Source organism: Haliotis rubra, unplaced genomic scaffold (genome assembly GCF_003918875.1).
Source record: "Haliotis rubra isolate DU_JTF1 unplaced genomic scaffold, ASM391887v1 Scf31, whole genome shotgun sequence".
Taxonomy (NCBI): domain Eukaryota; kingdom Metazoa; phylum Mollusca; class Gastropoda; order Lepetellida; family Haliotidae; genus Haliotis; species Haliotis rubra.
This window is the reverse complement of record NW_025766980.1, coordinates 3,298,292-3,403,762: the sequence shown is the minus strand read 5'-3', so window position 1 is coordinate 3,403,762 and position 105,471 is coordinate 3,298,292. Positions and strand designations below refer to the sequence as shown.

The window sequence follows — 105,471 nt, the reverse complement described above, 5'->3', positions numbered from 1 at the left end:
GTACCATCGATAATACATACCTTTTAGGCTTGCCATGATATTTTCTCTCGAATTTTGAACAAACTGATCTTTAAAGATTCGTTCAACATTTGGTACTAACCATGGAGTGGAATACCCAAGTGGATTGTTTAGAACATGACTTAGTCCAAGATTATTTACGATACGCCTGATGGAATTGAGCCAGGGATAATCGTTACAATTGATTTGAGTGTCCAATGTGATAAAATTATAAATTACTTGGGATAGTTTTATTACATCATTTGGAAGAATCAACTTATGCCAGAAAGCTATCATACGTTTGTATATCTTAATATATAACAGTATGCAGGTCATTCTACCTCTTACGGAACATCTCGAAAATCCGGCGCTACCTTGATGAGAGGACAACCTTTTCATTGATCCATGCGTATATTTCATATCGGATGGACTACTGCAACTGTCTACTCTATGGCCTGCCTCAATCCTAAATAAGAAAGCTCCAACGCGTACAGAATTTTGCTGCTAGACTTGTCTCCAGATCACAGAAATACTCTGACATAACCCCTGTTCTGCAGAGATTACACTGGCTTCCCACAAACTCAATCTTTTTGTTTTCAAGTGTCTCAGTAACCTAGCTCCAAAGTATCTATCTGACCTGATCATCAATCGATCTGAAAATCTTGGTCTTCTTGTTGTCCCACACTTTAGGTCCAGTACCAGGTTTGTGGATCGATCATTTCAGGTGGCAGGACCCACTCTCTGGAATTAACTTCCGCTAGGGTTAGGGACAATTAACAACCTGAAGATTTTCAAATCTAAAATGAAGACATTCCTTTTTAAGAAAACATACAGTGTCTAAATTTTCATTCTTGAGTTGTTCGGAGTTCGCTACTGAGCATTACTTTGGAACTGGAATTGTCACCCTTGCCTGTACGGGTTTGTGAATGAATTGCTTGAATGATAATGCATTGATCAGACAAATGAACAAATATTGGAAATTAAAACTGGTGCACTATTTTGCGTGAAGCACAGTTACTTTTTTCCGTTAGTATATAACATGAAACAATTTCATGCCACTGTCATACTGATATGCCATACGTGGTTAAAAGAGGACATCCTTAACACGACCATGCGATATGTCGTGATGTTTTGATGTGTACTTTTATTCATTACCCTTCGAGCTTCAGAAACAAAGAAACAATTACTTATGTAATCCAAGAATCCGAAATCCTTGTTGCCAATTACGGCTCTTGTGTGTAGAGATCTATACGAGATAATTACAAGCTTAATATGTATCCCTTTACAAACAGCATCAGTGATGTGCGCTTTGTCAGCGTCACGGAGGTTCCTGTTAATAGATGGTATATGAGGAAAATAAACATGACACTGCAAATGATTAAGTTGATAGTGTGCAGGCAGGATTGTATGGACCATTTTTTCTTCATTTCTTCATCCTTGGAAGTGTGTGCAAAACTGATTACGATGTTTTGAAATGGTTTTGATAAATATAACATCGTCATTACGTTGACTATATCCCCACTGCTCCAGCCAGATACAGCCATATCTTCTACCCCAGCCACCACGTTGACAGTATCTGGTGTCACTGCTCTTTCTACTGCGGTCCACTATCACAATAAATTCTACAGCAGATTTCTACCGTCACGGCCACTTCAGTCCAAGTCCGACTACCCTTTACATCCACTCCTACAGCGTCCGTCGTCTACTGTCACAACCCGGCCTCCGACGCTACCTTCGCAACCACTTCTGTTTCTGTTGTTACAACCACATGAACGGCTTCCGACTTGTTCAGGTAAATCTGATTCTTTGAGTACTGTTGTTGTGCTTTCTAAGATGCTTCGGTGAAAGATCAAAGGCGCCGACAGTACTTTATCAGACGATAATGTGCACTTTTGGCGGTTAGGTCCCATACTACCTACAGTTCCAAACTACCTACCTCCCAAACTGCCAACAAAAACATTGCAGGCAGCGTGGGAAATGATTTTTTGCCCTGTAGAATAATGGAACAGTCCGAGTATCAATGAAGAAGGGGTGCTTCGTTTTGAGAAAGGGATAATTAGGGGGATTATATTAGTATATATCTGTGAATCTACTTCTGTGTATAGTATGTTTTGAGTCTTCTCATCCAATAAAGACTACACGACAAGTACAACGATATTGTTTTATTTTGTTTTGGGAAGCAGTTAACATGCTTATATTGTAACCTCCAAAGCAGAATTAACTTAACCCTATTTGATCAAGTTGGGTAGGCTTGTTTTAACTAGGTTGTTACAGGCTTTGTCTGTCTTTGTCAGATTATGTCGAAAAACATGGTAAGGACTAAATTGTTGAGAAGATCTCATCTTCTCAGTTAATTAAACTCCTAATAAATTAGAAGGGGAACCAACTGTATCCATCACACAATGGCAAATCTTCAACGCGTTCAATTCATCACTTCTCAAGCAGGAGGACAGCAAGTTTTCTTTGCTGGTACCGATATCGCCTCAACGTCAGACGACAGACCACAGCACATTGGAAGTGTGTACATTCTGAATGCAAAGGCCGCTGTTCTACAACTGGAGACTTCATGAAATCAACAACACCGCACAACCATGTCCCAGTTGAATCTGAAGATGAGATTCGACTCCTTAGCAGACTGCGTCAGCGTGTACAGGAGGACGTCACATCCATTCGGCAGCTGTACGATGAAGAGTTGTCCAAGGTTGCTGACCCAGCGTCTGTACGATCGTTCTCGAGTGTAAAGTCCTCCCTCTACCGGCACAGAAGCAAAGTTCTACCAAACCTTCCCAAGTCTCTAGCTGATGTTCAACTCGAAGGACCATGGACTCGGACAAAAGATGGACAGCAATTCTTGTGCAATTGATGATCGTGACGACGACAAGATACTGGCTTTTTGCTTCAGAGGACATGCTAAACATGCTCCACAGTGCCGACAAGTGGTATATGGATGGAACTTTCTATGTTGCACCAGCCCTATGGGACCAGCTGTATGTCATTCACTGAATGGTGAATTGGGATATGTATCCATGTGTGCATGCGCTGTTGCCAAATCGTACGAGGGCTACCTATGTCAGACTATTCACGTTGTTGAATGATGTTAGGGACAAAGTAGGGGGTGAACTTGCGCCTAGTGAAATCCAGATAGACTGTAGCCATCAGGGCAGTGGAGGAAATCTATGAGGATTGTGAAGTGCGTGGATGCTTCTTCCACTTCACTCAGGCTGTGTGGCGAAATGTGGCTGAGCAAGGACTGACAAACGACTACAAGGACATCCCACAAGTGCAGGCCTGGTCAGGAGAGCAGCTGCCCTTCCACTACTTCCACGGGAAATGGTGCAGGACACTTGGATCGCTGCCATGGACGAAGGCCCGGAGACAGAGCACCTCCAGAGCGGCAGCAAAACGCCTCTTCAGTACCTTGATGCTGTTGGACATCTCAAGTTTGCAAAGTGATTGTCAGTTGTGTGTGAAAAGACTGTAAAACCACTGTTTTTCATGATAAATCCATGTCTCCATGTTAAGTCTGAGAATTCTCAGAATGAATAAAGATGTCCTACCAACCAACACTTGTCATTTTTTTAACTTCTGTAGGCACAGTGGGAAGACACCATAGAATTTATCAGCTAACTAAAGTTAATTTTAGCATGGGTAGAACAGGTCAGATCGGTGTATTCACTTCCTGATCACTGGACCGTATCATGTTGTTTTAACCTGTAGGCAGTTTGGAACAGTAGGCAGTATCTGAATACACCCTTTTTGCATTACGTCACAATGTATTGGCGTCACTGCGCCATTCTAGTCTGCCCCTTCGTAATCGAACCATTTTGTATTACGTCGCAATGTAAGCGACGTCACGATGTATGTCAGTTGTCATCGCCTCGTACGGCCTCCTACAGTAAACTACTCCGTTGCATCCTGTTTCTTGGTTTGCAGCTGCTTCACGCAGCTACCAACACTGGTGGAAACATTACGTTTATGTTTTCCGACGGTTAAAATGTCTCAATTCGACTCACAAGTTTTCAGCGACACGGTAACGTTCGCAATGTTTACATTCCCACAATGCAATCGTGGAATGTCGTTTGACTACTCAGCTTCATCTGGATGTACTGATCCAAACTTACGTTGTTAGTAGAAATGCGATGTTCATATTGCCCCATATGGTTTACTTTAATCACAGATGTAATTAAAATAATTTAGAGACGATATTTAATCCAAACGTAAACCGTCATCAAACTGTTTATCATTTGTTTTTTCTGGTAACGTTCGTCTTAACGTAGGGGGGCAGACACATCAATAGAACAGCGCGCCAGTTAGCCCTGTGCGAGGATTCTTAATTTAGGTCCCCGACACCGCCGTTTGTTTTCTGCCTTAAATAAATCGTAACTATCTTTAGAAAGTATTAAATTTGGCAACTTAGAAAAGAAATACAGTTCGCTCTACCACCATGTATAGTGTAATAAAGCACACTTTCGCCCTGAACTGTTATAGTTAAATAACGAGGACTCATGGTGGTAGAGCGAACTGTATTTCTTAAATGACATGTTTGTTACAGCCATCGTGGTTGGGTCCGTTTAACTGCGTAAGTAATAATGAACATCGAGTCAATTGTTGTTCAATTAGTACATCATTTGTGTTCTTTAGTCGCTATATCGAAGTACCAGTATGTCTTTATTATAAATTTTATGTTATGTCAGTTTTTGTCCTTTGCAGAAAAGATGTGATGTTTTGAACATCGGATGTGTCGGGGTTACTCGGTCCTTTAGGATGTTTCAAGATAAGTCAACAGAGTGCATCTATAGCAAGATAAAGTAAAACCAACAATCGTCTTTACAAGACGACCAATACATCCGAAGTCACCGATTCTTCACGATGTCCAGTGACACAGACCAATGAGCTCTTGTAACAGAACTTTGATATCTAATTGATATTGTGACGGCAATACTCTCGCGTACTTTCGTCAAGAGGGCGAGGATTGGGAGCAGGGTTACCTTGAGACAATGTTTTTACCATCAAACTAAGGTGGGTATATTCATTCAAACATATTATTAAAAATGAACAACACAGTTCATTGTGAGATACCCGGCCGAATAGAAGGAGTGTGGCTCATACTTATCACGGTCTTTGGAAGTGTCGTAGTCACAGTCAGCGCCATCGGCAACATGGTCGTCATAACAGCCTTCATCAACACAAAGACGCTCCATAAACCCTGCAACGTCATGCTGACAAACATCGCGGTGTGTGACATTATGCTGTGCGTCGTAGGTTTCACACTCTTCATCACCCCAGAATATTTCAGACGAATCTATTGTCATGGCAGCTTCACACAAGCCCGATTTGGAATTCTGTATTTTGTTATGAATCTCTCCAAGACCAGTGTCGTGATGACATCACTTGAAAGATTTATAGGAATACAGTGGCCATTCCGTTACCATTCTTCTATGACATGCAAAAGGTCGCGTCAGCTAAGTATCATCGCTTCAGCAGCGGTTTCAGAATGTTTTGTCAGCACTCAGAGCAGTGCTGAAAATAGCGTTTTTGTCAATATTCAAGGATGTCTTCGAAAATATAAGTTCCTGTTCAGCCATAAGCATATAAGTCAACTCTGCGCGGATCATGGAAGTCATTGTAACTATGTTGGAGATATGCTGACGCGACCTTGACTATTGTTTCAGTGAACAATAATAGTTTACTTAGACTGTAGTCGTGTCTTCGTTGTCAGCAGGTGGCATCTGAATCAAGACAGACTGTACGGTATTCAGACACAGAACAGTAAGTCACAAGCCGTGGTGAGGATATCGCTTGTGTACTTGATGTCGTGGTCTTTGCCCTTAGTTTTGTGGATGGTGGACCTCATCACCGGCAACTTGAAACACTGGAGGCAGGTAGCTATCCTCCCTCCTCTGTGTGGTACATTGGCTAATGTATACATCTATTCATTCAGGATGAAGGATTACAGGGAAGCTATCGCACGGTTACTGGCTAAGACGTGTTGCAGATCGCCCTGAACAAACACTCCGCTTTGGGCTGTACAGCATACAACGGAAAGGTTGGACATGTAGTTTGGTTTGGGTTTTTAAAAGGAAAACAAATACCAGCTTTGGGATCGTGTAGGTGACCAGGGTAGGTTTTAGTGAACTCCATTGATGAAAGTCTTTTTCATGCTGACATGCATCTCGTGATGTTGATATGATATTCAAAATTGTAAGTGAACAGTTAATTCATATCCTGTGTACTTTTATAACAAACTAAATGACAAAAATAAATGCAAAGTCTTTAGATATTTTGTGTTCAATTGACAAATTTATGAATCATTATCATGATTATCAGTTTTAATATGCTTTCATTTCCCAGACTAAAGTTCATATAAAATGGCACAACCTAAATTCTACAAATGAAAAGAACCGTAAAAGTATTTAATTGGAAATATCTTAAGGTGTGAATTTCTCATGTCTGCATGTATCGAGAGTGATTTGTGCTCCAAAAAACCCAGATCAGGAAGACGTCGTGGCGAATGTTATGCTCGATACTGCATACAGAAAAATATAATGGCCACCATCTTTCATACCAGTAGAACAAACCTGGTACACGTCCAGGACAATTTAATGGCACAACGTTACACAAATGAAATTCTTCGGCCACACGTCTTCTTCACATTATGCAACAGGCAAACGTCATTTTTCAACACTACAATACCCTTACGCGGGTGACAACTGACAACGGACTTTTTAAAGAACCACAACGCCCAAGTACTGTCATTGCCCTCAAGATCTAAACAACATCGAACATATATGTGATGCACATGATCAACGTCTGCGATCATGTCAGCAACAGACACAGAACCTCCAAATGTTTGTGTATGCAGCGCAGTAAGTGGTGGTGAATATTACCCGAGCTACAATTCGTAATCTGATTGGTTCCATGGTGTAACGATACCAGACAGTTCTGAACAATCATGGGGGCCATACAAGATATTGAAAACAGATGACCTTCACCTTGATATTGTTTCATGATGTGCCAAGATGAACTTCGGTCAGTGAGGTGAGTTGAAATTGGGTTTTACGTCGTGCTTGAGAATATTTCGCTCATATGACGACGTGCATGCGTGTGTATGTGTATGTGCGGCTGCTTGTACTAGCCCAGACTTAAGCTGGTTTTATAGTGATGGCCCACTGAGATACCATGCCGCAGTGAAGCATGAATACCCCACTCAGACACATTATACTGACTCCGAGCCGACCAGTCCTTGTTGTAACCATTAATGCCGAGCGCCAGGCAGGGACCAACAAGTACCATATTTTAACGTCTTTTGGAATGACGCGGTCGGGGATCGAACCCGCGACCTTCCGCTCTCCGGGCGGACGCTCTAACCACTACACCACGGAGGCGGTCACTTCGGTCAGTGACAAATACTTGCCAAATTTAAACAATCTATTATCTGTTTAATACATGAGAATCTATACAATACATAAAGTATATATCTGAAACCGTTTTTGCGTTTATACTTTTGCAGACTATATTATTTTGCAGTCTAGCTGAGTTGAAGTAACTGAATTTTACAGAATACTATGTTAAGTGAGTCGAAAGTAATGTCACATAAATCTTCCTGTTTACAGCAACTCGGTATTTAAACACGTCAGCGAGGCAGTAATTGCTTCCCATGTATGTGAAATGAATACTTCTTATGAAGGACCATGAAGAACAACCCTGTACAATGGCTTCCTGCGCTTTAAAAGGCTGGGTGACTTTTGTGAAGCAGCGGATGAATTTGGGATATCCTGATCATGCTGTTTGGTGATCAATTACAACCAGTCGTCATGTATAACAAAAGACCTTTCTCACAAAATGACAACTTCGACACTATGGATTAGAGCATTAATCTAGGGTCACTTATTTGTACCAGGAATCATACTGTGTGCACATTCCTTGGTTGCTATTAGAGAGCTTGTCACCTGTTGGACCATTCCTATGACATTAGGATATCCTCGTAAGCGAACGGAAAGTGTCATAAGGCCGCTGTTTATTTGCAACCGTGTTACTGAAAACTCCATGATATTTATGGACATGGGACTTACCGACATCATAATACAAATTGCATGCATTCTTGCTTTTCTATATTCTACACATTTCTGATATATCCAGTTGTTTAAGTGTAGTATGTTTAAATTACCTAAAATGCATGGCATATATCACAGAGTTAACTGCAACCATGACATTGAGGCAGCTCCCTGACACGATTTTATCATTACAACTGAGTAATAGGCCTAGACGACCTCGAAAATGTCAGCATTGTCACAAACCAGAATGAGTGTGAGTTTAGTTTTACGCCACACTCAGCAATATTCCAACTATATGGCTGTGGTCTGTCAGTAATCGAGTCTGGACCAGACAATCCAGAGATCAACAGCATGAACATCGATCTACACAATTGGGATACGATGACTTTTGTCAACCCAGTCAGCGAGCCTGACCACCCGATCCCGTTAGTCGCCTCTTACGACAAGCATGGGTTACTGAAGATCCCGGATCTTCACGGGTTGACATAAAAAAACAGAAGTCATGAGGCCGCTTTGACTGTAGCCGTGCAGGGCAATGGAATAGAAAGTGCTGTAGTTTGTTGAACAATTGTCTATAATTACATGGGCATGTGTTGTGCTGTTTTCGCGATTCTGATTGGCTGATTAAACCACATTTCACCTCACCTCATCCAAAGCTTCATGGGATATAAGGAATTGTACCACAAGGGGAAAGTGAGTGAGGTTAGTTGTAAGCCGCACTCAGCAATATTTCAGCTATATGGCAGCGGTCTGTAAATAATCGAGTCTGGACCAGACAATCCTGTGATCAACAGCATGAACATCGGTCTACGTAACTGAAATACGATGGCCACAAGAGGAAAACATTATTCTACTGAATCACTTTAATGCTGCAACCCCGACATCCTCATACAAATGCACATATGTTTTCATGCCAAAGAAACCCATCTCCGATAATGTTTAATACATGTGTAAGTCCATCAGCAAACACGTTTTCGGTTTTCATGAAGCAGCTGTCTCAAAAGTCCGGGTGTAGTATTTCCTATGCACCGTGAAGGCAACATCCATGCAAACGCTAAGCAATGTACGTTTTCAGCCTCGCCACATCGTTTGCATGACATAGAATATAGGCTGCTCTCAGGAATAACATCACATATTGCTCCTTAAACTGTATACACTACATAAGCGACATGCTTGGTGCACAAAACACATACACCATCGGTACACCTCCAGCCTTCGTAGGAGCACTTGCTATTGTCAGATTGCTAGTTCTTTCCTGGTTCCTCGTAATAACATCCACATTCCTGAATGAAATATTACTCAAAGCACTTCCCCCATTGCTAACTTCCTGAACTGTCAGTTTTCTGTCAACATCGCCAGCGATTAAACTTTGTGGACGCACTAGCCAGACGATGTTGAAGACGATATCAAGTCAATAGTGATGCAAATTGACACCATTGGATATTCTATGTAGAAGAATAGGCATTATCTGTGGATTCAGATGAAATTTGTACCCGAGTGTATGCGTCATTCACTTTTACCCAATCCATGTAAAGGAAGCCATAACGTCGTTGCTCCAATTGGTATTGACATCTAATCAAGTAAAGTACTGTCGGAAATAGAGCAAAAATGTTTTAGTCTGTTACTCTGTATCCCTAAAATTTACACAATTGCAATAGCACAAGTCGAAATAACCCACATTGGCCTAACGTTCAGTGGGCTTGGGCGTTCAGTGGGATACGTAATAGGATATCCAGAAAAGAAGGTTTACTCGTATAATCGGGCAAAACTTAGAGAAAATACGAATAGCTGCTGTAAACAATAGATCAGACTACAGATGGCAATTAGGTCGCCCAGCTAGGTATGACGAGGACCGTCGACTCACCTGACATGAAATGCACGTGCTGCCTACAAGCACGAGGGGTCATCTCAAAGATATTTTAATGGGTTTTTTTCATGTGTGATCATTATGTTTCATCTATTGATTAACATCTTACGTGTCTTTCTTTCATAAAGTTTATGTTGAGATATGTAAGAGAGTACGATACCCATAGAAAAGCTTAAATCCGCCATCGTATTAAATGTTTCAAAATGTATAGGTGGCATGAAAGGACTGGATACTATTTGTTAATTGTTATGGCATGCCGTTTGCTTCACCAGTTTACATTCCCCTAAAGGATTATCTGATCTCAGCTGATATATCTATCCCCCAGCCCGACCCCAACCACCGTCTTGGTTTTGCTTTTGAGACGACCCCTCCTACCTGTTTCTTGTAAAGTTATTATTTCAGGTCAGCTGTTGTTGATAATGAAGCTAAGTTTAATTTATAAATTGGCATTTAAAAACAGTCCTTTGTAACACAATATCATCGCATTCTAATTTGCATGAAGCCGTGGTCTGTTCCAAATAGGTCTCTTTGGACTTAAGTAAAGTCCTTTCTGTACGTTTCCTATCCCCCTACCACTGAGACTGTAGTAATGCCGAACTTAATTTAACAGATATTTCACACTTTCACATATTAGCTACATAAATTGTAGATCTAAATGTGAAAAAAAAACGGTTTTATTTCCGACAGTACTTAAGTATTCTATTCGAATGCAACTAACCACAATATGAAAACGAAAGAGTTTATTTTGCTTTAGCTTCAAAGTACCAAACAACCCTGGGAAAGAGGAATCCTGCATCTATGCTGCATCCTTCTCACATATGTAGTGGAAGGGATAAAGCGGTGACGTGTCCTCCCACTTGTATGCTGACTGGAACGTTGTAATGGATGCTTTACATTTCATAACATGCATACAGTTAGGCTCAAAGTCCGAACTCCAGTCAGTGAAGCCCACCTCAGTACCGTCAGCCCACATGTATTTTCCGTCTTCGTACAACATTCCCACCCAGAAATGTGCGGCGCGCTTCTCGTCAGGCGGGTAGTCTGAAATTACACATCACAGTCGTCAGTACAGGCATGCTTTTGTTAAACTCTCTCACCTTGGGTTAAAAACACTAAACTTGGCACACGTATACATCGACCCAAGTGGAACATTTCTGGACAGTCTGACTGGGAATTGCATTAGTAGTTGAACGTCAGATGATTTTCTGAGATAATTGGCCAAAGCGCATTACTGACCACCACGTCATTTTTCAAGAAAGGTAAAACTTATTAATATCTCGTGAATTCGCCTCTATTCTCGAGGCAGTCCCGGATTTGACGAGGAATACTTCTAAACGTCAATTCAATGTCAGCTTCATTCATTCCATCTCATTCTTCCCACAGGGTAGCGACAAGGTTGTTGAGCGTTTTCTGTGGCTGTTGATGGTGTACTGAGTCTTCTCTGAGTTCTGGTCATGCTGAGGTGTTTAAGTTCAATTGTTGGAGGTACTCATTTACGATACGAGCGCCGTGTGCACTTGCGTTGCCATCCTGAAACACAAACAGACATGTGGGCGAGCAAATGACACCACGTGTGCCTCCAGGACAGTGACACGTTCCTGAATGTAAAGGTGTCCTGCCACTCACAGCGATTCCACCCTACACCATTGATGAGCCTCCCCTTTACGGTCGTTCTTTCTAACGTTAACGACACAAGGTCAAACTGCTGTACCTGTTAAAGTAGCCAAAGCAAACCTTGATTCATTAGAAAACATAACGCTGGTGACACCAAAACCTTGTTTTAATGTGTAGGGACGGCAATCCTGTGGTAAGACGTGGACGTCGGACATGCAGGTCCTATCTGTGTAGAACATTATGAGTCATCTGTCCACTCACTCTAACACCTGAAGCTCTGTGAAGTTCATCTGTTTGTGCGAAATTCATAACTCATTGTAAATGGAATAATCATTTTTCGCAGTCATATACAAGCAAATAAATTGGTTCATGGGTCCAAAGAAGACGATGGACAGCTACAATCTGTCCTGCTCTCATGAGTTGTACGCACCTTCTTCTATCACACCATCTACACTTTTAGTATATGGAAACAGAACCAGTGAAAGAAAGCCCTTTGACTTTTAAAAGCTCATTCGACCCTAGTCCCACTGCTTCTCCCTCGTTCTTGAACTAGAACTGTTTTGCCTGATTCGAATTCGAAAAGCAGTATGTGTGTGTGTGTGTGTGTGTGTGTGTGTGTGTGTGTGTGTGTGTGTGTGTGTGTGTGTGTGTGTGTGCGTGCGTGTGTGTGTGTGTGTGTGTGTGTGTGTGTTTATGTAAGCTTCATTGTCATCATCAGGTATAAAACTGCAGTTACAACGTGAAACTTAGCTCTGTCCATCGTGACTACTCTATGTAGTTGTGATGTAAATGTCTGGACTTACTAGCTTGGGTCCAAATGTCACTTTGATTGCAACATATTTTTGACTGATGGACCTATCAAATGACAGGAAGTAGTAATTTAGTTACGCTAGATGATAGTAAGTATCCAGCTTATTATAGGGGGCAAAACCGGTATGATTGGTGCCCAAGTAATGCCGATATGACACGGTATTGTAATTGTTCGAAATGGAATGACAGACACGCTGTTCCTCTGCTACCTTTTAAATGTACAGAGGTTCACCGGTTGATATGTAAAATAAACAAACAGAAAACGCATGCTATACAAAGAACTAAAATGAAACTGTGCTGACAATCATTCCATCGATGTCAGTTAGATTTAAACAGATTAGTCGTTATCACTAACACTATCATTGTTTTTAAATGTGCTATACTGATAACTGTATGACAAATGCCATATTCAGGAAAAGCAATATGTATGTATGTATGTATGTATGTATGTATGTATGTATGTATGTATGTATGTATGTATGTATGTATGTATGTATGTATGTATGTGTATGTATGTATGTATGTATGTATGTATGTATGTATGTATGTATGTATGTATGTATGTATCAATGCCATGGATTTTCATGTCAGATCATTTCAACTGTGCATGTGTGGTTTTCAGATCCGATCACGTTTCCTTTACCCCTCGAATTTTGTGTCAGGAAGTTTGTTCCGGTGGATTTGTAGCTCATGAAACAAAATGACAATTAATTCCCTGCCATGACACCAGATCAGTCTCCTGAACTAGTCAATGCTATGTTGAAAGGAGATGGATTCCAGTTTGAATATACGTATATCATTCCTCCCCGATTATACTCTTTTCATTACAAGAATACTTACAACATGTCTTGTGATATTTTGGTTGATCTCATATAACAGACCTGTGTACTTGCAAAGCATTACCGAATAGATGTTACCTGAAACTCTGCATTTTTATAATCCTTATATTATGAGCCATAATCCTCATAGACCATACAAAAGAGTCAAATGTATGGGCCAACAACTAATAATTTATCTGATTTTGGACCAACCCAAGTGTGCCAAGTTCGGGATGTGTTTCACCTAGTGTGCACATTTTCCGCCTTAACCGTCTAACAAAAGCCGATCTCAATTTTTATATGTTCACATTTCTTTTATCAAGTTTCAAGTTTAACAGTAGTTCACATGGGACTGCCTTAAAGTTCCATAATTTTAAATTCTGGAATTTGGGTATCAGTGATAAGTGAGTAACGTTTAATTCAACATCAGTAAGTTCCATCAATCACTGACGATTCTTAGCCAGCGGTTTTGTACTAACCCATAATAAGTAAAGATCACAATCGGAATTGGGAGATTGGAATCCTGTATTAACAGGTCCTGACACCACAACAGACGGGTTTCACCTGACAGAAGGTGGACACCTTTTGACAAATGGACCAAATGTGAATCTCCTAAGTACCAAAATATGGAGTATGTCTGTTTAATCGAAAGCATAACTAAAGGTTTCGAACCTAGGTATTGAATGTTCTCCTCTTTCTCAAAATACACCAAAGGGAGGGTAGCGGTGTGTTGTAGTTGGCTGTGGCCGAGGAACAAAAACAAGATCATACTGTTCAAATTCGTAAGAACACATGATAACACAACAACCACTTCTACATCGAATATGACGTCTGTACTTACATTCCTTTATTTTCTCCATCAGAAAGTAATTCTCAGCTTCCGTATTGATAGAGACGAGGTCGGCACCTAGAATACGACATCTGTTTCTTGCAGGAATCCATTTGACGTCATCCAGCTCCAGTATGTAACAGTGGTCTTCAAATTTCACAAAGCCAGCAGCACACGAATCTACAAAATGACAACGTGAATGGAGAGGTTTGAAGACTCATTTTCCTTCACATTCACATCAGAACTGATTAACACAGCAGCAGACAATAGATAGAGAAGCTACAGTACCATATCAAAAGTTAATGACTGGAATATATGTATACACAGACATGTCCATGGTGAAATTAAATCACACAATGAACATAACTGATCATGCGCAGAGCTACACTTAAATTTCTTCAGACCATTGGCAGTCGCAATGGTGCATTTCAATTAAAAGTTGAAGTCATTAAAAATATACTAATACAGAACAAAACAGACTGTGCTATTCTTATACTATATATTAGGGAGATATCCAATTTACAATGTGTGTGTGCACAAAAGTCCTTTCGGCGAACCAACCATCTTATGAGCATTTCGGTTGAATATTGAACAAACAATGTATTCTTTACTTGGTTCTGCTGTAGTTGTCCTCACCGTCGTAGCAGTCATTGTCGTAGAAGTGGTTGTGTTTGGGACTGTGATGGGGATTGTGTTTGAAAGTGTGATGGGAGCGCATTGTGAGAGAACAGCCTCGAGTCTCTGAACTCTCTCATAAGACATAGCCACTTTCTCCTCTATCACCCGCTGACGTGCCCTCTCCACAGCAATCTCCTTCTTCAGAAGCTCCTGTTCCTTGAACTGATTCTTAAATTCCTCTTTTATTCCCTCCGTCAACTCTTTTATCACTTCCGACCGAACGCGTTTTGCTTCTCTTTTAACTTCAGAATACACGTATCTGTGTCGTTATGCTCTAGGGCATAAAGCTTCACTGTCATCATCACGTATAAAACAGCAGCTACAGCGTGAAGCTTAGCTCTCTCCATCGTGACTACTCTATGTAGTTGTGATGTTAATATCTGGACTTGAGTGACATCTCAAATGACAGGAAGTATTAAATTAGTTAAACTGAATAATAGCAGGTATCAAGCTTATTATCGCGTAAAATACAGGGTTTGATTGATGCTGGCTTAAAGCTGGTATGACTTCATATTGTGACTGTTTGAAATGGAATGACAGAAACATTGTTCCTCTGCTACCTTTTGAATGTATAGAGGTATACGTGTTGATATGGAAAATAACAAACAGAAATGCTTGATGTGCACAGAAGTACAATGACACTGTCCAGACGGTCGCTATTCAGACAGATTTGTAATTACTATCACTTTCGCTATTTTTAAGGTGCAATACTGATAAATGTTAGTCACGTTACAGTGCGAACACACAAGTTTCATAGTTTATTTTTATTTATTTTTTATTTGTTGGTGCATCGCGCGTGCGTGTGTGTGTGTGTGTATGTGTGTGTGTGTGTGTGTGTGTGTGTGTTATTAGTACTTCATAGAGGCTAGGATATTCATAGAGGCTAGGGAATTTGGCATGTCACTTACACTGACCAAAGCTCATTATGTCACACATGGAACAATCGAAGGTTCTGTAGCTGTTGCAGACGGGATCACAGTGCACTGTGTATGTGATCGATGGGGTTTAAATTTGAAGACCTTGAAGGCAATGGCAGTATTTGGATGTTGTGGTTCTTGAATAGGCTTTTGTCAGTCTTGCCGTGAGAGTTCGGGCGTTGTCATGTTGAAAATGACTTCGCGCTTATTACTAACTCAGTAATGTACGTTAAATTTCATGTATACTAAGCAGCAAAAGAAACGTCAGTTTGGAATTATCCTTCACAGAAACGGATAACTGTAAATTCATTTAATGTTTTGATTGTATATTTTTGACAACATCTCAAACTTTACCTTAGCAAAGACATTCCTTCCCAAACTCATAATGGAACCCAGGAAATGGTCTCAAAAACGCAACCTGATCTCGGAGATGGTACGGTGTTCTCCATGTTTTTCATGCAACTCATGCTGCACGTGCTGTTCACAAGGACCAGCCCTATAAAATGCACCTCCAAACCTGGTTGAAACATTCACATTACTACGTCAGCAGGATGCCGCGACTCACGACAGCCCACAGGAACCAGGCGCTAGGAAGACTTGAAGCTGGCCACACTGCACAAGTCAGGTCAAAGTTCGCACCATCCACAGGCTGCAGCAACGTTTCCGGGCCACCAACACCACAAATGATCGCCCTCATACTGGCAGACCAGGGGTGACGGCAACACGACAAGACCGCCATGTTGTGCGACAGTATGTACAGAATCCCTTCATGCAAGCATCCGAAACAGCACGCCAGACAGTGGGAACACACGGAAGACAAATCAGTACTGATACAGTACGCCAACGTCTTAACAGCGGGAACCTCCATTGCCGTAGACCTTACCGTGGACCTATCTTCACCCCTCGTCATTGGGGTGAACGTCTACAGTTTGCCCTACAACACCAAAACTGGCGATACAGGCAATGGAGAACTGTTCTGGTCACAGATGAGAGTCGGTACTGCGTATCAACTGCAAATGGCAGAACAAGAATATGGCGTCGACGTGGCCAGCGTTACTCAGACCAGTGTATCATGGAAAGAGACTCATTCATGGGGAGGTGCAAGCATCATGGTATGGGGTGGAATAGGCCTGAACCAGAGAGTGGTTCCTGTGGTGTTCCAGAACCTTGGTCCAGGGAGAGAAGGCGGCATCACAGCAGTGCGCTACATTGACCGAGCTCTCAGAACCCACGTCATACCACATTTCGCACGTCACCGGAACAACATTTTCCAGCATGACAACGCCCGAGCCCATACTGCCAGAGCTACACGGGACTTCCTACAGCAGAACGGTGTCAACATTATGCAGTGATTTAAACCCAATTGAACATCTTTGGGATGAAATTCAGACGAGACTGAATAATGTCATAGCAAGGCCGAACACAGCCGATTTATTGCGCCAGGCCTTTCTCAGAGTGTGGTTCCAGGTGCCAGTGGCCTTCATCAATCGACTGGTGCACTCCATGCATAGTCGCTGTGCTGCACTTGTTGTCGCTTGTGGTGGTCACACTAGATACTGAAGTCAAGAGTCTGAATGGACTGCAAACGTTCACGTAATGTCTTGGTATTGTGCTGAGTTATTTATTGATGTGTCAGGATATTGTACACAAAAAATGTTTTTGATCCGCTTATTATGTCCATTTCTGTAATGATTTGATTACAGTGCCTATCTAATTTTGAATTCGTACTGACGTTTGGGATACTTCAGTTTTGAAAAATTGTGTTGATTATCTTTCACATAACCACTTCTGAAAATGTTGTCTCTAAACATTTAAGTTCAATGAACCTCGCACAAATCAAATGATATGGTTTGAAATTACACGGATATAGTTTTGACGGAAATGATATGTTACCTTGAGGATCTCAGCTGGCACTCTGCTTTAATAATCATGGGCGGTGGGGTAGCCTAGTGGTTAAAGCGTTCGCTCGTCACGCCGAAGACCCAGATTCCCAACATGGGTAAAACGTGTGAAGCCCATTTCAGGTGTCACCCACCATGATATTGCTGGAATATTGCCAAAGGCGGTGTAAAACTAAACTCACTCACTCACTGTAATATTCATGACTGTCGTTACGTTTTTTGTCACCAGAATTGTTTCCACCCCTGTCAGAAAGCGGAAATTATAATCTTTAATACGTCTCTTTAATAGTAAGCACCCTATTGAAGTATCGCAATCACCGTAATGTACATTACTTAGCTACATTCCCGGAATTCGAAGCATTACTTTGAGTTGCAAAACAGTGGGTTATAAACGAAGATTACTTGACAACTCTTGTTGTATTCTATGTACCTAATACTTAACTCGGCATAGCTGTTTCACAACTCTAGGCAGTGAGTTCTCAAAACGTTGTGACCTCCCCTCGTATGTACCTAATACTCATCTCTGAAATAATGTTTTAGTTAATGAATGTATGTTAACTTTGTTTTTACAGCTTTTGCTATCGTCAAATGCGACCTTTTAGAATTGAGAATGAGTGTACTGTCAAATAGACTCCCAAGTTTAGTCCATGCATATTGGAGTGTGAGTGAGTGAGTGAGTTTTGTTTTACGCCGCTTTTAGCAATATTCCAGCAATATCACGGCGGGGGACACCAGAAATGAGCTTCACACATTGTACCCATGTGGGGATTCGAACCCGGGTCTTCGGCGTGACGAGCGAACGCTTTAACCACTAGGCTACCCCACCGCCCCCCATGCATATTGGAACAATTAAAGCAGTTGAATCAGTAGAACCTTCAACTTAACGCCATTATGCAAATGTTGTAAGACTCCGTTTAGATATGATTTTGTTCATTTCACTATTGGATGTGTTCTTGGAACTTTAAACGATTTCAAAGCGCTGTGAGTGAGTGAGTTTAGTTTTACGCCGCACTCAGCAATATTCCAGCAATATGGCAGCGATCTGTAAATAATCGAGTCTGGACCAGACAATCCAGGGATCAACAGTATGAACATCGGTCTACGCAAATTGGATAAGGTGACATGTGTCAGCGAGTCTGACCACCCGATCCCGTTAGTCGCCTCTTACAACAAGCATGGGTTGCTGCTGATCAATTCTAACCCGGACCTTCACGGGTATTCAAAGCGCTGTGTGAACCTCCGACCTTGTTGAACAAAATGACGGTATCCAGTCAAGAGTGATTCAAATTAACACCGTTGATTACTTGCATGTGAGTGAGTTAAAATATATCGTCACATCGGCAATATTTCAGACATATCGTGACGATAACAAATTTGATATTTATAAAGAATATGCATGTATATTATATCATCCTGTCGGCAAAGGAGAGTATCACAACTAAAATATCACAGTTAGAATTTAAACTAGCATGTAACATTGAAATATTAACACTATTTAAACAATACACAATATAAAAACAGGCTATAGATTGCCAGCCACTGAAGGTAGATCACCATACGAGTGTCTATGAAGGCTTACAGTACTTTTACTACCTGCATGGATCACAGCTGAATGTACAAAAGCTTGGTAAACATAAATTGACTTAGAATGTTTTGGGACTTACGTACCCTCTCAGCAGGACAATAATCTTACAATACTGGATATTCTATGTAGACGAATAAGCATTATCTATGGATTCAGATGAAAGTTGTACGCGAGTGTGTGGGTCATTCACCTTTTACCCAATCCATGCAAAGGAAGCCATAACGTCGTTGCTACAATTGGTATCGACATCCAATAAAGTAGAAAGATCTTTCTACCCAAATGCAACTGGGGGCGGTGGGGTAGCCTAGTGGTTAAGGCGATCGCTCGTCAAGCCGAAAACCCGGGTTCGATTCCCCACATGGGCACAATGTGTTAAGTCCATTTCTGGTATCCCCCGCCGTGATATTGCTGGAATATTGCTAAAAGCGGCGTAAAACTAAACTCACTCACTCACCAAATGCAACTAACCACAATATGAAAAACGAAAGATGTTATTTGGCTTTGGCTTCAAAGTACCAAACAACCCTGGGAAAGAGGAATCCTGCATCTATGCTGCATCTTTCTCACATATGTAGTGGAAGCGATAAAGCAGTGACGCGTCCTCCCACTTGTATGCTGACTGGAACGTTGTAATGAATGCTTTACATTTCAAAGAATGCATACAGTTAGGCTCAAAGTCCGAACTCCAGTCAGTGAAGCCCACCTCGGTACCATCAGCCCACATGTATCTTCCGTCTTCATACAGCATCCCCGTTCAGAAATGTGCGGCGCTCTCCTCGTCAGGCGGGTAGTCTGAAATTACACATCATAGTCGTCAGTAAAGGCATGCTTTTGTTAAACTCTCTCACCTTGGGTCAAAAATACTAAACTTGGCACACGTATACATCGAACCAAGTCGAACATTTCTTGATATGATCCAGCTCACGAGCGACAGATGACCGCCAACTCAGCCAAGATCTCTTGTGATGTTAATATATACTTAATATATCATGCTATCTGGTCAAATTAAGGAATGCATTCAGGAGTAATCGCAACAGTAATCTATAATTCTAATCTAGTATATAACACCCTTTGGTGGAGACGGAAAGTCTAAGACGGCCGCCCAAAGTACATTTTTGCAGATATTTTCGGTTCTTTGTTCATGATATGGCTATTTGTTCCATTTATTTCCGCTCTGGATTAAAACAATAACAAGCATTATTTATTGAATGTTGGTACTAACATTATTAGCATTTTGAATAAGATTATTACTGTTTGTTATTTATAAAGTAATTAAACATCAGGAAAAGTAATTATGCTTGACAATGTTGACCGCTACGATGTTTTCTAATATATTTCAAAACCTATTTCTAATATATATATACATATGTGCTTGCGTGTTCAACAAAGGGGCATGCTCAAAGCGCGCACAAATGTTTAAAAACAAACACATCGAAAGTCACATGAATCAGTATTGTAGAAAATTGTCGTAAATATGAGCTTGGAGAGAGTTACTGTTTGTACCGACTGAAAAGGTGTGTTTTGATGTTACGCTTGAACACTTGAAGGGATGGAGCTGTACGTAGTTTATGTGGAAGTGAGTTCCATTGTGCGGTTGCAACTGAAGCAAAGGAGTGGGCACCAAATATCTTGAGGTTGAATGATGGAGGATCCAGCAGGTGTTGGTTACTGGATCTGAGGGCACGAGCAGGAGTGTATGGTGTGAGAAGATCACACAGGTATGAGGAAGCCGTGGAGTTAACACACTGGTAAGCGAGAGTGAGTACCTTGAAATCAATTCTTTCATGGATCCGTAACTAGTGAAAGGAATCCTGAATGAACTGTACGTCACAGGACGGCTTAGAACGGGTAACGCGACGGGCAGCTTTATTTTGGAGAGATTGTAGGCCCTTTACCTGAGTTTTAGAGGCACGTGTAAGCAGACTATGTGCTTGCGTGTTCGACCGTGTTACAGAGATGCTGTATGAAGACAGTTAGTGTGCAACTATTATTGGAACTAACTCCCATAAACAACCTGAGACAGCTGCTTGTAGTCGACAACACCGTTTGGACAGCATTAGTGGTAATTATAAATGAACGGTAAGTTAGGCTATAACAATCAACGAAAGTGTGTCACGCCTGTTGATATGTCCTACATTTAGTGCTATAAATAGTCAAACTGCATAGCGAGGGAATCTGCCTGAGATTTGCATTGTACGTTGAACGTCAGATGATTTTCTGAGCTGATTGGTCATTTCTCAAGTACAGTCAAACTTATTAAAATCTGCCATGACACAGGTCAGTCTCCTGAACTAGTCAATGCTGCGTTAAAAATAGATAGATTCCAGCTTTAATGTATGTATCATTCCTCCCTGATTATAGGCATTTTCTCACAAGCTTACTTACAACTTCTCTTGTGATATTTTGGTTGATCTGGTATAACAGACCTGCTTAATTGAAAATCATTACTGAAAAGATGTTCGCCTGAAACCCTGCATTTTTAAAATCCTTACATTATGACCCTTAATTTTTATAGACCATGCACAAGAGTGCACAAAATTATATATTTATACACTGTCAAGTATAATTGCCAACATGCAATAATTGATGTGATTTGGGACCAACCTACGTGTGTCATGTTTTTGTCATGTTCACATGGGACTGCCTTAAAGTTTCACAATTGTAACCTCTGGAATTTGAGTATCAATGATATGTGAGTAACGTTTCATTCAACAGCAACAGGTTCCATGAATCACTGACGATTCGTAGCCAGTGGTTTTGTACTAACCCATAACTAACGATAACAATCGGTATTGGGAGATTCGAACCCTGTACTGGATTAACAGATCCTGGAACCACAACACACAGATTTCATCTCACCGAACTCTGAGACCTGTTGACAAATGGACCTAATGTGCATCTTCTAAGTATCAGTCTGTTTAATCGAAAGGAACCTTACTTATTGATTGCTCTCCTCTTTGTCAAAATACAACAAAGGGTGGGGGTGGGGGTGGGGGGTTTATGGGGTCTGTTGTAGTTGTATGTGACCGAGAAACAAAATGAAGAACATGCTCTTGATATCTGTAATAACAGATGATAACACAACAACCACATCGAATATGACGACTGTACTTACATTCCTTTTTTTCCTCCATCAGAAAGCTATTCTCAGCTCCCGTATTGATAGAAACGAGGTCGGCACCAAGAATACGACATCTAGTTCTTGCAGAATCCCATTTGACTCCACCCAGCTTCAGTATGTAACAGTGGTCTTCAAATTTCACAAAGCCAGCAGCACACGAATCTACAAAATGACAACGTGAATGGAGAGGTTCGAAAACTCTTTTTCCTTCACATTCACATCAGAAGAGATTAACACAGCTGCAGACAATAGATAGTGAACCTACAGGGTCATTACAAAAGTTAATGACTGAAATGTATACACAGACATGTTCACTGAATTTGTAATAAAATCACACAATGAACCTGCATAAATGAGAGCTACACTTTCATTTCACCAGGCCATTGGCAGTCGCAGTGGTGCATTTCAATTAAAAGTTGAAGTCATTAAAAATGTACTGATACAAAACAAAACAGACTGTGAAATTCTTATCCTATATAAAAGAGAGATTTACAATGTGTGTGTGCACAAAATTCCTTTCGGCGTATGTTGACTATTTATACTACTTATACACAACCATGTTTTGAGCATTTCGGTTGAATATTGAATAACAATGTATACTTTACTTGGTTCTGCTGTAGTCGTTGTTGTCGTCCCCGTAGAAGTGGAAGTGGTTGTGTTTGGGACTGTGATGGGGGTTGTGTTTGGAACTGTGATGGGGGCGCATTGTGAGTGAGCAGCCTCGAGTCTCTGAACTCTCTCATAAGACACATCCACCTTCTCATCTATAACCCGCTGACGTGCCCTCTCCACAGCAATCTCCTTCTTCAGAAGCTCATGTTCCTTGAACTGATTCTTAAATTCCTATTTTATTCCCTCCGTCAACTCTTTTATCACTTCCGACCGAACGTGTTTTGCGTTCTCTTTTAACTTCAGAATACAGGTATCTGTGTCATTTTCTTTATCCTCTATGGCATGAAGTTTCACTGTCATCATCAGGTATAAAACTGCAGCTACAACGTGAAGCTTAGCTCTCTCCATCATGACTACTCTATGTAGTTGTGATGTAAATGTCTGCACTTACTAGCTTCGGTATAGATGCCACTTTGATTGTAACCGATTTTGAGCGAGTGACACATCAAATGACAGGAAGTTTTAAATTAGTTAAACTAGATGATAGCAGATGTCAAGCTTATTATCACTTACAATATAGGGCTTGACTGGTGCCTTTTTACGGCTGGTATGACTTCATAGTGTGATTATTTGAAATGGAATGACAGAAACATTGTTCCTCTGCTACCTTTTGAATGTGTAGAGGTTCACGCGTTCATGTGGAAAATAACAAACGCTTGATGTACAGGGAACTAAAATGAAAGTGTCCAGAAAATCGCTATTTAGACAGATTTGTTATCACTATCCCTATCACTACTTTTAAAGGTACTATACTGATGTCACCTTGAGGATCGCGAATGGCGCTCTTCTTTAACATTCATGACTGTCATTAGGTTTTCTGTCACCAGATTAGTCTCCACCAAGGTCAGGAAGCAGTAAATAGATATATTATTATAATAGATATAATGGTAGTATTTGGATGTTGTTGTTCTTGAAAGGCTATTGTCAGTCTTGCCGTGTGAGTTCGGGTGTTGTCATGTTCAAAAATGACTTCGGGCTTATTAGTAACTCAGTACTTTATTTATGTTCATTCTAAAAAGATGAACACATTGGGAAAGATTGGGTTGATTATCTTCCACGGATTACACGGATATAGTTTTGGTCGAAATGATATGTCATACATACATTACTAGTCTCTGAAATAATATTTTAGTTAATGAATTGATGGTAACTTTGTTTTTCGGCTTTTGCTATTGTCAAATGCAACCTTTTAGAATTGAGTGAGTGAGTGAGTGAGCTTAGTTTTACGCCGCACTCAGCAATATTCCAGCTATATGGTGACGGTCTGTAGATAATCGAGTCTGGACCAGACAATCCAGTGATCAACTGCATGAGCATCGATCTGCGCAATTGGGAACCGATGACATGTGTCAACCAAGTCAGCGAGCCTGACCACCCGATCCCGTTAGTCGCCACTTTCGACAAGCATAGTCGCCTTTGTGGCAACCATGGGTTGCTGAAGACCTATTCTACCCCGGATCTTCACGGGTTTCAGAACTGAGAAAGAGTGTACTGGCAAATAGACTCCCAAGTTAAATCCCTGCATATTGGAACATTTAAAGCTGTTGAATCTGTAGAACTTTAACTAAAAGCTTTTATGCAAATCTTGTCCCTGTTTAGTTTTTTTCTTCACTGAACTATTGGGTGTGTTCATGGAAGTGTAAATGATCTCAAAGCGCTAGTAAAACTGTGTGAAATTTCGATTTTGTTAAACAATACGACGATATCAAGTCAATAGTGATGTAAATTGACACCGTTGGTTACCCGACTCAGATATATATTTTATTTGAGTGAGTAAGTGAGCTAAAATTTATCGTCACATCGACAATATTTCAGACATATCGTGATGATAACCAATTTGATATTTATAAATAATACACATGTATATTATAAAAACCTGTCGGCAAAGGACAGTAAAAAACTAGAATATCACAGTTCGAATTTAAATCTAGCATGTTAAATTGAGATGATGGCACTATTTGGGCAATACACAACATAAAAGCAGGCTATAGATTGCCAGCAAGTGAAGGAAAATCACCATACGAGGGGCCATGGTGACTTACAGTCGTTTTGCTACCTGCATGGATCACAGCTGAATTTACAAAAGCTTGGTAGATAAAAATTGACTTAGAAACTTTTGGGTCTGATGTACCCTCTCAGGAGGACAATAATTTTACAATACTGGATATTCTATGTAGAAGAATAGGCATCATCTGTGCGCGAGTATGTGGTCATTCATTGTTTACCAAATCCATTGAAAGGAAAACTTGGTATTGACATCAAATTAGGTAGTAAGATCTTTCTGTTCTATTCAAATGCAACTAACCACAATATGACAAACGAAAGATGTTATTTTGCTTTAGCCTCTAAGTACCAAACAACCCTTAGAAAGAGGAATCCAGCATCTATGCTGCATCTTTCTCACATATGTAGTGGAAGTCATAAGCCAAACTCGCGTCCTCCCACTTGTAAGCTGACCACAACGTTGAAATAAATGCTTTACATTTCAAAGAATGCATACAGTTAGGCTCAAAGGTCGAACGCCAGTCAGTAAAGCCCACCTCGGTACCGTCAGCCCACATGTATTTTCCGTCTTCGTACAACATTCCCATCCAGAAATGTGCGGCGCTCTCCTCGTCAGGCGGGTAGTCTGAAATTACACATCACAGTCGCCAGTAAAGGCATGCTTTTGTTAAACTCGCTCACCTTGGGTTTAAAGCACTAAACCTGGCACACGTATACTTCGAACCAAGTCGAACATTTCTGGATATGATCCAGCTCAGCAGCGACAGATGACCGCCAACTCAGCCAAGATCTATTGTGATGTTAATCTATGCTTAATATATCATGCTATCTGGTCAAATTAAGGAATGTATTCAGGAGTAATCGCAACAGTACTGTATATATCGCGCCCTTTGGTGGTGACAGAAAATCCAAGACGGCCGCCCAAAGTACATTTTTGCAGATATTTTCGGTTCTTTGTTCATGATATGGCTATTTGTTCCGTTTATTATCTGGATTAAAACAATAACAAGCATTATTTACTGAATGTTGGTACTAAAATTATTAGCATTTTAAATAAGATTATTACTTTTTGTTATTTATAAAATAAACATCAGGAAATTAAGGTAATTAATGCTTGACAATGTTTACAGCGGTTCCGATGTGGCTATTTTTCTAAATATATTTCATTAACCTATTTCTATTTATAAAATAAACATCAGGAAATGTAATTATGCTTGAATATGTATACATATGATAATAATAAAGGTACTTATATTGCGCAATACTCCATACAACAAAGGGGCATGCTCAAAGCGCGCACAAATGTTTAAAACAAACACATCGAAAGTAACAAGTTTAAAAACAAACACCACATGAATCAGTATTGTAGAAGATTGTCGTAAATATGAGCTTGGAGAGAGTTACTGTTTGTACCGACTGAAAAGGTGTGTTTTGATGTTACGCTTGAACACTTGAAGGGATGGAGCTGTACGTAGTTTATGTGGAAGTGAGTTCCATTGTGCGGTTGCAACTGAAGCAAAGGAGTGGGCACCAAATATCTTGAGGTTGAATGATGGAGGATCCAGCAGGTGTTGGTTACTGGATCTGAGGGCACGAGCAGGAGTGTATGGTGTGAGAAGATCACACAGGTATGAGGAAGTCGTGGAGTTAACACACTGGTAAGCGAGAGTGAGTTCCTTGAAATCAATTCTTTCATGGATCCGTAACTAGTGAAAGGAATCCAGAATGAACTGTACGTCACAGGACGGCTTAGAACGGGTAACGCGACGGGCAGCTTTATTTTGGAGAGATTGTAGGCGCTTTACCTGAGATTTGGAGGCACGTGTAAGCAGACTATGTGCTTGCGTGTTCGACCGTGTTACAGAAATGCTGTATGAAGACAGTAAGTGTGCAACTATCATTGGAACTAACTCCCATAAACAACCTGAGACAGCTGCTTGTAGTCGACAACACCGTTTGGGCAGCATTAGTGGTAAATATAAATGAACGGTAAGTTAGGCTATAATAATCAACAAAAGTGTGTCACACCTGTTGATATTCCCTACATTTAGTGCAAATAATAGTCAAACTGCATAGCGAGGGAATCTGCCTGAGATTTGCATTAGTTTCGTTGAACGTCAGATGATTTTCTGAGCTGATTGGCCATTTCTCAAGTACAGTCAAACTTATTAAAATCTGGTGTATCCGCCTCTATCCTCGAGACAATCCCCCATTTGACGAGGAATACTCCTAATAAAATGTCAATTCAGTGTCAGCTTGATTCATTCCATCTCATGGCAGTGCCAACTTTGTTGAGAGTTTCGGTAGGGCGTTATTGTTCTCCTGTTGGAGGTACTCATTAACAATAGTAGCTCCGTGTATATTTGGGTTGCCATCCTGAAACACAAATAAACGTCCATCTTGGCGAACAAACCCTTTGACTTTCTAAAGCTCACTCAACACTAGCCTCACAGCTTGTCGACCCAAGTTCCACTGCTTCTCTTCTTTTCTTGAACTAGAACTGTTGTGACTACTGTGTGCAATACGAAATGCAGTACCACTATTTATATCAATGCCATGGATTTTCATGTCAGATCATGTCAACTATGCAACTGTCGCTTTCGGATCCGATCACCCTTCCTTATCAGGGGAATTTTGTATAATTAAGTTTGTTCCGGTGGATTTGCAGCATATGAAACAAAACGACAATTCTCTGCCATGACACAGATCAGTCTCCTGAACTAGTCAATGCTATGTTAAACAAATGATGGATTCCAGCTTTAATGTATGTATCATTCCTCCCTGATTATAGGCTTTTCGTCACAAGCTTACTTACAACTTCTCTTGTGATATTTTGGTTGATCTGGTATAACAGACCTGCTTAATTGAAAATCATTACTGAAAAGATGTTCCCTGAAACCCTTTTTTAAAATCCTTACATTATGATCCTTAATTCTTATAGACCATGCACAAGAGTGCACAAAATTATATATTTATACACTGTCAAGTATAATTGCCAACATGCAATAATTTATGCGATTTGGGACCAACCTACGTGTGTCATGTTTCTTTCATGTTCACATGGGACTGCCTTAAAGTTTCACAATTGTAACCTCTGGAATTTGAGTATCAATGATATGTGAGTAACGTTTCATTCAACAGCAACAGGTTCCATGAATCACTGACGATTCGTAGCCAGTGGTTGTCTTGTACTAACCCATAATAACTAACGATTACAATCGGTATTGGGAGATTCGAACCCTGTACTGGATTAACAGATCCTGGAACCACAACAGACAGATTTCATCTCACCGAACTCTGAGACCTGTTGACAAATGGACCTAATGTGCATCTTCTAAGTATCAGTCTGTTTAATCGAAAGGAACCTTACTTATTGATTGTTTTCCACTTTGTCAAAATACCACAAAGGGTGGGGTGGTGGGTCGGTGGTGGTGGGGGTTATGGGGTCAGTTGTAGTTGTATGTGACCGAGAAACAAAATGAAGAACATGCTCTTGATATCTGTAATAAAAGATGATAACACAACAACCACATCGAATATGACGTCTGTACTTACATTCCGTTACTTTCTCCATCAGAAAGCTATTCTCAGCTTCCGTATTGATAGAAACGAGGTCAGCACCAAGAATACGACATCTAGTTCTTGCAGAATCCCATTTGACTTCACCCAGCTCCAGTATGTAACAGTGGTCTTCAAATTTCACAAAGCCAGCAGCACACGAATCTACAAAATGACAACGTGAATGGAGAGGTTCGAAAACTCATTTTCCTTCACATTCAACAGAAGAGATTAAACAGCTGCAGACAATAGATAGTGAACCTACAGGGTCATTACAAAAGTAAATGACTGAAATGTATACACAGACATGTTCACTGAATTTGTAATAAAAATCACACAATGAACCTGCATAAATGAGAGCTACACTTTCATTTCACCAGGCCATTGGCAGTCGCAGTGGTGCATTTCGGTTGAATATTGAATAACAATGTATACTTTACTTGGTTCTGCTGTAGTCGTTGTTGTCGTCGTCGTAGAAGTGGAAGTGGTTGTGTTTGGGACTGTGATGGGGGTTGTGTTTGGAACTGTGATGGGGGCGCATTGTGAGAGAGCAGCCTCGAGTCTCTGGACTCTCTCATAAGACACATCCACCTTCTCTTCTATCACCCGCTGACGTGCCCTCGCCACAGCAATCTCCTTCTTCAGAAGCTCATGTTCCTTGAACTGATTCTTAAATTCATCTTTTATTCCCTCCGTCAACTCTTTTATCACTTCCGACCGAACGCGCTTTGCGTTCTCCTTTATCTTCAGAATACAGGTATTTGTGTCGTTTTCTTTATCCTCTATGGCATGAAGCTTCACTATCATCATCAGGTATAACATTGCAGCTATAGCGTGAAGCTTAACTCTCTCCATCGTGACTACTCTATGTAGTTGTGATGTAAATGTCTGGACTTACTAGCTTCGGTATAGATGCCACTTTGATTGTAACCGATTTTGACAGGAAGTTCTAAATTAGTTAAACTAGATGATAGCAGATGTCAAGCTTATTATCATTTACAATATAGGGCTTGACTGGTGCCTCCTTAAAGCTGGTATGACTTCATATTGTGATTATTTGAAATGGAATGAAAGAAACATTGTTCCTCTGCTACCTTTTGAATGTATAGAGGTTCACGGGTTCATGTGGAAAATAACAAGCGCTTGATGTACAGGGAACTGAAATGAAAGTGTCCAGAAAATCGCTATTTAGACAGATTTGTTATCACTATCCCTATCACTATTTTTAAAGGTACTATACTGATGTCACCTTGAGGATCGCGAATGGCACTCTTCTTTAACATTCATGACTGTCATTAGGTTTTCTGTCACCAGATTAGTCTCCACCAAGGTCAGGAAGCAGAAAATAGATATATTATTATAAGAGATATAATGGCAGTATTTGGATGTTGTTGTTCTTGAAAAGGCTATTGCCAGTCTTGCCGTGTGAGTTTGGGTGTTGTCATGTTGAAAAATGACTTTGGGCTTATTAGTAACTCAGTACTGTATTTATGTTCATTCTAAAAAGATGAACACATTGGGAAAGATTGGGTTGATTATCTTCCACGGATTACACGGTCAGTGAGAGGAAGATATAATCTTTAATATGTCTCTAATAAGCACCCTAATAGAGTATCGCATTCACCGTAACGTACTTTACTTCGCTACATTTCCGGATTCGAAGCATTACTTTGAGTTGCAAAACAGTGGGTTTTATACAAAGATTACTTGACAACTCTTGTTGTATTTTAAGTACCTAATACCCAACTCAGAAATAATCTTTTAGTTATTCAATTTATGTTAACTTTGGGTTTTTTGGCCTTTGCCATCGTCAAATACGACTTTTTTTTTTTATTGCGAATGAGTTAACAGTGGAATATACACCCGTGTTCCAATCAAAGCATTGACACTTTTAAAGTAGTTGACCCTAGAAGCTTCAACTAAATGCGTTTATGCAAATGTTGTAACACCCCGTTTAGATTTGACTTTTGTATTTGAACGTCTGTTTGAATGTGTCACATGGAAGTGTAAACGGTTTCAAAGCGCTTGTAAAACTGTGTGAACCTCCGACCGTGTTGAACAAGGTGACGATATCAAATCATTAGTGATGCAAACTGACGCCCTAAGTCCTGAACCTATATGTAGAGGAAAGGGCCTTATATGTGGATTCAGATGTAATTTGTACACGAGTGTGTGGGACATTCAGTGTTTACCCAATCCATGTAAAGGAAACTATCACGTGGTTCCTAAAATTGGTATTGACATCCAATCAAGTAGGAGGATCTATTCACATTTCATGCAAATACAAATAACCACAATACGAAATACAAAAGAGGTTTTTTTCCTTTAGCTTCAAAGTACAAAACGCAACCAGGAAAGAAGGTTTGGTTTGGCTGTTGTTTAACACCGCACTCAGCATTGTGCCAGCTTTATGATGACGGTCTGTAAATAATCAAGCCTAGACCAAACAATCCAGTGATTAACATCATGAACATCGATCTACGCAATTTTGGTACTATGACATGTGTCAACAAAGTCAGCGACCGTGGCCACCCGATCCCGTTAGTCGTCTCTTGCGACGAGCATGGGTTGCTAAAGAGCAACTCTAACCCAGATTTTCACGTGTCCTTGGAAAGAGGAATCCTGTATCTATATTGCATCCTTCTCACATATGTAGTGGAAATCATAAGACCAGACCGCGTCCTCCCACTTGTACGCTGCCTCGAACGTCGAAATGAGTGCTGAACATACGTCTTGCATACAGTTAGGTTCATTGGTCGAACGCCAGTCAGTGAAGCCCACCTTAGTGCCGTCAGACCACTTGTATTTTCCGTCTTCATACAGCATCCCTATCCAGAAATGTCCGATCTTCTCCGTCTCTTCAGGCGGGTAGTCTGAAATTACACATTAAAGAATGATTTTGTTACAATTGATTACTTTGGGTTGAAACTTGGCACAGATACATCGGACCAATCCGAACAATTCTGGACATGATCCAAATTAGCGGCGCCACCTTGTAGTACAGAAAATCCAAGATTTTCCTTAATCTTTTGAGACGATAATATATGTGCATATATCATGCTATCTGCTCGAATTAAGGAATGTTTTCAGGAATAATCGCAACAGTAATCTATAATTCAAATCTAGTATATAGCACCCTTTGGTGGAGACAGAAAGTCCAAGACGGCCGCCCAAAGTACATTTTTGCAGATATTTTCGGTTGTTTGTGCACGACGTCGCTATTTGTTCCATTTAATTCAGTTTTCGGTTAAAACAACAAGGATTTCATACTGAATGTTGGTACTAAAATTATAAACATTTTAATTTAGATTATTACGTTTTGTTATTTATAAAATAATCAAACATCAGGAATACATTGATGTAATACATATGAAATTATGCTGGACAATTTATATTGTTTTACAGCTACGAAGTTTTCAAAATATTTTCTAATATTAAAAAAAATATATCTATATGTGTTTGCCTGTTCGACCGTCTTGCAGAAATGCTGTATGAAGCCAGTTGCAACTAGTTTGCAACTATACTGAACCACAAAAGAAACGTCGCTTTTCAAAACCAAATGCAAAATTTTGTTCTTGCAAGGTGGTGTTTTCATTATGATTGTACCGTTTTCGTAACATGTTTTTCAATCCAAATTGGCAGTTATTACCAACATCAGTGTGCTTTCTGATGAAAAAGCATAGCGACCAAACGCACCGAAAAAGGCAGACATGGTAAAAGGTTCCGTATGACATTCGTGAAAATGAAAATGCACGTGCATGTCGTGACAACCCTACCAATGAAAGCGAGTCCCAAACTCACCTGAAATCATTTTTGTTTTGACACAACCACCATGCCACGTCTTACGAGAAATCAAAGGAACCAAGTCGTTGGACGGTTGCAGGCTGTCCAGGCGGCACAGAGGGTAGCCAATCATTTCAATGTTCATGTTAGGACAACAGGAGTGGTATCATGTCACTAAGAGCATTCAAGACCGTCCACGCGGTGGGCGACCTTCAGTAACACCACATCGTCAAGAATGGCAGGCTGTGCGAACCATCTGCAGGAACGCTTCCCCAAAGCGACGAAAACAGCACGGCAGACCATTTGGACTCACAGCAGACCCGTCAGTGCCGATACAGTGCGTGGACGTTTGCGCGGAAGAAACCTCTACTGTCACAGATCATCACCGCCCAAACCGACTGCAATGGGCAACTCAGCATCGCCATTGGCGTTATCGACAATGGAGAACTGTGCTGTTATCTCATGAAAGCCGATATTGTGCTTCGAAAGTCGATGGCAGAGTGAGAGTATGGCGAGGGCGTGGTGAAATGTTTTCCAATGAGTGTATTGTTGAAAGAGGCTCGTGGGGTGGTCCAAGCATCATAGTGTGGGGTGCAATCGGTCTGAACCAGATAGTTAATACCGTGGTGTTCCAGAATCTTGGTCCAGGGTGAGGAAATGACATGACAGCTGCTCGTTATATTTATTACGTCATAAGACCCCACGACATTTTCGACGTTACAGAAATCACATCTTCCAGCAAGACAACGGTCGTGCCCACACTGTCAGAGCAACATTGGACTTCCTAAGATAGCATGGCATCCTAACCCTACAAAACTCTTGCACTCAGTATCAATTTAAGTCTAGTAGAACATCTTTGGGACGAGATTCAAAGAAGACTGAATGGCCTCCAACCAAGGCCGACAACTACGGTTAGACTCGATCAGGCATTTCGCAGAGTATGGACCCAAGTGCGTGTGATCTTCATCGAACGGCTAAAAGTCACATCGGCAATATCTCAGCCATATCGTGACTAAAACTAGTTCTAAATCCAAAATACATACATATATTATATAAAACCCTGTCAACGAAGGACAGTAAAATAACTAGATTATCACAAAATGAATTAAAACTAGCTAGCTTATATCTTTAAAAGTAGAAAACTATTTTTGGACAATACAATGTAAAAATGGGCTAGTAATCGCCAACAACTGAAGGTAGATCACCATACTAGGGACCATGGGGACTTACAGTGCCTTTGCTACCTGCATGGACCCTAGCTGGATTTACACCATCCCTTCAGCCATTGGCGTTTATGCTGAGATTTAGCCATACATTAAAATGACAAAAATACTACGATTAAAAACCTGGTAGACTTAAATTTACTTGAAATGTTTTGGGACTTACGTACCCTCTCAGGAGGACAATATTTTTACGCTACGTCAACCCCCTTCGAAGGTACAGCCACTCACAAATTCAGTTTCTCATTTAAATCACCAATACTAAAATGCATTAATGTACAAAACATATGAATCAAAATTCATCTATCAGTTCTATTTCTTTTAAAAATTTGATAATAAAATGATAATTGACATTATTAAAAAGATCCTTAACAGTTTTTACTTTGAAATATTTATCCCTTATGATGGAAAAACTGACAACCCAAGTAGGTGTAACCAATATAGGGTTTTATTTCATGTAATATGTAATACCTACTTGGGTGTCCCACTTCTTCTGCATCGGATCACGGATGTAGGTTCTAATGCTAGCTTTGTAATCAGAGTATGGAATAAGAAGTGCTGTCACAGATTTGTAAACATGTCCAGTGTTTCCCTTGTGAAGACAATTTCTTTATCAGATTTGATTGATTGCATACTGAATTATACTATTATTATTCAAAATGAAAGAAGGAATTATTCAACAAATGTGTTACACAACTGTTGATATTTCATGCATTTAGTACAATAAATAGTCTCTATTCCCAAGACAAGACCCGGGTTCAACGAGACATTATTCTAATCAAATGTCAATCCAACGTCAGCTTGATTCAGTTTATCTCACTCTTCATGCAGGGCAGAGCCAAGTTTGATGAGTGTGGTCGGTGGCTGTTGAGTGTGGTCGTCACAGGATATCCGATATATATATATACCGTGTGCTCTTGTATTGTCATCCTGAAACACAAATAGACGTCCATCGTGGCAAGCAAATGACACCACAGTGATGTGTCCCTGAATGTAAAGGTGTCCTGCCACTCACAGCAATTCCACCCTACACCATTGTTGAAATAACCCCTTTACTATCGTTCTGTGTAACGTTAACAACACACGGCCACACTGCTGTGCCTGTCAAGGCAGTCCAAAGTTAAATTTGATTCATCCGAGAGCATAACGCTCTTGAACCAAAGTCTTGCAGTAATACGACGGGACGACAATCAATGGTAACACGTAGACGTCGGGAATGCAAGCCCCTTATGTACACAGCGTTATGAATGATCTGTCCACTCACATTAACACCTGCAGCTCTGTGAAGGTCATCTATTTGTGCGAAATTAAGAACACGTTGTAAATGGAATAAATAGTTTCTGAAGCTATATATACTGAGTCAAAATAAAGTCACAATTCATATTTGTAAATGATTATATGAATTGTTTAGTAGACAGTTTTCGGGAATCATAATATTAACCCCCAAATATCGACTCAAGAAAACTCATCACAGCACATTTAAGTCAATGCAAACATCGTGCACCCCACAATAGTGCTAAAACTTGTTTTTCACGTGTGGCGTCACGGGCGGAGGACCGTCAAACTGTGTTACCTCAACTCTGTAACCGTTTTGTTGACGGCGACTGGAACCAGAAAATGAGCTGTTTTGAGGTCGATTGTCGGCACAAACCACCCGAAACCGGCTTCGATCTGCTCACCTTCGTGTTCGACGACCATATCGAGGAACCATTTTGACGCCAGTACATCGACGTCAGCGTTTGTTGTGTGCCCGACGACACCTTCGATTGACTCAAAGAGACTGGAATAGAGTTGTCTTCAGTGATAAATGAAGGTTTTGCTGATGGTAGGATGAAAATGTGGGAGCGACGCCGTGAACGTTATGCTCAGTGTTATGTACAGAAAGTTGACAGATTTGGGGACGGAAGTGTCATGGACTGGGGTGATTTCTGTGGGACTTCTGGTTATCCGTAGGAACCTTAATGCTGCAGGTTACCGCGATCGGGTGCTAGCCCCCGAACTTATTCCCTTCATGGCAGCTTATGGTCCAGGCCTGCACTTTTAACATGACAATGCCAGACCCCATACATCCATTTTAACCAGGAATTACAAGGTCTGCAGAACGCATGAATCAACGTTCTTGACTGGCCCTCAAGGTCACCTGATCTCAATAAAATCGAGCACATGTGGGATGCTCTTGGTAGACGTCTGTGCAGTCTCAGGGACCAACCCCAGAATTTGCTGGATTCTGGTGCTGCTTTGCAGGAACAATGGCACCGACTCCCCAATAATGTGTTTATAGGCAGTCAGTCAGTCCACTGGAAGGCGTTGCTTGGCAGTTGTGAACGCACAGGTGGCTCACGCATCAGATTTAATTTCTTGACACTTTGTTTACGCCTTTTATTGAGAAATTCTGTAACCACATGGGACCGATTCTTGGCATTGTGATTGTTCTCAGTTCATCCTATCAACCTCAACAAATAAATGATAACCTCTATATCACGTTCTTGTGTCCTATCTTTAAGATATTATTTAAAGGGGGAAGTGTACACGAATAAATCACATTTATTCTTATGTGAATCAAAGTGAACTGTTTTAATTAGTTAATACCAATGTTTGAAAATATACACTCATTTTTCTTACAATGTAAGTATAACCTTCAAAATAAGTGCTGATATGTTACGCCAATGTGAGGCCTTTGTTTGCAGAGCTAAAACAGGCCAGAGTTACCGCCCTTTGATTATGACGTAATTGGTGCCACTTGATTTTAAACTGGTCTCCTGTCTAGTCCCAAATCAAAAGATAAATTATACTGAAATTAATCACGTGACAAAAGTTTGTGAAAATTCGAAAGAAGCATAACAACAGAAAATATAAGCAGCAGGACAGATTGATCGTGTGTATTTTCATTCATAACCTCACCTCAGTGAAAATAACAAATGTGTATAACAATGTTGACGTCCGTATGACATCACTATCGGGAAGCGACTTTTTCAAAATGGCGTGTTCACTGACACGAGTACGCCGGAGATTTCGAAGACATTTCCGTTGTTTCAAGCAACGTATATGCATAAATGTGACATGTAAGTAGTCCGAAAATTATGTCAGTCTGCTGGTTGTTATTTTCTTTTTGTTTTCATTGTGACCAAGGGAAACAGACAGAAATTAAGAGAAGTACCGTCATCGTTGTGCGTGAGTTTGTGTCAGTCATGGCGTCACGCTTTCAGAAACTGTAATATGTTGTGATGAATCTAGAAAATCACAAGAATACACCTATCTTATTTAACTATCGCTTGTTACGATACCTTTCCCATACATGTTCTAAAACTAATAAGCAGGCCCGCGTTTCACAAAAGCCTCCTAAATTTAGGAGGTCGTACCAGTAAGAGGGCTTTGTGAAACGGGCCCCTGGTCTATGCAACAAGTAGGCGTACGGATACACAGTGTAAAATCTTATTGGCTTTGTTTACATTTCAAACATGTGGTCCTTTCCCAGCGCTGTATCAGATATATTTCGTTCGATTTCAATGAAACACTTCGAACTGGTGACAAAGTCCACTTGCCAGTTTATTTTGAACTATATGAGGAATTCAGGGATTCGTGTCAGGAAGATGGTGTTGAACTATACAATTTTATTGATTTTATGGGCGAAACATAACCAACATACATGTGACGTGATTTTATAAACACTCTGTAATATGGCTTTGGTTTTTGCGTATTTTCCAAAACATTCTCAGCGATTCTCGGTTCATCGACAATGTTTCAGAACGAGCATTGGTGATTTGATCATACAACAAAACTACCGCTGATCACAATGATACGTCTTTTTCTTTTAAATTCAATTCTCCCAGTAAAATTTGACATTTGAATTAAGACATACAATAAATTACGCAAAACGCAGTTAATGGTGATTTAGTAATGTGTCAAAACTGGCGAGATTTACGATGCATGTAATTTTCAGTATATTTGATCTACAATGAGCGGATGATAGATCTATCATAGAAAAACGAATTTCAAACAGAGTTCAAAACTGCAAATTGCATTTATCTTCGTGATGTATTTGGATATGGTATCGATATCAAAGTGAAGGTGGAAGAGGAGGGACATATTGTACGATTAAGTAGGAATTTTAGTAACAAACGTTGAATGCCGGCACATTCACAGATGGCAAGCTAGATGTAGTGCACGTTTTAATGTTTGTGAAAAATGATACTGTTGAAAAGGCGACCGACTCAGGTTGAATGTTATACAATTTGGTTACGTGGTAACACATTAAGTACAATGTATACGTTTTCAGAACAGCAACGTCATTACAGTGTACAACTGACCACATAGCCAGCTGACGGCTAGGCAACAGGTGGATTAAAACAGTAGCCTGCGCATCGAGACACAAGAACCACGTCTATACCTGCACCACGTGAAATGGGTCTAATAAGGTCTAACGACGTCTTTTGTTTATCGTTCGGGCACCAATGACGTCATTTCCAAGGGACATAAGCCATGGTGTGTTTATTGTGGACATAGAACTCTCAGTAAATGTTGAAAATATGAATTGATATAACGCAAAAAATAAATTAGTTACTTCTGAAATATGTACAGGTTTGGATATAAAACTACTTGATAAACACTTTTTTATAAGGAAAAAGTGCAAGACAAAAAGGTTAGTTTTCGTGTACACTTGCCCTTTAACATATGACTGTGGGGTTTCTAGTTTGACTCAAACAAATGGGATCCCGGCTCGAAAGAAGTGGATGGACAGCTGCAATCTGTGCTGCTCTTATAAGTAGTACACTCCGTGGTGTAATCGCATCATCTACACTGTTCCTTCGACAAGACCAGCTTTGTGCTCAGTATTAGGAAATAGAAACAAATGAAAGAAAACCCTTTGAGTTTCAATAGGTCATTCAACACTAGCCTCGCAGCTTGTTCCACTGCTTCTCTCCTCTTCATGAACTAGAACTGCTGTGCCTGATGTGTGCAATTCGAAATGCAGTATCACTTGTTGTATCAATGCCGTGGATTTTCATGTCAGATCATGTCCACTATGCAACTAAGGATTTCGAATCCGATCACGCTTCCTTATCACCCGATTTTGTATCAGGAATTTTGTTCCGGTGGATTTGTAGCATATGAAACAAAACGACAATTCTCTGCGATGGCACCAGATCAGTCTCCTGAGCTAGTCAATGTTATGTTAAAATAGATAGATCCAGCTTTAATATATGTATTATACATCCCTTATTATAGACAGCTTACTTACAACTTCTCTTGTGATATTTTGGTAGATCTGATATAACAGAATTGTTTACTTGCAAATCATTACCGAAAATATGTTCTCTGAAACCCTGCATTATTAAATCCTTACATTATGCGCCATAGATAATAGACCATACACAAGAGTTCACAGATATATATAATAGATTTATCAAATGTCAAATACAGTCAAATGTACATGCCATCATGTAATAAATTATGTGATTCTGGACCATCCCTTCACACGTTAACCATTATAACTAAAGATCACAATCGGTATTGGGAGATTCGAACCTCTATTGGGAGATTCGAACCCTGTATTGGGAGATTCGAACCCTGTATTGGGAGATTCGAACCCTGTATTGGGAGATTCGAACCCTGTATTAACAGATCCTGGCACCACACCAGACAGGTTTCATCTCAAATGTGCACCTTTAAGTATCACAATATGGAGTGTGTCTGTTTAATCGAAAGGATAACTAAAGTTTCGAACTTAGGTATTGATTGTTCTCTTTGTCAAAGGGTCTGTTGTAGTTGTCTGTGACAGAGAAACAAAGAGAAGAACATGCTCTTGAAATCTGTAGGAACACATGATAAAACAACAGCATTGGATATGACGTCTGTACTTACATTCCTTTATTTTCTTCATCAGAAAGTCGTTCTCAGCTTCCGTATTAATAGAGACGAGGTCGGCACCAAGAATACGACATCTAGTTCTTGCAGAATCCCATTTGACTTTATCCAGCTCCAGTATGTAACAGTGGTCTTCAAATTTCACAAAGCCAGCAGCACACGAATCTACAAAATGACAACGTGAATGGAAGGTTTGAAAACTCATTTTCATTCAGAAGAGATTAACACAGCTGCAGACAATAGATAGAGAGGCTACAGGGTCATTACAAAGTTAATGACTGAAATGTATACACAGACATGTTCACTGAATTTGTAATAAAACAATGAACAATAAATGACCATACACAGAGCTACACTTTCATTTCATCAGACCATTGGCAGTCGCAGTGGTGCATTTCAATTAAAAGTTGAAGTCATTCAAAATGTACTGATACAAAACAAAACAGACTGTGCTATTCTTATCCTATATAATAGAGAGATATCCAATTTACAATGTGTGTGTGCACAAAAGTCCTTTCGGCGAATGTTGACTACTACTTATACACAACCATGTTTTGAGCATTTCGGTTGAATATTGAAAAACAATGTATACTTTACTTGGTTCTGCTGTAGTCGTTGTTGTCGTCGAAGTGGAAGTGGTTGTGTTTGGGACTGTGATGGGGGTTGTGTTTGGAACTGTGATGGGGCGCATTGTGAGAGAGCAGCCTCGAGTCTCTGAACTCTCTCATAAGACACATCCACCTTCTCCTCTATCACCCGCTGACGTGCCCTCTCCACAGCAATCTCCTTCTTCAGAAGCTCATGTTCCTTGAACTGATTCTTAAATTCCTCTTTTATCTCTTCCTTCAACTCATTTATCACTTCCGACCGAATGCGTTTTGCGTTCTCTTTTAACTTCAGGATACACGTATCTGTGCCGTTTTCTTTATGCTCTACGGCATGAAGCTTCGCTGTCATCATCAGGTATAAAACTGCAGCTACAGCTTGAAGCTTAGCTCTGTCCATCGTGACTACTCTATGTAGTTGTGATTTTAATATCTGACTCAGGATTTCGGGTCCAAATGTCATTTTGATTGTGAGTTGTTATGGGGAGTAGGGGAGGGGGAGAGAGAGCATGTCTAATGACAGGAATTAGTAAATTATGTTGACTAATTTAACGTCGCCTTATTATCCAGGGCAATATACAGTGTTTGATTAATAACGATTTAGTGCTGATATGAATTATCGTGGTTGTTTGAAATGTAATGCCACAGGCAATCGTCCTCTGCTACCTTTTGAATGTACAGAGATACACCCGTTGATGTGTAAAATAGACAAACAGCGACGCTTACAAAGAGCGCACATGGAACTGTGCTGACAATGATTCCAGCAACGTTTTTCGGATTTTCAATGGTGCTTTTCTAATAACTGTTAGTCACTACTTGAGCAATGTATGCTAGCTTGAAACGAAATACATATTCCTAAGGCAAATATTAAACTCGCTATATATCCAAAAGTGTATATATGTATATAACTACTTTTACACTACATCAGCTGACAAAACTGATCGGAAGATAAGAAACGGGTCTGAATACCTATCATGGCCAATCACCTATGTTATGTTGTTTCTGTTAGTCCTTCTCTAAAGTAAATAAATGTGTATATTGCTTTATGGCTGCGCCCTTGCCAGGACAGAAACGTCTCTTCATAAAGACGTTTGCATCGCAAAATACCACGAGTTTACTGTTTCCCACGATCCACTTATAATGAAAGAGTTGAAATATTCGTTGATCATACATTTTGCAAAATTAAAAGGTATATATACTTCGTACGCAGTTCTTAATGATTGGGTTATCAAGAGTCTCAAGAAAAATTAGCTTCATACATTGTAGCAATATAGAGACTCGCTTCTTGCCCTTCCCTCGGTAAATTGAATAAGTCATGGTCAATACAGAATCGTTCTGTACTCCACATACTATTCATTGGAAGTATAATAACCAAGAATGGTTTTAGCAAACTGCAAATATAAAACATTCCGGTCGGTATAATATACAACTCTTTATCACTTCCGACCGAACGCGTTTTGCGTTCTCTTTTAACTTCAGAATACACGTATCTGTGTCGTTTTCTTTATCCTCTATGGCATGAAGCTTCACTATCATCATCAGGTATAACATTGCAGCTATAGCGTGAAGCTTAGCTCTGTCCATCGTGACTACTCTATGTAGTTGTGATGTAAATATCTGGACTTACTAAAAGCTTCGCTATAGATGCCACTTTGATTGTAACCGATTTTTGAGTGAGTGACACATCAAATGACAGGAAGTTCTAAATTAGTTAAACTAGATGATAGCAGATGTCAAGCTTCTTATCACTTACAATATGGGGCTTGACTGGTGCCTCCTTAAAGCTGGTATGACTTCATAGTGTGATTGTTTGAAATGGAATGACAGAAACATTGTTCCTCTGCTACCTTTTGAATGTATAGAGGTTCACGCGTTCATGTGGAAAAATAACAAACGCTTGATGTACAGGGAACTAAACTGAAAGTGTCCGGGCAATCGCTATTTAGACAGATTTGTTATCACTATCCCTATCACTATTTTTAAAGGTGCTATACTGATGTCACCTTGAGTATGTCGACTGGCACTCTTCTTTAACATTCATGACTGTCATTAGGTTTTTGTCACCAGATTAGTCTCTACCAAGGTCAGGAAGCAGAAAATAGATATATTATTATAATAGATATAATGGTAGTATCTGTATGTTGTTGTTCTTGAAAAGGCTATTGTCAGTCTTGCCGTGTGAGTTCGGGTGTTGTCATGTTGAAAAATGACTTCGGGCTTATTAGTAACTCAGTACTGTATTTATGTTCATTCTAAAAAAGATGAACACATTGGGAAAGATTGGGTTGATTATCTTCCACGGATTACAAGGGATATAGTTTTGGTCGAAATGATATGTCATCTTTGTGGATTTCGGCTGGCACTCTTCTTTAACACTCAGGACTGTCATTAGGTTTTCAATCACCAGAATGGTTTCCACCGCGGTCAGGGAGCGGAAGATATAATCATTTAACATGTCTCTTTAATAATAAGCACCCTAATGGAGTATCGCATTCACCGTACCGTACATTACTAGGCTCTAAAATAATATTTTAGTTAATGAATTTATGGTAACTTTGTTTTCGGCTTTTGCTATTGTCAAATGCGACCTTTAGAATTGAGTGAGTGAGTGAGTGAGTTTAGTTTTACGCCGCACTCAGCAATATTCCAGCTATATGGTGACGGTCTGTAGATAATCGAGTCTGGACCAGACAATCCAGTGATCAACTGCATGAGCATCGATCTGCGCAATTGGGAACCGATGACATGTGTCAACCAAGTCAGCGAGCCTGACCACCCGATCCCGTCAGTCGCCACTTACGACAAGCATAGTCGCCTTTGTGGCAACCATGGGTTGCTGAAGACCTATTCTACCCCGGATCTTCACGGGTTTCAGAACTGAGAAAGAGTGTACTGGCAAATAGACTCCCAAGTTAAATCCATGCATATTGGAACATTTAAAGCTGTTGAATCTGTAGAAAACTAAACGCTTTTATGCAAATGTTGTCCCTGTTTAGCTTTTTTCTTCACTGAACTATTGGGTGTGTTCATGGAAGTGTAAATGATCTCAAAGCGCTAGTAAAACTGTGTGAAATTTCGATTTTGTTAAACAAGACGACGATATCAAGTCAATAGTGATGTAAATTGACACCGTTGGTTACCCGACTCAGATATATATTTTATTTGAGTGAGTAAGTGAGCTAATATTTATCGTCACATCTGCAATATTTCAGTCATACCGTGATGATAACAAATTTGATATTTATAAATAATATACATGTATATTATAAAACCTGTCGGCAAAGGACAGTAAAAAAACTAGAATATCACAGTTCGAATTTAAAACTAGCATGTTAAATTGAGATGATGGCACTATTTTGGCAATACACAACATAAAAGCAGGCTATAGATTGCCAGCAAGTGAAGGAAAATCACCATACGAGGGGCCATGGTGACTTACAGTTGTTTTGCTACCTGCATGGATCACAGCTGAATTTTTACAAAAGCTTGGTAGATATAAATTGACTTAGAAACTTTGGTCTGACGTACCCTCTCAGGAGGACAATAATTTTACAATACTGGATATTCTATGTAGAAGAATAGGCATCATCTGTACGCGAGTATGTGGTCATTCAGTGTTTACCAAATCCATTGAAAGGAAACAAATTGGTATTGACATCAAATTAGGTAGTAAGATCTTTCTGTTTCTATTCAAATGCAACTAACCACAATATGACAAACGAAAGAATTTATTTTGCTTTAGCCTCTAAGTACCAAACAACCCTTAGAAAGAGGAATCCAGCATCTATGCTGCATCTTTCTCACATATGTAGTGGAAGTCATAAGTCGATGTCGCGTCCTCCCACTTGTAAGCTGACTCGAACGTTGAAATGAATGCTTTACATTTCAAAGAATGCATACAGTTAGGCTCAAAGGGCCAAACGCCAGTCAGTAAATCCCACCTCGGTACCGTCAGCCCACATGTATTTTCCGTCTTCGTACAACATTCCCATCCAGAAATGTGCGGCGCTCTTCTCGTCAGGCGGGTAGTCTGAAATTACACATCACAGTCGTCAGTAAAGGCATGCTTTTGTTAAACTCTCTCACCTTGGGTTAAAAGCACTAAACCTGGCACAGGTATACTTCGAACCAAGTCGAACATTTCTGGATATGATCCAGCTCAGCAGCGACAGATGACCGCCAACTCAGCCAAGATCTATTGTGATGTTAATCTATGCTTAATATATCATGCTGACTGGTCAAATTAAGGAATGTATTCAGAATTAATCGCAACAGTACTGTATATAATTAATATCGGATATATCGCGCCCTTTGGTGGTGACAGAAAATCCAAGACGGCCGCCCAAAGTACATTTTTGCAGATATTTTCGGTTCTTTGTTCATGATATGGCTATTTGTTCCGTTTATTATCTGGATTAAAACAATAACAAGCATTATTTACTGAATGTTGGTACTAAAATTATTAGCATTTTAAATAAGATTATTACTTTTTGTTATTTATAAAATAAACATCAGGAAAAGTAATTATGCTTGACAATGTTTACAGCTCCGATTTTTTCTAAATATATTTCATTAACCTATTTCTAATATGTATACATATGATAATAATAAAGGTACTTATATTGCGCAATACTCCATACAACAAAGGGGCATGCTCAAAGCGCGCACAAATGTTTAAAAACAAACACATCGAAAGTCACATGAATCAGTATTGTAGAAGATTGTCGTAAATATGAGCTTGGAGAGAGTTACTGTTTGTACCGACTGAAAAGGTGTGTTTTGATGTTACGCTTGAACACTTGAAGGGATGGAGCTGTACGTAGTTTATGTGGAAGTGAGTTCCATTGTGCGGTTGCAACTGAAGCAAAGGAGTGGGCACCAAATATCTTGAGGTTGAATGATGGAGGATCCAGCAGGTGTTGGTTACTGGATCTGAGGGCACGAGCAGGAGTGTATGGTGTGAGAAGATCACACAGGTATGAGGAAGTCGTGAAGTTAACACACTGGTAAGCGAGAGTGAGTACCTTGAAATCAATTCTTTCATGGATCCGTAACTAGTGAAAGGAATCCAGAATGAACTGTACGTCACAGGACGGCTTAGAACGGGTAAAGCGATGGGCAGCTTTATTTTGGAGAGATTGTAGGTGCTTTACCTGAGTTTTGGAGGCACGTGTAAGCAGACTATGTGCTTGCGTGTTCGACCGTGTTACAGAAATGCTGTATGAAGACAGTTAGTTTGCAACTATCATTGGAACTAAGTCCCATAAACAACCTGAGACAGCTGCTTGTAGTCGACAACACCGTTTGGGCAGCATTAGTGGTAAATATAAATGAACGGTAAGTTAGGCTATATTAATCAACAAAAGTGTGTCACACCTGTTGATATTTCCTACATTTAGTGCTAATAATAGTCAAACTGCATAGCGAGGGAATCTGCCTGAGATTTGCATTAGTCGTTGAACGTCTGATGATTTTCTGAGATGATTGGCCATTTCTCAAGTACAGTCAAACTTATTAAAATCTCGTGTATCCACCTCTATTCTCGAGACAATCCCCATTTGATCCGCTTTCGGATCCGATCACCCTTCCTTATCAGGGGAATTTTGTATAATTAAGTTTGTTCCGGTGGATTTGTAGCATATGAAACAAAACGACAATTCTCTGCCATGACACAGATCAGTCTCCTGAACTAGTCAATGCTATGTTAAAAAAATGATGGATTCCAGCTTTAATGTATGTATCATTCCTCCCTGATTATAGGCTTTTCGTCACAAGCTTACTTACAACTTCTCTTGTGATATTTTGGTTGATCTGGTATAACAGACCTGCTTAATTGAAAATCATTACTGGAAAGATGTTCCCTGAAACCCTTTTTAAAATCCTTACATTATGATCCATAATTCTTATAGACCATGAACAAGAGTGCACGAAATTATATATTTATACACAGTCAAGTATAATTGCCAACGTGCAATAATTTATGCGATTTGGGACCAACCTACGTGTGTCATGTTTCTTTCATGTTCACATGGGACTGCCTTAAAGTTTCACAATTGTAACCTCTGGAATTTGGGTATCAATGATATGTGAGTAACGTTTTATTCAACAGCAACAGGTTCCATCAATCACTGACGATTCATAGCCAGTGGTTGTCTTGTACTAACCCATAATAACTAACGATAACAATCGGTATTGGGAGATTCGAACCCTGTACTGGATTAACAGATCTTGGCACCACAACAGACAGATTTCATCTCACCGAACTCTGACACCTGTTGACAAATGAACCTAATGTGCATTTCCTATAAGTATCAGTCTGTTTAATCGAAAGGAACCTTACTTATTGATTGTTTTCCTCTTTGTCAAAATACCACCACAAAGGTGAGGTGGGGGTCGGTGGGTGGGGGTTATGGGGTCTGTTGAAGTTGTATGTGACCGAGAAACAAAATGAAGAACATGCTCTTGATATCTGTAATAACAGATGATAACACAACAACCACATCGAATATGACGTCTGTACTTACATTCCTTTATTTTTCTCCATCAGAAAGCTATTCTCAGCTTCCGTATTGATAGAAACGAGGTCGGCACCAAGAATACGACATCTAGTTCTTGCAGAATCCCATTTGACTTCACCCAGCTCAGTATGTAACAGTGGTCTTCAAATTTCACAAAGCCAGCAGCACACGAATCTACAAAATGACAGCGTGAATGGAGGGTTCGAAAACTCATTTTCCTTCACATTCACATCAGAAGAGATTAAACAGCTGCAGACAATAGATAGTGAACCTACAGGGTCATTACAAAAGTAAATGACTGAAATGTATACACAGACATGTTCACTGAATTTGTAATAAAAATCACACAATGAACCTGCATAAATGAGAGCTACACTTTCATTTCACCAGGCCATTGGCAGTCGCAGTGGTGCATTTCGGTTGAATATTGAAGTCATTAAAATGTACTGATACAAAACAAAACAGACTGTGGTATTCTTATCCTATATAATAGAGAGATTTACAATGTGTGTGTGCACAAAGTCCTTTCGGCGTATGTTGACTATTTATACTTCTTATACACAACCATGTTTTGAGCATTTCCATTGAATATTGAATAACAATGTATACTTTACTTGGTTCTGCTGTAGTCGTTGTTGTCGTCGTCGTAGAAGTGGAAGTGGTTGTGTTTGGGACTGTGATGGGGGTTGTGTTTGGAACTGTGATGGGGGCGCATTGTGAGAGAGCAGCCTCGAGTCTCTGAACTCTCTCATAAGACACATCCACCTTCTCCTCTATCACCCGCTGACGTGCCCTCTCCACAGCAATCTCCTTCTTCAGAAGCTCATGTTCCTTGAACTGATTCTTAAATTCCTCTTTTATTCCCTCCGTCAACTCTTTTATCACTTCCGACCGAACGCGTTTTGCGTTCTCCTTTAACTTCAGAATACAGGTATTTGTGTCGTTTTCTTTATCCTCTATGGCATGAAGCTTCACTATCATCATCAGGTATAACACTGCAGCTATAGCGTGAAGCTTAGCTCTGTCCATCGTGACTACTCTATGTAGTTGTGATGTAAATGTCTGGACTTACTAGCTTCGGTATAGATGCCACTTTGATTGTAACCGATTTTTGAGTGAGTGACACATCAAATGACAGGAAGTTATAAATTAGTTAAACTAGATGATAGCAGATGTCAAGCTTATTATCACTTACAATATAGGGCTTGACTGGTGCCTCCTTAAAGCTGGTATGACTTCATATTGTGATTGTTTGAAATGGAATGACAGAAACATTGTTCCTCTGCTACCTTTTGAATGTATAGAGGTTCACGCGTTCATGTGGAAAATAACAAACAGAAACGCTTGATGTACAGGGAACTAAAATGAAAGTGTCCAGACAATTGCTATTTAGACAGATTTGTTATCACTATCCCTATCACTATTTTTTAAAGGTGCTATACTGATGTCACCTTGAGGATCTCGAATGGCACTCTTCTTTAACATTCATGACTGTCATTAGGTTTTCTGTCACCAGATTACTCTCCACCAAGGTCAGGAAGCGGAAAAATAGATATATTATTATAATAGATATAATGGTAGTATTTGGATGTTCTTGTTCTTGAAAAGGCTATTGTCAGTCTTGCCGTGTGAGTTCGGGTGTTGTCATGTTGAAAAATGACTTCCGGGCTTATTAGTAACTCAGTACTTTATTTATGTTCATTCTAAAAGATGAACACATTGGGAAAAGATTGGGTTGATTATCTTCCACGGATTACACGGATATAGTTTTGGTCGAAATGATATGTCATACATACATTACTAGTCTCTAAAATAATATTTTAGTTAATGAATTTATGGTAACTTTGTTTTCGGCTTTTGCTATTGTCAAATGCAACCTTTTAGAATTGAGTGGGTGAGTGAGTGAGTTTAGTTTTACGCCGCACTCAGCAATATTCCAACTATATGGTAGCGGTCTGTAAATAATCGAGTCTGGACCAGACAATCCAGTGATCAACTGCCTAAGAATCGATCTGCGCAATTGGGAACCGATGACATGTGTCAACCAAGTCAGCGAGCCTGACCACCCGATCCGTTAGTCGCCACTTACGACAAGCATAGTCGCCTTTGTGGCAAGCATGGGTTGCTGAAGACCTATTCTACCCCGGATCTTCACGGGTTTCAGAACTGAGAAAGAGTGTACTGGCAAATAGACTCCCAAGTTAAATCCATGCATATTGGAACATTTAAAGCTGTTGAATCTGTAGAACTTTAACTAAACGCTTTTATGCAAATGTTCTCCCTGTTTGGATTTTTTCTTCACTGAACTATTGGGTGTGTTCATGGAAGTGTAAATGATCTCAAAGCGCTAGGAAAACTGTGTGAAATTTCGATTTTTGTTAAACAAGACGACGATATCAAGTCAATAGTGATGTAAATTGACACCGTTGGTTACCCGACTCAGATATATATTTTATTTGAGTGAGTAAGTGAGCTAATATTTATCGTCACATCGACAATATTTTCAGTCATATCGTGATGATAACAAATTTGATATTTATAAATAATACACATGTATATTATAAAAACCTGTCGGCAAAGGACAGTAAAAACTAGAATATCACAGTTCGAATTTAAAACTAGCATGTTAAATTGGAGATGATAGCACTATTTGGGCAATACACAACATAAAGCGGGCTATAGATTGCCAGCAAGTGAAGGAAAATCACCATATGAGGGGCCATGGTGACTTACAGTCGTTTTGCTACCTGCATTGATCACAGCTGAATTTACAAAAGCTTGGTAGATATAAAATTGACTTAGAAACTTTTGGGTCTGATGTACCCTCTCAGGAGGACAATAATTTTACAATACTGGATATTCTATGTAGAAGAATAGGCATCATCTGTGCGCGAGTATGTGGTCGTTCAGTTTTACCAAATCCATTGAAAGGAAAAAATTGGTATTGACATCAAATTAGGTAGTAAGATCTTTCTGTTCTATTCAAATGCAACTAACCACAATATGACAAACGAAAGAATTTATTTTGCTTTAGCCTCTAAGTACCAAACAACCCTTAGAAGAGGAATCCAGCATCTATGCTGCATCTTTCTCACATAGACCCGTGAAGATCCGGGGTAGAATAGGTCTTCAGCAACCCATGTGCTTGCCATAAAAGGCGACTATCTTGTCGTAAGAGGCGACTAACGGGATCGAGGTGGTCAGTTTCGCTGACTTGGTTGACACATGTCATCGGTTCCCAATTGCGCAGATCGATGCTCATGCTGTTCATCACTGGATTGTCTGGTCAGACTCGATTATTTACAGACCGCCGCCATATAGCTGGAATATTGCTGAGTGCGGCGTAAACTAAACTCACTCACTCACTCTTTCTCACATATGTAGTGGAAGTCATAAGCCAAACTCGCGTCCTCCCACTTGTAAGCTGACCACAACGTTGAAATGATGCTTTACATTTCAAGAATGCATACAGTTAGGCTCAAAGGCCGAACGCCAGTCAGTAAATCCACCTCGGTACCGTCAGCCCACATGTATTTTCCGTCTTCGTACAACATTCCCATCCAGAAATGTGCGGCGCTCTCCTCGTCAGGCGGGTAGTCTGAAATTACACATCACAGTCGTCAGTAAAGGCATACTTTTGTTAAACTCGCTCACCTTGGGTTAAAAGCACTAAACCTGGCACACGAATACTTCCGAACCAAGTCGAACATTTCTGGATATGATCCAGCTCAGCAGCGACAGATGACCGCCAACTCAGCCAAGATCTATTGTGATGTTAATCTATGCTTAATATATCATGCTATCTGGTCAAATTAAGGAATGTATTCAGGAAGTAATCCGCAACAGTACTGTATATAATTAATATCGGATATATCGCTCCTTTGGTGGTGACAGAGAAAATCCAAGACGGCCGCCCAAAGTACATTGTTGCAGATATTTTCGGTTCTTTGTTCATGATATGGCTATTTGTTCGATTTATTTCCGCTCTGGATTAAAAAACAATAACAAATATTATTTACTGAATGTTGGTACTAACATTATTAGCATTTTAAATAAGATTATTACTTTTGTTATTTATAAAATAAACATCAGGAAATGTAATTATGCTCGACAATGTTTACAGCTATGATTTTTTTCTAAATATATTTCATTAACCTATTTCTAATATGTATACATATGATAATAATAAAGGTACTTATATTGCGCAATACTCCATACAACAAAGGGGCATGCTCAAAGCGTGCACAAATGTTTAAAAACAAACACATCAAAAAGTCCATGAATCAGTATTGTAGAAGATTGTCGTAAATATGAGGCTTTGGGAGAGTTACTGTTTGTACCGACTGAACAGGTGTGCCTTTGGTGTTACGCTTGAACACTTGAAGGGATGGAGCTGTACGTAGTTTATGTGGAAGTGAGTTCCATTGTGCGGTTTGCAACTGAAGCAAAGGAGTGGGCACCAAATATCTTAAGGTTGGATGATGGAGGATCTAGCAGGTGTTGGTTACTGGATCTGAGGGGGCACGAGCATGAGTGTATGGTGTGAGAAGATCACACAGGTATGATAATGAAGCCGTGGAGTTAACACACTGGTAAGCGAGAGTGAGTACCTTGAAATCAATTCTTTCATGGATCCGTAACTGAGTGAAAGGAATCCAGAATGAACTGTACGTCACAGGACGGCTTAGAACGGGTAACGCGACGGGCAGCTTTATTTTGGAGATTGTAGGCGCTTTACCTGAGTTTTGGAGGCACGTGTAAAGCAGACTATGTGCTTGCGTGTTCGACCGTGTTACAGAAATGCTGTATGAAGACAGTTAGTTTGCAACTATCATTGGAACTAACTCCCATAAACAACCTGAGACAGCTGCTTGTAGTCGACAACACCGTTTGGGCAGCATTAGTGGTAAATATAAATGAACGGTAAGTTAGGCTATATTAATCAACAAAAGTGTGTCACACCTGTTGATATTTCCTACATTTAGTGCTAATAATAGTCAAACTGCATAGCGAGGGAATCTGCCTGAGATTTGCATTAGTCGTTCAACGTCTGATGATTTTCTGAGATGATTGGCCATTTCTCAAGTACAGTCAAACTTATTAAAATCTCGTGTATCCGCCTCTATTCTCAAGACAATCCCCCATTTGACGAGGAATACTTCTAATAAAATGTCAATTCAGTGTCAGCTTGATTCATTCCATCTCATGCAGTGCCAACTTTGTCGAGAGTTTCGGGTGGCTGTTGATTGAGCACTGAGTTCTGGTGATGGTAGGGCGTTATTGTTCTCCTGTTGGAGGTACTCATTAACAATAGTTAGATGTCAGATCATGTCAACTATGCAATTGTCGCTTTCGGATCCGATCACCCTTCCTTATCACGGGAATTTTGTATAATTAAGTTTGTTCCGGTGGATTTGTAGCATATGAAACAAAACGACATTTCTCTGCCATGACACAGATCAGTCTCCTGAACTAGTCAATGCTATGTTAAAAATGATGGCTTCCAGCTTTAATGTATGTATCATTCCTCCCTGATTATAGGCTGTTGACAAATGGACCTAATGTGCATCTTCTAAGTATCAGTCTGTTTAATCGAAAGGAACCTTACTTATTGATTGTTTTTCTCTTTGTCAAAATACCACAAAGGGTGAGGTGGGGGTCGGTGGGTGGGGGTTATGGGGTCTGTTGAAGTTGTATGTGACCGAGAAACAAAATGAAGAACATGCTCTTGATATCTGTAATAACAGATGATAACACAACAACCACATCGAATATGACGTCTGTACTTACATTCCTTTACTTTTTCCATCAAGCTATTCTCAGCTTCCGTATTGATAGAAACGAGGTCGGCACCAAGAATACGACATCTAGTTCTTGCAGAATCCCATTTGACTTCACCCAGCTCCAGTATGTAACAGTGGTCTTCAAATTTCACAAAGCCAGCAGCACACGAATCTACAAAATGACAACGTGAATGGAGAGGTTCGAAAACTCATTTTCCTTCACATTCACATCAGAAGAGATTAACACAGCTACAGACAATAGATAGTGAAGCTACAGGGTCATTACTAGACTAACAACTAGTCTCTCTGAAATGAACATATTTTACTGAAAAAGTTCATAGTAAAAAAAAACAAATTTAATGAAAAGGAGTCCTGAGACTTTCTTCATTTTCAGAGACTAAACAAATCTGCAGAGGGATAATTTCTTGGAATTTCACAACACATGCAAAGATTCTTATCACCCATTACTCCTTTAATTGTGTGTGACAGGAATATTTACTGCCCCCTCTGCCTCCTGGTCCTACTGCCAGTGGTGTGGGCCGATTTGGGGTAATGAGTATCAAGTGTCGCCAAATCTATTTTGAGAGCAAGCAGTGGTACCAGCTAAGGGTAGCATCTCTTGATATTCCTATGGCTGGACAACTGGATCTCACACAAACAATTCAAAAGTTATTTATATTCTCCAAAATCCAAAGGTTGTGTCTGCACTATATTTGGAAGTTTAATTGATGTCGCATATATATAATGTAACAAGCAGAAAAAGTCATCAATATCCCCCGCAATGGCAAAATACTCTTCATGTATATGTCAGTAAGTTATGACTGTGTCAAATGTTATTGGTGTGTATATAGCAGTGAGTGAGTGAGTGAGTTTAGTTTTATGCCACACTCTGCAATATTCAAGCTGTCTGTAAATAATATACTACCCATCAAAGTTTAGAGTCACTGAAAGCACTCACTATATGTTATGTATATGTATGTGGTTACATCGAAGATGAATTTCTCCACCAACTTGGGAACCAACTGAAAACCTTATGCAGATGAACTGCACAAGGATGATGCTTCAAATTGCGAAAGGCATGAGCAAATGTCGTGCATGTGAACAGATGCGTTTTGGTGTAAAGTTTTGTTAAGAATTCGCCAATTTTCACAGATTTTAATCATTTACTGAACTCATGACAATAATCTTTTCAATGTTACGAATATGTTTTACAATACACCAGTTCATAACTAAACAGTACCTTTAAACAGTATGGAATATTTTGCAAAAAGCTAGTTTAGAACAGTGGACAAGTAAGTGGCTACATTTACACTAGTGAGTCTAAACTTTTGATGGGTAGTATAGAATCTGGACCAGATAATCCAGTGATCAACAGCATGAGCATCAATCTACACAAATGGGATGCAATGATATGTGTCAACCAAGTCTGTGACTATATTACAAAGTGGAAGGAGAGTATTGAAAGGTTTTAAGTTCTGCTCGGAAAAGAGCACTACCACCAATTTCAGTCAGTCAAAGTCAAACTTGTTGCCAAGGAAACACAAGATATGTTTTATTCAGAAATCTAAAACTACCGAAAGGCACCAGTATATCACCAGACCTATCTATGTGCCAAATTTGGTGAAAAAATATTCAACGGTTTTAAAGTTCTGTTCTGGACAAGATGACATCCTCATAGCAACAGCCTCCATGGAAAGTTACGTTTCCACGGAAACCGGAAAAATATAATTCATATCTGGGTCTAACCATCACGTGGCACATTTATGGATCCTGCTTAATATGTGTACCAAGTTTGATGAAGCTAGCATGTATAATTTAGGAGATTTGCTTTGGACAAGATGACATTCTCATAGTCACAGCCTAAGTCATGTTTCCATGGAAACAACAAAAAATAACATTCATATCTGGGTCTAACCCCCAAAAGGCACATCTAGTGATCATGCTTGACATGTGTACCAAGTTTGGTTAAGCTATCACAAATAGTTTAGGTGATATGCTTCGGACAAAGCATGACGGACGGACGGACGGACGGACGGACGGACGGACGGAAATCGTTTCTATATTCCCCGCAACTTCGTTGCTGCGGGGGATAACAATATGCCATCAGATCCCCATGACAATGTCCTTTCAAAGTTTATGGATAAAGTCACAAATGCCTACATCGTTGAGGTACACTGCTTTGAGCTTAATGATTTATATTTCTCTGTTTGTCTCTTCATCATGCAAATGAAGGATGACACAACAATAACAGTAGCATGGCTTGTATTTTCTACTGACTTGTCTGAATAGGGAGAATTTCGAATGTCAGTGATTTTCCACTCCTGGATCGAGGACAAAACAACACATCTTCACCACTTAAGTACTTTTCAATCATTGTATTCTGATTTGGACGAATGCTATGTATATTTGCTTTCATCCTCATCAAGGTTCCAATTCATTTTACCCCGAGATGGAAAACTTTTCGAAATGATCCCCTCTCTACGCCAGTGTAAAATGAAACAGTTAAAGAAAATACTCAGATTGTATAAGTCATTAGGTCTTTAGTGTAATCACACATGTTGTTTGTCTGGAGTGAGAGGACAGGCAGAAGCAGGAGGCCTTGGCTCAGCGTGGGGTCTTGGGGAGTGGTGAGGGAGGCTCCCCATGAGTTAATATTAAACACTAGTGACAGCTAGAGATCAACTGATAATTACAAGCCATATTCTGGCTTGTGAATTCAGCAGATTGGTACAGACCCTGAAGCTGAGGAAATCTAGACTTGCCACATTTTCTAGACTTGTGTGGGCTTTCTTGGATATATTTGCTTCAGGGTCTGTACGAGAGACTAGGTCATTACAAAAGTTAATGACTGATATGTATACACAGACATGTTCACTGAATTTATAATAAAAATCACACAATGAACATGCATAAATGAGAGCTACACTTTCATTTCACCAGGCCATTGGCAGTCGCAGAGGTGCATTTCAATTAAAAGTTGAAGTCATTAAAATGTACTGATACAAAACAAAACAGACTGTGGTATTCTTATCCTATATAATAGAGAGATTTACAATGTGTGTGTGCACAAAAGTCCTTTCGGCGTATGTTGACTATTTATACTACTTATACACAACCATGTTTTGAGCATTTCGGTTGAATATTGAATAACAATGTATACTTTACTTGGTTCTGCTGTAGTTGTTGTCGTCGTCGTAGAAGTGGGAAGTGGCTGTGTTTGGGACTGTGATGGGGGTTGTGTTTGGAACTGTGATGGGGGCGCATTGTGAGAGAGCAGCCTCGAGTCTCTGAACTCTCTCATAAAACACATCCACCTTCACCTCTATCACCCGCTGACGAGCCCTCTCCACAGCAATCTCCTTCTTCAGAAGCTCATGTTCCTTGAACTGATTCTTAAATTCCTCTTTTATTCCCTCCGTCAACTCTTTTATCACTTCCGACCGAACGCGTTTTGCGTTCTCTTTAACTTCAGAATACAGGTATTTGTGTCGTTTTCTTTATCCTCTATGGCATGAAGCTTCACTATCTTCATCAGGTATAAAACTGCAGCTATAGCGTGAAGCTTAGCTCTGTCCATCGTGGCTACTCTATGTAGTTGTGATGTAAATGTCGTGACTAACTAGCTTCGGTATAGATGCCACTTTGATTGTAACCGATTTTGAGTGAGTGACACATCAAATGACAGGAAGTTTTAAATTAGTTAAATTAGATGATAGCAGATGTCAAGCTTATTATCGCTTACAATGTGGCGTTTGATTGGTGCCTCCTTAAAGCTGGTATGACTTCATATTGTGATTGTTTGAAATGGAATGACAGAAACATTGTTCCTCTGCTACCTTTTGAATGTATAGAGGTTCACGCGTTCATGTGGAAAATAACAAACGCTTGATGTACAGGGAACTGAAATGAAAGTGTCCAGACAATCGCTATTTAGACAGATTTGTTATCACTATCCCTATCACTATTTTTAAAGGTGCTATACTGATGTCACCTTGAGGATCTCGACTGGCACTCTTCTTTAACATTCATGACTGTCATTAGGTTTTCTGTCACCAGATTAGTCTCCACCAAGGTCAGGAAGCAGAAAATAAATATATTATTATAATAGATATAATGGTAGTATCTGGATGTTGTTGTTCTTGAAAAGGCTATTGTCAGTCTTGCCGTGTGAGTTCGGGTGTTGTCATGTTGAAAAATGACTTCGGGCTTATTAGTAACTCAGTACTGTATTTATGTTCATACTAAAAAGATGAACACATTGGGAAAGATTGGGTTGATTATCTTCCACGGATTACACGGTCAGTGAGAGGAAGATATAATCTTTAATATGTCTCTTTAATAATAAGCACCCTAATAGAGTATTGCATTCACCGTAACGTAGTTTACTTCGCTACATTTCGGATTCGAAGCATTACTTTCAGTTGCAAAACAGTGGGTTTTATACAAAGATTACTTGACAACTCTTGTTGTATTTTAAGTACCTAATACCCAACTCGGAAATAATCTTTTAGTTATTCAATTTATGTTAACTTTGGTTTTGTTGGCCTTTGCTATCGTCAAATACGACGTTATAATTCCAATCAAAAGCATTGAAACATTTAAAGTAGTTGATCCTAAAAGCTTCACCTAAACGCGTTTATGCAAATGTTGTAAGACCCCGTTTAGATTTGACTTTTGTATTTGAACATCTGTTTGAATGTGTTACATGGAAGTGTAAACGGTTTCAAAGCGCTTGTAAAACTGTGTGAACCTCCGACCGTGTTGAACAAGGTGACGATATCAAATCATTAGTGATGCGAACTGACGCCCTTAGAATATCCAAGCCCTGAACCTATATGTAGAGGAAAGGGCCTTGTATGTGGATTCAGATGTAATTTGTACACGAGTGTGTGGGACATTCAGTTTTACCCAATCCATGTAATGGGAACTATCACGTGGTTCCTAAAATTGGTATTGACATCCAATCAAGTAGGAGGATCTATTCACATTTCATGCAAATACAAAATAACCACAATACGAAAACACAAAGAGTTTATTTTCCTTTAGCTTTTAAAGTGCAAAACACAACCAGGAAAGAAGGTTTGGTTTGGCTGTTGTTGTTTAACACCGCACTCAGCAATATTCCAGCTATATGATGGCGGTCTGTAAATAATCAAGCCTAGACCAAACAATCCAGTGATTCACATCATGAACATCGATCTACGCAATTTGGGTATTATGACATGTGTCAACAAAGTCAGCGACCGTGGCCACCCGATCCCGTTGGTCGTCTCTTGCGACAAGCATGGGTTGCTAAAGAGCAATTCTAACCCAGATTTTCACGTGTCCTTGGAAAGAGGAATCCTGTATCTATATTGCATCCTTCTCACATATATAGTGGAATTCATAAGACCAGACCGCGTCCTCCCACTTGTACGCTGCCTCGAACGTCGAAATGAGTGCTGAACATACGTCTTGCATACAGTTAGGTTCATTGGTCGAACGCCAGTCAGTGAAGCCTACCTTAGTGCCGTCAGACCACTTGTATTTTCCGTCTTCATACAGCATCCCTATCCAGAAATGTCCGATCTTCTTCGTCTCCTCAGGCGGGTAGTCTGACATTACACATTAAAGAATGATTTTGTTACAATTGATTACTTTGGGTTGAAACTTGGCACATATACATAGAACCAATCCGAACATTTCTGGACATGATCCAAATTAGCGGCGCCACCTTGTAGTACAGAAAATCCAAGATTTTCTTTTTAATCTTTGGGACGATAATATATGTGCATATATCATGCCATCTGCTCGAATTAAGGAATGTTTTCAGGAGTAATCGCAACAGTAATCTATAATTCTAATCTGGTATATAGCACCCTTTGGTGGAGACAGATAGACCGAGACGGCCGCCCAAAGTACATTTTGCAGATATTTTCGGTTCTCTGTGCACGACGTCGCTATTTGTTCCATTTAATTCAGTTTTCGGTTAAAACAACAACAAGGATTTCATACCGAATGTTGGTACTTAAACTATAAACATTTCAATTTAGATTATTACGTTTTGTTATTTATAAAATAATCAAACATCAGGAATACATTGATGTAATACATATGTAATTATGCTGGACAAGTTATATTGTTTTACAGCTACGAAGTTTTCAAAGTATATTTGTAATATAATTTTTTTTTATATCTATATGTGTTTGCCTGTTCGACCGTCTTGCAGAAATGCTGTATTGAAGCCAGTTGCAACTAGTTTGCAACTATACTGAACCACCAAAAAGAAACGTCGCTTTTCAAAACCAAATGCAAAATTTTTTTCTTGCAAGGTGGTGTTTTCATTATGATTGTACCGTTTTCAGAACATGTTTTTCAATCCAAAATGGCAGTTATTACCAACATCAGTGTGTTTTCTGATGAAAAGCATATCGACCAAACGCACCGAAAAAGGCAGACATGGTAAAAGGTTCCGTATGACATTCGTGAAAATGAAAATGCACGTGCATGTCGTGACAACCCTACCAATGAAAGCGAGTCCCAAACTCACCTGAAATCATTTTTGTTTTGACACAACCACCATGCCACGTCTTACGAGAAATCAGAGGAACCAAGTCGTGGGACGGTTGTAGCTTGTCCAGGCGGCACAGAGGGTAGCCAATCATTTCAATGTTCATGTTAGGACAGCAGGAGTGGTATCAGGTCACTAAGAGCATTCAAGACCGTCCACGCGGTGGGCGACCTTCAGTAACATCACATCGTCAAGAATGGCAGGCTGTGCACGACCATCTGCAGGATCGCTTCCCAAAAGCGACGGAAACAGCACGGCAGACCATTTGGACTCACAACAGACCCGTCAGTGCCGATACAGTGCGTGGACGTTTGCGCGGAAGAAACCTCTACTGTCACAGATCATCACCGCCAAAACCGACTGCAATGGGCAACTCAGCATCGACATTGGCGTTATCGACAATGGAGAACTGTGCTATTATCTCATGAAAGCCGATATTGTGTTTCGACAGTCGATGGCAGAGTGAGAGTATGGCGAGGGCGTGGTGAAATGTTTTCCAATGAGTGTATTGTTGAAAGAGACTCGTGGGGTGGTCCAAGCATCATAGTGTGGGGTGCAATCGGTCTGAACCAGATAGTTAATACCGTGGTGTTCCAGAATCTTGGTCCAGGGTGAGGAAATGACATGACAGCTGCTCGTTATATTTATTACGTCATAAGACCCCACGACATTTTCGACGTTACAGAAATCACATCTTCCAGCAAGACAACGGTCGTGCCCACACTGTCAGAGCAACATTGGACTTCCTAAGATAGCATGGCATCCTAACCCTACAAAACTCTTGCACTCAGTATCAATTTAAGTCTAGTAGAACATCTTTGGGACGAGATTCAAAGAAGACTGAATGGCCTCCAACCAAGGCCGACAACTACGGTTAGACTCGATCAGGCATTTCGCAGAGTATGGACCCAAGTGCGTGTGATCTTCATCGAACGGCTAATTCATTCCATGTACAGACGATGCAACCATTTCATCGATGCCAATAGAGGTCACACACGATACTGACTTTGGGGTATCTTAATGGTAGCATTTTTGATGAGTTTGTTTGTGTGAACTTTAAATGTGTTTCCCGAAAATGTGTTAACCATAATTGTCAAGTTTGAACTCAGTTTTGATTGTTAATTAGAGTGAATTAAAGTGTGTGCTTTAAGAAACCCCTATCAGTGCGACATTTCTTTTGTGGTTCAGTATAGTATTGGAATTAACTCCCATAAACAATCCGAGACAGCTGCTTGTAGCAGGCAACACAGTTTGGAGAGCATTAGTGGTAGATATACCTGGACGGTAAGTTAGGCTATACTATACTAATGTATTGCGTTTTACGATGGCAGATGACTATGTGCCTCTTTCACTCAAGATGTTCACATTGCTTGATCATGAGTATGTGAGGCTGTAATTTGTTAATACCTACTTGGGTGTCCCACGTCTTCTGCATCAGATCACGGATGTAGGTTCTAACGCTTTAATTACTAGGCTACCCCACTGCCCTTACTGGAAAAGTAAGAGGCGGGCAATGATGTTTACTCTCACGCGAAACATTTAGTACTGCCTATCTAGTATGAGTACACTCCGCTGCAATGATGTAACGTTAAACGAGTGTAATTAGTGAAACATGTCCAGTGTTTCCCATGTGAAGACAATTTCTTTATCAGATTTGATTGATTGCATACTGAATTATACTATTACGGCACACGGCCACACTGCTGTGCCTGTCAAGGCAGTCCAAAGTTACATTTGATTCATCCGAAAACATAACGCTCTTGAAACCAAAGTCTTGCAGTAATAAGACGGGACGACAATCAATGGTAACACGTAGACGTCGGGAATGCAAGCCCCTTATGTACACAGCGTTATGAATGATCTGTCCACTCACATTAACACCTGCAGCTCTGTGAAGGTCATCTATTTGTGCGAAATTAAGAACACGTTGTAAATGGAATAAATAGTTTCTGAAGCTATATATACTGAGTCAAAATAAAGTCACAATTCATATTTGTAAATGATTATATGAATTGTTTAGTAGACAGTTTTCGGGAATCATAATATTAACCCCCAAATATCGACTCAAGAAAAAACTCATCACAGCACATTTAAGTCAATGCAAACATCGTGCACCCCACAATAGTGCTAAAACTTGTTTTTCACGTGTGGCGTCACGGGCGGAGGACCGTCAAACTGTGTTACCTCAACTCTGTAACCGTTTTGTTGACGGCGACTGGAACCAGAAAATGAGCTGTTTTGAGGTCGATTGTCGGCACAAACCACCCGAAACCGGCTTCGATCTGCTCACCTTCGTGTTCGACGACCATATCGAGGAACCATTTTGACGCCAGTACATCGACGTCAGCGTTTGTTGTGTGCCCGACGACACCTTCGATTGACTCAAAGAGACTGGAATAGAGTTGTCTTCAGTGATAAATGAAGGTTTTGCTGATGGTAGGATGAAAATGTGGGAGCGACGCCGTGAACGTTATGCTCAGTGTTATGTACAGAAAGTTGACAGATTTGGGGACGGAAGTGTCATGGATTGGGGTGATTTCTGTGGGACTTCTGGTTATCCATAGGAACCTTAATGCTGCAGGTTACCGCGATCAGTGTAGCCCCCGAACTTATTCCCTTCATGGCAGCTCATGGTCCAGGCCTGCACTTTTAACATGACAATGCCAGACCCCATACATCCATCTTAACCAGGAATTACTAGGTCTGCAGAACGCATGAATCAACGTTCTTGACTAACCCTCAAGGTCACCTGATCTCAATAAAATCGAGCACATGTGGGATGCTCTTGGTAGACGTCTGTGCAATCTCAGGGACCAGCCCCAGAATTTGCTGGATTCTGGTGCTGCTTTGCAGGAACAATGACACAGACTCCCCAATAATGTGTTTATAGGCAGTCAGTCAGTCCACTGGAAGGCGTTGCTTGGCAGTTGTGAATGCACAGGCGGCTCACGCATCAGATTTATTTTCGTGTGACTTGACACTTTGTTTACGCCTTTTATTGAGAAATTCTGTAACCACATGGGACCGATTCTTGGCATTGTGATTGTTCTCAGTTCATCCTATCAACCTCAACAAATAAAAGATAACCTCTATATCATGTTCTTGTGTCCTATCTTTTAGATATTATTTAACATATGACTGTGGGGTTTCTAGTTTGACTCAGTATACAATCAAACAAATGGGATCCCGGCTCGAAAGAAGTGGATGGACATCTGCAATCTGTGCTGCTCTTATAAGTGGTACACTCCGTGGTGTAATCGCATCATCTACACTGTTCCTTCGACAAGACCAGCTTTGTGCTCAGTATTAGGAAATAGAAACAAATGAAAGAAAACCCTTTGAGTTTCAATAGGTCATTCAACACTAGCCTCGCAGCTTGTTCCACTGCTTCTCTCCTCTTCATGAACTAGAACTGCTGTGCCTGATGTGTGCAATTCGAAATGCAGTATCACTTGTTGTATCAATGCCGTGGATTTTCATGTCAGATCATGTCCACTATGCAACTAAGGATTTCGAATCCGATCACGCTTCCTTATCACCCGATTTTGTATCAGGAATTTTGTTCCGGTGGATTTGTAGCATATGAAACAAAACGACAATTCTCTGCGATGGCACCAGATCAGTCTCCTGAGCTAGTCAATGTTATGTTAAAAATAGATAGATCCAGCTTTAATATATGTATTATACATCCCTTATTATAGACAGCTTACTTACAACTTCTCTTGTGATATTTTGGTAGATCTGATATAACGGAATTGTTTACTTGCAAATCATTACCGAAACTATGTTCTCTGAAACCCTGCATTATTAAATCCTTACATTATGCGCCATAGATAATAGACCATACATAACAGTTCACAGATTTATATAATAGATTTATCAAATGTCAAATACAGCCAAATGTACATGCCATCATGTAATAAATTATGGGCACCCATGAAGGGCCACATCCTCGTGGTGGGTGCTGGGTAACGCTAAGCGCCCTTCAACCCCCCGTTGTGGACCCGGGGGGATATTTGGTCCACCAACCCGTTTGCCGTGGGTTGCGCCCCTGTGTCGGTGGAGGACGGGAGTCTGGTGGTTGAGGGCAGTAGGAGCCTGGAACCGTGTTCCTATTGCCCAACACACCACAATCGGCTGGTCACGCCATGCCCTGTGCGTAGAAAGTATTTTTGCACTTTTGAATAATTGGGTATTGGTCATTTTGACGTCTAGTGTACAAAATTATTGATATATTTACTTGCCTAGAGTCCTATGCCAGAAGGCGGTGGATCATGGGCCAATCTGGCGATGTTGACCGCTGAATAATGTATGTCTCTAAGTTATTGTTATGGGCAGAACCACCCTAACAATTAACTTAGTAGACAAATATAGCTATTCAAGTCATATTTGCTTGAGTATAACATCCCTGTATCCCTGGTGTTTGCATGCTGGAGACCCGATGCAGTTAGACACCGTCCTCGTTGACACTCCATGGTGGGTGGGGACCAGGGCTGTCGAATCAATTTTATATCACCATGGCTCACAATCATTCTGGTTCTAGTCGCAGTGAAAAGAAGAGACGTTTGGAAGCTGAGATATTGTCCTCTGATGATGATATTTCTCTTCCTCAAAATTCAAATTCCTGGGCACGATTTATTGTCGTTGACTCAAAAGATGGACTCCCTTTGAAAATCAACCCTTTTGCTATTAGCCAAGCAATTGAAGGCATTTGTGGCGAAGTAACAAATGTTTCACGGCTCCGAGGCGGCTCTCTTTTGGTAGAATGTGCCCGACGACCACAGGCTGTTAATCTTTTGAAATGTACCACTTTTGTCAATACTGTAGTCACTGTCTCAGTACACCGAACTCTAAATTCCAGTCGAGGGATCATCCGCGACAGAGCCCGTTGTCTCGCGGAAATGACTGAGGAAGAAATACTGAAAGAACTTTCTGGGCAACATGTGACCTCAGTGAAACGTTTCATGAGAAAAGATGGAGATGTAATTATCCCAACAAATACTTATTTGTTCACTTTTTCGCTGACTGCTATCCCCAAATCCATTAAGGCAGGCTATTTTAACATCGGAGTGGAGGTGTATGTCCCCAATCCACTCCGGTGTTACAATTGTCAGAAATTTGGACATGGTTCCAAATTCTGCAATCGTCCATCTCTATGCCATCGTTGTGGAGGGAACCATGAAAGCTCTGGTTGCAAAGCAGAACTGAACTGTGTTAATTGCAAGGGTCAACACGACGCATCTTCCAAATCTTGTCCTTCCTGGATATATGAAAAGGATGTTTTGACTGTAAAATGTCAAAACAATATTTCTTTTCAAGATGCTAAAAAGGTTGTCGCTAGCCGGCTACCACCCTCAACACAAACCTATGCTGCTGCTGTTTCCCGCACTTCCTCTACTAGATCAATTGAATGTCAAACTGACTTGACATGGGCGAAAACGGAACACCCTGAGCCTATTACCAAAGCCTCTAACAGTCAGACGAATCGTTCAGACAGTCAACAATGTGCCACTTCTCCAACGTCTCAGTCTACACCAGCTACTGCAACAACTTCTCCAATACAAGTACCCAGCGAAGTGTCAAAACATCAAAAGAAAAAACAAAAAAAGAAAATTAAAACTAAGATTGCCACTCCTCCTGAAACGTCAGTGGATCTACACAACTTTTTTGACCCTCTCGAGATGGATTTTACTCCATCTTCAGAACGTATGAGTAGTAATAACTACTCTTCACGTTCACGTGAGCGATCACCTATAGACCCACCATGAGCCATTCCAGTCTTCTTCAATGGAACTGCAGAGGACTTAGACATAATTTCCATGAACTGCAGTTATTAACAACAGATATAAACCCATCAGCTATTTGTTTACAGGAAACGTACCTTAAACATACCGATAATTGTGATGTAAGACGCTTTAATTCTTTTCATTCTTTTTCTCCACCGGGTGCTAAGGCTACCGGGGGTGCTTCTGTTCTGGTGCGACAGGGTGTTATTCACAGTCCTGTTCCCCTGACCACAAACCTCCAAGCTGTAGCAGTTCGTCTTACACTGCAAATTACGTTCACACTGTGTTCCTTATACCTTCCACCTTCTTCAAATATTCGGAAGCTTGAACTCCAAAAATTGTGCGACCAGCTCCCTAAACCCTTTATCATCATGGGTGACCTAAATGGACATAATCCGTTATGGGGAAGTTCAAATATTAATCAAAAGGAAAAGTGGTCGAAGATTTCATATCTGATAACGACCTTTGCATCTTTAATGATGACTCAAAAACGTACTTACATCCTGGTACAGGTGCATATTCATCACTAGATCTGTCACTTGCAGATTCAACTTTGTTGAGTGAATTCACATGGTCAGTCCACGATGACATGTGTGGAAGTGACCACTTTCCAACTATTTTGAAACCTGTGTCCCCATCTGATGTTCCTCCGTCATCACGATGGAATTTTAAAAAAGCTGACTGGCATTTATATGACACTCTTTGCACTAACAAATTGAAACCTGAGCTTTCATGGACACCCCTGATCCCATAAAATGTTTCTCTGATGAACTAAATATAATTGCTGCTGAATGTATTCCCAAGTCCTCTGCTGTTGCTCACATACGAAAACCATGGTTTGATGACAACTGCAAACAAGCAAGGAAGGCACGGAAAAAAGCTGAACACTATTTCCGTCGCCATCCTATGGTCCATAATCTCAATAAATTTAAGATCTTAAATGCCAAAGCTAGGCGTACTTTTAAACAAAGTAAACGTCAATCCTGGAGAAATTATGTATCAAACATCAATTCACATACGCCCATGTCCAAGGTATGGAATATGGTACACAAAATCAAAGGTAAAGGCTCTAAAGCTGGCATCCGCCATCTTAAAAATGGAAATGATTTATTAACAGATACTTCAGATATTGCAAATAAACTAGGTGAAACTTTGGCTAAGCACTCTTCCTCCTCTAACTATGTACCCAAATTTCAAAACTATCAACAGCAACAAGAAAAGAAACCTATTAATTTCAACACGGATAATGGGGAAGACTATAATGAATTATTTTCTATTCATGAGCTTCATAAAGCTCTTGACCAAGCTCACGATACCGCTGCAGGAGCTGATAACATACATTATCAACTCCTGAAGCACTTACCAGAATCCTGTTTAGAGACACTTTTACATATCTTTGATAGTATTTGGACGTCTGGTGGATTTCCTTCTTCATGGCGTGATGCAATAATTGTTCCAATTCCAAAACCTGGACGTGATCATACAGATCCTTCTAATTATCGACCAATTTCACTCACTAGCTGCGTTTGCAAAACCATGGAACGCATGATCAATAATCGATTAGTTTGGTACTTGGAAACCAACAACTTAATAACTGATATACAGTGTGGTTTCCGTAAAAACAGAAGTACAATTGATCATTTAGTGCGTTTGGAATCTTTTGTGAAAAATGCCATAATTAATAAACAACATGCAGTGTCGATCTTTTTCGATCCAGAAAAAGCATACGATACTACGTGGAAACATGGTATCTTAAGAGATTTACATGATTTTGGATTACGAGGCCGTTTGCCTCAATTTATATCCAATTTTTTACATGACAGACAATTTCAAGTCCGAGTGGGTTCTACCCTGTCTGACCATTATAATCAGGATCAGGGTTTCCCTCAAGGCAGTATTTTGTCTGTCACACTGTTTAGCATTAAGATAAACAGTTTATCCAAAGTTTTAAATGATTCAATAGATGGATCACTTTTTGTGGATGATTTTAATATTTCTTGTCATGGGAAAAATATGCATACTATTGAACGACAACTGCAGTTGTGCTTAAACAAGATAGATAAATGGTGTCTCGAAAATGGCTTTAAATTTTCTAAATCCAAAACTAATTGTATACATTTCTGCCGTAAAAACAAACTGCATAAAGACCCGGAACTATCTCTAAATGGCACTCCCATCAAAGTTGTGAAAGAGGCCAAGTTCTTGGGTATTATTTTTGACTCACACTTAACGTTTCTACCACATATTAAAGCCCTTAAAATTAAATGCCTAAAGGCACTTGACTTGATGAATGTCGTTTCAAATTCTAAGTGGGGAGGGGATCAAGCTACCCTCTTACATCTGTATCGATCATTGGTTCGTTCCAAACTTGATTATGGCTCCATCGTATATGGTGGAGCCTGTAAAAGCAACCTACAACTTTTAGATTCTGTCCACCACCAAGGCCTGAGACTTTGTCTTGGGTCCTTTCGAACTTCTCCTGTTGACAGTCTCTACGTTGAGGCAGATGAGCCATCTCTTGCACAACGCCGTATAAAATTATCTTTACAATATATTACTAAACTATATTCTAATGAGTCTAACCCTGCACATAACTGTGTCTTTCATCCCCTCTGTGAGGATTTATACAACAAAAAACCTTCTCTTGTTCCGCCTCTTGGGCACAGAATTGAGCCATTCCTGTCCGCTACCGGCATTGAGCTGGGAAATATAGCTCCTTCCCGTCTTCTTTCTTCTCCTCCTTGGCAACTGGTTAGGCCTGAAGTTGACCTAACTTTGACAAAGTTTAAGAAATCGGAAACTAATGAATTACAATATAAACAAGAATATAATCAACTAAAAACTAAATATAATACACACAAATCCTTATTTACAGATGGGTCCAAGGACGGTGGCGCGGTGGCATGTGCCACGGTCATTGGATCCAGAACAATATCTTCTAGAATACTAGATAACAGTTCCATTTTTACAGCAGAAGCAAACGCCATATTAACGGCTCTTAAATATATTCAACGACATCCCAAACATAAACAATATATAATATTTTCTTACTCTCTTTCTTGTCTTCAGGCTATTAAAAATCTCTCTTGTAAACATCCACTTTTATTAGAAATTATTGAATTGTATAATGAGCTTGCTACTGGCCAATGCGACATCGTCTTTTGTTGGTTACCCAGCCACGTTGGCATTTCTAGGAACACAATGGCTGATATTGCTGCTAAGGCAGCCCTCAACAAATCTGTGACACCACTTCTTATTCCTTACTCTGATTACAAAGCTTGCATTGGAACTTTCATCCGTGATCTGATGCAGAAGAAGTGGGACACCCAAGTAGGTATTAATAAACTACATGAAATACAACCTTATATTGGTTACACTCACTTGGGTTGTCAGTCCAGATTTGAAGAGGTCATTATGCGACGATGTCGCATTGGCCATACAAGGTATACTCACAACTACTTGTTGAAAGGTGAAGATCCTCCGTTTTGTATCCCTTTTGATGAGAGAGTCACAGTCAAGCATCTCCTGCTTGACTGTGTCGAATTCTCCATCATAAGGGATAAATATTTTAATGCTAAAACTGTTAAGGATCTTTTTAACACTGTTCATGTTCATTTAATTCTTGGTTTTTAAAAGAAATTGATTTGATTACTGCTTTTTTTATTAATATGCTCTGTAAGTAGATGTATTTTAATGATTGGTAGTTTAGATTGTTAACTTAGATTGTTAGTGGCTGTGCCCTCAAAGGGTTAAAGTACCGTAAAATTATTGTCCTCCTGAGAGGGTACGTAAGTCCCAAAACATTTCAAGTAAATTTCAGTCTACCAGGTTAATTTTGTTTTAATCGTAGTATTTTTGTCATTTTAATGTCTGGCTAAATCTCAGTATAAACGCCAATGGCTGAAGGGATGGTGTAAATCCAGCTAGGGTCCATGCAGGTAGCAAAAGTAATGTAAGTCCCCATGAGCCTTAGTATGGTTATCTACCTTCAGTTGTTGGCGATCTATAGCCCATTTTTACATTGTATCGTCTTCTTTAATTGGAATATTTTAGCTTTGTTCGCTAGTTTTATATTGATATCTGTGATTATCTAGTATTTTTACTGTCCTTCGTCGGCAGGTTTTTATAATATCTATATATATATATTATATTTCAATGTCAAATGTTCTCGTCACGACATGGCTGAAATATTGCTGATGTGACGTTAACAAATAACTCACTCACTCACTAATAAATTATGTGATTCTGGACCATCCCTTCACACGTTAACCATAATAACTAAAGATCACAATCGGTATTGGGAGATTCGAACCCTCTATTCGGAGATTCGAACCTTGTATTGGGAGATTCGAACCCTGTATTAGGAGATCCTGTCACCACACCAGACAGGTTTCATCTCAAATGTGCACCTTTTAAGTATCAAAATATGGAGTGTGTCTGTTTAATCCAAAGGATAACTAAAGTTTCGAACTTAGGTATTGATTGTTCTCTTTGTCAAATGGTCTGTTGTAGTTGTCCATTGGATATGACGTCTGTACTTACATTCCTTTATTTTCTTCACCAGAAAGTCGTTCTCAGCTTTCGTATTAATAGAGACGAGGTCGGCACCAAGAATACGACATCTATTTCCAGCAGAATCCCATTTGACTTTATCCAGCTCCAGTATGTAACAGTGGTCTTCAAATTTCACAAAGCCAGCAGCACACGAATCTACAGAATGACAGCGTGAATGGAGAGGTTTGAAAACTCATTTTCATTCACATTCACATCAGAAGAGATTAACACAACTGCAGACAATAGATAGTGAAGCTACAGGGTCATTACAAAAGTTAATGACTGAAATGTATACACAGACATGTTCACTGAATTTGTAATAAAATCACACAATGAACATGCATAAATGATCATACACAGAGCTACACTTTCATTTCATCAGACCATTGGCAGTCGCAGTGGTGCATTTCAATTAAAAGTTGAAGTCATTAAAAATGTACTGATACAAAACAAAACAGACTGTGCTATCCTATATAATAGAGAGATATCCAATTTACAATGTGTATGTGCACAAAAGTCCTTTCGTCGTATGTTGACTATTAATACTACTTATACACAACCATGTTTTGAGCATTTCGGTTGAATATTGAATAACAATGTATACTTTACTTGGTTCTGCTGTAGTCGTTGTTGTCGTCGTCGTAGAAGTGGAAGTGGTTGTGTTTGGGACTGTGATGGGGGTTGTGTTTGGAACTGTGATGGGGGCGCATTGTGAGAGAGCAGCCTCGAGTCTCTGAACTCTCTCATAAGACACATCCACCTTTTCCTCTGTCACCCGCTGACGTGCCCTCTTCACAGCAATCTCCTTCTTCAGAAGCTCATGTTCCTTGAACTGATTCTTAAATTCCTCTTTTATTCCCTCCGTCAACTCTTTTATCACTTCCGACCGAACGCGTTTTGCGTTTTCCTTTAACTTCAGAATACAGGTATCTGTGTCGTTTTCTTTATCCTCTATGGCATGAAGCTTCACTATCATCATCAGGTATAACACTGCAGCTATAGCTTGAAGCTTAGCTCTGTCCATCGTGACTACTCTATGTAGATGTGATGTAAATGTCTGGACTTACTAGCTTCGGTATAGATGCCACTATGATTGTAACCGATTTTGAGCGAGTGACACATCAAATGACAGGAAGTTCTAAATTAGTTAAACTAGTTGATAGCAGATGTCAAGCTTATTATCACTTTCAATATGGGGCTTGAGTGGTGCCTCCTTAAAGCTGGTATGACTTCATATTGTTATTGTTTTAGTGAGTGAGTGAGTGAGTGAGTGAATTTAGTTTTACGCCGCACTCAACAATATTCAAGCTATATGGTGGCGGTCTGTCAATAATCGAGTCTGGACCAGACAATCCAGTAATCAATAGCATGAGCATCGATCTGCGCAATTGGGAACCGATGACATGTGTTAACCAAGTCAGCGAGCCTGACCACCCGATCCCGTAAGTCGCCTCTTACGACAAGCATAGTCGCCTTTTGTGGCAACAATGGGTTGCTGAAGACCTATTCTATCCCGGATCTTCACGGGTTTCAGAACTGAGAAAGAGTGTACTGGCAAATACACTCCCAAGTTAAATCCATGCATATTGGAACATTTAAAGCTGTTGAATCTGTAGAACCTTCAACTAAACGCCTGTTTAGAAATTTTTTTCACTGAACTATTGGATATCTTCATGGAAGTGTAAATGATCTCAAAGCTCTAGTAAAACTGTGTGAAATTTCGATTTTGTTAAACAAGACGACGATATCAAGTCAACAGTGATGTAAATTGACACCGTTGGTAACCCCACTCGGATATAAATTTATTTGAGTGAGTAAGTGAGCTAAAATGTATTGTCACATCGGCAATATTTCAGTCATATGGCGATGATAACAAATTTGATATTTATATAGAATATACATGTATATTATATAAACCTGTCGGCAAAGGACAGTAAAACAACTAGAATATCACAGTTCGAATTTAAAACTAGCATGTTAAATTGAGATGATAGCACTATTTTGGCAATACACAACATAAAAGCAGGCTATAGATTGCCAGCAAGTGAAGGAAAATCACCATACGAGGGGCCATGGTGACTTACAGTTGTTTTGCTACCTTTGGTATTTGCTTGGTAGATATAAATTGCTTAGAAATGGTCTTAACACAGGACAATGAATTTTACAATACTGGATATTCTATGTAGAGTGAGTGAGTGAGTGAATTAATATTTATCGTCACATCGGCAATATTTCAGCCATATCGTGACGAGAACAGTATATAATTATGTTATAGATCAATAAAGTAGGACATTAAAAAACCTGTTGACGAAGAACAGTAAAACTACTAGTGTATCACAGATATCCATTTAAAACTAGCAAGTAAATCTTATATATTGGAACTATAAAAGACAATACAATATAAAAACAGGCTATAGATTGCCAACGACTGTCGGTAGATCACCACACTAGGGACCATGGGGACTTACAGTACATTTGCTTCCTGCCTGGCCCTAGCTGGATTTACATCATCCCCTCAGCCGTTGGCAATTGAGATATATCTAGCCATACATTAAAACTACACATATTCTACGATTAAAAAACGGAAAGTTGAAATTTACTTTGAATGTTTTGGGACTTACGTACCCTCTCAGGAGGACAATACTTTTACAGTACCTTAACCCCCCTCGAGGATACAGCCAATAACAATCTGTGTTACTAATTCAAACTTGTAATCATAAAATATTTAGCTATTTACAAATCTGGTAACAAATTTAATTCTTTTAAAAAAGCAATCATTAAATGAGGACTTATATTAGTAAAAAGATCCTTCATAGTTCGGGAATTGAAATAGATATCCCTTGTGATGGAGTACTCAACACAGTCAAGCAAGACATGCTTGACCATGATTCGTTCATCAAGGATACAAACGGAGGATCCTACCTTTTAAAACATGCGAGGATCCTCACTCTTCAAATTTAATAGGTACTCATGCGTATATCTTAAGTGTAGGCCAATACGACACCATCGTCAGTGATGACCTCTTCAAATCTGGACTGACATTAGTAAAGATTTGCCAAGTATAAGGTGTAAACCGATATAGGGTTTTATTTCATAGGTAAATTTATTGATATACCTACTTGTTATAACGGTGTCCCACTATTTTAAAATTTACACCTAAATTTGCATCAGATCACGGATATAAAGATCTTATAGCAGCTTTGTAATCAGAATACCAGGGATCTGATAATCTTTGTTTAAATAAGTGGTACATCACAGATTTGTAATCTGAATATGGGATCAGAAGTGGTGTCACAGATTTGTTGAGTGCTGCCTTGGCAGTAAGATCAGCCATTGTGTTACCAGAAATGCCAACGTGGCTGGGTAACCAACAAAAGACGATGTCGCATTTGCCAGTAGCAAGCTCATTATACAATTCAATAATTTCTAATAAAAGTGGATGATTACAAGAAAGATTTTTAATAGCCTGAAGACAAGAAAGAGAATCGGAAAAGATGATATATTGCTCATAGCCGAGAAGATATTGTTCGGGATCCAATGACAGTGGCACATGCCACCGCGCCACCATCCTTGGACCCATCTGTAAATAAGGATTTATGAGTATTATATTTAGTTTTTAATTGATTATATTCTTGTTTATATTGTAATTCATTAGTTACAGATTTCTTAAACTTTGTCAGAGTTAGGTCAACTTCAGGCCTCACCAGTTGCCAAGGAGGAGAAGAAAGAAGACGGGAAGGAGCTATATTTTCCAGCTCAATGCCGGCAGCAGAAGTGAAGGGCTTAATTCTGTGCCCAAGAGGCGGAACAAGAGAAGTTTTTTTGTTGTATAAATCCTCATAGAGGGGATTAAAGACACAGTTAAATGCAGGGTTAGACTCGCTAGAATATAGTTTAGTAATGTATTGTAGAGATAGTTTTATACGACGTTGTGTAAGAGAAGGCTCATCTGCTTCCACATATAGACTATCAATAGGTGAGGTTCTAAAGGACCCAAGACAAAGTCTTAGGCCTTGGTGGTGGACAGAATCAAGTAGTTTTAGGTTGCTTTTGCAGGCTCCACCTTATACGATGGAGCCATAATCACGTTTCGAGCAGACCAATGATCGATATAGGTGGAGGAGGGTAGCTTGATCCCCTCCCCACTTTGAGTTGGAAACAACTTTCAACAAATCGAGTGCCTTCAGGCATTTGGCTTTAAGGGATTTAATATGCGGCAAAAAGGTTAAATGGGAGTCGAAAATTAGACCCAAGAATTTGGCCTCTATTCTATGTAAATGAATAGGCATCATCTGTACGCGATTGTGTGGTCATTCAGTTTTTACCAAATCCATTGAAAGGACAAAATTGGTACTGACAACAAATTAGGTAGTAAGATCTTTCTGTTCTATTCAAATGCAACTAACCACAATATGACAAACGAAAGAATTTATTTTGCTTTAGCCTCTAAGTACCAAGCATCCCTTGGAAAGAGGAATCCAGCATCTATGCTGCATCCTTCTCACATATGTAATGGAAGTGATAAGCCGATGTCGCGTCCTCCCACTTGTACGCTGACTGGAACGTTGATATGAATGCTTTACATTTCACATGCATACAGTTAGGCTCAGAGGTCGAACGCCAGTCAGTAAAGCCCACCTCGGTGCCGTCAGCCCACATGTATTTTCCGTCTTCATACAACATTCCCATCCAGAAATGTGCAGCGCTCTGCTCGTCAGGCGGGTAGTCTGAAATCACACATCATATTCGTCAGTAAAGGCATGCTTTTGTTAAACTCTCTTACCTTGGGTTGAACTTTGAACCAAGTCGAACATTTCTTGATATGATCCAGATCAGCAGCGACAGATGACCACTAACTTAGATTAGATCTGTTGTGATGTTAATCTATACTTAATATATCATGGCTCATAAAGAAACTGTGCATACAAAAATTTAAAATCTAAATTTATCAAACCTGTGTAGACACATAAGGATTTAAACTCAGTGATTAGTGACATGTATCCAACATGCATGCACGTGCCACGTTCCGTGATGTCAGTGGGTTCGTCCTGGAGACGTGCAATACGTTGTTGCACGTGCATTCCGGGAAAGAGAAACAGAGCAAATGAATGCCACACAATACTGTCACTTTGGAAAGCTCAACCCCTGCCCTTGCAATCGTTCAAAAAATTAAACGACTATTGAAATGCATAGCATGCCAAGGCTCACGTCTGCACAACGTCCAGAGGCCATTGGGATGGTCTGTGAGGGAATGTCTCAACGACAAGTGGCTGAACATTTCCACTGCCACCGGAACACCATTTCTGGACTGGTGAGACACTACCAAAACACAAATGACGTCATCGATCGGCCACGTTCTGGACGTCCACGTGTAACAACGCCAAGACAAGACAGACGGATAAGGGTGACCCATTTTCGCCACAGGTTTCAGACTGTAGTGATGACTGCCCGAACCATCCCAGGACTTCACCGTATCCACCCCAACACAGTTCGACAATGTTTACGTCATCACGGGATCAGACCACGACGTCCCGCCATACGGCCTTTCCTGACACAACGTCATCGACAAGCTCGCCGAATGTGGTGCCGAAACCTTGTTTTGGTGGAAAATGTTGTTTTTACAGATGAGTCCAGGATTAACATTTCCCATTGTGATGGACGTCAACGTGCCTATAGACGCGTGGGAGAACGTTATGCACAGGCTGTGTCTTGGAGAGGAATCGCTTTGGTGGTGGTTCTGTGATGATTTGGGGTGGAATAACAGCACGCCAAAGAACTCCTTTGGTGATTGTTCAGGGCACCTTAACTGGTGCGGGCTACAGGGATCAGATTCTTCGACCCGTGGCAATTCCTTTTCTGCAACGTCATGGCCCTGGGTTAACATTCCAACAGGACAATGCCCGCCCTCATACAGCAAGGGTTGCTATGGATTTCTTGCAACACCACAACATTGACTTGCTGCCTTGGCCTGCAAATTCATCGGATCTCTCCCCGATAGAACATGTTGGGACGAGATGGATCGACGTTTACGCCGTTTTCCTCATCCGCCAGATAACGTCCTTGACCTTGCAACAGAACTTGAGAGAATCTGGCGTGACATCCCACAAGCCTTCCTTGCACGTTTGATAGGCTCTATGCGTCGTCGATGCACTGCTGTTCTCAATGCCGATGGTGGACATACCCGTTATTGAGCTTGTGACATGGTCGTTTGACCCCTGTCCCGCTTGTGGACTCGTGATGTCATTGTAATTGACTTTTCAATTGAAATTCTCCCGACTTATTATGGTCTCATGATTCCTCCATTAAAGTTTATATGTACCTTTGACATTGTTATCGTACTTATCAACTGGGATAATATTTTGACAATGCACAGTTTCTTTATGTGGCTAGTATATATCATGCTATCTGGTCAAATTAAGGAATGTATTGCGCAATACTCCATACAACAAAGGGACTTGCTCAAAGTGCGCACAAATGTTTAAAAAACAAACACATCGAAACTCACATGAATCAGAATTGTAGAAGGTAGTCGTAAATATGAGCTTGGAGAGAGTTACTGTTTGTACCGACTGAAAAGGATGTGTTTTGATATTACGCTTGAACACTTGAAGGGATGGTGCTGTACGTAGTTAAGTGGAAGTGAGTTCCATAGTGCAGTTGCAACTGAAGCAAAAGAGCGGGCACCAAATGTCTTGAGGTTGAATGATGGAGGATCCAGCAGGTGTTGGTTACTGGATCTGAGGGCACGAGCAGGAGTGTATGGTGTGAGAAGATCACACAGGTATGAGGAAGCCGTGGAGTTAACACACTGGTAAGCGAGAGTGAGTACCTTGAAATCAATTCTTTCATGGATCCGTCACCAGTGTAAGGAATCCAGAATGAACTGTACGTCACAGGACGTCTTAGAACGGGTAACAAGATGGGCAGCTTTATTTTGGAGAGATTGTAGGCGCTTTACCTGAGTTTTGGAGGCACGTGTAAGCAGACTATGTGCTTGTGTGTTCGACCGTGTTACAGAAATGCTGTATGAAGACAGCTAGTTTGCAACTATTATTGGAACTAACTCCCATGGTGGTGACAGAAAATCCAAGACGGCCGCCCAAATTAGATTGTTGCAGATATTTTCGGTTCTTTGTAAAGTGAGTAACGTTTCATTGAACAGCAACAGGTTCCATCAATCACTGATGATTCATAGCCAGTGGTTGTTTTGTACTAACCCATAATAACTAACGATAACAATCGCTATATGGAGATTCGAACCCTGTACTGGATTAACAGATCCTGGCACCACAACAGACAGATTTCATCTCACAGAACTCTGAGACCTGTTGACAAATGGACCTAATGTGCATCCTATAAGTATCAGTCAGTTTAATAGAAAGGAACCTTACTTATTGATTGTTCTCCTCTTTGTCAAAATACAACAAAGTGTCGGGGTGGGGGCGTTGCGGGTGGGGGTGGGGTTATGGGGTCTGTTGTAGTTGTCTGTGACCGAGAAACAAAATGAAGAACATGCTCTTGATATCTGTAATAACAGATGATAACACAACAACCACATCGAATATGACGTCTGTACTTACATTCCTTTATTTTCTTCACCAGAAAGTCATTCTCAGCTTCCGTATTAATAGAGACGAGGTCGGCACCAAGAATACGACATCTAATTCTTGCAGAATCCCATTTGACTTCATCCAGCTCCAGTATATAACAGTGGTCTTCAAATTTCACAAAGCCAACAGCACACGAATCTACAGAATGACAGCGTGAATGGAGAGGTTTGAAAACTCATTTTCATTCACATTCACATCAGAAGAGATTAACACAACTGCAGACAATAGATAGTGAAGCTACAGGGTCATTACAAAAGTTAATGACTGAAATGTATACACAGACATGTTCACTTAATTTGTAAAAAAATCACACAATGAACATGCATATATGACCATACACAGAGCTACACTTTCATTTCATCAGACCATTGGCAGTCGCAGTGGTGCATTTCAATTAAAAGTTGAAGTCATTAAAAATGTACTGATACAAAACAAACCAGACTGTGCTATTCTTATTCTATATATTGGAAAGATTTACAATGTGTGTGTGCACAAAAGTCCTTTCGTCGTATGTTAACTATTTATACTACTTATACACAACCATGTTTTGAGCATTTCCATTGAATATTGAATAACATTGTATACTTTACTTGGTTCTGCTGTAGTCGTTGTTGTCGTCGTCGTAGAAGTGGAAGTGGTTGTGTTTGGGACTGTGATGGGGGTTGTGTTTGGAACTGTGATGGGGGGCGCATTGTGAGAGAGCAGCCTCGAGTCTCTGAACTCTCTCATAAGACACGTCCACCTTCTCCTCTATCACCCGCTGACGTGCCCTCTCCACAGCAATCTCCTTCTTCAGAAGCTCATGTTCCTTGAACTGATTCTTAAATTCCTCTTTTATTCCCTCCGTCAACTCTTTTATCACTTCCGACCGAACGCGTTTTGCGTTCTCCTTTAACTTCAGAATACAGGTATTTGTGTCGTTTTCTTTATCCTCTATGGCATGAAGCTTCACTATCATCATCAGGTATAACACTGCAGCTACAGCGTGAAGCTTAGCTCTGTCCATCATGACTGCTCTATGTAGTTGTGATGTAAATACTTACTAGCTTCGGCATAGATGCCACTTTGATTGTAACCGATTTTGAGCGAGTGACACATCAAATGACAGGAAGTTTTAAATTAGTTAAACTAGATGATAGCAGATGTCAAGCTTGTTATCGCTTACAATATAGGAGTTGACTGGTGCCTCCTTCAAGCTTGTATGACTTCATATTGTGATTGTTTGAAATGGAATGACAGAAACATTGTTCCTCTGCTACCTTTTGAACGTATAGAGGTTCACGCGTTTATGTGGAAAATAACAAACAGAAACGCTTGATGTACAGGGAACTAAAATGAAAGGTGTCCAGACAATCGCTATTTAGACAGATTTGTTATCACTATCCCTATCACTATTTTTAAAGGTGCTATACTGATGTCACCTTGAGTATGTCGAATGGCACTCTTCTTTAACATTCATGACTGTCATTAGGTTTTCTGTCACCAGAGTAGTCTCCACCACGGTCAGGAAGCGGAAAATAGATATATTATTATAATAGATATAATGTAAGTACTTGGATGTTGTTGTTCTTGAAAAGGCTATTGTCAGTCTTGCCGTGTGAGTTCGGGTGTTGTCATGTTGAAAAATGACGTCGGGCTTATTAGTAACTCAGTACTGTATTTATGTTCATTCTAAAAAGATGAACACATTGGGAAAGATTGGGTTGATTATCTTCCACGGATTACACGGATGTAGTTTTGGTCGAAATGATATGTCATCTTTGTCGATCTCGGCTGGCACTCTTCTTTAACATTCAGGACTGTCATTAGGTTTTCTGTCACCAGAATGGTTTCCACCGCGGTTAGGGAGCGGAAGATATAATCTTTAATATGTCTCTTTAATAATAAGAAACCTAATGGAGTATCGCATTCACCGTAACGTACTTTACTTCGCTACATTTCCGGATTCGAAGCATTACTTTGAGTTGCAAAACAGTGGGTTTTATACAAAGATTACTTGACAACTTTTAAGTACCTAATACCCAACTCAGAAATAATCTTTTAGTTATTCAATTTAAGTTAACTTTGGTTTTTTTTGGCCTTTGCTATAATCAAATACGACCTTTTTTATTGCGAATGAGTTTACAGCAGAATAGACACCCTTGTTCCAATCAAAGCATTGAACATTTTAAAGTAGTTGACCCGAGAAGCTTCAACTAAACGTGTGTATGCAAATGTTGTAAGACCTCGTTTAGATTTGACTTTTGTATTTGAACGTCTGTTTGAATGTGTTACATGGAAGTGTAAACGGTTTCAAAGCGCTTGTAAAACTATGTGAACCTCCGACTGTGTTGAACAAGGTGACGATATCAAATCATTAGTGATGCAAACTGACGCCCTTAGAATATCCAAGTCCTGAACCTATATGTAGAGGAAAGGGCCTTTATGTGGATTCAGATGTAATTTGTACATGCGTGTGTGGGACATTCAATTTTTACCCAATCCATGTAAAGGAAACTATCATGTGGTTCCTAAAATTGGTATTGACATCCAATCAAGTAGTAAATCATCTATTCACATTTCATGCAATTACAAATAACCACAATACGAAATACAAAAGAGGTTTTTTTCCTTTAGCTTTAAAGTACAAAACGCAACCAGGAAAGAAGGTTTTGTTTGGCTGTTGTTTAACACCGCACTCAGCATTGTGCCAGCTATATGATGGCGGTCTTCAAATAATCAAGGCTAGACCAAACAATCCAGTGATCAATATCATGAACATCGATCTACGCAATTTGGGTATTATGACATGTGTCAACTAAGTCAGCGACTCTGGCCAGCCGATCCCATTAGTCGCCTTTTACGTCAAGTATGGGTTGCTAAAGAGCAATTCTAACACGGATCTTCACGATTCCTTGGAAAAAGGAATCCTGTATCTATGCTGCATCCTTCTCACATATGTAGTAGAAGTTATAAGAATGTCGCCCGTCCTCCCACTTATAAGTTGAATGGAACGCTAAAATGGATGCTTTACATATCGTTTGCATACAGTTAGGTTCTGCCGAACGCCAGTCAGTGAAGCCAACCTCAGTGCCGTCAGCCTACATGTATTTTCCGTCTTCATACAGCATCCCTATTATATCTAAAAATGTGCTGATACAAAACAAACCAGACTGTGCTATTCTTATTCTATATATTGGAAAGATTTACAATGTGTGTGTGCACAAAAGTCCTTTCGTCGTATGTTAACTATTTATACTACTTATACACAACCATGTTTTGAGCATTTCCATTGAATATTGAATAACATTGTATACTTTACTTGGTTCTGCTGTAGTCGTTGTTGTCGTCGTCGTAGAAGTGGAAGTGGTTGTGTTTGGGACTGTGATGGGGGTTGTGTTTGCAACTGTGATGGGGGCGCATTGTGAGAGAGCAGCCTCGAGTCTCTGAACTCTCTCATAAGACACATCCACCTTCTCCTCTATCACCCACTGACGTGCCCTCTCCACAGCAATCTCCTTCTTCAGAAGCTCATGTTCCTTAAACTGATTCTTAAATTCTGCTTCAGAATTCCTTATGTTCAGAAGCTCATGTTCCTTGAACTGATTCTTAAATTTCCTCTTTTATTCCCTCCGTCAACTCTATCATCACTTCCGACCGAACGCGTTTTGCGTTCTACTTCAACTTCAGAATGCAGGTATCTGTGTCGTTTTCTGTAAGCGCTATGGCATGAAGCTTCACTAACATCATCAGGTATATAAACTGCAGCAACAATGCGAAACTTAGCTCTCTTCATCGTGACTACTCTATGTAGTTGTGATTTTAATATCTGGACCTACTAGCTTGGGTCCAAATGTCACTTTGATTGCAACATATTTTTGACTGATTGACCTATCAAATGACAGGAAGTAGTAAATTAGTTGATAGTAAGTATCCCGCTTATTATAGGGGGCAAAACCGGTATGATTGGTGTCCACGTAATGCCGATTTGACACAGTATTGTGATTGTTCGAAATGGAATGACAGACACGCTGTTCCTCTGCTACCTTTAAATGTATAGAGGTTCGCCGGTTGATGTGTAAAATAAACAAACAGAAATTGAGTGAGATTTAACCAGATTCGTTATCACTCACACTATCAATATTTTTAAATGTGCTATACTGATAACACTTAGTCACTTCTCACAAATGCTCTAGTCTGTATGTATGTATGTATGTATGTATGTATGTATGTATGTATGTATGTATGTATGTATGTATGTATGTATGTATGTATGTATGTATGTATGCATGCATGCATGCATGTAATGTCATGTATGTATGTATGTATGTATGTAATGTAATATGTGTGTGTATGTATGTATGTATGTATGTATGTATGTATGTATGTGTGTGTGTGTGTGTGTGTGTGTGTGTGTGTGTGTGTGTGTGTGTGTGTGTGTGTGTGTGTGTGTGTGTGTGTGAACCTCCTTTGTTTTCCCCCTCTCTTTGGGTATTTTTGGCCGTACTCCATTCTACCCACACAAATCACTCCAGATATATGCAGACATAAGAAAAAACATTGTGCATGAGTACCAGGAATAGCAGCAAAGCTCAATTTGTCTACGCTTGTGTTTCCAGCTGTGTATATTAGATGTCAATGACCTGTGTTAGCTGACGTGGAGAATACACTGATTCTTGAAAATGATCATTATATCATTAATGATAATATTTCTCAGCAGACTAAGAAGTGATTGTCTTCCCTGTGTAACCAAAAATCGGATAGCCTTACTTGGCTCGTCACGCCGAAGACCCGGGTTCGATTCCCAACATAGGCACAATATGTGAAGCCCATTTATTGTGTCCCCTGATGTGATATTGCTGGAATATTGCTAAAATCGGCGTAAAACTAAACTCACTCACTCATAGTCGCACATCCACTGTAAAACGTAATCAGCACTTTAAGACGTGGCCAAACAAAGCTATATGAATAAAAGCGACTGCTCATATTATCCAGATGCAGCATGATACTATTTAACCATGGACTACTGTCCACGTACACGGATGTAGTTGATTGTGCTGTGCTATTACCACAATCAATCCAAACTATCTTTCAGACATATCGCAATAATGCCCTCAATATTTTGTGGATAATGCTGCTTTATTTGCTATGGTAAATTTGCTAGCTTACCTCGGTAATTTTGATGTTTGTGAAACCTCTACGGTAGTCTTACCAAGCAGGGTCATTCAAATAGTTCAGTAGAAGTGGTTGGTTGTGTACTTTTAGATGTGGTAAGTATGTTAATATTTACCCGTGAATATCATGAGCAAAGCCCACGTGGCAGAGCAGAGCAAGCACAGTTACTGAAATTCACCTGTTAGTCTTTACATTCGTGCCATTGGATGTGCATAGAGCCATAATAATTTAAGGCAAACCCACATTCAAAGGTTTGCAGCTTATAGTAGGAGATTCGGGAAGCTGAGGTGAAACATGGAAAAGATGTGCCTACACATCTGAGTGTGAAAATAAGAAATAATAACCAAAATAATTTGTATAAAATGTAGATTTTTTTTTTCACACGACTCTTATCTCATTGTTCAAAATGAATATCTTCAAGCTGTTTTCTCATAAAATGTTTTCATTATCGATACTATCCGTAATGTGATAGACATTTCGTAACAGAGAAGCTATGTCTTATGGGACAGCCTTTGTTCAGCCTTTGAAGCATCGTTTCTCGATTTACATCTTGAACAAGATGACGACATCACATGATTGATGTTTCCAGTGGTTACCAGTTTCCCCACTTGGATATTGTGTGTAGAACAAAGAGCATAATCTGTGGATTCAGATGGAATTGTAAAGGTAAAGGAAAACCGTACGAGTGTCCTGAAACTGGTATTGACATCCAATATGGATGTATGATATAAAACACTTATGCAAATAGACATCACGATGATACGGAAAAAGTAAATACTTTAATTTGTTTTCTCTTTAAAGTTTAAAAAACGCCTTGACGGAAGTTGTCTGTTAGTGTCTCTAGGACGCATTCTTCTCACAAATATAGTGAATGTCATCATTCCTTCGTGCATCCTCCCACTTGTAAACAGACCGGGATGCTGTAATGAATGCTTTACATTTCCCGTTCATACAGTTAGGTTCCGATGTCCAACGCCAGTCAGTGAAGCCCACATCTGTACCGTCAACCCACATGTAGTTTCCGCCTGCATACATCATCCCCATCCAGAAATATGCAGACTTCTTCTTGTCAGGCGGGTAGTCTGAAATTACACATGAATAATCACAAGATCGAATTTTTGAGGTGCAAAATTTTGTAATTTGCGTAAGTGATATGTTATTAACTCAGTCTTCATTATGATCATAATCATCGATGGGGGATTTGGAACTTGGATCAGCGGATCGTATACATGTGAGCTCTGTGGGGATGTACAGCGAATTCCCGTGAAGGGTAATAAAGTTTTTTGTCTACTCTTGACTTGTCTTGTCAAGCACTGGTTTTACCTCCTCAGCCTTCCGAATTGTGGCACCTTTGACAAATGGACCACCAGCGCGTCTTCTTTGCAACAAACAAATGGTCATTATTATTTCTAAAAAGAATTACGAAAGGTTTCGGATTTCTTAAAGAGTTATTCAGATTTCTCCTCATTGTCTGAATACACCAAAGGCAGGCTAAAGCGCTACAAGAGCACAGATTGTAGTGTTGGCCGTGCCTGTGAAACATATATGCTCTTGCCATACATAGGAACAACTTATACTTGCATTGGATATGATGTCTGTACTTACATTCCTTTATTTTCTCTATCAGAAAATCGTTCTCAGCTTCCGTATTAACAGAGACGAGATCAGCACCTAGAATACGACATCTAGTTCTTGCTGAACTCCAATTGGTTTTATCCAACTCCAGCAGGTAACAGTGTTCTTCAAATTTCACAAAGCCAGCATCACACAATTCTACAAAATAAAACAACGTTGATGGGGGGTTTCCAACTCTCATTTTCATTCACTCTTTAACAACAAAAGAGATTCACATACTTGGAGGCAATTTGAATTGTATACTTGACATTCCAGCTTCACGGCTATTCATGTATGCTATGAAATAATGCAAGGATATTCAATGGAAATGTGTTTTATAACGTAATAGTTTATATAGTCTAACAGTTAATAGGAACATTCGACAGATTTGTCGTTGGCTATAGAGTTTGATGGATGATTGGCCAAGCGCCCTACTGACCATCATTTGCCATGAAAAGTCAAACTCATTAATATCGCGTGAATCCGCCTCTATTCACAGAACAAACTTGAAGTCGGTGAGACATGCTCCTGATCAAACATTCAGTATTAAATTGATTCATTCAATCTTATTCTTCCTGAAGGTAAGAGCCAAGTTTGTTGCGAGTGGTTGGTGGTCTGTGGATATTGACGCTGACGTACGCGCCGTCACGCGATATCCGAGTGACAAGACATGTACAAGTCTTGACTGTGTGCTGGCCATGGTGAGGTTAGTTATGATCTTCTGTTGAATGTACACATTAACAATACGAGCCCTGCGTGCTCTTTCTGCAACACCAAGTGGCCTCCATGTTGTCATGCGAATGGCACCTCGTGAGGCTCCAGGATGTTTTGTAAAGCTAGTACTCGCCAGACACACGTCCGTGATAACATGTAAAGGTGTTCCGCCAGTCACACACCATTACTGAGTCATCCCCCCAACGACCGTTCTGTTCAAGTCACAACATTGGAACACAACAGTCTCGTTTCCTGTTGACTGGGTTCCGTCCAATTACGCAAATTATTAAAATAACCAGTCCAGAATTTTTAGACGAATTCATTCAGCTGGATACATAAATATTAATTAGTATTATTTGATACATCTAAGCACTTGTATATTGCAACACTACGCTCCTTCTAACCCTTGCAAACACGTCGTGCAGCGTGCTCTGTCGTACAGCGTGCTCTGACAAACGGATATCTGTCAATCGTGGAAATCTCAAAACGAGGCTCCGCCGTTTGAAAATGTGGCGGTCTGGTACGGACTTAATATTATATTAATCACATTGTGCGTTAAATAACTACCTTGAATAAGCGCAAAGAACGCATATCAGGTGTAACCAGTGAGCCAGATGACTTGTGAATCATTTTACTACCTCATCAAACAGAGGTAGTCTGTGACGTCTTAGTTAAGGTAATGCTGCCTACACCTCGCCATAAAATATAGAAATACGATGTTATTAAAGTTTAAACTTAGAATTAACTTGTAAATGCCATTTTGTTATGAAACAAGGAATTGAAATTCAGTGTAATCATAGTTGTGTGTGGTGTCTCTTTTCACTTTCACATGAGAAAATTCGGATCGGCTGAAAAGTAGGTCATTTCTGAATAGGTTAATGAGACTTGTGTTTCGGTTTGTAACGTTAACGTTAACTTCTTTATTTCTCCTTCAACCACCCAGCGGTGGTACAAGAGTACAAAAGCATCGGATTACTTAAAAAATGACAAGATGGGGCTCAGTTAGCATATAAAGTGTGATAGTATACTATTAATAAACATCGATAGCTTTTTCCATTCCGCTGTTTTCTTTGTACACACTAGTTGCTTGAAGGTAACCAGATTTTTCCATTTAAGGTATTGCAAATGGATATACTTTAGTCTACTATCATTAAGTAACTACATCTTAGTAAATAATGAAGTTCATCAGCTATTGTCGGGGGAGTCGCATAACTTACATGTTCTATTTTCTCAGGTTATGCCCTCCCAGCGGCCGGTCTCAATGGGTAGAAGGTGGCTAGTTGTTCTGAATTTCAGAAATGGGATATAAACATTAGTTGGAAGAAAAAAGTAACGTTCAAATGTTAAAGAGTCTTTTATAGTCCTATAATAAAGAGCCTTGGGGCTATTATTCATTAAAGACCACCAGCTCTGAGTAAATTGGTCTTTTAAAACTAGTTCGACCTTTAAGGCCAGCCATTCAGTGTTAACACACTTTGGCTTTCTGAAAAATATTACTAAGACCTAAATGATTTAACGTACATTCAATATCATTTAACCACTTATCTTGATAGTCATAGTGCTGTGTTTGTAGTGTAACGAAGTTGTGCAAAGTGTGAGATAATTTAACGTTTGATATTTTAGTTTCAGCAAGGGTGTGCCAACATTTAATCAATCGCTTTACAATCTTAATTCTCAGAGGATACCTTCCCGTTCCTCTGAAGACCATGTAAGTTAGGGTAGATACTTTAAGATTACAGATGAGTTTCAGAAACTTCAAGTGAACTTTTTCAATAATTTCCAGTGATTCATGTCCCCAGGTTTCACATCCATAGCATAGCATGGGAACAACCATTACATCGAAAGCCCGGATTAAACAGTCAATCGGGAAGTTAATATTTCTTGCCGTTTTTAAAAGGCAAAACATAGCCTTACTTCCTGAATCAGTTAAACTTTGGTAGCGTGTACCAACCTACCAGATCTATGTAGTTTTAAGCCTAGATACATGTAAAAGTCAACAATCACTAGTACATGTCCTCCGAAATAGAATATATGTTTACTTTTAGAAGGTACTCTACCACTAAAGATTACAATTTTGGTTTTGGATATATTGACATCAAGTTTCCACTGCACTCACTACATACCGAACGAATTTAATAATCTCTGGAGTCCATTAGGACTTTAACTAACAAGTACTGCGTCATCTGCATATAAGAGAATAAAAATGTGTAAAACAATATTCACGTCTAAACCCATATCTAACGGCATTCCGCTCATTCCAGCTGAGCCACACTCTATTGTTCCTGTCAAGCACGGGCAAGGTCAACATTTATTCATCCGAAAACAATACGTTTTACCAACGATGATTGGTCCAGCCCTGCCGCTCTTCCCACCAACGACGTCTGCAGTATTATGACGGTTTGTTAATCATGGGATAACGCCGGACAAGCAGGTTCCATCTCTGTAACCCATTACGAATCGCCTGTCCATTCACTCTTACATTTGTAGTTCAGTGATGCTCATCTCCAATTTAAGAGACACTTTGATCGTGGTTTTGTAACACAGTCGTTCTGATCGACCAGATCGACGTCTGCCATCAACGTTATTTATCTGTCAACATTATGATTGTAATCTGCTAATTATTGACTGTCACGTTTCTCTGCATAGGTATAATGAACACGTTATGAATGGAATAATATTACGCAAAACATCCTGTTGTTAACAACATTGTTCTGCTTCAGAAATATATGTAACTTGAATGTATATGGGCCTAAGGCCTTTCGTACTATAAAGCATTGATTCATTGATTGATTGATTGAATGGAATACTTATTTTCAAATCCATAAGCAATCATACAAGTTGGTTCTCAAATAATATCACCCCACAAATGGAATATCGATGATTTTCTAAAAGTATATTTTACTTGGTTTTGCTGTAGTCGTCGTAGTCGTCGTCGTTGTCGTCATAGTGGTGGATGTCACTGTGTTTGCAACTGTGATTGGGGCACATTGTGAGAGAGCAGCCTCGAATTTCTGAACTCTCTCATAAGACACATCCACCTTCTCCTCTATCACCCGCTGACGTGCCCTCTCCACAGCAATCTCCTTCTTCAGTAGCTCATGTTCCTTGAACTGATTCTTAAATTCCTCTTTTATCTCTTCCTTCAACTCATTTATCACTTCCGACCGAATGCGTTTTGTGTTCTCTTTTAACTTCAGGATACACGTATCTGTGCCGTTTTCTTTATGCTCTACGGCATGAAGCTTCACTGTCATCATCAGGTAATAAACTGCAGCTACAGCGTGAAGCTTAGCTCTCTTCATCGTGACTACTCTATGTAGTTGTGATTTTAATATCCGGACTTAGGAACTCGGGTCCAAATGTCACGTTGATTGTTAGTTGTTATGAGGGAGTAGGGGGGAAGGGGGAGAGAGAGAGCATGTCTAATGGCAGGAATTAGTAAATTATGTTTACTAAGTTAATGTTGCCTTATTATCGAGGTTAATATACAGTGTTTGATTAATAACGATTTAGTGCTGATATGAATTATCGTGGTTGTTTGAAATGTAATGCCACAGGAAATTGTCCTCTGCTACCTTTTGAATGTACAGAGATACACCCGTTGATGTGTTAAATAGACAAGCAGCGACGCTTACAAAGAGCACAAATGGAACTGTGCTGACAATGATTCCAGCAACGTTATTCGGATTTTCAATGGTGCTTTTCTAATAACTATTAGTCACTACTTGAGCAATGTATGCTAGTTTGAAACAAATACATATTCCTAAGGCAAATACCAAACTCACTATATATCCAAAAAGTGTATATATGTATATAACTATTTTTTACACTACTTCAGCTGACAAAACTGATAGGAAGATAAGAAACGGAAAATTGAATAAGTCATTGTAAATACAGAATCGTTCTGTACTCCACATACTATTCATTGGAAATATAATAAACAAGAATGGTTTCAGCAAACTGCAAATATACAACATTCCGGTCGGTATAATATACAAAACAACAAAAAGTTGGATATTTTGTTGAAAATGTTCATTTATATCAGTTCTGATACTATTTGTTAGTAGAATATGGAGTGATTATAAAGTATTGCCCCAACCATCTGTCATTGTCAGTGTAAATGTATACCACTTGCATGTGCATGTAAAGAAATATAAGGTGATATTGTTCACACGTCATGTCACATAACCCAAATTTTAACAAACATATTATCTTATCTCAGTATCACACTGTTATAACACAATTCATTTCCGACAAACTCTTGGAAATCACGCACTTCACGTCTCACTGATGTTATGATTGTTTACAAAACATTCATTGCAGGATCAGGCCTCTAACCGTCTCTGACAAGTGGTATAAAAATGGAGTTTATATATTTACAATATTCTTAATAATATATTATTTGTCCTGTGCATTTCCTTATCATACCAAACGGCACTGTTAGCTGTTTGACATAGCGGGGGCCAAAGAACATGAACAGTTTAAGATAGCTTAAAGATCAATTACAATGCAAATAGCTGATCACGACCCATGTGCTCTACAAGTGTACATGTCCAGCAATGTTGCTGACACAAAACACGTGAAGCTAGTTAGAAATGGTCAGATAATTAGAATCATGACTTTTGTCGCTCATTGTCATCCTTAAAGATAACAACCTAACATAATATATTAAGACATGTGCGACCCCGACCTATGTCCACCTACTTACCACGAGTGTATATGTTCGGTAGAACTGCTGACACGACCTGGCCACTCTGTAGCAGTAGGACAAGGCCTGGTGATGGATACGCTCCGTAAAGTCGAAAATATAGACCAATGTTCTTATACATGGCGCGGGAATGTCGGATAAGGCAATCCATCTCTAAATACCCCATAAAAAGTCATAAGAATTGTATTTAAAATAAATAATTTATATTTTTTGAAATACGGAAACCACGACGGGCAAACTTACGAGTGTACCTCAAGGAGAGATGTAGGTACAAAAATTAGAGGGCGAAACATATATACGCTTCCCAAGGTAACAATACAAAGGTTCCCCTCCAATACCCGACTGAGGACATTCCAATGCAATGAAATCCCTACGAGAGTGAGGATATCATTTTAATTTCAAACATTATCATAATTATTGATTATGATGCATGTTTGAAAATGGGTACGAGTTTCGTAAAACCGGAATTTACATACAATCATGACATATTATCTAAAGACCTTATGCAAATAGGAAAGAAAACAATACGGAAAACGAAATTGTTTATTTGCTTTGGGTTTGAAGTAGAACACACTACATGAAGAGAGAAATTTTGTGTCTAGGACGCATCCTTCTCGCATATGTAGTAGAAGTCAAAATCAGTTCCTGCATCCTTCCACTTGTAAACAGACTGGTATGTTGAAATCAATGCTTTACACCTCCCATCATCCATACAGTTCGGTTCTCCTGAGGTAAAGTCATTGAAGCCTACCTCTGTGCCGTCAGCCCACATGTATTTTCCGCCCGCATATATCATCCCCATCCAGAAATATGCAGAAGTTTTCTGGCCAGGCGGGTAGTCTGAAATTACACATAAAGGATCACAATACATGTGTATCTGTGTCAATAAATATGTTTGTCTTTCTTTGATGGACGTTCAAAACTTCCATAATTACAAAATATCTGTGTGTTCTCGCATCAATTAACCGAGAGGTTTCTAGTCAGGGATATCACACTGGACCAGCATGACTTACAATCATAATCGGTACTGGAAGATGCAAAAACAGGATCAACAGATCCTAGCACCGCAACAGGTTACACCACAGGTTTCCGAAATGTGGCACCTTTGACAAATGGTCCACCTGTCCGTCTTCTCGGTACGAAAATATTGCTAGGAATTTATGTTATAAATACAAAGCATTACGAAATACCTGTGGCATTTTAAAGAGATATTTGATTATCTCCACTTTGTCAAAAAACACCAAAAGGTGGCTAAAGGGTCACGTGTCGAACTGTGGTAGCAGGTTGTATCTGAAGAACAATAAGGAGACGTCGACATGTGTTCCTGCCACACATCTAATACTTGCATTGGATATAAGTCCGTATAGTACTTACATTCCTTTATTTTCTCCAGCAGAAAGTCGTTCTCAGCTTCCGTATTGATAGAGACGAGGTCAGCACCAAGCACTCGACATCTACTTCTTGCAGAAGCCCAACTGGTTTTATCCAGCTCCAGTATGTAACAGTGGTCTTCAAACTTCACAAAGCCAGCAGCACACACCTCTACAAAATGAAACGTTGATGAGGAGATGTACAAAGCAGTTTTATTCACTTTGTGACAACAAAACAGATAAAAAAAATTTATGAGAGCAGACGGGGGAGCTACAATGTAGAAAATTATGTAAGAAAGTGAATGACTGAAATATAGTCCACAGTGTCAACAAAACATAAAAATGATTGGAGACAACAGATGGAGAATCAAGGGCACAAAGTATACAGGAAAGTGAATGTCTGAAATATACAGTACACATGTCGACTGAGTGTTAATTAAATGACACAATGATACATACGTAGCTGAGTATCAACAGTATCTATCGACATGCACAGTGGTACATATCAGCCAAATCTTGAATCCTTTCTAAATGTACCAATACACAACAAAATGTCAAATCTGCTGGTCTCATACGATGTAATAGACGTATATGAAGTTTTGGAAGGTTAAGTATGTTCACTGTGACATTCTGGTTATTTGCTCAAACACGTCACCTCATTGTGCATTTTGAGGATATTATGTTTAAATATCGAACACACAATATATACTTTACTTGGTTTTACTGTGGTCGTGGTGGTGGTGGAGGTTGTTGTGTTTGCGGCTGTGATAGAGACTGTTGTAATCATAGCGCATTGTGAGAGAGCAGCCTCGAATTTCTGAACTCCCTCATAGGACACATCCACCTTCTCCTCTATCACCCGCTGACGTGCCCTCTCCAGAAGAATCTCTTTCTTTAGAAGCTCAAGTTGCTTGAACTGATTCTTAAATTCCTCTTTTATCTCTTCCGTCAACCTTTTTATCACTTTCGACCGAACGCGTTTTGTGTTCTCTTTTAAGCTCAAAATACACGTGTCTGTGTTGTTTTCTTTATGCTCTATGGCATGAAGCTTCACTATGATCATGAAGTATAAAACTGCAGCTACACCGTGGAACATGGCTCTCTTCATCGTGACTACTCTATGTAGTTGTGATGTTAATATCTGGACTTACTTGCCTGGGTCTGAATGTCACTTTGATTGTAATTATAAGCTATTATGAGAGAGGGACATATCTAATGACAGGAGGTAGCAAAGTAGTTAAACTAGGTCACAGCACGTATCCAACTTATTAGTGAGGGCATCATGCAGTGTGTGAGTGGTGCCCATTTAATGACGGGATGAATTATCGTGATTGTTTGAAATGGAATGATACAAACACGGTTCCTCTGCTATCGTTTGAAAGAGATCCATCCGTTCATGTGTAAAATAGTCCAACAGAAATGTTTGACTCACAGAAATAAAAGGTAAAATGAAATGTGCTAACAATCATTTAATCGAGATTATTTAGCCTGATTTGCAATCACTATCACTATTTGTAAAGGTGCTATTCTGATAACTGTTAGTCACTTCTCAAGGCGAATATCATAAATGCCATATTCGGGAAATGCAAAAAATGAAGGGTATTTCGAAAGATGCTATAGTGATAAGTGTTAGTCATTTCACTCAGGATGAAAATTCTTAAGGAAAACACACACAAATATATTTTAAAATTCACACATACGCGAACACACACGCTCATTATATCAAACCCACATACAAAACATTCATAACATACAAGACTGACAGGAAACTATGAAAATAGATCCGCATGCCCATCGTTGCTGTACCAATCGTATATCATATTTTTCAGTTTACTTCTATAAACTTATGTTATAATTTGCTGATCATTGTTTGACGAATATGAGTCTGTTGCTGTCTACCAGTGCCATTGCCTGACAACCGTATGAGGACCTATACCGAAATGACAGAAGAAAGAAGCTCGCACCGATAAAATATCATGCTTTTACCAGCGCTATTACTTGACAACCGTATGAGGACCTATACCGAAATCACAGAAGAAAGAAGCTCGCATCGATAAAATATCATGCTTTTACAGTTCGTTTCGATCTTCTAAAACCTTAATCAGAGAGTATAAGTATACTTTGAACGTATATTTTACAAACATTACACACAATTAGAAGGTGTATATACCCTGATACTTTTATTCTTAAAAATGTTCATTACATCAGTTGTGATACTATTTGGTAGCACAATGAGAAGTGCTATAAAAGATTTTTGAAAACAGTATATATGTCCGATAAATATATAAAATTATTGTCCTCCTGAGAGGGTACGTAAGTCCCAAAACATTTAGTCAATCTAAGTGTACCTGCTTTTTAATCGTAGAATAAGTGTGTTTTTAATTTATGGCTAGATTTCTCTTCTGTCGCCAATTGCTGAAGGGATGGTGTAAATCCAACTAGGGTCCATGCAGGTAACAAAAGTAATGTAAGTCCCCATGGTTCCTAGTATGGTGATCTACCTTCAGTTGTTGGCGACCTATAGCCAATTTTTACATTGTATTGTCCAGAAATAATTTTCTACTTTTAAAGATATATGCTACCTAGTTTTAACTTAATCTGTGATAATCTAGTGGTTTTACTGTCCTTCGTTGACAGGGTTTTATATATTATATGTATGTATTATAAATTTAGAACTAGTTTTAGTCACGATATGGCTGAAATATTGCCGATGTGACTTTAAATCTCAACTCACTCACTCACTCACTCACTCACTCACTCACTATTTCAATGTCCAATGTTCTCGTCACGATATGGCTGAAATATTGCCGATGTGACGTTAAATAATAACTCACTCACTCACTCACTCTGTGAATATCTGTGAGCACATGGTTTCTCCGGTACAACAACGGTTATTGCTGGCAACAACAACAATCACATAGCAGAATATATTTCCGATACATGATTACAGCAGAATTTCTGACACTACGAAATATGAAGCTAATTAGTAATGGTCAGATAATTTGAATGAATTATATCGCCCATTATCACCCTAACAACATAATAACATAATATATCCAGACATGTGTGGCCTTGACCTGTGCCCACCTAATTACAACGATTTTATTTGTCCATCAGAATTGACGACACTGTGAAATTTCAAGCAAGTAAAAATGTACTAACAAAGCAGAACGGTGGTCGCCTATCTGCAGGCATGGCAGGCAAGCAATGCAGTCGGCAAACAGCAAAAAGACAAGCCAGAGACAAGGAGGGACGAACACTGACCAGCCAGTCCAGCCCATCTTCTGCATAAGTGTCAGTCCGACTGGTATCTTCCCATAAGATAGACCTCCCAAAAGACAGACCGCTTAAAACAACACATTTTATGGTTGGTTGCATAAGGCTTAATTAAGCTGTACCCTTGATAATAATGGTATGTGACCAAATAAATAAAGACAAGATTAGGTATTAACTATAGTTTTATCAATTCATGTAATGAATTATGATTTTTAAATTAAAAGACATTTTGCATCAACATATATGTACATCAACATATTTGCCAGATCACATTAACTTGTCAATATTATATTTAAAAAAATCATTTATATACATGTACCTATCAAACATATGAGACCAAGCACTATATTATTTTACATCACATGTTTGTCAGTGCACAGATAACACTTTTTAAAAAGTCACTTCAACATCATCATTTTCTCCTTCACCTTGTTCTTGGCATACAGGGGCGGTGGGGTAGCCTAGTGGTTAAAGCGTTGGCTCGTCACGCCCAAGACCCGGGTTCGAATCCCCACATGGGTACAATGTGTGAAGCCCATTTTCTGGTGTCCCCCGCCGTGATGTTGCTGGAATATTGCTAAAAGCGGCGTAAAACCAAACTCAGTCAGTCAGTCAGTCTTGGCATACAGGTAGCCATCTAGAAGGGTGCTCGGAAAAAAAATCATAGGGAGAAAGTTATGGAAAAAGGTCATGGGAAAAATAACTATTACAAAACATCCTGTTCTCCAGTTATATACTTTGTTTATACCGAATTTTATAAATGCTATTTCACTTTCATCTTCACATGATCTCAAGTAATTAAAACATCCTGTTCTCCAGTTATTTGCAAAAACTAATTCAGCAACTGTTATAAAAACGTCCTACTCTCCAGTTATTTATACTTGTATGATCTTGAGTGTTTTCTTTATGAGCATGATGTACCTGGCCTCGAACATGTAAATAAGCTGTAATTTTACAGTTAACAGAAACTGATATAGAGACAAGCAATCTAAGGGATCCCGGCCCCAAAAATGTTTGTTGATTCACAAACCCTGATTAGCATCATCATCATCATCTTTATTCTCAAAAACCCACCAACGGTGGTACATGATACAATTAAATACAGATGAATATAATAAATGCCAAGATAGCAGGGATGTACACCGAAGTTTACAATACATATACATGTACAAAGATATATCATTTGAAAAAGCGTAAATGTTACAAATTAGGTTTTATCTGGAGCCTTTTGGAAACAATTCTGATATATTTTGCTAAGTTACGTAAAGTGTTTGTTCTCTTGGATTTGAAAAGGTTCGCCATTTTTGAGAGATTCGGCCATTGTAGAAATTCATTTGGGATAAAAATTGATCTTTTCCGAAATGAAGGCTTCAAAATGACGATGGAACTTATCTGCAACTGCTGGTGAGCTGCAGAGAGGGCAAAGTCGCTCTCCTCTGGGTACTCCACTCCAGCGGCCAGTCTCAACCGGTAGGTTATGGTTTATGGTTCGGAACATCAAAAGTTGCTGTGATATAGCTTTAGGAAGGAGAAGATATATTTCAAAATCTGGGGAGTGTTTGTACCATTGATAATAGATACCTTTTGGGCTTGTCATGGTATTTTCTCTCTAATTTTAATAAACTGATCTTTAAGGATTCGTTCAACATTTGATACAAACCATGGAGTGGAATACCAAAGTTGATTATTTAGAACATTACTTAATCCAAGATTATTTAGGATACGCCTGATGGAATTGAGCCAGGGATAATCGTTACAATTGATTTAAGAGTCCAATGTGATAAAATTATAAATTACTTGGGATAATTTCATTACATCATTTGGAAGATTCAACTTATGCCAGAAAGCAATCATACGTTTGTATATCTTGCAGCTAGTTTAAGAAATTTAAGGTGTACCCGTTCAATTAAGTCCAAATTTTCAAAACCCCATACCTCTGATCCATATGTTAGGATAGGAACAACTAGAGTATCAACTAATGCTAATACCGTATCCAAAGGTAGGTTTAGGTTACGGGGCTTTCTTGAGTAATGCATACAATGCTTTTAGTGCATTGTCACATAATGTTTTTATTCCGCTTTTAAATCTATTTCTATGCATATTAATCCCAAGATATGTATAGGTATCACCTATTTCTAAAAGTTTCTTAGCATGAAAGAATGTTAGTTTCGAGGATTTAGCTGGCCCTCCTTTAAATATGAGTATTTTAGTTTAACTGATATTCACATTCAACTTCATCGAAGTTGAGTAATCACAAAAAGTATTTAGTGACTTTTGTAGGCCTTCTGGTGTAACATCAAATATATCCACATAATGACATCGGAATTATATGGGCACTTGATATCGACACTTACCCCTGCACAACCTTTCGATAACAAATATGATTCCAAATCATTTAAGAATATAGAGAAAAGAAGCGAAGAAAGGTTCTCTCCTTGTCTTACTCCGGTGAGGCATGGGAAGTAATCTGAATAAGTAGTATTTACCTGGACTATGAGATTTGATGTCTTTATACATGTTTATTATTAATGTAACAAATATTTGCGAAATCCAGCCTGGGCGGATGATAAAATCGCGTTTTTGTCAAGAAGGTTTGAAAGTCGCGTATTAAGTATTCGTGTGAACTGTTTCTCTAAGCAGCTTAAAATTGTGAAAGGTCTATAATTGCTTGGATCTTTGGTATCGCCTTTATTTTATATATAGGCTGATGCTATAAAGCCACATTTCGGGCAAAGAACCTGTTGTAAGTACCAAATTGAAGAATCAACATAAACCGGTGCTAAGATTTCGGCCAAATCAATAATGTAATCGTTTTCTACCTGATCTACACCCGAGGCTTTATTTCTTTTCAAATCCTTTATTGCTTTTATGATTCCCTGCAGCGTTATATCGTCATTCAATTCTGCACAGTCATGTGTTTCTGAAATTGAGTCAGTTTCATCTGCGCTCTCGTTATCATTACTGGTTACCACTTCAGTACTATTTTGAGATTTGAAATAATTGAAAAACGTCTCAATATCTGGCATTGCATCATTCAATGTTTGTTCGGCATATTTATTAAATAACTTCCAGAATTCACGAGGCGAGTGTTTTTGTGAATTTCTCAGCATTTCGTGCAACTGCTGTTTATATTGTCGAATGTTTCTATCCATACATTTCTTGTACTCTTTCGAAGTTTTACGTAAAGATTCTTTGTTCGAGATATTATTTGTTTTTTTAAAACGTTTTTTCGCTTTGTTAAATTGTTTTCTATAAAATTTACATTCATTTCCGAACCACGGTTTATGATTACGTTTCACGTGCTTGATTTTAACAGATTGTGTACAGGTTGTGTACAGGTCCCAAATGTTTCTCGTGCAGCGTTAGTAAGCACGTGCGTGATAATCTCCGCCAGGCTATTCACGATACCCGGGTCACAGCGACCTGAGCGCGAATCGCGGGTCGACCGTAGTACATTGTTTATGAGTTCGATATCTAGATTACTGACAAAAGTGTGAGATTTTGACCTATCATATCTACGTGGTTTCGGGCCAACCTGTTCCGATGGACTGTAAGAAATACTTGGATTACCGTGACTTGAATAAGGAGGGTGTAAGGTTTTCAGGCTGAAGACAAGTGGGCAATGGGCATCGGAAAATAAGGGTGAGAATTCCCTTATTCGTAGATCAGTGAGGAGTTGCAAACATTTAGGTGATGCCAACAAATAGTCTATTACACTGGTATCCTTGCAAGTTGTTTTGCCTATCAATTTATCGTGGCCAATCAGACCATTACAAATAAACAAACTCAAATTTCTACATAATCAATTATTACCATAGTTATTTGCCTTATTATCTTGTGTTCCACGTACATGAGGCAAATAATGTTCATCAAGAATAGATTCAGGTTCTAACGTTTCATCAATATCTGCACTGTCCAAGTCAAATTCATCCTTCAGGAATTCATAAAAAATCTTGTAATCGCATAAAGTACCTGTTCTTGCATTAAAGTCCCCTACTAAAGAGACATATGGGCTTTTAGCAAGGTAATTTAAAATTGACTGTTCAGTATCATGAAAGGTATATGTATCCTTCAGGTGGTATGTATACTATACCAAGGTACATATCCTGATCTAAATCAAATAATGCTTTACTGATCTTAATCCATAAAACATAACTGCAGGTATCATCTCATTGAGTAACACAATCTTTATATCTATTTCTAATGGCTACTCCAATGCCCACAACCGCCTCCGTGGTGTAGTGGTTAGAGCGTCCGCCCGGAGAGCGGAAGGTCGCGGGTTCGATCCCCGAGCGCGTCATACCAAAAGATGTTAAAATATGGTACTTGTTGGTCCCTGCCTGACGCTCGGCATTAATGGGTACAACAAGGACTGGTCGGCTCGGAGTCAGTATAATGTGTCTGAGTGGGGTATTCATGCTTCACTGCGGCATGGTATCTCAGTGGGCTAGCACTATAAAACCAGCTTCTGTCTGGGCTAGTACAAGCAGCCGCACATATACATACACACTCATGCACGTCGTCATATGAGCGAAATATTCTCAAGCACGACGTTAAACCCAATTTCACCTCCAATGCCCACATATCTTCGCCTGGCACCGGTTCTATGTTTAAGATATAGAGTAAAACCATCTCTTTGTGGTTCATCTAAATGATCAGTCTTTGTTTCCTGAAAACAAATAATGTCATTATTGTTAATTAGATTCAGGAATTCTTTGTATTCTAATGTATTTTTTAATCCACATACATTTAACGATATTATTTGGAGGAAATTTTGATCAGGAATATCAAAATGTTCACATTCATCATCATCATCATCATCATCATCATCATCATCATCATCATCATCATCATCATCGTCGTCGTCACTATCATCATCAGCGTAATCATAAGCATAAGCATCATCTAAGATTTTATTATCTACAGGCAGTATAATGCTATCAACACCTGGGGCACTGTTTCCTTCGGCCACAGTGTTTGTAACGTCAACCTTAGTGACAAGATCACAGGTGTGAACGCTTTCAATATTTTTACAGTTTTTAATTGCTTCAAAAATACAATCAGCACTAACAGTATTCTCAATGTTAGGCATTAGGTCATTCTGTTTATCAGCATGTGTTGCTGCAACTGTCTCATTTCTTACAAGTTCAGCATTGCCATTCATAACCGTATTGTCTATATTGTCTTGACCAACACCTTTTTCATAAGTAATTCCATCGATAGATTTGATATCAGTTTGGAGTAGTTTGATATCCCCATGGAATGACAGTTCACCTTTACCTCTCTGTGCTAGCCGCCAATTCTGTGGACACGTTTGAATTCCATATTTTCACTGTCCAACTTTATGAATTGTTTCAGGACTTGCTCACAGTGTTCGAGGATGGGCTGGGTCTCGGTCTCGGGTATATTTGTGAATATTAAATTGTCTCTCATGGACCTACACCTGAGATCCACGACGTACTCACGTTAAGCTAAGTTGTCCTCTCTCAATTTAGGGATCTCGGGTACACAAGTACCCAGCATTCTTTTGAGAGAGTGAAGGTCCGCTTCAAGTCTAGAGTAGCTTTGTCGTCGATCCATTTGTCATAACTCTCACCCACAAACTGCAGGATTCAACATCATCCAGGCGTTGTTTAATTCCATCTATTTCCTGGACCTTTATTTCAAGCCTTGCCATGTTTGTTTTTATAGAGTCAACAAGCGTCGAGAGCTTGGCGTCCATTTTTGCAAGCTTCGCCATGGTGGTTCATATCAAGGCTACATTGGATATGTTGTCCAGACATTTGGTGTGTGGGGTAGGGGTTTTGTGGAAGCGGGCTCTGGAGAGGATAGACAGTTGGGTAGGGATACTGGGCATGAGCAATATCCAGCGGCTGTCTAACAAAATCACCTGTGTTCATGTTTGCAGGCCGCTTACTCTGTGGCGTATCTCCCGTGTTCGTGTCCGACTCGGTAGCGCTTGTCGACGAGAAAGCCTTTTTTTCCTTTTATTATCCAATTTTGAGTATTTGGGCATTTTATCTGATGTATGGCTCACCAGGGAGAATACATTTTCAGTGATATTTAGCCAAATTACACTATAAGAGATAGGGAGATCGGGAGCGATTGCAAATGCATACCAGTCCCCGACATCTTGGTCACGTGACTCGTCACGATTAGCGAAGCAACGGTATTACAACTATGACAAAAGATAGCTAAATCAGTCTCTGAAAAGATAATGGACAAGATGCCTAGTCGGCATTTATGCCGCAAGTAAGTTCGGTCTGATGAACTCGTAAGAAAATATCTAAATACTGTATTATATACTAGCCACAGAAAGAAACTGTTCATTGTCAAAATATTATCCCAGTTGATAAGTACGATAACAATGTCAAAGGTACATATAAACTTTAATGGAGGGATAATGAGACCATAACAAGTCGGGAGAAATTCAATTGAAAAGTCAATCACAATGACGTCACGAGTCCACAAGCGGGACAGGGGTCAAACGACCATGTATCAGAACAGCAGTGCATCGACGACGCATAGAGCCTTTCAAACGTGCATGGAAGGCTTGTGGGATGTCACGCCAGATTCTCTCAAGTTCTGTTGCAAGGTCAAGGACGTTATCTGGCGGATGAGGAAGACGGCGTAGACGTCGATCCATCTCGTCCCAAACATGCTCTATCGGGGAGAGATCCGGTGAATTTGCAGGCCAAGGCAGTAAGTCAACGTTGTGGTGTTGCAAGAAATCCATAGCAACCCTTGCCGTATGAGGGCGGGCATTGTCCTGTTGGAATGTTAACCCAGGGCCATGACGTTGCAGAAAAGGAATTGCCACAGGTCGAAGAATCTGATCCCTGTAGCCCACACCAGTTAAGTTGCCCTGAACAATCACCAAAGGAGTTCTTTGGCGTGCTGTTATTCTACCCCAAATCATCACGGAACCACCACCAAAGCGATTCCGCTCCAAGACACAGGCCTGTGCATAACGTTCTCCCACACGTCTGTAGGCACGTTGACGTCCATCACTATGGGAAATGTTAAACCTGGACTCATCTGTATAAACAACATTTCTCGACCAAAACAAGGGTCTGGGGACATGATTTCGGCACCAAATTCGGCGAGCTTGTCGATGACGTTGTGTCAGGATAGGCCGTATGGCGGGACGTCGTGGTCTGATCCCTTGATGACGTAAACGTTGTTGAACTGTGTTGGGGTGGATACGGCGAAGTCCTTGGATGGTTCGGGCAGTCATCAATGCAGTCTGAAACCTGTGGCGAAGATTGGTCACCCTTATCCATCTGTCCTGTCTTGGCGTTGTTACACGTGGACGTCCAGAACGTGGCCGATCGATGACGTCATTTGTGTTCTGGTAGCGTTTCACCAGTGCAGAAATGATGTTCCGGTGGCAGTGGAAATGTGCAGCCACTTGTCGTTGAGACATTCCTCCACGGACCATCCCAATGGCCTCATGACGTTGTGCAGACGTGAGCCTTGGCATGCTATGCGTTTCATAGCCGTTTAATTTTTTGAACGATCGCAAGGGCAGGGGTTGAGCTTTCCAAAGTGACAGTATTGTGTGGCATTCATTTGCTGTTTCTCTTTCCCGGAATGCACGTGCAACAACGTATTGCACGTCTCAAGGACGAACCCACTGACGTCACGGAACGTGGCACGTGCATGCATGTTGGATACATGTCACTAATCTCTGAGTTTAAATCCTTATGTGTCTACACAGGTTTGATAAATTTAGATTTTAAATTTTTGTATGCACAGTTTCTTTATGTGCCTAGTATATTTGACCCGAACCCAGTCAGCACCCAAGCCTGAACGTTCATCACGGGTGCGTCCACACAGAAAGCGCAGAAAGCGACGAAGTCTACACAACCCAGCCCTGTGATGAGTTGGATGAAACATATACTTGGAAATAAAACAGAAGCCTGCCCACTCTACACCTGAACGGTTTTCAACAAACGTTTTTAGATATTTACAATGAGTATGATAAAGAGATAAGTCATAAACGAAAAAGCCTGAATGACTTTGAAAGGACAATTGTCACTCATTCCCTACTGGCCAATGACTATGATAAAATAACGCAAACACAAAATCTATGCTAGAAAAGTACTTGCAGGGCGTAAATTACCTGTTTCACGTCATTGAAGGGGAAATATTCTGAACATATTCTACACACTAAAGTGTTTAGCAAAGCAAGCAACAGACGAGCCGAAACAAAGTCTGAATTAAAGCTTCAAAATCAGGAAATCAAACCGTACATAGCTAGGGAAAATAAACTTGAACATAAACTCTTGAGATTAAACTAATCTTTAGACTCTAAACTGAAGCCAACAATGAATACACTAGAGGGCATATCCTGGAAAGTGAAGTCCTCTTATACTGAGGCCAAGTTCTTCTGTAAATGCAAACACTACGCACGGCATCTTGTCACCAAACACTGAAACAACAGATGCAGGTCTCCTCACAGACAGAAGGCATATCTCTGTCCATGGATAACGAATAATCACGGATTCAAAGATAAGAAGATGACAAATCCCTTCGGCCCCGACAAATTTGAAAGAACACATAATCTGACAGTTACTTATAGTTCAGGTCAATGAGAAAACTTAATACCTATTGTCTAATCTGTCTGTCCGTATGTCCGAATTGTTATTGAGCTATCAAACTTAAAGTAAAAAGGAAAACATACATTCTTCTAAAATCCCCCATAGCAAAAGGTACCATTCGACATCCCGATCTTCATGTACACACTGTTTGGTGAAAGAATACCTCATAGTTTTAGAGATATGGTCCGAACCATAAAAATGTCATGTCGTACTGGAGCAATCCCATGCAAAACCGAATGGTATGCGTCGCAATATCCTTGTATGAAGAATATCGGAAATAACCCCGTCAGATACAGGTCCATTCCTTCGAAAATTATTCTGCATATACTGTGGATATTAGCTTTACCTTATCCTCATATTAGATATTGCATCCAGTAGCTTCTAGACCAATCACATCTCGAGAATATGCCAAGTGTGACAAACATGGTTTTTTTTTATTATGACAGACATATACTTCTACATTGTGAGTACTCTATAAATGCAGTCCTCCACCTTTATTGACAAACTAGATGTTGAAAGTTATGTTCAAATTGAACGTTTGGATGACAATAATATGTTTGGTTCAGTTAAAACACTATATGGAATTGTAATTGAAACCTGTCTACATGATAAAGTGTATCATTATTATTCTGTAAATATGTCCTTTATTTGAACACCGCAGTAGACAATCCCTTCCTTTCATCTGCCGTGCAGCAATGAGTGAGTGAGTTAATATTTAACGTCACATCGGCAATATTGCAGCCATATCGTGACGAAAACATATTTGACATTGAAATGAAATATATGTATATTATAAAACCTGTCGACGAAGGACAGAAAAACAACTAGAATATCACAATTAGAATTAAAACTAGCGTGGAAAGTTAAAACTAATAACACTATTTGGACAATACAATATAAAAGCAGGCTATAGATCGCCAACAACAGAAGGTAGATCACCATACTAGGGACCATGGGGACTTACAGTACCTTTGCTACCTGCATAAACACTAGTTGGATTTACACCATCCCTTCAGCTGCTGGCGATTGTAAGAAATGTTAGCCAAAATTAAAATAACAAGAATACTACGTTTAAAAATCCATGTTAGTTTAAATTAACTTTGATAATGTGGGGACTTTCGTACCCTCTCAGGAGGACAATAATTGTACGATACCTGTGCAACAATAGCTGCCATTTGTATACATATATATATTAGTGATGAACAACGAGGAGAGTTCTATGGATATACAACTTCAAGGTTTCGGTGTAGCTACTAACACCGTTATCAAGCAAATGATGTACTATATACTCTACAGGTGACATATAATATATGCTTATATAGCTTATGTTTCTGGGCTCATGTTTATATTAATGTACATACTAGCATAATGTTTTTGCTCTGTGTAACATCAGGGATATTGTAAATCTTCGGATGTAAATTCTTGAAGAATTGCAGAAATCCATTCATTCATTAGCGAAGCAACAGTGTTCATAGTATTACGAAAGATAGCTGAACCACTTTCTGAAAAGACAATCGACAAGATGCCTGAACAGTCAAGTGTGACCAATTATCACATGGGAGTAACTGAACTCAACGATCTATACGGTATCTTCCCATAAGACAGACCTCCCAAAAGACAGACCGCTTAAAACAACACATTTTATGGCTGGTTGCATAAGGCTTAATTAAGCTGTACCTTTGATAATAATAGTATGTGCCGAGATAAAAAAAAGGACACCATTAGGTATATATTAACTATAGTTTTATTAATTCATGTAATGAATTATGTTTTTTAAATTAACACATATTGCATTAACGTATATATCTACATCAACATATATTTGCCAGATCACATGTACTAAAACAATAAATCATATACATGTACGTATCAAATATATGAGACCAAGCACGATATTATTTTACATAACATTTTTGTCATTTCACAAATAACACTTATTAGAAAGTCATTTGAACATCATCAGTGGGCCGACTGCATCAAGGACCTGGAGAGGGGACTTCTCTCTGAATCTAAGCTGCTCCTTCAGTCTCACAAGCCGGTGTTCTTTCTTCCTGTAGACAGCTTTCTTGGGTGGTGGGGAAGCACCAAAGTTTATCTGGGCAAGTTTAGCTCTCTCCGCATGGTCCTCTCTCTTCACTAGCTCAATGAATCTGAAGATATGCTGGATGAACTTGCTGATGCGGGAATGGAACCCCGCCAGGTTGTTGTTAGTCCTGGGACCTTGTGTAGCATGGTGATTCCACAGTCTTGGCGGAAGTCAGACGTCTTCATCTACCCAGGTTGCAACGATGTAGTTATTCATGGGTGTTATCTCTTCTCTGGCCCTCTTCCTCAGTGTACCAACCAACCTCAGCTCGTCCCTAGGTGTGTGGTTGTGCTCAGAAGTGTCCCCGATGACACCTCGCACAGTGGTACACTTCCTACTACTCAGTATTCACAAGTAAATTAGGAGAGAAACCAGGGTGATGGTATATACTCTGTGGTGATTTTGGTAGTGATAGGTCAGTAAGATGACTCGTAATATGTTTTATGTTTTGAGGAGGGCACAGGAGATAGGAGTGTGTTGTTACAATACACTGTAGTGACTGTGGGTCAGCTCATTTATTAAAAAGGTGAGGACAGCATGGCTCTGCTAATAAGCGTACTAGTTATAGTTTGGCATGAAATGCATGTGGACCCGTTTTTTTGTAAATAACTCTTCATCCAATGACCCAATCGATCTCAAACTGTGCAAGAGGATGTTTAGTCAGACAACCTAATCACATTGTAAATCACCGATTTTATGCATTTGTATTAAAGAATCTGTCTATGTAACTGTCAACAAAATAAACAGCAGAACGCAGACTGCTTGCAGAGGGAGGGAGCCAATGACCTGTAACAGTGGCAGTGTTGGGTCATAAAGGTAAATGCACGTGCAGTTCATGATAGTTACCTGTGCACTGCACAGTGATAGACCGTTTGGATCATTCACATTGACTACTTCTAGCTGTCATCATGAAAGCTTATTCAGATGATGCTAAACGTTTAATTAGAAATGTGTTGAATTTTTTTAAAAAAGAGAGCAAACGTAGCAAACCGATTTATAAGGTGTCGGATTACATGAAACGTACAACGTTTGCTCTTGGCATGAAAAAGAGCATCGTGCTAAAAATTGTGAAAAATAAACCAACAACCAATAAACAAAACCTTGTACAAAAAGGTAGGCATCCAAAGTTAGATTCTTTTGACATCAGGGTCATCAGAGATGTCATTCGCCGGCTATTTGCTAGAAATGAACACCTGTCCACAAGAAAGTTAAAACACATCCTTGCTGAGGATCACGACATTAATGTT

General features: G+C 39.7%; 5 protein-coding genes across 8 annotated transcripts; all 5 read right to left on the bottom strand.

Annotated features, from left to right (window-relative positions):
- Positions 1-10,714: 10,714 nt before the first annotated feature.
- LOC124283145 (C-type lectin domain family 10 member A-like) lies at positions 10,715-15,591 on the bottom strand. The gene is made up of 4 exons (XM_046719174.1): positions 15,576-15,591; positions 14,601-14,909; positions 14,002-14,169; positions 10,715-10,959 (listed from the first exon to the last, which is right to left on the bottom strand). The coding sequence occupies exons 1-4, from the start codon at positions 15,589-15,591 to the stop codon at positions 10,715-10,717; spliced, it is 738 nt and encodes a 245-aa protein (XP_046575130.1).
- A 3,957-nt stretch (positions 15,592-19,548) lies between these two features.
- Positions 19,549-47,505, bottom strand: LOC124283117 (C-type mannose receptor 2-like). Of its 3 annotated transcripts, none has more exons than XM_046719143.1 (3): positions 47,031-47,501; positions 39,291-39,458; positions 19,549-19,862 (listed from the first exon to the last, which is right to left on the bottom strand). In XM_046719143.1, exons 1-3 carry the CDS (start codon positions 47,443-47,445, stop codon positions 19,825-19,827), a joined length of 621 nt encoding a protein of 206 aa, XP_046575099.1. In that variant the 5' UTR covers positions 47,446-47,501; the 3' UTR covers positions 19,549-19,824. The 3 variants fall into 3 exon arrangements, with proteins under 3 accessions (XP_046575099.1, XP_046575098.1, XP_046575100.1); XM_046719142.1 differs by lacking the exon at positions 19,549-19,862 and adding an exon at positions 30,963-31,298 and having other exon boundaries at positions 47,031-47,505; XM_046719144.1 differs by lacking the exons at positions 19,549-19,862; positions 47,031-47,501 and adding exons at positions 30,963-31,298; positions 39,891-40,198.
- A 2,360-nt stretch (positions 47,506-49,865) lies between these two features.
- On the bottom strand, positions 49,866-70,168 carry LOC124283144 (C-type lectin domain family 4 member M-like). Its single transcript, XM_046719172.1, has 3 exons — positions 69,699-70,168; positions 69,078-69,245; positions 49,866-50,014 (listed from the first exon to the last, which is right to left on the bottom strand). The coding sequence occupies exons 1-3, from the start codon at positions 70,111-70,113 to the stop codon at positions 49,866-49,868; spliced, it is 732 nt and encodes a 243-aa protein (XP_046575128.1). The 5' UTR covers positions 70,114-70,168.
- Positions 70,169-73,502: 3,334 nt separating this feature from the next.
- Positions 73,503-87,498, bottom strand: LOC124283118 (C-type lectin domain family 4 member M-like). Of its 2 annotated transcripts, XM_046719146.1 has the most exons (4): positions 87,282-87,498; positions 80,001-80,213; positions 76,670-76,837; positions 73,503-73,816 (listed from the first exon to the last, which is right to left on the bottom strand). In XM_046719146.1, the coding sequence occupies exons 1-4, from the start codon at positions 87,481-87,483 to the stop codon at positions 73,575-73,577; spliced, it is 825 nt and encodes a 274-aa protein (XP_046575102.1). In that variant the 5' UTR covers positions 87,484-87,498; the 3' UTR covers positions 73,503-73,574. The 2 variants fall into 2 exon arrangements, with proteins under 2 accessions (XP_046575102.1, XP_046575103.1); XM_046719147.1 differs by lacking the exons at positions 73,503-73,816; positions 76,670-76,837; positions 80,001-80,213 and adding exons at positions 82,618-82,935; positions 83,459-83,626 and having other exon boundaries at positions 87,084-87,498.
- Positions 87,499-89,418: 1,920 nt separating this feature from the next.
- LOC124283119 (macrophage mannose receptor 1-like) lies at positions 89,419-91,610 on the bottom strand. Its single transcript, XM_046719148.1, has 3 exons — positions 90,974-91,610; positions 90,264-90,431; positions 89,419-89,729 (listed from the first exon to the last, which is right to left on the bottom strand). The coding sequence occupies exons 1-3, from the start codon at positions 91,365-91,367 to the stop codon at positions 89,488-89,490; spliced, it is 804 nt and encodes a 267-aa protein (XP_046575104.1). The 5' UTR covers positions 91,368-91,610; the 3' UTR covers positions 89,419-89,487.
- Positions 91,611-105,471: the final 13,861 nt, after the last annotated feature.

What these genes read in the sequence shown, in the direction of transcription:
- LOC124283118 (XM_046719146.1), bottom strand. Translation starts at nt 87,483, where the DNA reads ATGAAGAGAGCTAAGCTTCACGCTGTAGCTGCAGTTTATTACCTGATG. An exon ending in TAAGAATCAGTTCAAGGAAC is followed by an intron (nt 80,214 to 87,281) that starts ATGAGCTACTGA and finishes AGTTTAAGGAAC; the next exon opens with ATGAGCTTCTGAAGAAGGAG. An exon ending in GGTGAAGAAAATAAAGGAAT is followed by an intron (nt 73,817 to 76,669) that starts GTAAGTACAGAC and finishes GTGTGATTTCAG; the next exon opens with ACTACCCGCCTGACGAGCAG.
- LOC124283117 (XM_046719142.1), bottom strand. Translation starts at nt 47,445, where the DNA reads ATGGACAGAGCTAAGCTTCACGCTATAGCTGCAGTGTTATACCTGATG. An exon ending in AACGACTACAGCAGAACCAA is followed by an intron (nt 39,459 to 47,030) that starts GTAAAGTATACA and finishes GTCATTTTGTAG; the next exon opens with ATTCGTGTGCTGCTGGCTTT. An exon ending in GATGAAGAAAATAAAGGAAT is followed by an intron (nt 31,299 to 39,290) that starts GTAAGTACAGAC and finishes GTGTAATTTCAG; the next exon opens with ACTACCCGCCTGAAGAGACG.
- LOC124283119 (XM_046719148.1), bottom strand. Translation starts at nt 91,367, where the DNA reads ATGAAGAGAGCCATGTTCCACGGTGTAGCTGCAGTTTTATACTTCATG. An exon ending in CACGACCACAGTAAAACCAA is followed by an intron (nt 90,432 to 90,973) that starts GTAAAGTATATA and finishes TTCATTTTGTAG; the next exon opens with AGGTGTGTGCTGCTGGCTTT. An exon ending in GCTGGAGAAAATAAAGGAAT is followed by an intron (nt 89,730 to 90,263) that starts GTAAGTACTATA and finishes GTGTAATTTCAG; the next exon opens with ACTACCCGCCTGGCCAGAAA.
- LOC124283145 (XM_046719174.1), bottom strand. An exon ending in GACAACTACAGCAGAACCAA is followed by an intron (nt 14,170 to 14,600) that starts GTAAAGAATACA and finishes GTCATTTTGTAG; the next exon opens with ATTCGTGTGCTGCTGGCTTT. An exon ending in GATGGAGAAAATAAAGGAAT is followed by an intron (nt 10,960 to 14,001) that starts GTAAGTACAGAC and finishes GTGTAATTTCAG; the next exon opens with ACTACCCGCCTGACGAGAAG.
- LOC124283144 (XM_046719172.1), bottom strand. Translation starts at nt 70,113, where the DNA reads ATGGACAGAGCTAAGCTTCAAGCTATAGCTGCAGTGTTATACCTGATG. An exon ending in AACGACTACAGCAGAACCAA is followed by an intron (nt 69,246 to 69,698) that starts GTAAAGTATACA and finishes GTCATTCTGTAG; the next exon opens with ATTCGTGTGCTGCTGGCTTT. An exon ending in GGTGAAGAAAATAAAGGAAT is followed by an intron (nt 50,015 to 69,077) that starts GTAAGTACAGAC and finishes GTGTAATTTCAG; the next exon opens with ACTACCCGCCTGACGAGGAG.